The sequence below is a fragment of the Barbus barbus genome (genome assembly GCF_936440315.1).
Source record: "Barbus barbus genome assembly, chromosome: 18".
Lineage (NCBI taxonomy): Eukaryota > Metazoa > Chordata > Actinopteri > Cypriniformes > Cyprinidae > Barbus > Barbus barbus.
In genome coordinates this window covers 7,278,310-7,413,279 of record NC_136746.1, presented here as the reverse complement: position 1 = coordinate 7,413,279, position 134,970 = coordinate 7,278,310, and the positions used below count along the sequence as shown (strand labels likewise).

The window sequence follows — 134,970 nt, the reverse complement described above, 5'->3', positions numbered from 1 at the left end:
ATGTTCATATACTTCTTTTCCTATGTACTATTGACTCTTCTCAACAAATATCAGATTTTTATTTACATAAAACCTTAATTTTTATGGTTGACAGCTAAACATTTTGACAAGTGTGGCTCACACGATGATAAAAATACTTTATATTTTGGTGGCATTAGACAAATTACTGACACGATAACTAGGTTTTGAAGCATGAATGAAATGTTTCGAAAAATGTGCCAAAGCAATTGAGAAAAACTGTAATAAATAGGCCTACTGTAATAAATGCATTGATAATTGTATGTTCATGTTAGTTAATACATTAGCTAACATTAATGAAATCACATTTACATTTTCATGAACTTGCAGGTCATACAGTTTTCTGTCGCTATGTGGGCGCTCAGTTTATTTCTACTATTTGGCCAAAGTATCATATTATAAAAGATTCAGCACTTTGCACAAGCTATTTGGCTGTGACTTGACAACAAATGCTCTTCTCCGCTCATCAAATACAAAAAATATTAAGCTTTATAAATATAGTGTTTATTGAGTAAAGAAAATTCTGTACTTATTCAGTAAACAGTTCTTTATTCACCTTCAGACTGCAAACAAGCTGAGATGCGTGCCGCACTTCATGGACGAGAGAGGCGGGAGGAATAATGAGGTTTGACTGACAGTTTGAGGAGCCAATGGCATTACGAGCTTTAGTGGTTGTGGTGTCACTTTTACTGATCCAGGATCAGTAATCCGTATTCCTTAGCAGTTATATTTCCGATTTGAGCTTGAGCTTCAGAATGCTTTGGAATGGATAATGTAACGTTAACTTTTGTTGACGCTACCACGCTACTTGATCAAAAAAAGAGCTTCGTTACTGAAAAGCTATTTGATTCAGAAAGCAACGGTTACTGAGAAATGTATTTAAACTTGTAGCGTCACTACTTGTAGTGACATTACTGCCCATCACTGATAATAACCCTGTAGCAGATCTCTACAGGTGGAGCTGGGGAAGGTGAAGGGTTTCAGAGGAATTCTGAAAGCGTGTTGCGAGCTGCTCTAGTGAATGCTAACCAGACATTTGCAAAGCAGTAAGCTCATTGGCTGCTTATGCAACATGAACCAATCAGCTTGTGACAAGTAGTTTAACGCTGTGAATATCATCAATTTGCGTTAATGACCCATCAGTCTGCGCCATCTAGAGCATGGGTCTCAAACTCAATTCCTGGAGGGCCACAGCTCTACACAGTTTAGCTCCAACCCTAATCAAACACACCTGATTTAGCTAATTAAGGTATTCAGGATTACTAGAAACTTCTAAGCAGGTGTGACTTGGAGCTGGTTGGAACGAAACTCTGCAGAGCTGTGGCACTCCAGGCACTCAAATTGAGTTTAAGACCACTGATCTAGAGTTTCATGACAGAACTTGGTATATAAAAAAAAATGCAGAAAAAGTACAATGCTAATTTTAGTTTCAATATAGCTTTAAATGGATTTTCTTTTTTAATTTTTAGTCACTAATCCCACACCTACCTCTAAATCTAACCATGTATAAAGAAAAATGTAACAGACAGATTTTATTGCTTGTTTCTAAAATATCAAAAAGCAGTACCAAAGTGGTCATAACGACAATGTGTTGCATTCACAGCCTTCTCTGCAACTGTGTAATAGTGTTGTGTGAGGTACAGAGCAGAATTTAAGTTGTTGATCGATGGAAATCATATCCCGATTCATTCTATGAAGGCACACGTATTCAAATACATACATAAATCAAAACATGGCATGTCGCAATCAGTGATGAAGCAGGTATGAACCAATGAGCATTTGATATCACTGATGGTTTGTCTTAATGATTCTTGAGAAATGTAGAAATTGTAACAAGTCCTGGATTTGAAGATTACAGTTGCTATTAATAATCATTGATTGAATACCGCTTCCTTGAATCATGTTCAGGTGGTGTTCTTATTCCATCATTACCCCATCTGGTGCACCTGGTGTATTTTTTGTTGAATTATAAAAAGTAATGGATAAGCAATTACAGAAATATTATCATTTTAAGGTTTTAATGTGTAGTCTTGTTTAACATGTAATCCTTTGATAAAAAGTTGGCACCATAAGTACAACAGAATGAAATGTTATGAACCGATTGGTTCCATGAATTCAATATTCACAAACAAGCTTTCATAAACATGTATTCATCCATAATGGTGTTCGTGCTTACATAATTTACACTTTAGATGCTGTCAGAGCAGCAGTGTTGTAGCCTACGTTTTATTGTCTATAAAAATGTAGTGTATGTGGTAGAAACGAATTTTATGTAAACTACATAGGAATACTCATGAGATCACATCTATCTCCTGTTGGACAGTATTACCTCACAAAATGGAGTGATATACACAGCATTTGATATAATATTTTGTATTACTTTCTGGTTTTAATTGTCAATTATCCAAATTTTTTGGAGGAGACATCGTGTCTCTAGCCACTGAACAAAACACCCCTGCCATTGGGGCATGCTCACTGAACAGTGTCAAGGCTGTAGAAATTGCTAGATTGTTTGGTGTATCAGAGATGATGTTTGATGCCAAGGGACGGTTGGTAATGATGTGGAACTCTGAGCTCCAGTATTGTGTTTGTGCCATGGAACAGATTTTTATATATAAAGATATTAAAAAAATAGCAAATCACTACAGAGCAGAAGTTACGTTCCTCTTCCTTTGTAAAGCTACACCCATAGGTCTTGACTGACATTTGCATTTGGTTCATCTTCGTTGTTGGTTTGAGTTACGGTATTTTAATTTTAATACTGCACTGTTGTACTGAGGCCTCCTACTCTTGCATAGCTGAATTTTTGGCCTACAATATTTTGACTGCAGGCCATTTCGACAGAAAGATAAACACGAAAAGTGACCAACCGCAGTTCAGTTTGTTTTCACGTGCCGTTTGAAGGCCAGATGTATCCCCTTTGAAGGCCAAGCCCACTGGTGGCATGCTTTCGTGACCCCTCACATCTGCGTGTTTAGTACAGTGGGAAAGTATTGTGCGACATTCTATGGCCTTCGTTTAATTGAGTTGAGCTGAACTGTGATATTTGTGAAGTGCTGCACACACTGTGCTCTGGCAAGATAACAAGTGCTGTGGTCACTCAGAAGAGGTTCTGAGAAAGTTAGAAAATTATTGAAAGATCCACTTGAGAATCACAAATACATGGCTATTTTGTTTTTCTGGATCACTGACTTTTATTTTCCAGCACCTAAATATACCCTTTGTAGTTGCTTATGGATTTAACCAGGTTACAAAAATACTGGTTGTGAATGATAACAAAATTCTTATTCTGTGGTATTTACATGGTGCTTCAAAGTTCTTTGGAAATTATCTTTATATAGAGCTGTTTAGTTCTAAATCCTGAATGTGAATAAGAAGGATTCTGACAGTCTTGGATTCTGATGTGTCAGTCTGTAGTGTGACGTCTAGTTATAGTCATGAGCTGTCTGCTTCCAAGATTCCAAGATCGATACTATCAGAGATAAAATTGTAATCATGCAGCCGTCAGCTACAGTATCGCATCAGATAGTGCACTATAGATCCCCTGAGGAACAATTCCACTCATTCTCTACTATAGGAGAGGAAGAATTGTATAAACTTGTTAAATCATCTAAACCAACAACATGTATGTTAGACCCTATTCCATCTAAACTACTAAAAGAGCTGCTTCCAGAAGTCATAGATCCTCTTTTGGCTGTTATTAATTCATCATTGTCATTAGGATATGTCCCCAAAACCTTCAAATTGGCTGTAATTAAGCCCCTCATTAAAAAAAACACAACTTGACCCCAAAGATCTAGTTAATTACAGATCTCAAATCTCCCTTTTCTGTCAAAGATCCTAGAAAAGGTAGTATCCTCAAAATTATATTCCTTCTTAGAGATCATCAATTCGTAGCACTGAATGAAGAGGTATCATATCGATCACAAGTGCAGTATGGAGTACCTCAAGGCTCAGTACTAGGGCTGTTACTTTTCACGCTTTAAATGTTACCCTTGGGAGACATGGTGTTAGCTTTCACTGTTAAACAGAGGTGTTAATTATCGGACCTAAAAACCCCACATGTAATAACCTAGAACACTATCTAACACTTGATGGCTGCTCTGTCAATTCTTCTTCATCAGTTAGGAACCTAGGTGTGCTGTTTGATAGCAATCTTTCATTTGAAAGCCATGTTACTAGCATCTGTAAAACTTTGTTTTTCCATCTCAAAAACGATGAAAAAATCTAAATTGCGACCTATGCTCTCAATGTCAAATGCAGAAATGCTAATTCATGCATTTATAACCTCAGTGTTAGACTATTGTAATGCTTTATTGGGTGGTTGTTCTGCAGGCTTGATCAACAAACTACAGTTGGTCCAAAATGCAGCAGCTAGAGTTCTTACTAGAACCAGGAAGTATGACCATATTAGCCCGGTTCTGTCAACACTGCACTGGCTCCCTATCAAACAACGTATAGTTTTTAAAATCTTGTTAATTACTTATAAAGCCCTGAATGGCTTAGCTCCTCAGTACTTGAGAGAGCTTTTATCACATTATAGTCCTCCACGTCCGCTGCGTTCTCAAAACTCTGACCGTTTGATAATACCTAGAATATCAAAATCGACTGCGGGTGGCAGATCCTTTTCCTATTTAGCACCCAAACTCTGGAAAAATCTACCTAACACTGTTCAGGAGGCAGACCCACTCTGTCAGTTTAAATCTAGATTAAAGACACATTTCTTTAACCTGGCTTACACATAACACACTAATACGCTTCTATTATTCAAATCCATTAAAGGATTGTAAGGCTGCATTAATTAGATCAACCGGAACCGGGAACACTCCCCATAACACACAATGTACTCGTTACATCGTAAGAAGAATGGCATCTACGCTAATATTGGTCTGTTTCTTTCTTATTCTGTTTCTCAGTCCGTGTTCGGATCAGATGGTGGATCGGTGCCCGGAGATGATGTCTCCCTGATCGTCGGCGGAGGCTGAACACCTGGATGAGCCCCAGGGACATATCCCCAGTGAAGACCTCGACTTAAATATAATAAAACTAAAAATAAATGAAAATAACTAAAACTATAATAAAATACCTAACTACATAATACTATTTTGTTACAAATTGCAACAATATAAAATAGAAATATAATGCATTTATACATTTAACATTTTAATTAAAACAATAAGTAAACGATAAATAAACAATAAACTCCTGGCCAGAGGAGAACTGGCCCCCCCAACTGAGCCTGGTTTTTCCCAAGTTTTTTTTTTCTCCATTCTGTCACAGAGGGAGTTTTGGTTCCTTGCAGCTGTCGCATCTGGCTTGCTCAGTTGGGGACTTAATTTCACTTAATTTCTAGCGATTATCATCAATTTGATTTCGCAAATATTATTTAAACTAAACTGAGCTAGACAATGACGTCTCTGAATTCAATAATGAAATGCTTTAACTGAAAATTGAGTGTTTAATCTTATTTTTATACATTACTGACACTCTCTCCTCCAATTTGATACTGTTAAGTGCTTTGACACAATCACAAACACAATGTATTGTTAAAAGCGCTATATAAATAAAGGTGACTTGACTTGACTTGACAGATCAATATCTGTTGTTCTTGAAAGTGTTGTGAGAGGTGAAAACCACTACAAATCTGGCCAGATGACTCCCAGATCATTGTTTTTTTTTAAAGTTCAATCCCTGGTTTTGTGTTAAGTGCACTGGGAAGGGAGTATGCAATGTCTAACATGTCCTGTTGTAAAAAATATTTTCTAAATAATTTGCTTCCAGCAATTGTTACTATATTCACTTACCAGAAATGGTGTATGTCTTCTTAAGCCTCTTAAACAATGTATCAAATTTATAAGGAAAAAAATCCTAATTGTCTGTCTTAAAAAGAGATTTTGTTTGTAATTATCTTTCATCCCTAATGTGCATGAAAGGGAAACAAATCTGCAAACTCCAAAGTATTATAGAGGAATTAGAGTTGTAAGAACAAGATTAACACCCCACCCCTTTATTTTTACATCAGTACAAAATTAACTAGTTTACAACTATGTATTTTATACTGTAATACTGAAGTACTATATACATTGTACACATTCCTATCTGTTTAACAATTAAACTGCTACAATATTTCAGGACAGGTGCATAATTGATAATGGCTCTAAACATTTGTACAGCTACACTGAAGGTGCATTATTTAGCTTTTTATTTTTTTATTTTTTCCCCCAATAAATTCCTGGTTGGATGCAATGAATTATTTTATTTTATCATTTTTAATTTTTTTCATCATTATGCACAATGAGCTAATTACAGTGACTAGTATTCATGTCTAAAAACAGCTGTAACACTACTGTCCACTGCTGCTTGCTGATGTCAAATTCATTGAACTGTTGCTGTCTTTGACTGCAGCTTTTTTCTTTTCTTTTCCTTTTCTCAGTGGCATCAAAATTCACATTTGAGGTATAAAAAAAAAGAACTTGAAAACATATACAGTAGATGACCTATGGCAAATATTCCTTCCACAATCTACACTGGCCTAGAAACTGACTTAATGTCCAGATAAATGTATTACTGTACTATTAAATTAATACCATTGTGATTTTCATATTGGCTATCTTTATGCTTATTGCTAAAGGAGAACTTATATGCAGTATCTTTAGAAGTTTGCAACCTAAAAATGTGGTACAGGAGGCAGAGGTGGTTTAAAAATAAAGTGTGAATGAATCCCGACCATATGAGCTGATTAAACTGTCAGACACTTTGTGTCTTTGATTAATATCGATGATGTCAGACTAAGAAGTTTTGTTGCACAACAAAGAACAACAACAGTGCGTCTCAATGGAATAGTCTCAGTGCACGGATGAATGTCACACCCGAGGTATTCAGGCGCTCATGACGAGATGTGAAAGCCTCTCTCAGCCTTGTTTAAATGTCTACTGACCTCCTCTCAAATTATAAAGCCATAGATGTACATCTTAGAATCTTTCTCCGAGCCAGCAGTATTTTCCTCAGGATGTGCAGAAACTCCCTCTCTTCCCCTGTTTGATTGGTTTGTCATATCATGGCCTTATGTTCTTCACTGAAAAACCTTTCAGTGTCTGGAATTGTAAGGGCTGTTCAGATTATAATTACCCAACACTTCAGCCGAGTCAAATGAAGAGGTTGAGAGAGGTTAATGGGGTCTCATCAGTAATATGATCTCTACATCTCAAACCCAGATTGCTACAAAAGCAGGCTGTAGTCATTACTTACATCAGGCTTAGGGTACATTCAGCCATCTGAGAAAACCAATTGCAAAGAATTTGACTTCAATGTGATTGCTCCACTAACTCACCGTCTCAGGAGGTTCTGTGTTTGGTTCTGAGTTTTGGCTCATAGCAGTTTGCTCATAACATGCATTGGTCCTGAATGACTTAACATTGGTCTGAAAATAGCTGCATACTTTATAGCACAATCAAAACATGCTGATCTGTTTTTGCCCCATAAATAAAGGCCTCTGTTAGTGCAAATTGATTGAACTGAATCTGGAAAGTGATTTTTCTTGAGCACATCTAGATGTAACAGCAATAATAATGATAATAATAATAATCATTGATAATAAAATATTAATATTCAAAATGTTATTATAATTGTAGTTACAATATATAAATAAAATAGGATAATTTTAGGTCCAAATTAAATCTGAATCTATGTTTAAGAGCAATGCATTGTCAATACAAAGAGAAGGTTTAATTTTCTCTGTAATTTGTTGACCACTTAAAGTCAACATGAAACACCATAAAGATTCTGTTTTATGTATTTCCAAGTGAACCATAATATTTTACACAAAAAAAAATAATCCTTTGGGAATTGATTGGATTGTGAAAAATAACATCTCCATGACAGCTGATTGGAGGGGTTGAAAGTATTAGGAAGGAAAATTGCTCACTCTGGACAAAATTTCTTTTAATTTCTTGTTGGCTTTAAGGTGGTCAGTTTGTTCTTTAAAAGAGGTCTCAATAGAGCAACAATATTTAGCTATAAACACTGTGGCAAAAAAAAAAAAAATTGAATGTAACTGTGGATGTTGATGTTTTTCTTTGTTAGGTATTCAAAGGATAGTTTTTAAGTATTGGTTTGGCTTCTTTACTTGGCAGCGCTATACTTGTTCAAATGAGAGTCCACAGAGAAGGGAGCCTGGCTTTTCCTTGACCTCCATATGAGATATCAGCAGTGTCCAAAACCTCTAATCTCCCCTGACATCCCTTTCAGAGAGAGAGATACAGCTTAATAACCACCCAGGCTGAAATTATAAAGCCTCCTTTATGTTCCCCTGAATTTCTTTATCTCGAGAAAGAATCTGAGAGGGAGGACGCTGGAGTGAGATTTTGCTCTTCTCGTACTTTTGCATGACAATGTCCGCTCATTGATCCTAGCTTGTCCTGACATTCATGTCCAGCAAGAAGTGAGTCAAGCTGAATGACTGAAGTGCCAGTTAAAAGGTCAGAGGTCACTCTCACTCTCTACAGACTTCATTTATGATAGGAGATTATGTGCTGGTCAGTAACATGTTCTTCCGTTTCTGACAGGGTCTCTTGTGTCAGCAGTCTGGCCCTTAGACTTTCCCCTTCTGACAAACTCTTTAAGGAATCTGCTAGCAGGAATACATCTGGAAATCATGACTCAGAGGAGGAATACTTCCATGGACAATCCACAGTGTTGACCTGATAACCATGAGCATGTCAGGGTCAAATAAGGCAATTCATTTTCAATTAAAGGAATAGTTCATGCCTTTCTGGCCTTGTAATTATTTTTTCTTTCTTCTATGAAAATAAAAGTAGATGTTAAGCCCTGTTCACACCAAGAATGATAACTATAAAGATGACTACAAAGATAATGATATCGCGTCTACACCAGAGGACGATATCGTCTGTTTATTAGAAGTGCACACTTGTCTGCCGCTTTAAGTTTATGTTGTGCAACCATGGGCACGCCCGATCTCAGGAAGCTAAGCGAGATTTAGCCTGGTTAGTACTTGGATAGGAGACCTGGGGAATACCAGGTGCTCTAAGTTTACTGGCCATCAGTCCAGGGTGTATCCCTGTCTTCGGACCAAGATGAGAGACATAGGACAAATGTTTCAGTGAGACAATTGCACAAGGTTTGGTGTGAAAATTTAGAACTTTAGCCTGACTCATTCAAGCATGTGCTTGCAAAATTAATCAGCACATATCAAGTGTTACATATTTGCCCAAGTGGGTGATATTTAATGCTCAACCTCACAGGGAATCTGGGCACACGGAACTCAGTACAAACCTCTAGAGATTCTTCAGATCCTTCGTACTTGCTTGTTCGTTTATTAAATATTTGGGCTAATCTGGATATGTTTCAAGCTACCAGGGAGAGCTTCGCTTAGCATATTTTACCACGTGTAAATCCTTTCCAAAGAGTTTTTTTTTTTTTACTGAAATTCAGTAGAGAAATTATGAAAAACATCAGCTAATTCTGATACCTGGTTTTACCCCGGTGTTCATCTGGCCTGTGTACCGATGTTGTGTTGGTGGATACAGCCTGGCAGGGTGACCTCTCGTCCTTTGAAATCCAGAAGAGAGTATCATCATTATGTAAGCGGCATCACAGACCTGTCATTTATCTGCCCTGTAGGGGGTTAATTACATATCTGCATTCTTCTGAGTAAGCAAAGTCAAAAGACACATGCATATACACTATGCACATCTAAAAACAACATTTTGCATCGGCAGCAAAATGAAAGGAGAACGCAGATGCAAAATACTTAAAACGGGTCAGTGGATAGAGGTTTATTTTAAAAACCACTATAGCTGTGTATGCTATCTCAATAAAAAAAAATTACCAAGTGCTCTAATCAAAACACCCACCAGCTCCACGAGTACAGAATAATGCAAGCAGGTCTTCTCAGACACTTATTCAAACCAATCTCCAAAGTGATCCAACAAAACAAAGCCATTAGTGCTAATTAAAACCATTCAAAAGTACGGCTCTACCCTTTCCAATTAACAGAGAAAAGAGGCAAAGTCACTCTTTTGAGACTGAGCTAATTCTACTTGAGTGCTTAAACTTTAGCTCTGGTAAGCCACCGCTTGGTAAAGTGGCCGTCATGATACAGTTATTCACTGGAGGAGAGGCAACGACGGGAAGGCCCTTCATTAAGCGTCACAAGGCTAAAGAGGCCCTTCATTAACAGCACTAGCGGCTAACGATCAGAGAGGAGAGGGCAGGGCTCATCAACTAAATGAGAGCTGTGAGTGACCCACGGTTAAACGATGTGGCCCTGATCTGCCCTTGAACTCTGAACTCAAACTACAGAAAAGCTCTGATTTCCACGTTCGTCAGAAGAAATTTGTTACAGCTAGCGACACTAATCTCTTACTCAATCTAGCCTAACATTCAAGACACGTCAAAAACCTCAGTGTCATGTAATGAAGGAACTTTCAAAATGAAGAAACACAAAGGCCTCACTGAATGCTGCAAAAACATACACGGTTAGATCAGCATTCTCTGTTCATCTTTCTAGATTTCTGTCACTTGCAAAGTGTAAATCTTGTGTGCTACAGCAGGTTAGCGTTGGAGATTAAAAATGTAAAGCACCCAATAAACATTTAATTTAAATGAGAGAGAAGCATTTCCATGATAACTTTCCTACGCATCACAGGAAAGCAATTAGACTTGCAGCGTTTGCTCCTACAGCGTCAATCAGAGCGTGTCTGCTGGAACCAGTAATCTACATTAGAGTAGCTGCAATGCTGTTCGCCGATTGTGATTCCTAGACATTTACTTGACCATATAGTTGAATAAAAAGTTTAAATATGAAGCAAACCTGCTTCAGATAAATTAAGCCACAAAATTATGTGAATAGATTCACTTTTGCTATAATCTTTGCTGATGAAAACTCTGAAGAATGGTCACTTCAGTACAGAAAATATTAATTAACAAATCGGTTCTATTAAGAAATGTTTCCAGTTTAGTAGTTAATCAAAATGAAATTATTTTTAGGAGGTAATCAACACCACACCACAGATGCTGACAGCAGACCTACTTTGAACTCGAAACATTGCTGAAGAATGAAGCAAACTCGTATATAAATATATTTAATATATAAACGTAGCATATTTTTCTTAAATATATACATGCACGTGTGTGTATTTAAATACACATAATAAATATACACAGTACACACATATTATGCAAACAAAAACTTTTATTTTGAATGCGATTAATCATTTGACAGCACTAAATATAATATAATATTTCTGAGTTCTGTATCCCTCTGTGTTGTGTTAGTTTATTTTTTCTGTTTGGAAGATAACTGAGCCTTTAAATCTCTGTAATAGATATGCTTATACATCAAGAACAAGGCATTTATAGCTGTATTTATAAACTGTTTACTAATGCCTGTCAATGCCAATTGTTGGGACAATGCTTTATAAAGGATGAACTGACTATTTACCAATGCTAATGATTCATAGCGTGCAGTTATTATAAAGTGTTACCCAAAAGTCTCCTGTCACAATGTAAGCTGGTAACCTTCACACTAACCGTAACATATAAAAGCAAACTTCAACAAAATTTGTAATGCATATTCAGACAGATAATTCAACAGCTTTGAATGTTCAAATAACAACAATAACAATATAGTAAGAAACCATTAATACAAGTAATTCACAAAGTAAGCTCCATATTTATGTTTTTTTTTTTTTTTTAATCTATTTAAAGTACTTTGCCAATAGACCTCCATTGCTGTAAATGTAGTTTTTATGTTTTTATAAACCAAAGGTGAAAATCTAAATTATTTTCTGCGGTAATCAACAGCATGCCACAGATACTGTCTATAAAGCCTTTAACACTCTCTGTCTGTATTTAGTCCTCAAATAGAGTGTTTCTGAGCTGTGAAAACGAGTATATAATCCTACTTAATTTCCATGCATCACCAGATATTAACGACATTAGATGCGGAACTTTAATCATCTCAGTAATAAAAATCTGATGAGTTAGTTTGGTTAATTTAGAGCCAAACTGCTCATTTGAGGAGGGCATCAAAATGTTGATGATACATTTTTACGAGCTACTTTCTGATTGTCTATTTTGGGGTCACAGCTACACTTCGTTTGGTGAGCATATGGATAAGAATAACCCAGGCTCATTAAAAATACATGCTTGTGGCGCCATTTCTGGCACACCAAATATTATTGTGCAAAGAATCAAAACTTTGGCCCTGTAAATAATTGTTTGTGTGAAAAATAATAAAAGTTTTACTGTTTTACTGTCACAGAATGGCCCGTCTTCCCCGTCACTCATCACTATCACCTGTGTATCTCCAATCATCACCGGCACCTGCACCTCATTATCACCAGCCACATAAAAGCACTTCCCTCAGCTCACTAGATCGTCCGATCTTGAAGTGACGTGACAAGCACTGCAAAGTCCAATATCAGGATTACTCCATGGACCATCTCTGCTTCCCGTTAAGCTGAGTATAACTACCTGCGATTGCTTACCTGTCCTTACTTACCTTCTGCCTTGTCCTCTTCCAGTCCTCCTCCTCGTCTGTCCCCGGTGGCTTTGTTGAATCCTCGGATGTCTCGGCCTCTCTGACGCTACCAAACTCCAGGATCTGTCAAGACAGCGAGACTGATTGTGATTGACATTCCTACTACTTTAACTTCACGAATTGACACTCACCAAGTCCAAAGAATCCGCACTATTGCTATTTGCTGTTCACCCTGTAAATAAACACCTTGTGATTTCACTTACCTCTGTGTCCGGCCCGTTCCGTTACATTTACTGCCTTTACTGTTTATTTCAACTTGAAACTGCAGTGATTTACACTTTGTATGTTTTTTTTTTTGAGTTTTGTGGAAATGTAGGCACTTATCTCCAATGAGCCTGGAAAGCATACAAATGGATCTCAACCATTCAGGAGAGTTTCGCTAAATCAGGTCTCCAAAAAATATGGCATTTGCCAATGTAAGAAGTGAATTTCTTGTTGTTCAGAGTTTCATAGATCATAGCCTGGCGGCGTTCTGCCCTCTTGCGCCTTCACCCTTTTAGATTAACAGCCATCTGTTTTCCATTACCGTTTGTGACAAGAGCATTGGGACCTTGTGGGAGTCACAACTGAAATCCATGTGTAAACCCCTCGTTGAAGATGAGGTGCGATATTCACAGCTGGTAAAAACAGACCACACGCAAACATATGACCACACACCTGTAATTATTGCAGCACTCATATACATGTGAACATTTTTAGCATGTTAAACAACCCTTCTCCCATCTACCCCCATAACCACACTTTAACATATCACATATATGATCAAGTAAGATTCCAACAGGCTCTGCAATGTACTTGATCCACAGATAAATACCCAGAATTATCAAGGTGCAGCAAATGTGAGGGAAAAGGGGTTTCTTGTTAATTAAAATATAAAAATATATCATGCTCTTGAGCACAATAGCCATGCAAGCATGTAGAACATTTTGGATCTTTCATTCCATGTAAATGCATACAAATCTATATAGCGTGTAACCAATCAGTAGCATTTTTGAAGACTGCGCATGTGCATAAATGTCTTTAGGGGAACCCCACAGTATGACTTAAGAGAGAACCCGCAATAAATTAAACATCAAAAAGCAAAGTGACAGGGATGCCATGTTCATTCAGCTCCATCGAGGAGAAATGACATTGTCAGGAAAGCTGCTAACAGAATGAACCGCATGTATAGCCTCCTGCAGTAAAGTTTACACCAATTATATAGTGCATGTTTATGTGATTAAAAATGAACTATAATGATCTGAATAATAATTCATTACAATCATAAACCAATCACTCCACTGATTTTGTAGATGCTGTAGCTCTTTTGTCATCTACACAGGTCAACCTACTAGAGAATACCAATAGAATGGACAGCTTCGCCAAGAAAACAGGCCTCAATATAAAAACCACCAAAAAATAAGCAATGCACATCAATGCAAGCTCTGTTGAACCTATTACTATGAATGAGAGTCCACTTGAAGATATTGAGGAGTTCACCTTGGCAGTCTTTTGAGCAAGGACAATGCTACAGTTAAGAACATTAAAGCAAGTCTAGATAAAGCCAACAGTCCATTCACTAGACTCCAGCCCATCTAGAAATCTACACAATGCATGCAGCCTCAGAAGAAAGATGAGACTATATAACAACAATGTCAAATCTGTTCTGCTGTATGGGTCCGAATGCTGGCGTCTCATCAAGGGCGACATGAACAAGATTGCGGTATTCCACAACACCTGCATAAGTAGAAGTCCTACTTATATAGTGTAGTGAAATGGCTTGGGAATGCCCTTCTGATGGACCAGAGCTGTATCCCAAAAGAACCTATGAGTTGGAGACCATCTGGAAAAAGGAAGCAGGGAAGGCCAAAAACATGGAGGAGGTCTGTAGAAGCTGAACTGAAAGAACTACACCTCTCTTGGGGCAAAGCACAACATGCTGCCAATAATAGAACAAGATGGAAGCAGATTGTCACAGCCTCATGTTCTGTAGGGAACTTGGAGACATAGAAAAAGAAGATTACTCCACTTTTATGAAGACATCATTAACGACAGATTGACTGGTGTGCAACAAAGTTACTACGGTTTTGGGAAACAGATGTTGATATTTCCAATGATGCAGCATACTACAGTGGTTAAGCAGCAAGTTACATTGCTGTTTGAGAAACGCACACCAATCTGATACACCAATATTGACTTATTGGCGTGAGTTCAGGGTGGGATTATCTATTTGCCTAACCAATGGAAAACAGAGAGTATTTTCAGGAAAATGTTTACACTGCAGTTTTGTCGGATCTCAATAGTCACAAAAATTACACACTTTAAAGTATTTTAAAGGTGCAGTATGTAATATTGACAGCTAGAGGTTGAAATGGGTACTGCAGTCCAAATTCAAAATATTGCAAGTATGTATTCTCAAATATTGGGGAGAGTCATTTCTCCCATTTTATCCTTCTCAGACTTGATGCTAACTTGGGTTGCCAGATTGAGGACATGAAACAGGAAAGAGCACAATTGACAATAGAGGGCAACAAGCCTTACACTGTAAGTTGATATAACAAGTATGTGAACTTAGCATGTTTTCTAAATATCTGCAAACATATTATGGTATTTTAATGCTTTAGGACTCCAAAAAATTCATACAGCACTGTTAAATAAGTTATTACGGTTCATTATTGGATCTTGGATCAATTACAGTAATTATGCCAAATTACTCAAAATTCTCCTCGAAATTACACTTAAAAACTTTCTAGGAGTTTTGTGACTTTTAGACTATGTCTGTCAACACTGAGGTCGTCTACTCTATATTCTATGCTTACAGTTGACATAAGTAACCTTAAGCAGATATTCACATTTAAAATTTATAGTGTTTTTCCTCCGGTAAAAATGTACCACAAATTATTGGTGCGTAAATATTGATGAGTCATCTTGCATGCAGGGGTATATACAAATTTGTCTAATAAAATGTTGTCTGGAATGAAAATGCATCTTCACACTAATGCCACCTGCAACCAGTTAACAATAGCAAGCAGCAAACCTTATTTTGCCAGGCTGTGATGTACTATAAGGCTACTGGCTATTAAAAAGAAGAAAAAATATGTATACACAATCTTTGATAAGTCCCACCTCACATTTCTATTTCAACAGAAAATGTCAAAATCGTGTCAAAAATGTCAAATTGTGTTCGTCATACCATTTCATGGCACCTTTAAAGCAAAATATAATTTGAGACAAAAATCTGATTTGCTTTACTAGTATAAATTGTCTACCTCTGCTCCTGCCAGGCGTTTCTGAGGTGTCGACCTGCTTTTCTGTGAAGTCTGTAGGACTGATGTTCAATCAACAGAGCGGAACCTTTACTAAACAGAAAGAGATTTGTGTGTGGAACACAGCGCAGGGAGATTGCACAAGCCCTTTTAGGTGTTTGCTTGAGGACAGTTAACGGGGAAATATGATCTCATAGAGATCAGGCATAGCCTCGGTCCTGTGGGACGGCACTGGAGGGTGATGATGGCAGGTGACACAGCGCGCTACACCAGGGTGACAGTGGATGACAGCTCCTATTCTTAGCAGGCAGTCGCTGACTGCACTCAAGTGTTACTGACTACATTATTCTGTCACTTTGTGCGGAGATTGATGTTTGATTTGTTACCTGTTGTTTAGGCATCATGTTTGCGTGTGCACATTCTCCCACACGTTTATTTGTGTGCGTGTCTGTGCATTTGCTTATGTGAATGTGTAGATAATGAGTTTTCATAAATAGATGGTCTTTTGGGAGAAGCCACCTGTTTGAAGTGAAATTTGAAAGAAAAGCTGCCTTGAACTCTATGATCAGTATTGTCTAGCGCAGTCAGGGTTTTCCCTGGAGTACGGTACTGTGGGAGGTTTTCATCTGCACATTTCTTCTCATTTTGCAAATCTCTGAGGTGTACTAGTCTAGGAGCAGATGTGATGTGCATTACACTATATCTTAAGGGCTTTTCAAAAGATGGTTTCAAAAAATTATTGTGACCTAAAACATACTCTGTGCAAGTACATTAATGCTAATGTTACTAGCTATGCAAGCTCAATTTCATGCACTCTTGTATTCCACAAAGAGTCAAAAACAATTATAGGACTTTATAACCGATGATAGTGTAAAGCTGAATACATATCTTGTTTAATGGCATGCATAACTATGTCACCTCCTTTTCCCCAGATCTATTAATTTGTTAAAAAATTTATGTCAATAAAAGAATAGCATTTGGGTATAAAACAACAACAACTTGTTTTTTTTTTTTCTTCTAAAAACATAGAAAAATGTTTGTTTGTCTGTTTATATATATATATATATATATATATATATATATGTATACACTGTGTCCCTGCCCAGCACCGGCCTCCAGGGCGCCCACCCCCCCTCCCCTGTGTTGCTGTTGTGGCGCGGGACGCGCCTTCCGGGAGGGGGAGGTAATGTCACGGATTTGTCTGTTCTCCACCAGTCACGATGCACACATGCACCTGGTTTCACCTAGCCATTGATTGAGCACACCTGCACGTCATCTGTTCACTAATCAACACGGCTAAAAATACACACCTCACAATACTCCAGGGTCCGGTCTCGTTAAGGCGTTAATCGTTCGTACGAAGAGGACTACCATTGCTATCGCAGCACTATGCCTGATACTTACCTCCTTGTCTACTTACCTGCTGTGGTTTCTCCAGAGTGTGTTCTCCAGCGATCCCTAGTCTGTCTGCTCCAGAGTTCAGTCCTAGTCAGCCGTATTGGTGAGGTGTGTGTCCAGGTCCTTCTCCTTGTTTCCTGTCAAGAGAAGATACTCAAGTTAATGTTTCTCCAGTATTCCGAAGATATCCTGAATTACCACTTACCTAATTCACTCCTTGTTGCTCCTAATCTGTCAATAAATACCTGGTTAATTATTCGTCACGCTGTCTGAGTCCCTCATCTGTAATATATATATATATATATATATATATATATATATATATATATATATATATGTGTGTATTTATAGTCCTGTCTGTTCAGTTTTGTGTCGTCTGGTCTACTTGTTACTCCCCAGTGTTCCTGTCTGTGTCAGCCTTGTCTTGCCCTGCCTTGTTTGGATTTATTAAAGACTGTTATTTTGAGTTTACACCCTCGTCTGCGTGTTCCTGTATCTTCCTTGTGTGTGCACCGTGATGGGTATAAAGAATCTAAACTTTTTTTTTACAAAGAAATGTCTTATATTATTATTATTAAATAATATAAATATGTGTACTAAGGTGTGAGGAAAATATGATATGACTTGGTTGCATCACATTAAATTTTTTGTCAATAAATTTAAACTTATCAAACTTAAACTTAAATGTCGAAATCATCATGATTTTTAAACTGGATGTTGTTGTTGTAGACACTTTTGTAAGCCAAGACTTTCTCTTTGCATTTACAGTAGGTACTTCCGTTATGTTTGTTTCTGGTCTTATTCTATTATATATGATCCAATGACAACTGTTCTTTTGTCTGAAATGAGCATTCCAAACATGTTCTCTCTCTAATTTAGGGGCTACTGTGAAACATGTCTCCAAACTGAGTTTTAATCAGCAAGCAAAGCTGTTGTTCGGTAAATGGTTGTCAGGCACCTCCATTAGCCATTAAGAGCAGCCTGACTGCCGTCAACACTGCAAATTGGCATGCTCCACTCCCACAACAAGGAGAAAACATTAAAACTGGTTCTGATTCATCCACGGGTCATAATTTTATCACCCTTTTGTAAATGAACATCTATACACTCACCTCCAGGTATTTAAATATCATCTCCATAGCGTGTCGCTGGGCTAGCACGTGGAATCGCTGTGCTAATTAGCTTCGACGGGCAGAGCCGGTAGTCTGTTCAGAGCCAAACAATGCTCTGTTATTGGAAGCCATCCCACGGAGTCTGTGTATATCTGCATCATAATAGCTCACAGGTTTATGACAGTATAATTCCTATGGTGATTCAGAGCACATGAATAAAGCTGATTTGACTCATAGCAACGCTTATTTAGAATGGTATTTGTGTGTTTTGTACTCCGAAAAGAACAACGTTGTCTAAGTCTTAATGAATCATTTATCAAGTTTCCATGGACTGCGGGTTATACTGTTTGAACATGCTAAGACGTCCTTGGTCAATAAGGTTCAGCAGAAAGACCCCACTGTTATGCTGGTGCACCTGGTAGAACTTCACCAAACCAACACTGGGGTTGGGCTGGGTAAAAAAACAGATTTCTCGATTTTACAAAAGCATATCAAATCTTGAATCCTCTGTAGTGCCTCAGTTCAACAGAAGCGGTGTTCTGACGATTCGTGCTACCCACTCAGATTGTGCTACCTCCCATTAATGAAAGACCCAAATTTAGAAAAAAACTGTTAAAAAAAATATTTCACCATTTAAATGTTGTTGTAGAAAGCATCTGATCCAGAAATAAATGAGTTTGAAAATTTTTAGTACGTTTTTAGTGAAAAGTTGTAATATTTCAACGCTGGGCCTTTGGGGTATCAGAGTTTCAGTGATTTTACTAACTGTCTGAACAAATCTAAAGAAATGCTTATGTAGCCCCATAACAGCAACCTATATATTCATACACAAATAATCACACAATAATACTCAGACAATTCATGTTTTTATGAATATATTTATTATATATCTATTTACTGGTATTTACAATGTCTAGCTCTGCTCATAGTCATGTTCAATTCCCATACACTTTTAAAAATAAAGGTGCTTCACGATGCCAAAGAATAACCTTTTTGTCTATATGGTTCATTAGCCATTAACATCTGAAGAAACTTTCTGTTTCACAAAAGGTTCTTTGTGGCAAAAGAAGGTTCTCCAGATGGTTCTTTAAAGAAAATAATCTAAATAATCTCAATGCAATCCAAACCCAATCATACTCAAACATTTTAAAGAATTCACCAATTTTGCAGAATTCACACATTCCACAGATTTCAAACAATACAGTCTGACAGCTTTTTGTGGTCTGTTTATCATGATAATAGCACGTATATTCTCCACATTCCAGAACATTATCATAACCCCACACAACTAATTTCAGAGAAGGGGAAAACTGTGCAATATGTTGTTTTGAAGAGCAGTTGTGCTGGATTTGGTTTGCAGACCTGGCAACCTGTAAGTAAGTCTACCCTGGGTTGTTTTGCCAAGTGTACAGTGTAAATGCAGATATTCACTTTTAAAAGAAGATTTAAGCTGGTGAACAGAAAAATATGTAGTCAACAAATCAGAATTGGGCATAAAGGACTGCAGTGTAAATGCGGCCAATGAGTCCCCAAGAGGGCCATCAGTTTACTCGGGCTATTCACACCTGGCTCGCCTTGACAAGGGCACACCTGCGCCAACTCTGCATTGACAGCATGCATCCATGGACAGCAGGCCACAAATAGCCACTTCAGTACCAGTACTTCACCCACCCATGGATTCATGAACCAAGAAAGGTATCAGACCAATAATGTCTCAACCTTGAGGAACAATGGCCCGTCAAGTGAGTGACATTACATTTACTGTCTTGTGTGGAGTGGTTTTCAAAGACATGAATAACCATTTAACATGTTGTGAATTGTGTAGCAATAAAATATATATTTTTAAAAGAACCTGAGGGTTTGAACAATGTGTAAAAAGCAATAATTTTTTGTCCTTGAAAGGAAAAAAATTCTGTTTTAGTCTGGAGTTTTTTTATCACAGTCCTTGCTAACACATAAAGCCCTGTGTAAATCAGCAGAGACAGCAGTGTCAGAGAGGGTCAACATAAAAAAAACAAGATTTCTAGTTCAAATCCTGCTTTAGCACCACCGTCCATCAGAGTAGTTCACTCAGAAGTGAAAATTCTGTCATCATTTACTCACTCATGGTGCTTAGATCATGCCATTTACAATCCATTTTGCTTCCATAATCTGGCATATTTCTGAGTGAAACAGGATATTTAATAAAGCAAATTTGATGATGTTATCCATCAGAAATTAGAGTTACATACCAGAATGGAACAAGAGTGAAGGCTAAATAAAACAACTCATTGAAAATCTCCTCTCTGCTGAAATCACATGAGTTTATGCATATTCAATTATGAGTTTGGCGAGTTTAAGTGCTTTGCTGCCAGAAAGGAAAAGAATTATGGAGAACAGCAGGTTCATTCTTACTTTTTCTTAAAGAAATGCTATGAATCCAAATATAAGATATTTAGTCAATATCAAACGGCTTTTGGGGGGAAAAAAAAGTAGCATGCATTCACTGTATGTAGTGATCTTACTGACAATCAAGAATTTCTCTTGATTTTTGCTGTGTAAAATATATGCAATATGCATCAAATTCTTTTTATGCATGAATATTGAAAAATGACTAAAACTTAACATTAACTACACCAATAGTTCTCTTCTTCTCCATCTTTAAAGTTTATGGTCTGCACAATTCAGAAACTCGGGTAAAAAAAATGATCTTTGTGTTTTCCAGTTATAAATAAGATTTGAGAGGCTGTTCGTGTCCAATTTCCAACTAGGAAACTTGTATTTACTATAATTGTGATAACACACGAAGGCAGCATTAGATCAGGGGTTTTCAAACTGTTCCTGGAGCCTCCGCAGTACTGCACATTTTGGATGTCTCCATTAATGGACAAATACATCTTGGGTCATGCAGTATGTGTGTGACGAGTCGGCTGCCTCCCCCCTTATCATCATCACCACCCCGTCCCGTATTCGCCGCCCTTCACCAGGCTCCCGACGGGAGTGGGTGTGTGAGAGAGGAGGGGCGCTGAATCAGCCAGGGCTGGCGGCGTGTGATGAGGCGCACCTGATGTGAATAGAGCCTCATCACCGCCGCCGTTTAAATGCCGAGCGTGCCTCTCCTCGGGAGACCGGTCTCTTCCCCGTGCATGCACGCTGGTGTCCTTGTGGGTCCAGAAAGGGCGCGTCGAGTAGGAGGACTGCCGCACCTGTTAGACGGCTGACGGGCCAGGATGCCGGGCCGTCGAGTTCCCCAGAAGCTCCGGGGGCCTAGGAGTAGGTTGAAGCCGCTGGAAGAAGCCGCCACCACTCGCTCCCGGACCCGAGAGGGGAGCGCGTGCGGCCACCGGACTCCGCCCCTTCCCTGGACCCTTCCCGCCTGAACACTGCCTTCCTTCACAAGCCCCGCAGCACGACGAGGACACCAGATCCCCCTGTTTATTTTGGGAACGTTTTCCCCTTGGATTTTTGTTGATTTATTGTTTAATAAAAACCTCTCCGAGGCCTGACGCCACGCCCACTGTGTCGTCTGTCGTTTGCTCCTCCCGCCACAAGTGACATACTGCCAAGTATGGTGACCCATACTCGGAATTCGTGCTCTGCATTTAACCCATCCAACACATACACACACACAGCAGTGAACACACACACACACACACACCGTGAACACACACCCAGAGCAGTGGGCAGCCATTTATGCTGCGGCGCCCGGGGAGCAGTTGGGGGTTCGGTGCCTTGCTTAAGGGCACCTCAGTCGTGGTATTGAGGGTGGAGAGAGCGCTGTACATTCACTCCCCCCACCTATAATCCCTGCCGGCCCGAGACTTGAACCGCAACCTTTGGATTACGAGGCCGACTCTCTAACCATTAGGCCACGACTTCCCAGTAGTCTACTAATGACCCAATAAATTAATTCAGCTGGTTTAAATCACACTATATTTTGAGAATGTGAAATTTCTATGGACACTGCTATGGTTGTAATATGACGTCACACTCTGCAACTTTTATTTAAACATATTTCAACATATAATACATCAAAAATTTATTCCACTTGCGAAAAGTGAAAAGTTAGATGACCTTCTACTGCAGAAATTCTGGATTGCGCATTTTATAGACATTAATTGCTAATCTGGCTCTAATCTCATTTCGGTTTCCCCATATTAAAATTCATGTGTTGCATTCAATTATGAGAAAGAAAACAAAGCGTGTTTGGTGCAAGTGACATCAAATCATCTAAACCAGTATTACATTCAAAATCTGAATAGGTTCTACATTTGATCTAAGAATTACCTCGCAACAGTTTAAAAAGTATGTTAAAGGTAGTACTTGTGAGTATATGAATGCAATCCAGAAGTACTAGTACATTTGATATGTTGGATTTGTCATGTGACCTACGGCATCAACTATGTCACTGGCCTGCCAATTATGACTCCGCTCTTGTGGCCTTATGGGATAACTTATTTTTTGTTTTGATCTGTTTCTCATGTAAGATATTGTGGGGCATGGGTCTTATGAACTACTTTTATGATAAAGTGCCTTGTGTGTGTGTGGGGGGGGGGGGGGGGTAACACCTTAGTTTAGGGACCAATTCTCACTATTAACTAGTTGCTTATTGGCATGCATATTACTAGCATATTGGCTGTTCATTAGCACAATCTGCATGACCATATTTTAGATCCCTTAATTCACCCATACCTAAACTTAACAATTACCTTACTAACTATTATTAAGCAGAAAATTTGAAGTTTATTGAGGCAAAAGTCATAGTTAGTTAGTGAGAAATGGTCCCTAAACTAAAGTGTGACTGAAAAAGTCCTACTGAAGACAGTAATGATGACAGAAGTTTCATTTTTGAATGTACTATTGTGTTAGACTTCATCTTGCATTAAAATGTGAAAATGTACACAAAAGAACAACAGAAAATAAAATTGTTTTCAAATAGAAAATAAGTCAAAGGGCTGAACATTTCCTGATAATCTAGCACTATTTGATATTCACTGAAACCCTGCGTGGGATTTTAGGATTAGCACTGTATAGTCCAGATTTCCAACTCTGACTCAAGATGTGCATTCCAGTTGGTCTCAAGCTCCCAGTGCTGCAGAGCTGCAGAGCTGACCCGTTCTCCCTTTAACATCCAGGCCTAGACCACAGCCCTCTCGGCAGCATGACAGCTACGTAATCACACCCAGACCAATTACATTGAACAGAGCTTTTGCTGAAGCCCACGCCCCAGCATTCTACTCAATCCTTTGGGCTCTATAGGCAGTATCAGTCCCTGCCAGAGCCTTTGAGCAGCTGCACTGTCCCACCCAGCCAGTGTCTTCCTCCTCCTTCAGCCAGAACATTCTGTGCAGATGTTGGTGTGGGATAAAGACACAACACACAAGCTCTGTAAAGCAACTCTTTGCTTCAGGTCTGGTGTGATTCCTACACAACCTCAGTCTAATGATGGGAGGACATGCTCCTTGTTAGTGGAAAGATAATGGTATTTGTATGAAATGCGGCAAGACAGACCTCACTAAATTGTCTGGTATTGCCCAATAGTGTCCTCACAGGCTTTTCTGACATAAATATATCAGATAACATATTATATACAGTACCATTTATCAATATTTTACAAACAGGAACAGACTGCTTCAGGAATGAGTCCTAAAACCCAGAAATGAGGTTTTGCACATCTGTTCCATCAATCTGAAATCAATTTTGAATAGGTTGTTGGTTAAATGTCTGAAATAGGGTTTGAGGTTAATACAAGCTCAAGATGTCTGAGTGAGATTTCTAAGTTGTTCTGTATCTACAGATATCTCATCTACTTGTTAGTCTGTTATCACAGCCTTTTTGCGTTTACACTCACAACTCACATTTTCTTGTGGATTTTAAAGAAAGGTTCAAAGAGCTGGGGGTGACGCTGAAGTCGTATGGCTGTGGTGTAGTTCACTAACTAGCCTGCATTTAGCATTTTATTTCTGGTGATTGAATTTAGGCTTGCATTTTGAAGGGGCCCCCAAGGGCTGATTATCTAAACAATCAGAAATGTTAATATTAACTATTTACACTAAATGCAAATCTTCACCCACCAGTATCTGGTTGGAATAGACAAAATGACAGAAGACGCACAATATCCAATAGAAACAGTGGCGTAAGATGTGAGGTGCACCCGAGTTTGAATCCTCCTTTTGCCGAACTCATTCTTTTCCCTTTTCCCATCACATATCAGATTGGAAAGGTGTTTATTTTCAATAAAAATTAAATAAATATTTGAAAAGTGTAAATTAAGTGCCTTACAGGTATTTATTAAAGGTCCCATGGCATGAAAATTTCACTTTATGAGGTTTTTTAACATTAATAGGAGTTCCCCTAGCCTGCCTATGGTCCCCCAGTGGCTAGAAATGGCGATAGGTGTAAACCGAGCCTCTGGGTATCCTGCTTCGCCTTTGAGTTGCAACTTCTTCATCCGGTGCTTCTCCATCCGGATCAGATTCTGGGTCAAACTGAAAAGCTTGAACGACTGCGTGTCTACGAGCCATTGCCATACATACACTGTCAACATTAGCGCATGGTACCGTGGCGCAAGCTGGTTAAGGCCACACACCCACCCTCCACCTTGCCCCACCTCTCTCCTCCTCATTAGCATTTAAAGCTACAGACACAGAAATGGCACGTCCTAAGGAAAGCTAATTGTGGGACTGGCTCATTGTGGCTGAAATTCTGCACTAAGGCTGAATTTCGGGAACGAGACTTCAGATTCAGTACTAGGGACCACTTAGGCCTATATAAAAGCATCCAAAAAACAGCATGTCATGGGACCTTTAACAAAAGAGTTTAGTGTAAATAGCATATATTGTTAAGTGAATAGCTGCTGCCAATAATAAAATAAAGGTTAATTCAAGACGCTAACCATAAATTTCTACCATATTGTTGTAAATATGACGATTGTACTGTATCTTTAAGATGGTACAGTGTTGTACAGTAAAAATAAGCACTTTAATGTCTGCTTTAATATCTAAAAAATAAACTATTTATGTTCTATTATGTTTTCACTACTTTTTGCATGTTGTATAATTATATCACTTGCAAAAAAAATCTCTATGTAATTTTTTTTTTATGTAGGTTTGCCTTTGCCAACGGACTATTAATAACACTAATAATGAACAATAGCATGTTTTTCATTTTAATTTTTGAATTAAATAAGTATTAATGCTTATGTTAATGAGTTGAACCTTATTATTGTAAAAACTCATTTTTATATAAATACATATGGATGTATTATGTACCTTCATACAGTGCATATGAAAGTATTAAAAATCTATTTCCACAAGTATGTTTTGTCATCATATTGGAAACCTAATCTGTATTAATTATGTTACGGGAATGTACACACGTTCATATGAGGTGACTTCATACAGATACCCCCTGATAAGTGTTTAGGGAGCAGTGAAGACTGCCTAGTGACCCTATAAATCTAAACACAGGTTAAATCATTGACAACTGGAAAAAAAAATCTGGTTATTTATGGCTCAGCTAATGACCCACAAGATCCAATATCTGTAAGATGATGCTTGATTAAACACAGCTGAAAGAAACTTCTGGTATTAAACACACCCAGCGGCCTACATTTCTTGCACTCTTTGTGTTCGGAAAAACTTACAAGCGTGATATAGATGGATGGCCATCGTCTACTTAAAAAAGAATTATGTCTTCTCTGAGTCATCTTGCCCCATGGCTGGAGATTGGAGACATAATGTTTTCCGTTCCACGTGGTCCAAACTAACCCCATCTTGCAGCATGGGATGGACAGGGAGCCTGGTAGAGGGAATACCACATTACTGGGATTAGGATGGGAATGCGAGGAGAGCGGAAAATAGCCCATTCTCTCTGCTCCGCTGCACCTGTGCAGTCGCTCTAACTCTAAATCTGAAAGCACAGCAACAGGGCAGAAGGCGAGGAGGGAAATTAACTTAAGCACATATAAATCAATGATAACAACATAATAACTGCAGATAACTGCTCAGATTTGCCAAGATATCAAAGTCTGCAATCAAAAGTTTTAGTATGAACTCATTACTTCTTTATTTCTAATTTAAAATTTCACATTTCAATTCTAGGTCCCACTTTACATTAGGTGGTCTTAACTACATAAAAAAAATAAGTGCAATGTACTTGTGTTCATATTTTATTGCAAAACACTTTTGCTGCTACTGAGGTTGGATACGGGTAAGGTTAGGGACAGGTTTGGTGGTATGGGTAGGTTTAAGCATGAGTTAAGGTATAAGGGATAGGTCAACAGTGTAATTATAAATATATTTACAGAACTTAATTACAGATGTAATTACAAGCAGGTATTTTTTAAATGTAAGTACAATGTAAAAACATGCATGTGCAATGTATCAAATGATTAATTTCAATGTAAGTATAGTAGTTAAGGCCACTTAATATAAAGTGGGACCCAATTCTAATTTAAAAGTCTAGGCTTCTTTTGAATTATTTATGAAATTTACTAACAATTTAATATATATAGTGAAAAATGAAAATACACATAATAAAAAATGGTGGTACAAATCCATTTGCTGTTATGTTTGTTTCCTTGCAGGTAATTTCATTATGAAGCCATGTCCTGTGTGCCCTCATATGGCCTACAACACCTTGCGGCATAATTGTCGCTGATATATTGTGCATTTAAGACATCAAGAAGAATTATGGCTGTTTACTTGGTTCCACATATAAAGTCATGTGGTAGTTTTTGCACACTATTTCATAAATGCGTTGGGTTAGTCCTGTAGCAGTAAAGGATCTCAGGCAGTCAGGGGATTCTGCAGACACACAGTATTGTCTGCTTTACTGACAGCGGACGTTCGCTCTGAAAGACGTGAATAGAGAGTCTGCTGCAGTGTAAACAAAAGGGGGCTGCTTCATCCCTCTGTTCTCAAATCTGGCCCAATAAGATGGATGTACAGGACAAGCAGGTCAGGGATCAGTGTAGCATCTCTAAGGATGGAGAAAGCATATAGACAAGCTTTAGCTCTACTATTGCTCATAGTTAGAGTTAGAGATTTGAATAAAAAGTAACTAGATTAAAAAAAAAAAGTTTTCTCAAGGTGACTTTATATTAGCTTTAGAAAGCCCTAGTCAAGAGTTTGAAATAGTTTCAAAAGCTTGAAGGTTGAAGATTTTAAATTTAAAACAATATGAAACATTTTATTTTAGAAGTTTGAAGTAGTTTTACCAATGGTTTTTTCTTTACAATTTTATTATTATTATTTTTTTGTCAGAAAAGATAGACAGATAAATATACTATAAATACTATAGATAGGTGTACTGCTATAAAACCAGTTACAAGAAACACTATTATGTAATATTTGAAAGTAACATACATTGTTGTGTGTTTGGATGTGCACTGAAACAATATTGATGTATTGATGTATCTAAAACATGTGTAGTCATCTCTGGTTCAGACAAAAATAATATAAAGTTGGCATTGAAATTAAACTTGTGTCATAATGCTTGAGACAACAATTTATGAATGTTTCATGAAAACTTAGAGTATGACAGCAGATGGGGACAATAATCTGTGCAAAAAGAGTTACATTACAGTCTTTTCCTCACACAGAGCTATCATATGGCTTCTTAAGACTTTGAATATAACACTAAAATAGAATGTTCAGTTTTATGATCATTTTATACACTGTAAAACAGATTATTGGAGTACGCTTAAAAGAAAATACTATTTCAGTATATCTGCTTTAAAATTTCATCTTTAATTCAATGTTATTTGCCATTTTTCTAATTGTTTGTGAAATTTAATAGTTGCTCAGCCAGAATAAATCCTAATGACCGAATATACTTAAGTAAAGAAATGGATTCCTTTAAAATGAGTTGCATACGGCAACAGAAATCAACCTCTGAGCTCTATATATCTCAAATTGTTCTCCCCCTCGGCCCATCCAGCACAGAGCACCAGCACACTGGCCCCGTGCCTGCAGTTTAATTTTTTTGGGGTCATCAGTGGTGTGGCAGATTTCTCTCTGTTGTGGTAGAGGGGAGGAGCCCTTATTATCTGTGTATGGCTGTTTGAGAGAGGCCAGTGTGGTGATGTCTCTGAGCTGGAAGTACACTAATTGTCTTTGTGTCCTGGTTCCCTGCTCCCTGGTCCCGGCGGGTTACAATAGAGCACAATGTTCCCAGCGGAATACAATCACTGTCTGTCTGCACTGGATTCGCAGAGTCACTGTCCACTCTGACTGTGCATATGCACATCATTACTCACACACACACGGATGTGCCACAGATCGACAAGAACACACACTCCGAGAAATTTATATGTGATGCTGGTAAGAACGGAATGACCCAAAAATAAGAACAACCTTCTGTGCAGGTGTGTCACATTTTGTCAAACACCAAACCACTTTGGTTGACAACCAAGTCAAGAAGTATTTTTTTTCATGAAGAAAGTGGTAGTGCTTGCCTTTCCATAATGTGCTACAAAGTATATATATATATATATATATATATATATATATATATATATATATATACACACACACACACTTTTTTTTCTTAGATACTATATTTAATGGAGGTTTTCTGTTCTTACATGAATCTTTAGGGGTTTTTTTCAGTAGTTTTTATGAATGGCTTGGAAACCAATTAGGGTCATTTTGACCTGCAACACAAAAGACATACCCAGATTTTCAATACAACAGGAGCCTGTCTCAAAATGGAGCTGTCATCTGCAGCCTGTCTTTCTTGTGCTTTTGGAAAAAAAGTCATGCCACATATAATCATGATTGATCATCGTTTACAGTATGGATCACTGGTGTCACTGCATGATTAATATTTAAGGCAACCCAATAAATGTATTAAACATCATACATTTGGAGATTTAAGACAAGTTGGAAGTTATTCTAACTTTATTTTTATTCATAAAGATTTTTAAAAACATCTTTTCAGGAAATGCATTTTAAGCTTTGTCTGTAGATAAGATAATGGCCCGGTTTCACAGACAGGGCTTAGACTAAACAAGGATTAGGCCATAGTTCAATTAGGACATTTGAGTAATTTTTTATAAACATGCCTTATTAAAAACATTACTGGTGTGCATCTTGAGACAAAACAAAGGCACTGATATATTTAAAGATCAATCAATGCAAGTTTCTTTCAGTTGAAACAGCTCAGACTTACATTTTAGTCTGGGACTAGGTTTAAACCTTGTCTGTGAAACCGGGGGAATATGTTTAACTTTATTCTTAGGTTAGAAAATCTGAAGAGAATAGCAGTTAAGAAAAAATGTATTCTTAAATAACGTTTCGTGAATATGATTCCTTGAGGGTTGCTGGTTTACTGGCACAATTTAAAAGAGCCCACCCTGAAGTCTTTATTCTGGTCTTCAGATATGGGATATTTTAATGTGTTTTATCATCTGCCAGACAAAAATCACGCATTATCGTTTACTGAAAATGCTATATAAAATATAAAAGCAACACAAATATGGCAAATTTACAAGAGCTACTGAAGCCCACAGAATATATTACAGTGTCTTTGATTATAAATGATGATAAATAAACCAGTAACTCTAGACATCAATAATCATGAATACATTAGGGTAGGAGAAATGGGTTTATATGTGATAAGGCCTAGGAAGAAGAAAGTGTTATTGTAATGTAAATCACATTCAGACTGGGATACTGGCAGCCTATAATAGCATCATATTGACGCCATTAGATTATCTCATCATTCATATTCTGTCATGGGAAGAGCCCGGGCAAGTCCTCTCTTAGTGGAGGGAAAACAGTTTAGCTCTTTGTGTTTAAAGACTGAGCTTTTGCATGTGGGAAACATTACTCATATATGGCAAATCAAATCTGATGTCACTTATACACTCAAGTATACACTCAAGTCAGTTTTGTTCACTCCTTAGATCTATTTATATCATGAATTCAATCAGCTTCATATTTAATCTTATAGCAGAATATGTAGGCATATTTGTCTGAATAGGGACTAAAGATGCTAAAAAAGCACTAGATTTTCAGAATTTTAACAAGTATGTATATTTTGATCAACACAACTGGGTTCGTTCTGGAACAGGGTTTAAATCAAACAAAAAAATGGCATTGAGCCTCAAAGAACGCGGTATCAAATCAAGCAGGAATAGACTCATGAGGAGAAAGAGATATGCCTGGCAACTCATTTCACATGAAGGTACTATCTCCAGAGATCCCCTGTTGACTCAATAAATTGTCCATATTGTAGACAATAGTGAAAGAGCTGAGGTGGAATGATTGTGTTGTACGCTCAGATGGGGTTTTGTGAGCTTTTGATCTGTTCTGACACGTAGGAGCACTAAAATTTACTTTTGGATACCGAACACTGACTTATAGGAATAGTTCACCCAGTTTTCAAATGAAAATTCTATCATCATTTATTGACCCTCATTTCATTCCAAACTTGTATGTGTAAATAATGGGGTAATTATTTATGGTAACTATTTTTTCCATTTGTGACACTTGCCTTTAATCTGTTTTAAATTAAAAAAGATGGATACACCAAAAAGCACCCTGAATGTGTCATAACAGTGGTGGACTATATTCCAAGTAGGGCTATGTTGATATACCAGTTATCGTGTTAATTAGGGGTGTCGAAAATATACCAGTAATGGCGATATTTTAAAATAAATAGTGTACATACGATAATATGACACATAATAATCCAGCACCAGCACCATTATGGAGCGTTAAACTCTCACGTGTGATTTGTTCACTTGCTACTGAGACTCATAGAAGTAATAAAACAACAACGGACTTTCCAGGAAATCCTATATATGGACAAAGGCATCCAGCTGTCGCTGTAATGAAAAATTTAAAAAAGGTTTGTTCACAAATTGAGCATTTGCTATTTCTCTAATGAATTCTCAGAAATGCACCATGTCTGAATTTCGAGATAATCTGTGAATAATGGTTTATATCTCTCTGTATGTGTCATATAAAGCTATCATGTGACTTCAGAAGAATGTAATCCAAGGTCTTCCAGACTGCTTTAGAAAATCTCTTTTTGTGTTCCACGGAAGAAAGAAAATAAATCAGGTCTGAAATGACATGAGGGTGAGAAAATAATGACAGAATTTTCATTTTGGGTGAATGAACTAATTTAGACCTCCTAATGTATACCTGTAGTTTTGTGCCACGTCATGTCCCCACAATAACAGACTGGTATGTAAAACTCTTGGACATATTTTAAAGATTCTATGCCGCAAACTTTACATATTTCACATACTTTTGAAAACCCAGCATTTAGTTGATCCTAATAAGTGCTCATCGTTACAGTTGTAAACACGACAGCTTTGTTCTTCCATGAGAGAGTTTGTCCTTTGTTTCCAGGCAGAACTTTAAAGAACGTGACACACACGTCTCCTGGAAATCCTGTAGAATCTAACCAATCCGATGACGACTTTTAAACTCCTGAAGTATTTCTAATTTGTGTGTGATATGCATCAGACGTTCAGCCAATGGACCGTGGGCGTGACATCTGAGACCGAGACTACATTTATTGTTGCTCTGAAAAATTTAGCAGACAAAATCCAGTTATTTCAATAGAAATTCACATGATATGAAGTTTCGCATGAGGGTAAAAACCTTCTTTGTGCAGATTTTGCTTGTGTTCTAGTTGGTTATGCAAATTCATTGGTCAATAGAAAGCTTCTATGTTTGAAAGTGACTTTTGTGTAAGCAGTGCTTCATTCGTCACTACACTACTGACAATGAACCTTTTTTACCCACCAAATTTTGCCTAAATTTTACTAATGGACCATGCATTAACTCCCAATAATCGTCATATTTCAGCCAATTAATGAAGCTTTCAGATTCACTTTCTTTAGATTTCACACAAGTCTTATTTGAATATAAATGTACAAAAAAAAAACCTGCATATCAGTATGTACTATAAATACATTGTGCTCATTGTCTTCATAGGTATGAGTTTTGACTTAATTTTGACTTAATACTTGTAAGATTTAATTCAACAACAAAACTCAATAACTGCATATTTTTCAAAACTGAGTTATGAATTAAATCAGGCCTCTTAAACTATAACTGTGATCTCTTTTCTCAGATTTCTGGTAACTGCCATTAACACAATTTGAGGTGTGAAAGATAAATGTAAAAAGTGTAATGTTTTCCTGTTAGTTGTTTATTGCTTTATCTTCATAGTTTGCTGTTCGATAACACAAAAAAATATTTTACCATCCAGCCTCCTTTATCATTCCGTCTCAGTCTTTCTGATTTGAATATTGTTTTACCCAGTCAAGGCTTTCTGTTAATTACTTCTCTATTCATTTAACCATGTGGGTCTGTCCGAGAGGAATTGTCTGACTCCTGCATTAAATGGCCCACATTCCGATCCTCTGATGCTGAAACTAACATGAGTTCACCCCTTTATCTCTGCAGCGCGTCAAATTAGCACACAGTGGATTCATGTTACAAAAGACTCGGCCAGCAAAAAAAACTTGGAGACAACCTGATCAGGCTTTTTGTGGGGTTTTTGTGGCTATGGTATGGTAGGCCCGATCATTCAGCTGGGATCTGCTTATGGATGTTCAGTGTACACTGAGCCACAGGGCTGCCATGGAAACTAATGACCGATTTATTTTGTGGAACATGATCAAATTTAGTAATGTGTTCGATAAGACATTTCGCACTGGAAATGAGCCTTGGAGCTCAGTTAAGGAAATTATTATTGATGTTTCATGGTTGTTTCATTAATGCATTCAATCATTCATGACTGAATTAAATTTAATGCACTCTGGCTTCACAAAACTATAATTGCACAGATTTTTCACATTTATAGAGGACACATCAGCACATTGATTTCCTAAATATTTTCTATAAAATGTTAATCATTAAGTTATTCCAAGCAATATTATATTTAAATAAGCTTCTGCTGCTACTATTACTGTAACAGTTTTCAGCTCTCTGGAGGGCTGTTATGCTTATTCTGAGTATGTAAAATATGTATGTACATTTTTATAGATAACGTACAATATCAAGAGTTCAGTACTCTAACAAAGTTCCATAGCAGAGCTCCTATTTGTCCGTAATTCATGAATAAACACTTCATAAATTATTTGAGGAGAAAGTGTAAGAAGTATGGTATGCAGTATAAGTCAAACGCATTTCATTTTGTTGCTAAAATAATAAACGACAAATAAATGAATGCTCTGTCAAATTAGGGAAATGTGTTAACTGTGGTATGGTGTCATTAATGAGTTTCATTTCCCATAAATATGATCAAATCAACCTATGAATTTAATGAGATTAAGGATTTTTACCATTTGCATGACTCTAAAATGTTCCATATGTTGATATTGTACGTATCAGTGCACTTTTGAATACTAATGCAATCATTTTGGCTTATTAGTCTTCAAAAGCATGCAAATAGTGTTCAAGAAGTGTAACCACAGCGAAGGCTCTTCTTTTCCTCGACTGTGTCTGGATTCATCAGTTTACAGGCTGTTTTCATGTTCGGCTCAAACCCACATACTGGTCACATGCACTTACAGAGAAGGGGGCTTATGAGGGGATCTGGGCTATCTGAAGGAGAGCGAACAAGTGAAAAAAAGAGGGCCGGAGTGAGATGAAAGGCGAGGGTTTGAGAGCGACAGTGCACTTGTTCCCTGCTTCAACCAAACAGAGACAAGCTTGCCCGGTTTCAGGGTGCATGTGTAAAGGAATGCATTCATTAACATAATTCCTCTGCTCTCAAACAAGGCTTCCGTCATTTGGTGGAGGGGCAGTTCTCGCTGAAGAAGGGGTGAGGGGTAAATACACCCCTTTCTCGGTAGTCAGGAGGGCAAGGCGCCCTAACACTGGCCTCTGCGTCCAAGGCGATCTGCATGTGAAAGCCCCAGGCATGACAAAAGGATGAAAAGGTGCTGGGCAGGACCTGGACAATCCCTTCCTGTTCTGGTGGGTCGTTTGTTTCCATGCTGTCAGATACTGGGCTGCCAGCCCTCTCTACCCTCATCTCCTCAACCCTCTGGTGTGTTGTTTCACATTCTCCCTCGTTTTGTTTTCCAGCTATTTCTTATTCGTGCTTCTTATATTTTTTTCATTCACGTGAATAGGAGTGATGGACCAATGTAACGTCAAACGGCGACTGGAACAATTGCTTTCATGGGTGCGTCTAAAAGCCAAACAGCACCATGCATGAGAACTGCTTTGCATAACAAAAGAAGTGACAAAACCATTAGGCCAATTAGAGTATTTATATAAACACAGTAATGAAGGGATTCAAGCAGTCATAAATTATGCTTACTGTGTGGGAAAATAACTTCAGTTCTCTCTGACATTGCACGTTTGCTATTTCAAAGTGTGGTACTAGGGCATAGCGTTTATTTTGCAGAATCGAATGCATTGCATTAACACAAAGAATGAATGCTAGGAATGAAAATGTAGCACATCAAACTTCAAATCTCTGTAATAGCTTTCTGCTTGTGCTGTTCTTATGCTGCTCCAACAGGGACGAAAAGAATGTTAATTATGTAAATTAAAAAGTGCTCTAATCCAGAGGGAGGAGCTGTTCCCATAGAGTTAGCTTTAGTTGAGTATTGGCACATATTGACAAAGCATTAGCCTCCATCCGCATTGTGTAATGATTTTTTTGTTCTGCAGAGGAAGTCCTCCTATTGAGATAAATGCCTTGTTTTCTTCTTTACCACTGTGGTATGTTCTGATGTGCGCCGGCGTTGAATCAATTACACTTCTTCTACTTCACTATTCCCATCCAGCTTGCCAAAAGAGGACAAATGAGTCTTTTAATATTAGACCCATGTGACCAATACAAACTCAGTCTCACAAACACCCCAAAACAATGGGAATAGAGCTCTCATTGTCAATAAAACAAGCAGAGGTATAATTTAAAGAAAGATTAAACTTTGTTTTTATTAATGATTAGGCCTACTTTCCTTCGTGTTGTTTCAAACTAGCATACTTTTCATTTGTGAAACCCTAAAGGAGATATTTGGTAGACTGTCAGGGCTGCTCTTTCCATATAATAAAAAAAGTGTAACAAAACTAATCCAGCGGCTTAACTTTAACTTCCTCATACAAACCTATCAAATGCATGACGTTATAAGATTTTGAATATGCAGTAGCACAAATGGACATATTTTTTATGAAAGTGCAGCTCAAAATTCGCCCAACATCTCAATGAAAACAAACCATATCTTCTCCAAACGACATGATGGGGAGTACATGAAAACACTTAGCAAACACAGAAATTGTGCTGATAACTGGTTAGTGAACAAGCATTTTGGAGAATGGATACGTTCACTTCAAGTTTGCACGCACTATAGGGGAAAAAATTGCATCTCTATGGAAGAGTTCATGGCAAGCCATTCATCGCAATACGCCAGATGCATATCTTACAGACATGCTTCAGAAACGAGTCGCATTTAAAATGGGCTAATTGTTTTTCAGATGTACAGACTCTCTCTCTCTCTCTCTCTCTCTCTCTCTCTCCCCACCCACAGTCTGATTTCTGCTGTTGGGACTCAGTGTGATCATGTGACGGCCTCGAGAGCGCAAGATGAGCTGGTCGGTAACGGAGGACCGAATGCCAATCTCATTGAGAAAGCGCCTTTATTGCGCGTAAGAGACGGGAGGGACAGACTGCTGTAGACATACACAGACAGACAAGACACAGGAAGCTCTGGGGAACTCGGGGAAAGGGTGCATTTTCACCGCCTCAAGAGGAAGTTAAGGACAAATCTCTCGCTAAAATAAATCTTAAAAGAGGCACTGGGCACGAGGGAGTCGCCTTTGCGAGTAACTTGTGGAATTTATCGGGAATTGTTTCTGAAAGGAGACCTGGCATCCTTCTCCACACGTTTAAATTTCATTTTGTTCGTTTAATTTCATTTCATCAGCTGCCCTAAACAACTCATCTCCCGAATTGCCGTAGCCTATTACAGAAGCGGACTGTGCGTAAAGACAGAGGCAGCAGCCTTTTACGCGGAAGAGTCAGGCGCTTGCCTTCTTCACTTGCGTTTTTGTACTCTATTTATTATTTATATCCAAGCTTTTATTTATTTTGGGACTTTTTCCGTCTATTTTGGGGCGTCGGTGGTGATTTCTGTGGAATATGGTGGGGGAAATGGAAACGAAAGAGAAGCCGAAACCGACCCCAGATTATCTGATGCAGCTCATGAACGATAAGAAACTGATGAGCAGTCTACCCAACTTCTGTGGGATCTTCAACCACCTCGAACGGCTTCTCGACGAAGGTAATGTCCGTCAAATCCCACCGAACGGAGCTGGAAACGGAGCGCGGTCGTACGCGCTTAAGGCAAAATGATTAACAGTAACAATTTATAGCGTCAGATGAATTTTTGGTGTCAGATCTTCATCCCTGTTTTGCCAAACACACGATTTATACAGCCTTTTAGTTCTGCTTTAATAGCTGCTTAAGTTTACGCTCCCATTCGGAATCTCTACTTCTCCGTTGCAAGGGGATACCTGTGGCTTGCGAAATGATTTTACAATGGTTCTTAATGTATACCTCGTGAGAAAAAAATATATTTGTGATATGTTTATGTGAATGAGACAGTAATGCAATAGGTTAATTTTACAATTTCACCTTAATATTTGAGAGACAGCTGTTTATGAGACTTTCTCAGAGACAAAAAATAAAACTCGTAGCCTAAGTAAAATTTCTCTCATTTAAACTCTAAATTAACCAGTTTACACAAATATCCAGAGATTTACGGCAGAAGTCGGTGTGTAACTGGTGTAGCTCATTCCATCGACCTAAAAGAGAAAGTTGACCATCACTTACAAGTGAATAGTTGTGTAAAATGTATTGGACTGATGTCTACAGGATAACAACAAAAATGTAGTGAGAGAGCCTACACAAGCAAGAGAAACTTACTGTCACACCTACAGATCCTCTTCTGGACCGTTGCTATTTAAATAGTAGGAGCCAGAGCTGTTGTTTACTAAAATAACTCAACAAAATGGCCCAGGATGTGAAAGCGATAGTTAAGTATAGGCTATAAAAAAGAACCTAGCATTTGTATGTAAAACAGCACGCACAACAAACGTCTACAAGCCGTTTTTTCGCTGCATCTAAGCATAATACATTAATATTCGCAAAGCTTAGTTTGTCAAATTAGTCTTTTAATACAGTATGTGCACCATGACATGGTTTAACTGTTGTCCTATAGCAGTAGACCAGTAATTTGTGGTTTAGGGTGAGAATTACGTGTACTGTGGCACCAGGGGGCTCCTGACTAATTCTTTGAAACCTCTTGTACCCATCTCCTGCTGTCAACTTTATAAAGTCCTTAATAAGGTTTATATATTTCCCCAAACTGTGCTTTTTTCTTATTCAGACTGTTTCATAAATGTTTTATAGAGAGCCTTGGGTCTTTATTGCAAATTAAATTACGGTAATTAGCTGTTAAAAGGATGATTAAAAGCATCTATCTATCTATCTATCTATCTATCTATCTATCTATCTATCTATCTATCTATCTATCTATCTATCTATCTATCTATCTATCTATCTATCTATCTATCTATCTATCTATCTATCTATCTATCTATCTATCATCTAAATGACCCCTGTTAATAGAGAGGGCCCCCTCTAACCACCTTCTTCCTTTTATTCGTGAATGCAGAGGCCGTTCTGTCACTGTTGACTGATTTTCATTGTTCTTTTGTTTTGTAATATTCTTGCCTATTTAACACATGCATTTTCAATTTTATTTTTCTTTACGGACTTTCCCTGCCAATTGAAAATCTGTTTTAAAAAAACTGTTGTCAAACAAATGTAATTTCAGATCATGATGTGCTTGTAATAATTTAGAACCTCTTGAGCAAACCTAAGTTTTAAATTACGTTTATAAAACTCCATCATCACACACATTACTCTACATTAACGACTCATTACTCATCATTATTTTCTCATTACAGTATGAGGGAGAGGGAGTCGTTATATTTTTGACATCTTTGAGCGCTGCCACCCTCCCTCGCTCAAGTTAGGAAGGTTGGTAGGTTTATAATCGCTGACACTCACAATCCCAAATAACTGTTTTCCGCCGGTGAATCATCTGCGCCCAGCATGCCATTCCAGTGTGGATGCAGTCCCTTGGCATCCGCAGTTAAATACCCGAAGATCGTATTCATCTGCAAATCACAGCAGAGTGACGTAAGCCTAATAACTTCTCTGTGATGCCATTTTAAAATGTCAGTTTCATTTTTAGACTTATAATCAAATAAATTCTTATTTGCCAGTTTAGACACTAAAATAAATCCATCAAAACATGTCTTTTACTCGCTATCCTGTTAAACTTGCATTTCGGACATCATCATATTCCCCTCGGGAGGGCCTTCAGCCTGGCTTTACACTTTGTGCTTTGTGAATTGCAGCAGTTTCACAGTCGCTTACTTGTTTATTTCTTGTCACTCACATTTACAGCCTTTCCCTCTGGTCGAAACTAGCGTTCCTCTCTGGATAAAGCGGTGATGTTCGCCTGTAACATTAGCCATGTAATCAGGACGATGTGACTGATCTTACCTGCCAACATGAAGAATATTCTGCGTTTCACTTGCAAATTATGACTCACGTTGTGAGATTTCACAGATTTTTATACAGAGAGTTGGTGAGAATCTGGCATAGATATGTGTCATACTGTTTAATGCAATCTTTTTGAGTAATATGCCAGTTAGAGTCGTTTCCTCCACCACACATTATGGGTTTGTCAGCTTGTGCAAATCTGAATTAATAACGCTGTCAAGGGAGCACACACTCCGTCAGAGTGAGACAGCGAGTTAGTTTTGTGTTCAGGAGAGTGAACTGAGCAGTAGGTTTCACTTCCACTATTGAACCATTGCAGAACTGAGCCCTGACCTCCAATAAACAGGACACACTGCTCAGATCTGAATGTTAGGAGCGTATGCCTTTTAGAAAACTGATCGCAATTGGTCATGATAGTTGGGTGGTTATGAGATCAGAAAATGTGCTTCTCTGGATTCATGGAGAAATGAATGTCCTGTTGTCTGCTTCAACATATATACACTCTAAAAAATTCTGGGTTAAATACAATCCAGTGCTGGGTAAATATTGGACAGAACACATGCTGGGTTGTTTTCAACCAATAGTTAGGTTAAATGTTTAATGGGCAGTAACCCAAGGGTTCATCCATATTTCACCCAGCGGTGGGTTGTATTTAACCCAGAATTTTATATAGTGTATATATATTCCTTTGTAATCTCAGAAGCTTTGTCGCTACAGTGGAACCATCACCAAAGCAACGCTAAATCATCAGCTTTTGCTGAGCTCAGCTCTATTCTGTCCTAGAACGATGTGGAGAACGTAAATTATGGTCTACCGCTCATGCTGGACCGCTGCATTGATCATACATGAAACTCTTTTCTGCATGGCTCTGTGAGAATGAAAATGGAGAAATGAATTGAAAGTGCTGAAAATCTGTTGCATCATCGATAATCGAGGCAAGCGATTGCTCACAAGCGCTCAGTAGCTGTGTGAGATCGCATGTGTGATATTCCCCGTGGGGTGTTGTAATATCCAACAAATCTGGCTCTGTTTGGATGAGAGTGTGTGAATGTGAGTGTTTGTGTCGGCTTGCATCCATCTCATAATGTGCATTCATTTTACACTCTCGTTTGTAATATCACATAATCGGATGCAAGCAGTAGCTTGGGAGCACTTTGGATTTTAGGCAATTGCTGTCATTATCACTATGAGAGCGCTGTTAATTTTTGTAAATTACTCTAGATTACTGTAATCTACTGAAACTAGAGATACAGACAAACTGTTATATCCTCTCATAAATTACTATAATATCATTATTGTTTTCTCTTTTTTTCCTGTTGAACATTTGGGATGGTGTTCATTTAGTAGGTATAGAGCCAGGCTGATTATATTATCGGTTTCCAAAGGTCACAAGTTCACATTTAATCAGAGGGCACCGTATACTGATGGAGTGTCTGGGATCCTGTATTGTTATTGTGCACTAGAGCACTTCACTTAACCCTGGGATGCTCCAGGGGACTGTCCTTGTAGTACTGTTTGACACTTTGGATGAGAAAGCTGGTTGAATAGTAGATGGCATTTAAAACTAGGGCTGCTTATCTATTAAATTATTTGACTGAATTTATTGCATTACTTTAATTAATCAAATTAAGTACAGCTAATCACTTATATCAATATTTGCTGAGAAAATCCTCCAACTAACTAAACTGGAATTGCTTTCGTGATAGGAAAATCCCTTAAAATATAGAATTGCACGCAGGTCAGAGGACATAATTAATTGTGTTTTTAAATAAGAAAAATTCAAATAAATCAGACATCCACCACAGCAATTTACTGTTTTGTATTGAACATTACTCATTTCCGCAGTTCTCAGAAGAGGAAGTTGGGTAAACTTTTATAATGGCGAACAGAAAATACAACAGATATGTTTTAAGCATTCCCATTTGCTCCAATAGCAAAACAAACAAACAAGTTTCAAAAGGAGGAAAAAAACGTGGAGAGATTGATTAAAGTTGTCAGAGGAGAGAAAGATGTAAAATTTACCATCACTCCCATAGCTGTATTAGAAACACTCACGCAGCAGCGTTAACTATATTTCTGAAATTCATTATCAAGTTAATATAACCCAAAGTATAGTGTTGTAAATGTACATACATTAAAAAATGAATATATATATACTGTATATAAGGCAACCCTTTATTTTGATAACTCACTTTAGACATTCTACTAACAGTAAGTAAGTTTGCAACTACATGTCAACTAGCAGTCATTAGAGTATTAGTAGACTGTCTGCTTAATATCTTCCAACACTTTGCAAAGTTTTGATGGGTCTACAACATACAACATACTGACTTTGAGACACTTTGCTAGAATGTCAACTTATGCTACCTACCCTAACAGTCTACTCTGAGAGTTAGTTGACATGTAGTTGCAAAGTTACTTATAGTTAGTAGAATGTCTAAAGTGGACTATCAAAATAAAGTGTAACCAAAAAAATGTGCTAGATTTACAACGTAACAGTATGTGAATAGGATCCACTGGCCAAAACCACAACCACAATTCTTCCTTTAACAAGCGCAAGTATATTTGATACACATTATTTGAAACCCCTTGCCATGGTTAGTGTTGTAGAGAGCCGTTTCTTCTCGCTCTGAAGGGTACTGTGGCCTTTAGATATGGGACGTGAGACCGGCCCTGGCATGTCACTTGTGAGCGATGCATTTGCGTGAAGCAGACGTGATGCTCACAGGCCGATGCACAGACCAAGCGTAAACCCCTGCCCCCGTTAGTGCAGATGAATGCTCTCAATGGGCAACAGGAGCAGTCAGCCATGCTAGGCCATGCACTCGGCGCTGTAATAAAGGTGATGAATTTAATAAGGGAGCAGCCGCTGCCATCAGTACAAGGCCTATGTGGCAAAGTTGTGCTGCTGACATCCATAGAGAATGGAGTTAGTTACTGTTTGAATAGAGACGGTAATAGAAACAGAGATTTATGTGGGGCCGTAAGGCATGGTAATGCTCAGTGGTCATTCATGGTTTGTACACCAAATTGTTCTTTTATGGTGTCGTAAAAGTTTTCTAAATAACTGACTGCTGCAATTTAGTGACTAGAAGTACATAATATTTAGTATTCAAGGCACTCAAGTGCGATGTTCAAACATTCTGAATTAAATTCAAGATATTCTTAGTTGTAGGATGTCGAGCCTCAGACAGCATGGCAATGGACCACCCACAGACACTGACAGTCTGATGCATATTGCACACAAAAATGGCAAGAGCTGGCTGAAAGCTGATTGGCTGGCGCTGTGCAACTTCCGGGAGTCTGGGTGCACCAGTCTGCCTGGAAACGAAGTCCTGTTTACAAGGTACGGAGTGCTTCTGAGGAACAACTAATTACCTGATTTGTCAAAAATGTCCAGTTTAGTGTCATCAAATCTTTGAAAGATATTCATAGTTTTGTTGGAGGCTCTTACTAGCAAATTTACAGTACTAGATGTTCACAAGCATATATTTTTACAAGTTTGGGATCTGTATTTTTTGGGGGGGAGGGGGGAGAGACAAATAATAATTTTATTCCGCAAACGTTTTAAATTGATCAAAAGTGACAGTAAAGACATTTATAATATTATAAAAGATTTTCATTGAAAATAAATGTTGCTCTTTTGAACTTTATATTCATCAAAGGATCACCCCCCCACCCCAAAAAAAAAATTAAAATAATAATAATAATTGTTTTCAACATTAATAATAACTTGAGCAGCAAATCAGCATATTAGAATAATTTCTGAAGAATCACGTGACACTGAAGGCTGGAGTATTGATGCTGAAAATTCAACTTGGCATTACAAGAATAAATTACATTTTAAAATATATTCAAATAGAAAATGGTTATTTAAAATTGCAATAATATTTCACAATATATTTTTATCAAATAATTGCGGCCTTGGTAAGCATGAAAGACTTCTTTCAAAACCATTAAAACTTATTTTTAAACGTTAATGCCAATAATATTATCAGTACACTATTATAGTTTTGGATAGTTTTTTGCACAAAGTCTTTCTGATCATTTCTTTGGTGACCCAGCTGAATGTTGTTGTTGTTTTTACTCACTAAATGGCATGTCAACACAAAAATTGACTGTGATTGGTCACTTTTCTTGTCAGTCAGAATGCCCTTTCCTAAGTGGCTGCAAACTGACTTTATACAGATATGATAGGATGACTAACTATTGGGGAAGCTTTGGTTAAAAGAAAGAAAAAAAAAATAGTTGGTTGTCAGTAAATTAACAAGATGGTTCCAGTTGCCCCACTTATCAGAAGTTTGTTTAGTCTGTTAAACAAAACTAAGAAGCCTCATTGACAAATACAACAATCCTATCACACATGTTGTTAACCAGAGAAACAGGACTCGTACATAACAGCTGATTTATCGCTACCCAAACAGGACAAGCACACTAAGAGTGGTCATTAATCTTTCACACAAATTCACATAGAGAAAATCTGATGGGCTGATAATCACACTCTGAGGACCCATTTTAATGACTTTGCCTTCTAAAACTTCAATACAAGACAGTTTACTTTCAGGAAAAGCCCTTTTCATGAAAGCTCCTTAAAGATCCCATGAGGACTGGAGAAGCGCATGCTCCACTGACAATTAGTCTAAGTGGTCACATTCATCACCTTATTGGAGCAATTAATTAATCCTGAAGAATTTTACTGGGGTCAAAGTCAATTTACCCAGAATTATCTTCTTTAGGACTCTGTCTTTAGTTGTAAAGCAGTTGTCCTTTCTGGGATGCTTTACAATTCCTCTCACTTTGTGGCATTAGAGGAGTAGAATATGAGCTGTGCACTCATTAGGAGCTAGAGACGGAGAGAGATACAGGAGACTTACAACACCAGAAGTGCAATTCAGGGACATTACATTTAATGTATTTCATAATGTATGCTCAAATAGAAATTTGGAAAAATCTTCATGCAGCTCTTTTCCATACAATGATAGCTCATAGTGACCTCCATTTTTAACTGAAAATCTTCTCCTCTAGTGAACTGTTAACTTAAGAACCACTGTGACCATATAATTGAGTCAGTAAAACAGATGAAATAATATTTTGAGTCTGATCATAAATAACACTTAACCATTCATTCTCAAATAGGACTGATCTGAGGCCAGATTCTCAATAATCTTAAGAAAAAGATGAAGTTTTTAAGCGTTGGTTCTCAAATGCTTACAGAACATTCCTAAGCATAAAATAACAGGATTTAGTGTTGTCTGATTGTGTAATTTCAAATTGAATTCTGAAACATCCCACCTTGAAACAACTTGCCTTTTAAGATTTAAGACAAGGATTTTCTTCAAGAGTATTTTTAAGACAAAAAAATGACTTAATATTTATAAAATATTAGCTAAGAAGAATTTATGAATGAAATTTGTGAATGAAAAAAAAAACTATATAATGGACTCCGTATATGCATGATAAGTGTTTATGGTTGTTCGAGTATTGCCATGTTAGTTTAGCAACATGTTAACCAATTGTTGAGTCTTCTGTGTGGTTTACTATATTTGTGTGGCATTCTAATCTAGTCACTTATGAGGTTAATCTCAGTTTGGATTCTGCGTATCTTAACACTTGTCATTTTGAGCCTTTCAGTCTCACTCTGATAGCCTCTACTTCTCCTTTGTGACTATTTACAGTTTGTTTACTATTTTGCATTTTTGCAGCCAGTCGCAGGCAGGTTTCTGAGGTGAGTTTCACTTTAGCTTATATTCTGAGACTCACTGTGTGCCAGCGACACTAAGTTTAGCTTAAGTTTAGCTGTTTGCATTGACGTGCGCAGTGATATTTTGATATGCTCCAAAAGCAAGAGGTGATTGTGCATTCAACAGACACAACAGATTAATAAGGTTGGCATCAGACCATAGGTCATGCTATTTCAGGCAAGCATGCCTTCCTTAAATCTTCTGAACATCATTTCCTGTCACAATATGACTTTGAAGGGTCATTAGAGCAAAGTAATGAACACACTCACAGAGACTGTCATCTGACAGTACTTGATGTGCCAGAGAACAGGGGTCACGGGGTCATCGTGTCACAAAGTCATGTGCCCCAGTTCTCCTCGCTCAAGAGCAGCGCCAATTCATTTCAAGGAGAAATCAATCACATGACAACCCCCTTCCATTTCTGCTTCCATCAGTTACTCTATATATCATTGGGGATTATTATGGCCGCCTTCCTGTGATGCCGTCATTATTAGTGAATACATCAGCGTTGAGCTTTATAATGCATTCACATCCCTCATTTTAAAAGCACTCTGTGTAATTGAAACTGTTTCTCACAGACTGCTGACTAAGTCTCCAGCCCGCCACGGGCTCGCCGGGAGACTGGGTGAGAGGAGAATGTGAATAGAGTCTACCTACACGGGCAGAGTCATATTGATTTCAAAGTAAGAGGGTGAATGAAAAGGCAACATCTGAGCTTGTTTATGTCAATAGTTTTTGGTCTCCTGTCGTTCCTTATCCTTGCCCGTTGCCTCTGAGAGCGAAATCCTATAACCTGAAATAATTCATATTCCAGCGAGATGGTGCCTGAGATCTAACGTGTTAATCAAAAAGTATTTTTTCTGGTTATTTAAATTTTACCTGCATTTAAATGTAGTGTTTGTCACTATTAGGGGTTGCTGTATAAGTGGACGGCATTATCATTTTATAGATGGCTGTTTATCTGCTAGAGCCATTCAGTTGATTCAGTCTGAGAGGGTGTTTACACAACACCATTTTCAACTAAAAATAGAAAAAAAAATGTATGTGTTTTGGATGATCATTTACACCACAACAGCATTTTGGGGCCCTGCCAATGCAAACTTTTGAAAATGGGTTTCAATGTGCAGGTTTTTGAAAGCAATACCGTTATTGTATCTGTGGAAACTGCAAAAATGTGAATTTGTGAAAACAGTGGCGTCATGCGCAAGTACTTACGTGAGTAATGCAATGTGCGCAGGTATGTAGCATTTCTTTACAAAGTGACATCGGCAACTACTGGCCTGGCATGCATAATACAGCATTTTTAGTTGTTTTCACAGATTCATTAAACTGGGAATGTTTTGACACCATTGGCATCTTTACACAACATTTTTCAAAAACATGAAAGTAACACTCTTTGTCGTTTTAACACATATCATACAATATTAAATGAAGTGGCATCTGCACACCAGTGCTATTTTAGTATCATTGAGATACTATTATGGTTTTTATCAATATTATTTTCAATATTATTATTTATTTATTTTAGTTTTAGTAGTTTAGTTTTTGCCATTTTTATCAGTTTTTTAAGTTTTAGTAGTTTAGGTGTTTGTTTTTGTATTTATTTTTTTTATATGTGTGTATATCATTTTATGTTCTAGTTATTTTAGTACACCAAGTTAGACTAAATGAGAAATGTTGAAATTTGAATAAGTTTAAGATTTCAGTAAGCCTTTTTTTCCCCAAGTAACAACATTTTTTATGGTTTCAATTTTAATTGTTAACTGCCATAACCCTGCTGCACACATTTATTAAAACGAACTTTAACATTTTTTCTCTGAGCTTTTTTACATTTACTGTTAATCAGCTCTCCTTAAATTCACAGGTTGTCCTATAAAGAGTAACCTTAAATATAGTTCAAACTAACCATGAACATGATCCACTGGTATTTGACAACCAAGTTTCACAGTACTTTTTGTCTTCATGATGAACTGGATTGTTTTATCATTTAAAACCAAGCAAACTTCCGTTTTGTTTATAAAGTGAGCATGTGCTATCTAGCTCAGTGGTTCTCAAATCTGTCCGGGGGACCCCCAGGCACCACACATTTTGTATGTCTCTCTCATGGGCCACACCCATTTCAAGTCTTGCAGACTCCACTAATGAGCTGATGAGTTGAATAAGGTGTGTTAAATGAGGGAGGCATACAAAATATGCTGTGGTTGGGCGTCCCCAGGACAGGTTTGAGAACCACTGATCTAGTTCAAATATCAATTGGATTCATGATTAGTTATTACATTTTTGGGTGTTGCTTAAGGACAGCACACAATTACTTTTTGGGGCATCAGCCAGCCTCCACTCTCAATATCAGCATTATCATTGGTTTTTGAAAACCCATATTGGTCGACCAGCAGTTGATATTGTTCTAAATATCTCATGTCTTAAACAATACTGAGGTTATCTGGTAAAAGTATCCAGTTATCTATTTTTCCACCTAAGCACCATGTCAGCATGTTGGTCTTGCTCAGACCTCTGCTGTTCTTGTCGTTGGGCTATTTTTTCAGTCTGCTCCAGATTGGAAGTTAACGCTTGGTCAGATTTGAGGATTGTTGCTGCTCGGGTAGCAAAAGGAGATTGATGTGTTTACCTTTTGTCAGCAGCACAAAGTTCAAGGTACGGGAGAGATATTTAATTGAATTAATTGAATCTAGCCTCTTCTGAATGATTTTCAATTGTTCTGGGCTAGGGCCCAAGCAGATGCCTTTTAAAGGACATGGAGGGACCATCTAAAGTGCCATTCATTAGACTCTTCTGTTTAATATAGATAAAGAGCAATTCAGGCCATCTGAGAAATGATCGATTCCTTTCCCTGCTTAGCGTGATTTATCTCATACCCTTTGCACACCCAATGTGCATTTTAATTCTTTGTTAAAGGCTAATGGCTCTCGCAGGTTTTTATATAATGTCAGTACGCAGCCAAAAATTTCCCTGTTAATAGCATTGTGACACTAAAGCCATAACCACCCTTGATTTGTTAGATCTGGGCTTGCTCAGATTTACAGTTTCAAGGTAATGAGTTTTGTTTAGTCATACTTCTGTAGGATTCAGTGTTTCACACTGAAAACACAGTATGGATCTCACTTTTAGTAAAGGGTAAGATGTTGTAACTAAAAAGTCATGTTTTCAGCATAAATGTGACCTTCCTCTCCAAGAGCATGTGATGTGTGTGGCTCTTCATTCTCTTAGATTAACCTATTAACTCATTACCGCCTCGTCCTGTGACAGCGCAACACAATTAGGCGACAGCCAATCAGTGAGGCCAGAGCGGAGAGGGGATTTGCATGGTTCTGTGCTTCACTTCATTTGCTAACTGATATATGAACAACGCTGAGACTGTCATACCTGTCATCTGATGTTCCTGTGCTGTATGGAGTACCTTGTCTGTCTCTGAAAAGACAGCCGCAGTCACCAGCCTTGTGCTCATCTCAGTGCCTGAGTGTTTTGAGTTCTTCACACAAATTGAATGTCTCAGTTGCACAGAATGGTTCAGTGTTTTTGACAACTAGACTCACTCTTCCTCAGTATTTCACAGTCCTTTTAATTAATAGATATTAATTCAGTGATGCCTTGATAATCCTTGTTTAGAGTTTAATTCATTTTTAGAAAAGTTTTTAGGCTTTATCAAACTGTTAAGTTAGTTGTGTAATGGAGTTTGTAGGGGTTATTGAAGGGTTCAGTTAGTTGTGTAGTGGAGTTTTGAGGGGTTAACGAAGGGTTGAGTTAGTTGTGTAATGGAGTTTTGAGGGGTTATTGAAGAGTTGAGTAAGTTGTGTAATGGAGTTTTGAGGGGTTAACAAAGGGTTGAGTTAGTTGTGTAGTGGAGTTTTGAGGGGTTAACAAAGGGTTGAGTTAGTTGTGTAGTGGAGTTTTTAGGGGTTATTGAAGGGTTCAGTTAGTTGTGTAGTGGAGTTTTGAGGGGTTAACGAAGGGTTGAGTTAGTTGTGTAATGGAGTTTTGAGGGGTTAACGAAGGGTTGAGTAAGTTGTGTAGTGGAGTTTTGAGGGGTTATTGAAGGGTTCAGTTAGTTGTGTAGTGGAGTTTTGAGGGGTTAACGAAGGGTTGAGTTAGTTGTGTAATGGAGTTTTGAGGGGTTATTGAAGGCTTCAGTTAGTTGTGTAGTGGAGTTTTGAAGGGTTGAGTTAGTTGTGTAATGGAGTTTTGAGGGGTTAACAAAGGGTTGAGTTAGTTGTGTAGTGGAGTTTTGAGGGGTTAACAAAGGGTTGAGTTAGTTGTGTAGTGGAGTTTTGAGGGGTTAACGAAGGGTTGAGTTAGTTGTGTAATGGATTTTTGAGGGGTTATTGAAGGCTTCAGTTAGTTGTGTAATGGAGTTTTGAGGGGTTAACGAAGGGTTGAGTTAGTTGTGTAATGGAGTTTTGAGGGGTTAACGAAGGGTTGAGTAAGTTGTATAGTGGAGTTTTGAGGGGTTATTGAAGGGTTCAGTTAGTTGTGTAGTGGAGTTTTGAGGGGTTAACGAAGGGTTGAGTTAGTTGTGTAATGGAGTTTTGAGGGGTTATTGAAGAGTTGAGTAAGTTGTGTAATGGAGTTTTGAGGGGTTAACGCAGGGATGAGTAAGTTGTGTAATGGAGTTTTGAGGGGTTAACAAAGGGTTGAGTTAGTTGTGTAGTGGAGTTTTGAGGGGTTAACAAAGGGTTGAGTTAGTTGTGTAGTGGAGTTTTGAGGGGTTAACGAAGGGTTGAGTTAGTTGTGTAATGGATTTTTGAGGGGTTATTGAAGGCTTCAGTTAGTTGTGTAATGGAGTTTTGAGGGGTTAACGAAGGGTTGAGTAAGTTGTGTAGTGGAGTTTTGAGGGGTTAACGAAGGGTTCAGTTAGTTGTGTAGTGGAGTTTTGAGGGGTTATTGAAGGGTTGAGTTAGTTGTGTAGTGGAGTTTTGAGGGGTTAACAAAGGGTTGAGTTAGTTGTGTAGTGGAGTTTTGAGGGGTTAACAAAGGGTTGAGTTAGTTGTGTAGTGGAGTTTTGAGGGGTTAACGAAGGGTTGAGTTAGTTGTGTAATGGAGTTTTGAGGGGTTATTGAAGGCTTCAGTTAGTTGTGTAATGGAGTTTTGAGGGGTTAACGAAGGGTTGAGTAAGTTTTGTAGTGGAGTTTTGAGGGGTTAACGAAGGGTTCAGTTAGTTGTGTAGTGGAGTTTTGAGGGGTTATTGAAGGGTTCAGTTAGTTGTCTAGTGGAGTTTTGAGGGGTTAACAAAGGGTTGAGTTAGTTGTGTAGTGGAGTTTTGAGGGGTTAACAAAGGGTTGAGTAAGTTGTGTAGTGGAGTTTTGAGGGGTTAACAAAGGGTTGAGTTAGTTGTGTAGTGGAGTTTTGAGGGGTTAACAAAGGGTTGAGTTAGTTGTGTAGTGGAGTTTTGAGGGGTTAACAAAGGGTTGAGTAAGTTGTGTAATGGAGTTTTGAGGGGTTATTGAAGAGTTCAGTTAGTTGTGTAGTGGAGTTTTGAGGGGTTAATAAAGGGTTGAGTTAGTTGTGTAGTGGAGTTTTGAGGGGTTAACAAAGGGTTGAGTAAGTTGTGTAGTGGAGTTTTGAGGGGTTATCACAAGGGTTCAGTTATGTAGTGGGTATTTTATCATCATTTATGGGTTGGTTAGTTGTCTAGTAGAGCTTTGAGGCATTGCTGAGTTAGTTATATAGTAGGTATGTTGAGTTAGTTATTTAGTAGGTCTTTGTGGATTTTCGAGGCGCTATATGGAAGTGTTGTAATACATTTACATTATGCATTTGGTAGATATTTTTATCCAAAATGATTGACATTGTTTTGAAGATGGAGATTTTATCATGCATTTCCTGGGAATCGAACTCATGACCTTAACATTGCTAGCACCATGCTCTGCTGTTTGAGCTACAGATTTTGAAGTGTTTTTTGAAGTGATGAATTAGATGTGTTGTAGAATTCGAAATATTTTAAAGTGCCGAGTTAGCTCTTGAAGAACTGTTGAAGGGCTCAATTTGTGTACTGTTGAAAGTCTGAGATCGTTATTTACAAAAGTACTGATGTGTTGTTGCATGTGATGTGCAGCGGGATTTTGAGGGATACTTTAAAGGCTTGGTTAGTTGTACAGCATGATTTTTGCTGCGAGTTATTAGGATTTGGTAGTTCTGAGCCTGGAGGCATGTGGCGTGTGTTTGTGTGACAGAGTAGCCCATATGCTGGCCTCAGTATGGAGCCCAGCAGAATCTCGATCCTGCTGCATATTAGCTTAGTAGCACTCACCGCTAAGAACCATCATTTCCTCTGTGTCAGCACCTCCTGAGGCAGCACACACATATACACAAATACTGTCTCCTTTATAAATGTGCCTAAACAGAACACACACACATACACACCGGAGTTGCCCCGAGGCCTTGGGCTGCCTTTTCTGGCTGATGGGATAAACCCCTTCCCCCCTACGTTTATTTAAATGGCACCAGTGGCGTTCTGAAAAGGAAGGTGCTGCCTTGCACTTTTAAATAGAGCAGAAATCATTACACACAACAGAGCGAGTAGACAGATCTAGGTTTTTTAACACACAAGGGCATTTACACAAGGGACAAAAGCACAGAAATATATGAATATGCAAATTCATTATGGAGTATCCACTCACTGCGAAGTCCTGGAACAAGCTGCTGGATATTTGTAGGTTTGAGACTCTATACTGCATAACAAGAAAGACTATCTTAATATACTGGATAACATATTAAATTAAGTACTTAAAAATGGAAATCACATTAGTTTATTTCATCACAATACCTTAAGCTAACATGGATTTTTTTCTTTGATTTGAACCAATGTTTTCATGTGTCTTGGTGCTGAAATCGGAATGAAAACCTTATTTATTTATTTATCTGTCTAAAATGTGTTGGTTTTCTCCTGCCATCCTTAGTGTATAGTTTAACATTATATACAAAATATATATATTTTATTTTATAAAAAAAATTATTAGTAGTTATAATAAAATATTTTATATTTTGTATACAAATATTTTATATTTTGCAAAAAAGAAAAAAACGTTTTTATATTAATACTTCCTCAAACTACAACAAAATCATAGTCTTTAGTTATTTACAGAGCTCAGAATGTACTGCTTAACAGAAATTTTTGCCTTTGCATATGAAGTAGTGCTTGTGTGTGTCTTTGCAGTGAGTGTGTTCTCTGCACAGGAGAGCCGGTGTGTTCAGACGCTCTGATGCGCTGGTGTCTGCACCTTCCACAGCACACTGAGCTAATTGAAGTGGGTCTGTGCCAGAGCCGGTGATGCACAGACCGTATCCCCCTCCTCCCTTTTCATGGCGGGGCTTTGCGCCACTGAAGCATCCCCTGCTTGTACCATTGCATTCTGGGGGATTTTTTCCCTCCAGGCACAGGTGGCTGCTGTCGCTGTCCTTTGATGCGGTGGTGAGGGAGGACACAAAGTGTTGCGTCAGTGCACTTTTTCGAGTCTCTCACACACTTAACCACAAAAGTGTGAGTGTTGGGAAGAGAGGAAGGCCACAACCTTCCTCCTGACATCAAGCATGCAGTTTAACCCTGATTGGCGACAATATGTATTTGCCAGAATGTGCTGTTGCGTGGGACTGAGTTAGCAGTTCTCCAACTGTTAACTTGCTGACTCACTCATTATTTACGGCATCATGATAAGATTCTTTGGAAAGAGACTCGGAAGTTCTTTTAGCTTGCGAATTCAGACGTCAATGGTTGAACCAGATTTATTGGAAATGCATGATAACTTTGGCTGGTGACATGTCCACAAGAGGCAATATAAGCAGATGCAGCCCAATGTCATGAAAAAAGTCAATTGTGTTGGTTGTGTCATGTTTCATGGCAGTTTTAAAGTGGGATGTCCAGTGAGTGCCATTAAATAGCATGATACATTTTCTCAGAAACAGTTAAATATGATTGGGGCAACATTTTATTATGTTGGTTAATGCATGTATGATGGCAGTTCCAGTGAGTGGTGCTAGTGAGTGATGTCATACTCCCGCCTCCCCTCATTCAGGCCTTCTGATTGGCTGTAGTTGCAGGTACTAAGAATCCAGCAGCAAGTTGGTTTAATTCATCCACTTTCAGTTGCTAGCATGTCTCTCATGTCTTATCTTAGCCATCCAGCTCGGCTGTCTCATTCTCTGGAGGAATCCGGAAGATTCTGTTCAACTTGTCTTGCTGTTTGCGTCTCATCCACACCAGCGGGCATGTGTTCTCTTTTCATCCGAGCTCTGGTGTGTATGTGGGTGTGTGTGTGTGTGAGTGCGGAAGCAGCAGGTTTTTTGGAGGGCCGGGCAGTGTTATCATTCAGAGGAGAGCGCAGGCCCAGATGGCATCTCAGTTTGAGAGCGCGCCCTCTTTCTCCCTCCTCACTGCCACCTTCGCTCACAATGCAGTCGCCTCTGACAGAGCCACGTAATTACAAACACAGAAGGATGTCATCTACCCCGGCTCTCTCTGTCTTTCAGGATGTTCTCATCGCTCTGTCTTTTCATTCTCTCCTTTCTTTATGCTCTGGAAAGTGTGTCAGTAAAAGCCTGCTTTGCTCATGTCTGTGGCTGGGGCAGGCGTAGCTTTTATTCTCAGTGTCTCCTCTGTAATATCACTATCTTTCTGTGCTGTCATGCTGCTCACTTTTTCTTTGCTGTTACGTGATATCCAGAGCCACCTCTAAGACCACCTTCAACAATAGCCAATTACTCTTACTGCTGAGTGTGCGTCTTTGCCCCAGTGGAGTATAACTCGTTTCCCTTTGTATTTGTGTCATTCGTTGCTCTGGAGACTCAAAGGCAAAGTGTGGAATTTCTGAAATTGCAGAAATAATGATGGTTTTACAACAGGTGTTCTGTCCTGACCACTTCCCAGTTTGACACGAATTTTGTCTTTTTTTTTTTTTTTTTTTTACATTTTTTAAATAAAATGTTTAGTATTTAATTAATTAATTATTTTTTATTTTATTGTTTAATTTTGTGCACAGTAAAAATATAAATCCTTTTGTTTTAAAGGTGAAGAGTGTTAAAATGTTGAAATGTTGTGATTTCTTCTATGCCATCTTATTATATACAGACAACTATAGGCTGCATTGGCTCAACCAGTCGCGTATGTGTGTCTGCAGTGTTATATTAGTATTATTTTTAAACTATTCTATTATTTATTTTGAATTAGCTTTTATTTTTAGATTTTCACTATTCATTCCAATTCGTTTTTTGTTTTTTTGGTTTTCAAGTTTCAAGTTTTAGTAGCAATAGCAGAAGTAAATATTTCTATTTTGCTTTAATTTATTGTTATTTCAGTTTAAATTTTAGTCATTTTAGTGCTTAAATTTTTTTTTTCAGTTAGTTGCCAAGGTCATATTTATGATTGTCATTTACATTTTGTTTTTAATGTAATATTTATATTTTATTTCAGCTTTATTTCAATTAATAAAAATAATTTGTAAAAGTTTTAGTTTTACTTAACAGTAACACTGATTGCCTGTTTTTCTGACTAATGGTAAACAGAGATAGTATTAAGGAAACCTGTATGAGAATAGTTTCAAAACATATACTGTGCATAAATGACATACTTCACTTTTATGCAAAAGTCTCCATTTGCTCTCAATTTAACTTTTAAGTTTATATTTGTGTGGATATGTCCCTCTTCTAATGTCTCTTCTGTTTCTCTCTCTCTTTCTTTCTTTCCATTCATCACATACGTCTCTCCATGCAGCGAGAGTCTGTGATGTCTTACCGTATCCATCTGTTCAGATGAAGGCCTTGCCACTGGCATTGCCACCTATAGCGCTTTGTGATGTCACCACAACTGTCATCTGGTTGGACCCTGTAATTTACCAGCTGTTTGATTAATATTAAGAAAGCCCGGGTGTCGGTGATCTGTCAGCGGTGATGTTGACGAGGCCAGCGGAGGCGCGCGGCTGCAGCTGCCGGTGTTTGCTGTGTGAAATTCTCTGATTGAGTGGAGCTGTGATTACGATTGGAGATGGCTGCCGAGATAGACTTGAGCGGTTGTTGAGGGTCATTCGCTCTCGGGCTGGGCTAATAGTTTGCAATGCCGCTGAAAGGCGAATGTGATTGTGGGAGATCAGGAAGGCAGATTGTGTTGTACTGACAGAGAGGATGGATCGGGTGTATTGACTGGGCATCGCAGGGATGCATATGAGTGTGCTTTCATTTCTAGAGGCTTAAATAGGGAATCAAGAACAATTTTGCAGGTCTGCTGAAAAGACTTGACATCATCATATGTTTTATATTAGTTTTAAATGCTACAGGGTCTCTGAAAATTATGGTTAGGTGTTTATTGATACGCATTTCCAAATTCGATTCACAAGTTCTGATTCACTAGAATCCTGATTTGATTCCATTCTTATTCATTTTACATTAAAATACAGTAATGTTGTGAAAAATGATTACGGTTTAAAATAGCTTTTTTTCTATTTTAATATATATTAAAAGCATCATTACTCCAGTGTTCAGTGTTACATGATCCTTCAGAAATCATTCTATTCTGGTTTTCAAGATTTTTTTTTTTTTTGTATGTTTTCATTTTCGGATGAATAGAAAGTTCAAAAGGACAGTATTTGTTTAAAATACAACTATTTTGCAACAGTATAAATCTTTTGATCAATTTAAGGCATTTCTTTAAATAAAAGTAGATATTCATTCATCCTGTAATATAAGAAAATCAGAGGTGAATATCCAAAATCTATGCTGGTTTCAGCTGGTTTCTTCAGATCTTTTCTGTAATTAAGTTCTGTGCATACTCCACATCTGTTTTGGAGGCAGGCGGAGGGGATCTATCACACCATGGGCCGATTGTGTAGGTCTGTGTGCCTAATGTGTGCCAGAATGTGTATCAGTATGTGCGCAGGTGGCTGTTGCGTGCTCAGTAGTGCGGGAAGTCCAGCCCTGGAGGCCGGCGCAGGAAAATGATTGAATTCTGAGGGCAAGAAAGCTGACAAATCACTAAAAAAACGCTTTTAAAATGCTGTAATAACGCTATCCATAAATCACCACTGACAGTTTAATCATCCTCGGGTCTGGGGCCTGATCTGACCACTGGACAGCCCTCCCTAATCAGCCAACGAAGAAAACAACCCTGAGCACATCATGCATTCTCCTCTGCTTATGCCTTCAGACACTCTGAATTTGGACGGGAGCATCTATAAACGTCTCCTCATGGTCCAACATGATCAGACAGTGTAATTAAATCACTCAGCATGCTCTTGCGGGCATTGGTAAATGAGTTTGATTGGTCTGTAACAAAATATTTTCCTATGTGCATTTCCAGGGTTTTTACAGCTGTTAGCGGTATGATAACTGATGGCTCAGAGAAACTCAGCAGCCTTTGAAAGCTGGAGAAGAATGGAGCTTAATTCACAGTTGTTAGAGCCAGCGGAGGATGTGCGTTTTCTGCTCCAGAGCGGAAGAGGCTAATTCTCGGCATCTCTGCTGTGATATACAGACTGAGTGGCAGGGACTTAACAGCCTCGGGGTATATTTGTGATGCTAATGTGGGAATCTGGATTGGCTGGCTGGTGTTTATCATTATCATTACAGGATACTTATAGTTAAGAGTAATCATTAGAATTCATTTGTAATTATTTGTGACTGAAAGGTATTCTAAAGTTGTTGGTTTTTTTCATATTTTAGGCTTGTATTATTTTGACTCATTTGGATAAATAGCACTGGATAAGTTCTAGATCTAGTAGTAACTCTATGTATTTCATCACCTACAACAGCGTATGTCAGCAATGTATTTTCACTTTTTCTTACCGTGTTTTATGATGCAAGTTGCTATTTATGTACTTAAATTGCTTTCCTTCTTAAGTTAATGGAAAGAACCCGGTCTACTCATACTCCAGTAATTGCATCCGTTTTCACGGATCCATGGCAATCGCTGCGCACACTTCCACAGCAGTGTTCAGATGCTGTAGCCATCACTCTTGTGTACCCAACTTCAGAGGAAACTCTCTCAATGCCACTGTCTTTCTTGGTGGTGGCCTTCAATGTCAATGTGAAAAGCTTAAATCACTTTTGATAACAACATTGCCATAAAGCCTGTAGCCTCTACCTCGCTTAAAGCCATCAACAGGGCTCTTTTCAGCTGCGATTTATTGAGATGAGCGCAGACCACCATTAAACAGACGTTTAACGGAAATGTCTGTCCAAGGCAACCTCGGTCCACAGGCTATTATTATGGAAAGCCGTCTGAATATTTTCTATATTGCTTAGACCGCATTAAATCAAAACTGAAGTATTGTGGCTTTCGGTTCACGTGTATTAGCTTTGAGGTCGTGTAATATATTCTTAGCCTTCTGTATTGTATTTGATACGCAAATTTCTAAGGCCACCAAGTGATCAACATGATCCAAACATTGCTAAAAAACCTGTTGTACTCAACTTTAATTTATACTTTTTAGCATTACAAGCTATCAGAATTTCACTTATTCACTTAAATAAAACTTTCAGATTTAGAATTCAAACAATGACAGAAAACATCACGGGCTCTTAAAACTGCATGTTTTCTTAATGAGGATCCAAAAGCACATCTGCCGTGTCACGTGAGTGTTTTTCTAATTGTTCTAATTAGGTGTAATTACAATTTCAAGACAAATTCCCCATGACCCCACAAGAAGTGTCAAATTTACACCATATTGCAATTGTGAAAGGACACAACAGTGTGCGTTCTGTGTGTCCTTGTGATTGTGTGATCTCCATTGTAATTACATCTCTCCCTCAATCCGACCTGTTCAATTTGCCTCTGAGAATTGCACCAGGGGATTCTTCATCCAGTAATAGAATTACACAACAGTGGCAGCAGCTTGGGACTGGGATATTTAATGTCTTATATGAAATATTAACAGACTTAATTGTTTTAATTGTCTTTCCCACAATATTAGAGCCCTTACTTCCTCTCTGACTCACTGCCTCTCTCTCTCTCATTCCTCGTTCTTACTTTTTCCTTAGAAATATTAGAGGGTGGTTTCAGAAAAGGACAGTTATTACTCACTTTATTAAGTGACGGAAGGATCAAATGTAATAATGGTGATTACCTGTTCTCCGTCTTCCCTCGTTCTCCTGCAGTGTGTATTTTTTTCTTTTAATTCAAATACTTTCTGCCATTGCAGTTTAATGTGCAGAGATGACTGTAAGTAAACCATTCATACAGCAGGTTGACGTCTGTGGTCTGACATGTCACCGGAACTGCCTTCATTAGTAATCAACAATACATTGGAAACATTGGTACATTGGAAAAAGGGCAAAGCTGGTAGCTGTAGAAAGGCAGTTCTCACCAGGGCCTCCTGGCAAAATGGATATATATGTCTCCTGAGGTTATTCCGAAGGTAGTCATATCCTCTTAGAAAGATATTTTGTGGTTTTACAGCTGTTCAAAGACAGAAGCTCTTTTAGCCCACGTTTTGTCACTTTCTTTTTCTCTGTTCTTGCAGAGGTGTTATTTGCTTGTCTTGTTGAAATGTACTAACTGTCCATTCTGAGCTGAGACTAATGCTGGCCAAACTGATGTCAGCCTGTAGCTTGGAATTTCTTTATACTGCTGTTCTTATGTGGGTGGTCTAAAGCTAACGTCTGATTTAAGGCTGCACAATTTGTTCAGATATTGTGATTTGAATTTTAATATACAGTGTTAAATCTTATGTATTGCTACTGCTTAAATATGATGGTTAAAGCAGTAGCTCCCATGTTCAACGTGGTGTGTGAAAACGACAAACTAGCATGTCACTTGTCCTCCACATTAAGGCATGTTCTGCTTATGCTCTGCTAGTCGTAGAAACAGTTACTCTTTGAAAGTGTTCATACTTGAGTTCTTTTTAAAAGAACCGGTTATGTTAAAAGTTTTTAATATAATAATATTTTTATATAATTATTGTAATGGTACACAAAACAAACAAACAAACACATGAAATAAATAAATGTGACCCTGGACCATAAAACCAGTCTTAAGTCGCTTGTAGCAATAGCCAAAAATACATTGCATGGGTCAAAATAGAATTTTTTCTTTTATGCCAAAAATCATTAGGATATTAAGTAAAGATCATGTTCCATGAAGATATTTAGTAAGTTTCTTACCGTAAATATATCAAATATATCAAAACAACCTTAAAGGCAATTTTCTCAGTATTTAGATTTTTATTTTTATTTTGTGCACCCTCAAATTCCAGATTTTTAAATAGTTGCATCTCGGCTAAATATTGTCCGATCCTAACAAACCATACATCAATGGAAAGCTTATATATTCAGCTGTCAGATGATATATAAATCTCAATTTTAAAAAATTGGCACTTTGTATGGTTCCATTGATATTAAACATATCATATTGCATATTGTTCATATTGTTCAAAAGTGACAGTAAAGACATTTATGTTGATGCAAAAAAAAAAGAGAAAAAGTATAAGTATTTACATATATGACAGAATTCTTTAAAACTTTCTATTAATAAAGGAGCCCTGCAGGAAGCATTGATAAAAAAATAATATTTGGAATGCAATATTAGAATGATTTCTGAAGGATCATGTGACACTGAAGAACTGTATTAAAATATACAAATAATATAATAAATATATAAATAAAATATTTATATAAATATTTAATATAAAAGTTGTTATATATATATGATAATATTTCATAGTATTGCCATTTTTACTGCATTTTTATCTAATAAATGCAACCTTAAAATAAATGAATAAATTAAGTGTTCTTATATGTTCTGGTTAAACTTTTTATTTTGACAGAGGGGCCTTTAATGTGATCTTTTTTCACTGTGTTTCATTAGTTTTGTGTAATACTGTAACATTTGCAGCAGCTGCCAAAAACATTTGTAACGTGAAAATATTGTGAACCTGAAGTGTTTTGTATTCACCGTGCACTTTGTAAAAAAAACAAAAAACATCTGAGACTGCTGAAAACATTGAGACTGGCACACGCTAAGTGTGTTTAATGATTAATAATCATAGTCTGAATCATGTAACTGTGCAACCCTAAATAGTTTGATTACCATATTGTCAAACAACAAAACCGTTAATCTAGGATCACGTTCTACTCTATTAAACCACGTTGTGTAACTGTAGACGCTGTAACATACTGAATGGTTCATTAGGTTTAAGAGCAGTGTTTAAGGAGCGTTTGCACATTTCTACTGCCATACTAAAGCGCATATAATCCATTGGTAAAGGAAATGTAGCATATAGCCTGCCACTATAACTGTAATCCTGTTCTTGCCCAGTCTGCATCCTGATTGATGTAGCTAACTCATGGTGCGTGTGTTTCTCTTTATTTCAGAGATCAGCAGGGTACGAAAGGACATGTACAACGACACGTTAAACGGCAGCACGGAGAAGAGAAGCTCCGAGCTCCCGGACGCCGTCGGCCCCATCGTTCAGCTCCAAGAGAAACTCTATGTGCCTGTTAAAGAATATCCTGACGTGAGTCTCAAACTTAAAACCCATTCACACTGCAAATACACTTAGAGCTCCATCAGAGTTTTTTAAATAATTAATGCCATACACATGGGTTTGTTTGTTTCATTAAATTAAAAATTCAATGACAAATGATTAAAAATGCATCCCGTGAACCTTTCAGTCACATGAGCTAGTCTCAGGCGGTAGTTGAAGGTCAGTTAAAAATGATTTCAAGTAAATGTCTACATACACACACAGGCTCTTTACTGAAGCTCAGTGAGTAAATGGAAGGGTAAATAACTGTGTGCAGCTGCTCAGTATGGCCCTTATTTAATTACAAAGACATACAAGTCAATGTAATCTAGTTTTCCTTGCATTAGGACATGGGCCCACGTCCAGTATATTGATTTCATTAAGACGTACTGAAGGAGTGAGGTTGCACAAAGTGTTTGAGTCCATTTTATGAGTCCATTTAATTTATTGTGTTATTAAGCTGATGGTTTGTGGTCGACTGTCGCTGTGCGTCTGAGCAGTTTTTCTTTTTTCTTCAAGTGTCACCATCAAGATTACATTTTTCATTTAAAACTTAATTTATTATTATGGGATAGTTCACCCAAAAGTTGAAACTCAGTCATTTACTTGCAGATAATATAGAATTAATGAAAAAAAAGCCACTAAAGTGTAAAAGAGAGTACACTGTTTCCTAACACACTAAAATAAAGTAAAAGTTACTTATGTTTCTGTAAGTTTTGCTTAATTACTTTTAATAATCAATACATTAAGTGCATTTTAGTAATCGTTTGTTGTGCTTTAAGATGTGCACTTATTTTCATATTACCAGCATGCTAAAGCACATAAGTACAGTACCTGATTATAATTTTAACTGCAGTGTGTTATTCAATATTATATTTAAAGTGAAATATTTTAAACTGCAACTTCATCATTACACATTTGTAATATATTTAAATATATGACATATAGGTTTTAATAGATTATCATATAATTAGTATAATAGTATAGAAGAGTGGATTTTAGTTTGCTATACAGTAAATGATTGTCAGTGCATTCGACAACAAAATGTAAAAATATTTCCCATGCAACAGAAGTAATTATGAAATTACATATAAAGATGTACTTAAGTCCTACATAAGTGGGTCAAAAAAGCACTAATTGCAATTAATATAAATTTAAACTACAATACATTTTCTTTTAATTGCATTAAACATGCAGTTAAGTGTCTGGAAAAAGTGCAATCAGTTATTCTTTTAAAATAAAGTACTTCTTTTTAACAAGATGTGGCAGGATATTCTTCAGAAAACCACTTTTTATGTTATACAGAAGACAAACAAAATGAATGAGTAAAGACAAGATTTTCATTTTTAGGTGAATTATTCCATTAAATCCAGCAGTTCCCCTGCATGTATTTTTCTGAAAGTGATATCCTACCCCCTGTCGCTCTCTCTGAGTCTCTGCGCATCTCTAGTAACAGGGGTGACATCCAGTTTGTGTTGAGTCAGAGCCGCTCAACCGCATCCCCAACAACCTGGTCAGTGGTTAACAAATCTTTCAAGCAATCGCCGTCAGATCCTGCTTGCCTACGGCACCCGGCCCTGGGGAACCAGTCGAGTTCCGAGCTGATTGATCCCAATTAACTTATTCCATCCCAGCTTGATTCCTGCACGGCCAGCACTAATTGAGTCTCTCCAGCAGGGGCGTAAATACTGTTTGGGATTAGAACCCTCCATTTTGCTGAAGTTTTCTGGTTTGTGGGGCTGTTTATGCGCCTGGATTTCCCACGGGAGAGGGTTAAACAATGCTGATGCAGTGGCGCTTGCATGTTTTTTTTTTACTAATTCTTGCTTCAACCTATAGCAGTGTTAACGTGGCTTGTTTGATCCATAAAATGCACACAATGAGAGTGGACAAGAGGATATTTGAAAGTCATCGAGGCTGCACCTCTGGCATGCTTGACATTAATAATATAAATTTTTTATGGTTTCTTGTGCATAATACTGGAACTTTATAAAAAGCTAATTTCATTTTATATTCAATTACAACTCCAGTTTTCAAGGGTATGATGCTTTCTGTCTGCAGTTGAAGCATTGTGGGTAATTTAGCTCCTGCTCTTAAAAGTCTGAGAGTTAGCCAGCACTGCATTAAAGGCTATCATGTGTGTGTGTGTGTGTGTGTGAAGGTTCTGGCCGCCCTTCCTGGTCTGAAGGACACCCAGGATCATTATTAGTGAGTTTGGGTTCATTAGGAGGTGGAGGATGAGCAATAAAAGAGCCCTCAGTGTCAATGGAGTCCTCCATATCCATAGAGACTAGAACTCATAGTACAAAAAAAGATAAAAAATAGCCTATTTTAAAAGATCTGAACAGGATTTTTTTCTTTTTGTTGATGTAAAGTGTCATTTCTGCACTGTTAGTGTCACTAAACAAAATGACAGGTTGAAAAGGTTCTGTAGTGAGTGGGGTGGGGCCGAGAGCCGTGGGCACGGAACGAGGCCGGTGTGATAATTTGGGGGAACTCCATTCCCCCAAATTGAGTTCCTAGAACTAAACACATTCCTAGTTCCTGTGGTTCGAACACGCCAAAAAGTGGGAACTTCCGCCAGTAGTTCTAGGAACTATGAAAAGGATCCTTTTTGGAACTTTTGTTTTGAAAGTGCATTGGTCAGACAATCTAGATAGTCCCGCCTCCAAACTCACGCCATTGGTTAAGTCAGTGTTGCTGTGTTGGTTGTTTTGATAATAGTGTTAACGCTTTTCAGGTGAATCAACATATGAATGAGCGATTTAAAATATTTTACGCTTATTGCAGGGCATCTCTGGGGAGCCAGTAATCTCTATATTTCCTCTGCTGAGGTCAGAACAGCATCGAGCTCTCTCAGCAGACATCTGCTAGAGAGGGGAATCATGTTAATTGCTGGAGACCCCCTCTGGACAATCATTAACTTTAAACCATTAGTCATTAAATATCACCGCTTCTCTTCAAAAGATGTCAATTATCACCCTCAAAAGGTTGCTGTGTGAGTGTCTGTATGTGATCTTGACGTTTATCTGGACCTAACGGAAGCTAAATGAATGACTACGTTTATTGTGAAGCCATTCTTACATTTTTGCATTGAAATCTCATTATATCCACAATGTTTGGGCTGATAATTTAAAATTTACTATACTTTCTAATGTTCCAACTCAGAGTAAGTTTGATTCATTTTCATGATTTATTACAAACTCTGTATATCAGTGATTAAATTCACAACATCAAAAAGCATGTGATCACCTTATTTAGCCTCTTTGGGGCATTTTTAAATTACTAAAATATTTAGCAAAATATTTTACCACATACTGTTAACTTGCTGTGTATAAATGAATAATTATTTTAGTTTTTATGTTTAAATGTTTTAAATCTCCTTAGTTATCTAATCTCCATCTGTTTCTTTAAAATGATGGTTGCTTTGATTGGGGAAGAAAAAATGACTTTATAGCAAATATGAATATCTAGCTATACTACTGTTCAAAAGTTTGAAGTCAGTATGTTTTTTTTAAGAATGAATACTTTACTAATACTATGTATCAAGGAAATATTAAAGTGATCAAACGTCATTTATATTGTTAGATTATAACATTTCTATTTCAAATAAATTCTGTTCTTCTAAACTATCTATTAATTAGAGAAACCTGAAAAAGATATGGTTTCCACAAAAATATAAAGCAGCACAACAGTTTTCAAAATTATTAATCAGAAATGTTTATTGAACAGCAAATCAGCATATTAAAATGATTTTTGAAGGATCATGTGACACTGAAGACTGGATTAATGATGCTGGAAATTCAGCTTTGCATCGCAGGAATAAATGACATTTTAAAATAAATTCCAAAGGAAACCAGTTCTTTTAAATTGCAATAATATTTCACAATATTACTGCTTTTACTGATCAAATAAATGCATCCTTGGGGAACAGAGACTTATTTACTTTACTTACTTACTTTTGTCATTTAGCAGACGCTTTTGTCCAAAGCGACTTACAAATAAGAAAAAGTAACTAAAACTAAAAAGTTACAACTCTATAAATACTATCTACCCACATATTTAAGAAAATAAAGAAATGAAATAAAATTAACACATGCATATAACAACAACATTTCAATAATAAACATATCAATGAAAAAATTAAATAAAAAGCTACTACTATCCCTTGCCGGTGTCCCTGCCCGGTGGAGTCGCACGGTAGAGTCGATGGTCTTTACACTCTTTGGTCTTCACACTAAGAGGGCTTCACACGACGACTGCCGCGACCGCTGCCGCGGTATAATAACCTTTATTATACCAATCCAACAAATGATCATTTCAATTCAGCTGGACCCACTTTCCTGTTTATCAACTACAAATGGCCAAGCAAGTGCACACACTGACAAGATACACGATACAGTACGAGACCAAACGCGATTTCAGCAACTCTCATCCTAGTAAACAAAATAAGCGTTTCCTAGCAACGGCAAATGCGCTAAACACTGAGACAAGTAAATACACTTACGAGCTGATTTTAAACTTCCGCTGATAGACTGCTTCTCTTAAAGACCACTTCATTACACTGCCTTCTGCTGGCGCTTGAACCCACTTTCCTGTTTATCAACTACAAATGGCCAAGCAAGTGCACACACTGACAAGATACACGATGCAGTACGAGACCAAACGTGATTTCAGCAACTCTCATCCCATCTTATTTCAAACGTATTCTTATTTGAATGGTAGTGTATAAATTAAGTATCCTCACAAAACTGAAAAATATAAATGCATTCATTTTAGCTTATTGCCTAAAATGCAGCATGATTTACACAGGAATCTGTTCTGCTCCCATTTCATGAATGAGACTCAATGTGCGCACGAGCATCCACACCATCCGCCCCAGCAGGCTTAAAAATCTCTAATTATCTCGTCGCAGGCGGTCGCTGATATTTCCAGGTCAGGGGCAGGATGACATGATAGATTTATAGATGAGGTATAGTATGAAGGGAAGAGCGTGAAAGAAAGAGTGAAGAAGATAAGCAGCCTGGGACGTGCGGCAGTGATGAATGTGAGGCTATGATGAGGTCGGGGAATCAGGGCAGAGGAACAGCGGCCTGCCCCGCCTGATAAAACAGCGCGAACGGCCCCACACGCACCCACGAGCGCCCCACACACACTCGTCTCCCAGACAGGCATGCAGCGGCACAGAAATTAATTTGCTCCTTCAAACTCGTGCTGTGTCGCCCCTCTCCCAGCAGCACGCACCCGTTCCGATTTGCTGAACAATGTTATTAGGCTGGGAAAGACAGCCGTCCTAGAAGATCGCTGCTGCTTGAGATGATTGTTGCCTTTCATTCGGAGGTACAAATCTACAGTTATTGTTATATGTGTGTGTGTATGTGTGTGAAGGAAGGAGATAATGTTAGGGAAAAGACACTGGGCCGTAGAGGAAGAGCACTATAAATACTCTGCTCAGGGTCTTGGTTGGGACAAAGCTTTTAATTGTTGAGCGTGGAGCAAACGAGCGAGTGAGTGAGTGAACCACTTCTGTCATCTATCATTTCTCCCAGTGTGTCCTTTTCTGGGTCAAACTCGTCTACAGTCAGGATGAGCAACTATCAAAGGTTATTAATCATTATCAACATGAGCGGCAAGATTGATTCGCCTTCCTTTAGCAAGTGTGAACAGTGGATTACTTTTAATCAACTGCTGTTTTGATTTTATTTTATTTTATTTTTTTTCTGTGGATTTATGAAGTCAGTGCTCCTAATATTCACACAGGTGTCAAGTAACCACAAGTGTAGAGAACCACAACCACAAAGTGTCACAATGCTTAACTTTAATATTCATTTTGAACAGGATATCTATTTATATCTATTATAGTCTATATGTAGGTTTGGGTGCATTTATCAGACATACAGTACAATTATTACAATTTAAAACAACTGTTTTTGTTTTTATTTTAACATTTTGTAATATGTAACTTATTGCTGTGATGCAAAGCTGAATTTTCAGCATTACTCCAGTTTTCAGTGTCACATGATCATTCAGAAATCATTTTAATATGTCGATTTGGTGATTTTGGTCCTATTATTATAAATGTTGAAAACAGTTGTGCTGAGTAATATTTTTGTAGAAATATTTTCTTAAATTTTTTTTTTTTAATTTTCAGGATTGTTGATGAATAGAAAGTTCAAAAGTGCAGCTTTCATTTGAAATATAAATCTTTTATGACATTAAAAAAGTCTTTACTGCCACTTTTCATTAATTAATTGCATCCTTGCTGAAAAAAAGTATTACTTAAAAAAAAAAAAAAACTTTTGAATGTTTTTTTTTTTACTTTTGAGTGTATAGTTTTCTAAAACTAAATGCCATTAAGTTTAATATTTATGTAGTTAATGTTAATTTTTTTTATAATTGTGACTTACTGTAATTGTCCAGTATTTTTTGGAGTCATTAAATATGTACGTGGTGTCTGAGACTTTTTTTCTAAAAAATGTAATTAATAGTAATAAATATGACGAGGAATTTGGATAGGAAGTGGAGTGTATTTCAGAGGAAAATGTTATTGCTCAGAGTACTTTCTTTCTTTAAAAAAATTTGACAGAGTATAGAGCTATAAAATTAATGTTAATCTTTTAGATCAGATAAAGAAGACTAAAGTAATTGGAACTGTTTGTTCATTTTAAAATCACATTTTTGAAATCTAACTTATTAAATCTATTTTGATTGCAGATTTGAGTGTAATTTGAGACATTAAGATCTCATCTGAAACTCTAGAGAGCCTGTGTGAAATTACTGGGGTTGATTTGTGGATTTGTGGGACTTTTCTTCATTTGCTGTTTATTAATCCTAATCACTAAACAACTGAGATGTTCAAGTCCTGTCATGGCTAAAATCCCAAGATATTGTCTATGAATTTACTTTCATGGCAGTTTTTGCTGTTTTTCCCCTCATATTTTGAAGTCTGTCTGCTTCTACATGTCCTCTGGGTGTTTAACAATACATTATAGTCTCACTTTCCTCGACCAGCGCTGTGCCACTCTGAGACGCTGCTATTTCGGGAAGACTGTTGCATTCAGACAGTGTGAGTGAGCTTTTATGAGTGTGTCCTTGTGACTGCATGTATATAAGGATGTAAAGGGCAGCATGTTCAGGACATGTGTGTGTTTGTGATTTGTCCTGTCAGACAGGAGATCTGGCCGCCTGCCCTTCCTCTCTCCAGGTGTCATTATTTTAATTAAATGGGTCTGATGGGATGGACCCATAACTCATAACTGAATGAGGGCTTAATGAATCCAAAACTACTGGACGTTAACTGGGGTATTGGCTGCAGTATCTGCAGCAGCTGGTGTTGATTAATATGACTTCATCTGTGTGTGTGTGTATGTGTGTGTGTGTGTGTGTGTGTGTGTGTGTGTGTGTGCACCTGGTATTCATCACGTCCTGGGGACCAAATGTCCCCACAAGGATAGTAATACCAGTAAATCTTAATCTTGTGGGGACATTTTTTGGTCCCCATGAGGAAACAAGCTTATAAATCATATAGCATAAAGTTTTTTGAAAATCTAAAAATGCAGCATGTTTCCTGTGAGGGCTAAGTTTAGGTGTAGGGTTGGTGTAGGGCAATAGCACATACAGATTGTACAGTATAAAAACCATTACGCCTATGGGATGTCCCCATAAAACATGGAAACCCAACATGTGTGTGTGTGTGTGTGTGTGTGTGTGAGACAGACCTGCAGTTTTGTGAATTACAGAAGTAAAATGCTTTAATGATTATGTGGTTTTAATACAGGGTTTTGAAAACCTGGAAATATCAAGGAATTTTAAGGTTGTGTTGTCTAAGATTGGGAAATAGATAAAGTTTTAAGAATTATGAAAGAGTCTTGATTCTGATCTTTAAAATTCACTTTAATTGATACAACATGAACAGTAAATATACATTTTTGGTTACTGCATAGTAAATATTTTTCTACTTGCACTATTGTTCAAAAGTTTGAATTTGGGAAGAGTTTTATTTATTTATTTATTTATTTATTTATTTATTTATTTATTTATTTATGTCTCTTATGCTCACCAAGGCTGCATTTGTTTAATCAAAAATACAAAGCAGTAATATTGTGAAATATTATTGCAATTTAAAATAAGTGTTCACTATTTGAATATATTTTAAAATATAATTTATTATTGTGATGCAAAGCTGAATTGTCAGCATCATTACTCCAGTCTTCAGCGTCACATGATCCTTCAGAAATCATTCTAATATGCTGATTTGCTACTCAATAATTATTTGTTATTGTTATCAATAATTTTGTACTTTTTTCAGGATTCTTTGATAAATAGAAAATTCAAAAGAACAGCAATGATTTAAAATGGAATGTATTTATAACATTATAAACGTCTTGAGTGTCATTTTTTGATTAATAAAAATAAATAATTTCTAATCCAAATGAAAATTCACCTACTCTGAGTTGTCCTCAGCATGTATATTTGAAAACAATTATTAATCGTTTGAAATCAAACAGACTTTTGGCAAATATCGGATCAAACTGAATCCCTATCATAGTAAATATTCAACCCCTAATGTGTATTTGTTCTGATTCTGGGTGTCTGCTGAAAGTGGGCAGTGAGGTTTAAGGTTATAGATCTAGCACATACATAACCCTTTAAACCAGGCTATAATCTTTTCTGCTGTCCTCCACCTAAAAGCACTCATACACGCTGATGTCTCTGCCCGCGGTGAGGAGAGGTGAGGCGAGGCGCAGCGGTTGGTGTGTGAGTCTTCTCATTACTCTGGTGATAATAAACAATAACACCCACACAGGAGAGAGGTGCAGCGGCGTTCCGGATCACCTCGCGGCTAATGAAGGTTAATTAGGGTTCATTAGGACATGATGAGTGCTCTCAACACCACCACAGCCCTCTGTTTTACGCCTGCCGGCCTCCTCGGTTCCTCCGCTCCGGCTGTCACTCCTGATGGACTCCTGAACATCAGTCCATATCAGTGAAAGTCCAGACAGACACCACTACAATTACAATATTTCATCATATATTAATATACAGTATGACTTACTGGGTCAGTGTTTCCCAACAAATCACAAATATATTCCTTTTAACTCAGATTATACTAAATATAATTTATTAAACTGGACATTACAATAATTATTCTTTTCAAAGGGTGCTATTTTAAAGATCATTATTTTGTGTATTTGGTATAACAGAATATGTTGACATGCTTTAATGTTCAAAAAACACATTATTTTTCAAATACTATACATTATTGTAGGTCCTCTATGCCCCGCCTCTCTCAAACGCTTCGGTTTCTACAAAGTCCTTCCTTCCGACAAGTGCAGTCTGCTCTGATTGGCCAGCTGACCTGGTGCATTGTGATTGGCCGAACACCACAAGCGTGAGTCGGAAATGTAACACCCCTTACCATAATTGCGAGCTTCACCTTTCAAGTTAGTTTTATCATCAGTTCAGTCCCGAAAGGAAAACAGAGTCGTGTTACAGACACAGTGATGATGCTCGTATGTATTTGCAGTACACAAGCCGCGGTTTAGACGATTTCTGACGGGCTGTACACTCCGCTGTGATGTGACCCTGTTCCCCTCACACACACCAACACACATGACGCGTTACGTGGAAAGCTTCGCATTTGAACAGTCAATAGCAAATACCTGAACTAATAACAAAACATACTTACAGTCGCTTATTCATGAGCGCCAGATTGTCATAGCAAAGTCGGAATTGTTTGTTTGTTTGAGTTTAACCTCCATATTCTCACTATACATTACTATATGAGCCAAAATATTTGATGGATCAAATATGTATTAAGACTGTGGGTGAAAAACAGTCTCATCAAGTTGCTTTAATGAGACACCTGAGCTTGTTTGTCTTTCTCATGTTTTGACAGTTCTGGGTCAATCATATAGAAACTTTCCCAGAAAAAGACCTAACGGCAAATTTATTTATAAATGAAACCCAGGTGGAGCGTTTAACAAATGTACAATAATTTACTGAGACAGCCATCAGAGGACTGTTTCAACAGAAACACCTGTTACTCACAGCATGTACGATTATAAGTCTGTAAAACATGGTAAAGATTACTATATTATTTCATCACTGCGGGGTTGAGTTGCATCAGCCGTTTGTAAGTATTTGCTTAAATTGGAACATAAAGTCCACAATAGATTCCTAGTAAGTACTAGCTGGTGTGTAACTTATCAGGCCTCAAAGCATTATGGCTCAAGCAGTTGAACATGGCATTAGCAATGACAAAGTCATAGATTCAATTCCCATGGGAAAAAAAAGAAATATAATACCTTGAATTCAGCATAAGTTGATTTGGATAAAAGCATCTGCAAAATGCATTAATGTAAAGTCATTTGTTTACATACTGTTCTCTCTATTTGAATGCAAATGTCAGCATAGCTACATATGTCTAAAGAACAGGTAAAACATACTAATATTACTAATGGTTACAGCACATGATATTATTATTTACATAATATATGTAACCAATATCTACCAATAAAGTCTGTACTAAAATTTTCACAAGGTTTTTATTTTTCTTTAATGTTAAACACTCTAAATCCACTCATTGATCCACTGTCAATTATAACATTATTAAATTATTGTTAAATACAATATAATGGAAGTACTTTAAAAAAACTAAGGACATTTTTATTGTTTTATATATTTTAAAAAAGCAAACTCTGACATACACATATCCCTGGTTAGGAACTGATATATATCATTGTTAATTAAAAGATTAAAAGGAGAGCAAATGGAGACTTAAGTCTCTTTCTTAACTCTTAATTTTCTCGTCTCTTGTAGCTAAGGTAAATAATTGCATAAATTTCAGTCTGTGTCTCACACAAAACTATCTGTGGTTTCAGGAGACTTGGCAAATAGCCGACGAGTCAAATTAACTACTTGTACGATACCTTTATGGTGCTTTTTCATCCTATTTTAAAGCTGAAAGCTTCATTCATTGTAATTGCATAGAAGAAAACTACTAGCTTTTGTTTTCCACTGAAAAAAAGAAAATCATACGGGTTTGTAATGAAAATGATGACAGAATTTTCATACCTGTTCAGAATTCCTTTAATGCTGGTAGCAATGCAACGTCTATGTCGTTTGAACTCTGCTTCCATAAACCCTGGTGGACATAAATCTAGCACACACACATAATGGAGTGAAATTAGACAACCACAAGGGAATCGGTCAATCAATACCATTCACGGATCATCAGCACAGGAAGCCGTGATAAAACATTTGAGATCAAGTGTTGTAGATATGCAGGCATACACGCGGTTAGACATCTCTCTTCCTCTCCGCGAGTCCCCCACCTCTCGGAGGAGAGATGCGCCCTCCTTCCCCTCCCCTTGTCCTGCACAATAATGAAAACAAAAGACATCCTGCAGCAGGGAATCAGAGCGCAGTGCTATTAGAAGCCATGCAATAATTAATTTGCCTATTACCAGAGCCGACTCGTTTATCTTCATAAGATAATGCCATCACTCCCAGTCTCTGGCAGACTCGCATGCGCTCTGTCTTAAACGGTCCTAAATACGTCCCCGCTGCCTATTTTATTGTAGTTGATGGAAAACACACTTAATCTCCACTGTGCAGAATGAGTAAATAGGCCCCAGCCTTGAACAGCAGATATTAGAGATTCCATTAAAGCCCAGTGCTTTTTTATGTGGCTTTTGTTTCGGGTGCCGGAGCACTAAAGAGCTGAGGTAAGGTGTACGACGATGAAGCAAATAAGTCAAGCTGTCTTTATCCGTTGCTTTTTCACACATTTCCAGATAGAGGGAATTCTGTAGTGGCAAAAGCCCAGTGATATGATTACGGCTACCAGTCAAGTTTAAATTTATGAATGGCTGAAACGATCAGTCAGTTTGTAATGTTTTAAGTTTAGAAATGGTGTGGACTGTGGTCTGTTGTAGTGGTTTGAGCTGTAACTCAACCTAGAGGAGGTTTTTATTGCTCTGAGGTTGCTCTTTCTCAAGAGACTTCGTGGAGTTCTCAGTTTCAAGTGTCAACTTTGTCACAGATGTTACTGTTTTCCTCAGTAGAAACACAAATGAAGACTTTTTTTAACGAAACCTGAGAGATTTCTGCCCCTCCATTGAAAGCCCACTGAATCAAAACGGTGGTGCTTCAAAAAGTCCATTAAGACATTGTAAAAGTAATTCATTTCTTCTCTTCTCAATCATGTTTGAGCTTCCATATTTGATGTTTAATGTTTAAATGTGAATAAAAGCCTAAAATGAATCTGTCCGTCATATAAAGCAAGACTTGGATTACACTGCTTGATTCATATGGATTTTCTTTTTTCTTTTCTTTTTTGAGACTTTATGAACTTTTTAAGAATCCAAGTTTTGTTAGAATGGACTTTGGTGGACTGATAGTTTCATTAAAATACCTTCAACTGTGTTTCAAAGATGAATGAAAGTTTGGAACGCAAAGAGTAAAAGTAAATGATGACAGATTTGTGTTTCATTTTTGGGTGAACTATCCCTTTAAGTCATCATTTATTTATCCTCATATTGTACTGAACCTAGTCTCGCCTAGCCAGACCTTCAGACTGATGGCTGAAGGTCTGGAATCTATGGCAGCTTTCATTGGCCAAGGCCCTCCCATGAGGCAGTTTGACCGACATGTCAAACAACCAATCACAATTAGTTTCATTCAGCGTCAAGTTTCGGGGTGTTTAAATGTCACCAAAATAACAGACCGGTGTGTAAAACTCTTGGACGTATTTTAAAGATTCTATGCCGTGAACTTTAAATATTTCACATACTTTTGAAAATCCACTCTTTAGTTGATCCTGATAAGCGCTCGTCGTCACAGTTGTAAACACGACGGCTTTCTTCTTTCGTGAGGGGGTTTGGCATCACGGCATCTTTGTTTCCAGGCGGAACGTTAAAGAACACTACACACACGTCTCCTGTATAATTCAACCATACCGATGATGACTTCGAAACTCCTGAAGTGTTTCCACTTTTGTGTGCCATATGCATCACACGTTTAGCCAGCGGTCCGTGGGCGTGACATCTGAGGCTGAGACTATACCAAATCTGACTATTTTTTTCAGTGAAATGCAAAAGAAAGTATTTTTAAGATGGTTCATTCTGCTCTTTTTCATGAAAACATACAATGACCTGCTCCTCTGAAACATCAGAAAGAAGAAAAGAAGCAGCATGAAAATTATCCATGCGCTATATAAGTTCCTCTTCAGGAACTCGAGCTGCGTCCGGTAAGACGCTTTGGGGAATGTCTCCAGCATGAGCGGCGCTGAATATCGTGTGTAATCAGTCGAAATGATGGGCGAAATGTCACGGGCAGGGTGATGTAATGACCAGCTGGTATAAAAGGACGTGCGACGCAGCTGGCATCAGCTTTTTGTCATTCAGCCGAGGCGGAGTAGCGTCAGCACTCATGGGGATCGCAAGTGGATCTGTTGGAGGGAATGGAGACAGGCGAGTCCCTATCTCCTTCCCCACCCAACAGATTCAGTGGCCGTTCTCCGGGATCGGAAGCCCGCTTGGCAGTTACTTCTCCCCGGGGAACGGACTCTGCGCTTCTCTTATCTTCCTCTGAGGAGAGTGAGAGAGCCCCCTGTGTCGCCCCAGTATGAGGAGCTTTTGGAGTTGATGACTCGTGCTGTGGCCAAACTAAGCATCAGTTGGCCGACCGAGGAGCATGCTGAGCCGCAGACTAGCAACCTTGATGAACGCTTTCTGCGAACGAAGCGATCACCTTCGACACGGGGCCTGCCGTTCTTCCCCGATCTTGACACCGTTTTTCAGCCCATTCTCGGCCCGCCTCTTCGTCCCCTCCTCTGATTACTACGGTAATGTGGGGGGATTGAAGCAGCGCGGTTACAGAGTGATGCTTCGGGTAGAACAGACGCTCGCGAGCTATCTGTCCTCCCTTGCGGCATCGTCTCTGAAGGCTCCGTCCTTGCCCTCCATGATGCCCATGGCCCAGGGCTTATGAGGTTATCCCCCGCTGGAGGGGAACGGTTTTCACTGCGGTTCCCGGTGCCTGTTCCTCGCCAGTGCCCTCAGGAGGCCCGTCTGCCAACCCTGGTGCTCCAGGGTGCATAGCGATCTCCAGCAAGCATACATCTCAGTTTCTTCCGACCGGAAGCTGAGACTGAGATGCTTTGGGGAAGTCGTGGCCTAATGGTTAGAGAGTCGGACTTGTAATCCAAAGGTTGCGGGTTCGAGTCCCCGGCCGGCAGGGTGGGTGGGGGAAGTGAATGTCCAGCGCTCTCTCCACCCTCAATACCACGACTGAGGTGCCCTTGAGCAAGGCACCGAACCCCCAACTGCTCCCCGGGCGCTGCAGCATAAAATGGCTGCCCACTGCTCCGGGTGTATGTTCACGATGTGTGTGTGTTCACTGCTGTGTGTGTGCACGTTGGATGGGTTAAATGCAGAGCACGAATTCCGAGTATGGGTCACCATACTTGGCTGAATGTCACTTCACTTCACACACTTCACTCACCACCCCTTCGGGGGTCTCTAGAGCAGCTAGTTTACACCAGAGGCCAGTCTTGAGAGACTGGTTCCCTTAGTAGACCATTTAGCAGCATGGAAACTACTGCCAAATGTGTCACGATGGGTCCTGCAGACTGTAGAGAGAGGCTACAGAATCCAGTTTGGTTCTCCACCGCCTCGATTCAACTGGGTTATTCCCACTCTGGTGGGCCCCGAGCAGGCTCTGGTAATAGAACGAGAAGTAAACACTCTCTTGAGGAAGGAGGCCATCGAGGTGGTCCCTCTCCATGAAAGGGAGTCCGGGTTCTACAACCGGTACTTCACAGTTCCAAAGAAGGATGGGGGTTGCGTCCGATTTTAGATCTTCTTCAGCTGAACTGCTCAGTCATGCAACTGAAGTTCAAGATGCTGACACTCAAACAGTTCGTGTCTCAGATCAGGTCCGAGGAATGGTTTGTCATGATCGATCTGAAGTACGCATACTTCCATGTCTCCCTCCTTCCCACTCACAGGAAGTTCCTGAGGTTTGCTTTCGGGGGCAAAGCTTACCAGTATCGGGTTCTTCCGTTTGGCCTAGCACTCTCACCCCACACTTTCACGAAGTGTGTGGATGCTGCGTTAGCTCCGTTGCAACTACAGGGCATCCGCATACTCAATTACATCGACGATTGGTTGATTCTCGCTCAATCAGAGCAGATGGCGGTTCGTCATCGAGACGTCGTTCTTGCCCACATGAAAATGCTCGGGTTAAGACTGAATGCCAAGAAAAGTGTGCTTTCTCCGGCTCAGAGAACCACTTATCTGGGTGTATTGTGGGATTAGCTCACGATGCAGGCTCGTATGACACCTGCTCGGATCGAGTCGATCCTCACGCAGTCGCGAGGGTGAAAGAAGGCCGGTCACTTACTGTGAAGCATTTTCAGAGACTGCTGGGTCTGATGCCAGTTGCGTCCAACGTGATACCTATTGGCCTGCTGTACATGAGACCCCTACAGTGGTGGCTCAAGACCAAGAGGTTTTCACATGATCAAGGTCACGTGGCGATGCCTACGCACCTTAGACATGTGGAGGAAGCCTTGGTTCTTGTATCAGGGCCCGGTGTTGGGAGCTCCTTTTCGCCGCGTGACACTAGCAACGAATGCGTCCCTCACCATTGGGGAGCGGTAATGCGTGGCCACCCTGCCCACGGTCTGTGGAGTGGTCGCCATCTCACGTGGCATCTCAATCGCCTAGAGATGCTGGCCGTGCTGCGTGCACTAAAGTATTTCCTCCCAGACCTGAGAGATCACCATGCGTTGGTGCACACCGACAACACATCGGTGGTCGCTTATCTCAACCACCAAGGAGGTCTGCACACGCGCCCCCTATGCACACTTATCCTTTTAACCCAAAGTGTACTGCGTTTTGCTTTGCCAAGATTGTCACCAAACAAACTGTCTTCGGTCCTGTGGTCCAGTAAGCCCGATCTCACTGCAATTCGTACATATTTTACGAGGTGGCTAATTCGTATGAATTTGTACGAATAACCTACACCTAACCCCACCCCTAAACCTACCCGTCACTGGGGTTTAGACAAATCGTACAAAATCGTAGGAGTAAGGTCGTATGAATTCATATGAATTAGTCACCTCGTAAAATACATACGAATTGGTAGTGAGATAGCAAACTGTTAGTGAACTGTTCTTAAAAGAACCATTTTAATGATCTAAGGGATTTTTTTCCATTATAAAAAACCTTTTGTGCAATGGAAAGTTTCATCAGTGCCAAAAAAGACCCTTGATTTTTAAGAGTGTAGACTAATATTTTTAAGTTAAAGGCTCCAAAAGGGGCTTTCCACAGCAATACTATAGAACACTCTTAAAAATGAAGGTTATTTAATGGCAACAATGGTTCATTTAACATCCATAAAAACTTTCCATTGGACAAAAGGTTCTTTATACTGGAAAAGGGGTCTTTTGATTAATAAAATGTTCTTCACACTAGGAAAATAGTGGTTCTTTTAAGACCTGTTCACTGAAAGGTTCTTTGAGGAACCAAAAATGGTTCTTAAATGGCATCACTGTGAAAAATCGACTTTTTTAACCTTTATGGGTTCCTCAAAGAATCTTCAGTGAACAAATTCTAAAAGAGACATTTTTTCTCCATGTGAAGAACATTTTAATAATCTAAAGAGCCTTTTTTCCATTATAAAGAACCTTTAGTGCGATGTAAGGCTCCATGGATTTTTCTTTGTGGAGCCATTGATAAAGAGTTAATAAAGAGCCTTTATTTTTAAGAGTGTGCGCTGATATACTTGAGTTAGTTCACAGTGGCCCATGCGTCTTCAGTTCTGCACAGTATCACACCGACAGCACCTCCCACACAAACAGACACATCTCACGCTAACTTATTCACGCAAGCAAATATGTTCCGTGCATCGGCCTCCATCCATTGCCCTGACATCACCTGACAGCGAGGAAGATGAAAATTTAATTCATCTTTTCTTCTCGTCACTCTCTACAAGAACACACCTAGACACTCACGCAGCCCTCTTCACACACTTGCATGCAGACATTCATCAAAGCATCAAAGGAGCTTTGTGAGATGCACAGCAGGAGTAGGCCCACACAAAAGGCGCAGGTACAAGAGAGCGAGATTGTGTGTGTTTGATAGGAGAGCTTCGGGTGACAGCCGGTGAGTTGAGAGGTGGGGAAGTGTTGCATCCATTCTTTTAGGCGAGACGATGCTGTCACTTATGCTTTTGGTGTGCAGTGTGTGTGAGAGTATGTGGAGTCTGTATGTGGCGGCTTCACTTCCTGTTTTTTTGTCTTTTTTGGGAGACAGACTAATGGGATATATGCCTGCAGTGTTTGTGAAATGGGAGTTTAAGCTTTCAGAATCAAATGTTTTTGTATTCCTAAATCATTTTTGTCCTACAGTCAACATGAAATCCAAATTGACCCCATTTATTACATTATTTTTTACTGAACATAGAACAAAAAGGGTTCCAGGCAAAATCCCATTCATCTTCTTTAATTGATAACATATAAACCTAATTTGTGTAAATTTTATATTTTAAATAACGTTAATTGTTTTTTGAAGAAGTCTCTTATGCTCACCAGGGCTGTATTTATTTCATACAAAAAATATTATATATTATGAAATATTATTTCAATTTAAAATAACTGTTTTCTATTTGAATACATAATGTAATTTATTCTTCCGTTGTAAAGATGAATTTTCATCATCATTACTACAGTCTTCAGTGTCACATCATTCTAATATGATGAAAAAAAAGATTTTTGATTATTATCCATGTTGAAAATGGTGGTGCTGCTTTATTTTTTATTTCTGTATTTATTTATTCTATTTTATTTATTTTTTTGTGAAAACCATGATATATTTGTTTCAGGATGCTTTGATGCATAGAATGTTCAAAAGAATAGTGTTTATTTGAAATATACATTTAAATTTTTTTAATCTTACCCAAAACTTTTGAATTGTAGTTTGTCATGGTTTCGAGAAAAATATTAAGCAAAAGCAAAAAAAAAAAAAAAAAGTTTTCATGGATGTTGAAAACAGGAATAAATTACATATACAGTGTCTTTGCTGAATAAAAGTATTAACTTCTATTCTATTGATTCAATTATGTAATTTGCAAAGCTTCATGGAATGAGTCACTTTTATAGGGTTTTTTATTGATTGATTGATTGATTGATTGATTGCTTTCTTTTAATAATAATTAAAAAAAAAAACATTAAATACTCCTGGAACCAAGATATTAAATACCACTGAAAAAGTGGGTGGATACTATTGTATTTCAATATACGTCATATGTCAACAATTAAATGTGATGCGAATACTGTTTAATGACATCTTTATGAATAGCTTCAGAATTAGATGATATATTCACTTTGATGGTTATCCACTAATGAACCCATTGAATTCAATATTAAATGTTTAAAAGATGAGACGTGTTTGATCAGTTTTATGAGATTTTATAGTTTCATATTTCACATCACTATATGTGAAGGACACTGCAGCAGATTTTTCCCATCAGGGGATACTCGCCAGCATCTCTGAAACCCAACAGCAGAGTAAAGGCGAGTTTTTTCAAATCTGTCCGTATGTGCCTGTGTTCAAGTGCTCTCACCAGGCCCGAGCGTCACATAATCCAGACGGAGAGCGGAGGTCATCCGACCGTCTGTGAGCCGCTACGGAGATCTGTGTGTGTAATCCCGGCAGATGTGTGAATACAGCAGGGAGACCTCCGATGTATAATTTGCGCCTGCTGCTTTCAGAGTGAAGCCGTTCCTTCTGGAGTCTCTTGCACTGATTACCCAATCTCCAAGGGCACCTTGGAAATTCGCCTGTGCAGGCCTGAAGAAAAGACTTTGATTTGATATACCAAGCAGTTTTCCATCACGTAGCGACAGTGGCTCTGAACATACATGACCTCTGAGATGGCTTGGCTTCCGAAAGGGCTTGTTATTTCCATTGGTGGTCCATGAGGGTAATTTCCAGGCAGGCTCATATGTATATAAATATCAAGTAAGAAGTGTATTATCTTTTTTTTTTTTTTTTTTTTTAAGTGGAATACATCCTTGTTATGGCATATATGTGGCCCTTTTATTCAGTTTTTTAAAACTGATATTTTAACTAAAGTCTCTCTTCACCTGTTGCATTAACCACAAGTAGGCTTAATAACACACTAGCGATACTAATACTGGTTTACTTTTTTTTGTGAATATTGTGCTAATTTAATTTATTCTTCCTGGTGTGCAAGCATTTTGGATGGAAATAAATTATATTTCATCATTTGAATAGCAATTCTAAGTTGTTATTTTACTTATCAGTGCTCATTACTTACAGTATTTTACTTTTATTTACCTGTCAGCTTCCTCTGGCACTTGTGCAGTGATTAAAACCAGGGTTTGACTGTGCATGGAAGAAAAATATAATTTTGTATAAACTAATTGCATTGCATGCACATTAATACGTAAAGTGATTATTCATGATCATTTTAATTACGTGTCAGTGAATATATGAAATATATGAACATTTGCAAACATGAACAAACTGTGGAAATTTGGTTATCTTGACTGTGTGATGCTCTTAGACAGACACTTTCGTTTAAAAATGATTTATTAGCATGTAAAAAGTGCTGTATGTATATTGTAATAGGTTTATTAATAATAAAAACGTGGATCTTTTTTATGTACATGCAAAAATGAACACAACTTTTATTTGAACACACACGCATACAAATGTAATAAACGCATGTGCTTTGTGCCTGCAAGTAAAATTGAATTGCTTCTTTTCATTCATATCCACAAGGCTCTTGGACAGGGATGAAGGGTGCCAGAATAAAAAAATAAAAGCTGCACAAACACATACTCAGTGACTATGTTTTACCAGTAGTCGATTATGTATGGAGTCAGTCATGTGAAAAGAGCGTAGCATCGGAATACCAAACACATTGATAAAGCAGACCCCGAAGGCTTATTGATTAGAGCAGGAGGCCTGTTGTGTAAAATGGGATTTTACAGAACGCAAGGCTGCATGTCTCCAAAACAAACTGCCGCTGCACGTCACACTGACTGTTTTAGAATGGAGTTCCCTAAAGGAGAGAAAGAAATGCAGCATGCAAACTTCCTAAAAAAAAATTAAGATAAAAATAGCGATCACATGACTGTACAGTTTCACACAATGCACAAGATTAGGAAGTATGCAGAAATAATTGTGGGTTGTGATCTGGGGTTATTGAGTTGTATGTTAAATAATCTGAAGTAACAGGTCAAATATAGATTTTTTTTATTTAAACTAGACTACCAGTGGACAGTAAGATTTTTAATGTTTTTTTTTAAATAGAAAACAATTATTTTCAATAGTAAAAATATTTCAAAATATTACTGTTTTTGCTGCATTTTGGATCAAATAAATGCAGGCTTGGTGAGCTGAAGAGACTTCTTTAAAAAACGTTGAAAAACTTACTGTCCAAAACCTTTTGATTGGTAGTGAATATTATCCAAGTTAATATTTGTATGCATTGAAACTATGCATTGAATCCATCATTTATGACATTTACAGGATGTTTCTGTTTCCTATAAATGCTGTTCTTTTGAACTTTCTGTTCATCAAATATTCCTGGAAAGAAAATGCATGGTTTCCACAAATATATTAAGCAGCACAACTGTTTTCAACATTGATAATAATCAGAAATGTTTCTTGAGCTGCAAATCAGTATATTAGAATGATTTCTGAAAGATCATGAAGACTGCAGAAATGATGCTGAAAATTAGCTCACAGGGATAAATTACATTATAAAATGTTCAAATAGAAAGCAATTATTATAATTACTGCTTTTTACTGTATTTTTGGCTTTTATTTGTTTATACATTTCTAAAAAATGCAGCCTTGGTGTGTATGAGACACACAGAAAGACTTAAACTGACCCCAAACTTTTTAATAATAGTGCATTCAGAGTCGGTCTGTTATTGTAATGTAACACAAGCTCACCCACACTTGCCAGCCAGTTGCATGACAGGCTATAGAACCAGGCCAGAGCCTTTGACCGACAGCCTTCGGGTCAATGCTGATATACCTGATCGATTAGGTGAGCAATTGGCGGCTCTTATCTTGTCAGTGAAGGCCCAGAAGAGGCGCTGGCATATGGGAGGCTATCGGCTGCTGCTCTCTGCACATTGTCTGAGTCCCGGCTGATGAGCTCCACGATAGCACTTAGGCAGCCTGCTCAAGTAAAGTATCTCCCAGGGAATTTCATTCACTCTCGTTAAACCATCTCACATGTCCGTGATCACTTTAGAACCTAGCCAGGGTCAGAAATTAACCACAGTTCAAGGAAAGTGCCAAAACGCCACAATGTTGATGCGGGGGCAAAAAAAATATATATGAAACAAGTATTGGCCTGTTGCAGTATCTGTGTATTCAACGTCTAAGAAGCAAGTGATGTTTAATGTGTAATAAATTGAAATGGTTTTTGTTTCTTCAAGTATATACTGTATATATATATATCAATTTTCACAAACCCAAGGACAAAGCATAAACATTTCAATAACCCTGAGTAAACAGATGCATTTTCAATTGCGTTTTGAAGGTGGATGAGATACAGTTTCACAGAGACGCTGGGCGAGGAATTTCCAGTATGTGCTGTAGGGGTCAAGACACTGAAAGACCGTCCATCCATTGAAGGACCGTTTACTCTCTGAAAAAAATGGTACAAAAGCTGTCTCTGGGGTGGTAACAAAACCGTATTTACCCCTGAAGTATACATATTAGTACCTAAATTATACATTTTAGTGCCTTCTGAAAGGTTACCGCCCCAATGAAATCTTTTGTACCATTTTCAGAGTGTTAATAAACTGTCTCCAGAAGGCCTAAGTAGAAAGCAGGAGAAAAAGGATGAATCAGATCAGCTAAATAGTGTGGTGCAGAACCATGAAGGGCTTAAAAATGGTAATTATGATTCTTGTACTGAGTGTGATAAGCAGCCAGGTAGGAGCCAGTGTAGGAGTGATTAGGAATTACATTAAAATTACTTAAAACTTAAGAATAGTATGTGTACTGCTCCCTGCATAATAATGCTTCACTATAGAGAAGAAATTTGAAAGTAATATGAAATGTACATTTTTATTGTTGATGCAAACTGTCAAATGTCAAATCCTTTATCGCTCCATTCGGATGCAGATGCAGTGAGTGAGATGTGTGTGTTTGTGTGTTGCAGTTTAATTTTGTGGGCCGGATCTTGGGACCACGGGGGCTCACAGCCAAACAGCTGGAGGCAGAGACAGGATGTAAGATCATGGTGAGGGGGAAAGGCTCCATGAGGGACAAGAAGAAGGTAAGAGCTACAAACACACGCACATGGACAAACATTCACTAACACATACTTACACACTTATAATAAACACACATGTTCATAGAGACAAAGTGTCATTATTCTGTAACATTTTATAATATAAAGTGACAAACCACTTGTTAGAGTCAGTTCAGGTACATTTCTTCACTTTTTGTCGTTAAGTTGACTAGAAAAAAATGTCCCAAATATCCTGAATTAACCCCTAAATCATAAGCAAACTATTATTTTAAAGTTAATTCAAAACTGTAGTCTCTTGTTAATACCTTAATATATACAAATAGTGATTCTAAAGTCATGGTTTATGGTTATTAGGAGAAAATATTCAATAGTCACTTTAGATTAGGTCGCGAAAAAACTAAATTGCCATTAAATTAATTAAGTGTTTCTAACGTTTACTTGATATTTTTTCAATTAATTCATAGTAAGTTTCCCAAAAATATATATATAAAAAAAAAAACATTAATCATAAATGTGTAGGTATTTACTTTATAAATAAACATTTATTTGCTATTACTTAATAACCTTTTAATGTTTGATGTTATGAACCATATATATATATATATATATATATATATATATATATATATATATATCAGATCCCTTAACCCTATTCCTAATCCTAAATAGTAAAAAAAAAAGTAATTATAATAATAACATAGCAGGCAGAAAAAAGTGTACAGTGACGATAGTTGCAGTATACCAGTATACAGATCATTTTCTTCCACTGGACCTCTCCTATCTCTATAAAATAAAATCTCTAAAAATTCTAAAAAGTCACACAGAACAGGTAGTTATAATTATATAAATTAATCATCTGTATTAAATGCAAAACAATCTCATAATTATTCATTTGCAAATAATAATTTGTAAATTACAGTGACAATAAATGAAGAAATTTCTATTGCACTTATTACATAATTACACTTATTTCAAAGTAGAAGCTACAATTTATAAACTATGAATAAACTAACTAACATTTTGCAAATTATACTTCCGTGTTTTATTATTGTGAACTTATAAAGTGTTACCTTTTCTTTCTGTCTTTCTTTCTTTCTTTCTTTCTTTTTTTACCACAACTGCCATTTGTTGGTAAATTGAGAATATTTACAAGCACTAAATATTTCTCATGGGCCATGAAACATTTACCATATATTATATTATATTAAATTATATTAATTATATTATATTATATTATATTATATTATATTATATTATATTATATTATATTATATTATATTATATTATATTATATTATATTAGTGTCTTTGTTGCAGTCGTTTACCTGTTTTAATTTAGTTTTGAGATTGCGTCACTTACAGAATCACAGTCTTTATTTCTCAGCAATAGTGTCAGAGACAATAACATGATGTTGTTACTTTTGTGGAATGGAATATTATATATCTGACATTTTCCACTAAGGAAAAAAAGATGAGTCATGATATTCTGTTTTTTTTGTTTGTTTTTTTTCATTATTATTATTTATTTTCTTGACTTCTCTTACATTTATGATGGTTAGGCTATTTAAACTATATAACACTGCAGTTCCAGAATATCACGTCGATTGGTGAGTGTTCATTTTGGACCACGGAGACACACATAACACATGCATGAACAATCATGACAAACTCACGATCACACCAGATGGAAGAATCTGATTGGCTGGTTTCATCTTCACACATCCATATGCTTAAACATATTGCTCATTTTGAACACGCACTCAAAATCCACTCCGTCAGCAACTGTGTCCGGATGACAGACGCACCGGCGCTCACGATCAGGCAGAGTTTACATGCGTACGGTTTGTTCGAGAGTAAACTAGCCTGGTCCAGTCTGCACTGCCCAACAGGGATACTTTGCAGGGAATAACAAGCCCTCCCCTCACTCCTGAGAGCCGTGGGCAGGTGTTCAAACATTGTCCTTGGCCCCAGATGAGTGGGGGCTGGATCCTGTTGCCCTGCCAGGGCTCCTCTCCCAGTCGAACCCCAGTCAAAGTACGACACGCTGGGCCAGCGACGCCGGGGCGGTGTGGGTCACGGGATGGTCTGGAAGCACGGGGTCACATTCAATGTCCATCATTAACACTTGAGCAAACACACATGTTCACATGAACACAAACACGCAGTTTATTATCATTGGGATTATTGGGATTTTTGGGAGCAAAGCACAGTACGCCTGCACTACTACACAGATGTGCACGATCACACACACACACACACGTTCACATATGTATCTGATCTGGAGGCGCATTTGTGTTTCCATTAGTTGGGCAGGACCTGTATTTGGACAAATGCTGGAAGTGGATAGTTATCCGAGCCCATCCCGGGTGACCGCGAGGATCCAGAGGAAAATAAAACAAGTGCTCTGTGAAAAGCACTGTTGTCATCTCCAGCATTTCATGCACATCTGGATCGGCTCTGGATCCTGTCAGAGCGCGCAGCTGGTCGTCCGCGGATCGGATCTCAGCTGTGTGCGCGTGCATGCACCGCCGATGGCCCCTTTCTGAGAGTACAACCCGTTCGATGCTGACGGGGTCAATCGAAGCTCTTGTGCAAACATTCACATGTGTGTTTAAAGGTTCTGCTGTCTCAAGCTGCTTCGGTGGATAGTGGAAAATATCATGCCTGTGTCCTTTGTTTCTCATGATCTCTTCACCTCCTACCTTGCATCTGTCATTCACTATCATTATATATCCAACATGCCATGGACGTCTGATGCATGGCCATAGCCAGGCTTTGAAAATTAGTGAGGTCTGGGGTGGGGTTAAGAACAGTGCTGTAATAACCCCTACAAATACAACTCATTATATACACTAACACTTTAAAAGGGACAGACATATAGATGTTTGGGAAAGATGTTTTCTCTGTTTTGGAGGGATGAATATTGTTAAATCATACCATATTTATTGCATCAAAATTTATTAATACTTTACTATAGATTAGGGGTGGATAATTTTATCAGTTGTTTTTTTATTCAACACAAATATGACGCAGGACCACAAAACTAGTCATAAGGGTAACTTTTTGAAATTGAGATTTATGCATCGCCTGTAAGATGAATAAATAATCTTTCTATTGATGCATGGTTTGTTAGGATAGGACCATATTTGGCCGAGATACAACTATTTTCAAAATCTGGAATCTGAGGGTGCAAAAAATCTAAATATTAAGAAAATTGCCTTTAAAGTTTTCCAAATGAAGTTTTTAGCAATGCATATTACTAATCAAAAATTAAGTTTTGATATATTTGCGGTAGGAAATGTACCTTCATGGAACAATTAATATCCTAATGATTTCTGGCATAAAAGAAAAATTATCATTTTGACCCATACAATGTATTTTTGGCTATTGCTACAAATATACCCCAGCGACGTAAGACTGGTTTTGTGGTCCAGGGTCACAGATTAGCTACTGTTATAGTTTTCATTAATAATTATTGCTTTATAGATGATAACTTTGTCTAGTGTATTTTTTTGCATGATTTGGTGACAATTTAACTGCTATACTGAATGAAATAAGGTAGATTTCTTCAAGGCTAGTGTTTGCATATTTCATTCATTCTGTAACCTACTTGTTCTGCACTAGTGTACTAGTGTTAAATACTTTTTGATAGCGTTGATAAGGTTACTGACAGATAATATCAAGATGTTTTTTTTTTTGCGTTCGCCTTACCGAATGTGGAATCCTGTCCATGGGCTTTTTTGATTACTGTCAGTTTTAGTGCCGGTGTCCTGACATTTTATCCTACCCGTCAGATTTTCCTACCGGGGCTTACTGTGCATGCGCACATCAATATTTTGTCCTTTTTATCACGCTGAACAACAATATTTAATGGATCTGCATTACTGTAAGGGGTAGGTTTCGGGTTGGGGTAGGGGTAGATGTTAATAAAACACAATCTAATAGGTAGAAAAAATATTTATTGTTGGTTTCCGGTAGCTGTATCCCTTCTAGTCACAACCGCGAATATAACACATAATTACTGTATATACACTACTGTAAGGGTAGGTGTAGGGTTGTGGCAGGTGTAGACATTAATAAATCATAATTTAACAGGTAGCATTTTTCATTGTCAATTTGTACTACCAATTTGGTAGGAAAATCTGACAGGGTAGCACAAATCGACTGAACAGGGGTGACACAGTGTTGCCAGATATTGCTATGAAAACAAATTAAAAACAAAAAAATTTATAAATAAACTGCAATAAGTTCAAATCTTTTGTAAATAAGATAAGACAAAGATATCGCTAACCCTAAACTGCAACTTCCCACTTTATTATCTTTCTAAAGCATCAAATTAAGCAGAAAAGACAAGTCCAAAGACGCTTATAATTACTGAATCTGGCAACAAGGTGGAGGCTACGCCCGTGCCTTCACTCACAACTCTCTCTCAAGCCTCATTCACTCCGCCAGCATCTCACAGCAATCTTTTTCATACCACTGACACTAAACATCCTTGCAAACTGTCTAAAGTTAATTATACATGCAGACACTCATATGAGGAGTTTTGAACCGCAAATTAGTCATTCAGAGAACAATTTTACGTTTGAACATTTACCGAGGTCTGGTCATGGTCTGATGGAACATTTTACATTAGGGCCCTATATATAAGGACCTAGCATTGCTTAATACAATTACTCAACAAAACATTTTTACAGCATTTATTAATTTTGATTGTTGTTTAATTTTTATATACATTACCATTCAAAAACATTACCTTGTTTTAGCAAGGATACTTTAATCAACATATTAGAATGATTGACACACTGACTACAGACTCACCCCAGTCCTATTAGAATACTGTTTTTGTAGAAATTAAAAAACAAACAAACAAACATAATTTTATCTATAAATAGATTAAATTGAATGTTATTGATCGGAAATTCTAAATGAATCTGCCTAGCTGAAATATATTGTCTGTCAACATAAACACTCATTTTAGCTGCTGTTATGCTGCGTTTATGAGAGTGTGAATGTAGAATAGCGTGTGGATGAAACATGACACGAAGGACAAGGATGTTTGCCTGAGACAGGAATAATCTAATCAATTGCATATAGGTAGAATAAGCCACATGGAATCTGCATCCTCCACAGGAGCAGAATGCATGCCATTCATGAAAATCTGCAAATCCCTGAAGTGTTTTAACTTCAGCAGGTAATGTCTCACTATTTTTTTGTTACAGATGTGATAGCTCAATAATGCAGATGATTAACGAGAGGAATTTCTAAAGGCAAAAGAATCTCTCTTGAAGTCATTCATTATAACTAAACATTTATATCCAAGCAATATATTAATTAAGCAACATATTAACAGTTCCCAATTCATTTTGGAGAGCTCTTAAAAGTGTGAACATTTATTGTGAACATCTCTAGTGAAGGGTTTGCGACTGTATGCATTCTTCTGACATTTTTGTCATTGAATAGCAATTCCACAGGCAGTTCATGTCTATTAGTGTCATTATTATTGGTGAGGAGGCGATTTTCTCTCTGCTTGCTCCTGTAGTTCATAGACTCTTGGAAACTTGTTGCTGCAACAGCAGCTTTCAACAGCTTAATCTCATGAGATACCATGAGCGTTTTCCGCTGTTAAAACATTGTCACATTGTGGATGGCCTTTAAACATAACTTAGTTAGTCTTTCTCTGTCTCACCTATGCCGTAAGCACAAATTTGATGTAAAGGAAATAGACAAGTGGCAACAAGAGCGCTGAAATTGTGAAACCGTGAGCATCTATCCAGCACTCATTTACTGATGTACTGATGTACATTTACTGATGTAAATATCGAACATTCAGCACTGTCCCACTGTAAGCAGATGTGTAAACACACAATAGTTTCCAGATGGGAGTTACTAGTTACAAAGTGTTTCTTAGCAGTTCCTTGTTCATTTTTAAAATCTATTTTACTGTATAGCACAGGACAAAATGTAAAGATTTGGAGGTCCATTTAAAAACCAAAATTGGCAGACATTCTACTATGTGTGTGTGTGTGTGTGTGTGTGTGTGTGTGTGTGTGTGTGTGTGTGTGTTACTAACAGAATGATTAAAGAATAAATAGGAATTTTAAAATATATATAAAATTCCGTAAAATAGTATTTTCTGTAAATAAATAAATTAAATAATAAAACACTAAAAAATAATATCAATGAATTTAAATGCTTGATATTATATGATATTAAAGTAAATGAATTTAGGCATTACAACATTATAACGAACAAAATAAAAAAATTGATTTTCATTTTTCAATTTATAGTCAATAACTGATACACGGATGAAAAAGTTTTGCAAATAGTATTTTGTGTAAATAAAAAAAAAAATAAAACATTAAAAACTCAAATTTAGGCATCACAACACTACAATGTACAAAATGAAAATTTGATATTCATTTTTAGATTTTCTAAAGATTACAGTTAGTAATATTATTAAATAGTGTTTTTATAAATGAACTTTGATGACAATGTAATTTAAATGTAAAAATATGGAAAATAAGCATCAAATATCCAATATTATATCCTATTTCAATCAATACTGATTAATTTAATAAGTCTAATTTCAACCTTCAAAACTAAGCCATGGAATTTGAAGAAAAAGTAGCGTGCACTAAATTAATTGTAGATCAGCCCAGGGCACGTAGGGACTCTTGACGCTGATATACAAAGTTAATATGGAGCGTGTTGTCTTGCTGATGTAATTGCCGTCATCTTTGTTCTGACGGGGCTTGTCAGAGAGACTGAGCTGCAGTGTTGGGCCAGCTGGCAATTACTGTTATTAGAGCTGTCACAATCACTTCAGATTCATCCTCTCGCAGCATCACTAAACAGACCCGCGTGTGTGTTTTATTTGCATTTTGCATACATATTAAAGAGATTGTTCATGCATAACCATGGTAGTAGTTTAAACACACTGTCACTATGTAAATATCACTGTTATATTCAGTGCTTTGAGGTACCAGTGGATTTATGTAATATAAAGGGGTCATATTATAAGCAATTGCATTTTACTTGATTTGTTGTAGCAAAATAGTTCATCAAATTATGATGATTGAGTTATTTTATTTTAAGGTTCCTGATCATTTCAGTCTGATTTCTGTTTGAATTAAACATTTTCAAATATACAGGATTAAAAAGGCTTAAAAAACAAAAGTAATATAGGTTGAATTCAGATAAATTGGGGCACTTGTATATGGGTTAAAGATACTGTACATTTTGTGAATGTAAGATGCTGATCAATAACAATTACATATTATGTAAATCATACTGCAGTGAAAATACTTTGACATATTGCTTTCGTCCCAACTTCCATATCCGTCATTGGTCCAATATGTCAGACATGTGATAAGCAAGGCTTTATGGACTTCTCAGAAATTTAGATTGACAGATAAACAAACGCTAGTATATAAAATAAATGCTGGCATGAAAAAACAATTATGAACTGAAATGTTGACTTATATATGTTTGTCTGGCAGAAAACCTGATGAAATATCTCTAACAAAGGATGTGAACCTTTTTTCCTTTGCTCTTTAAAATCCTCTAACAAGATGCTTTGATGTAACTTGCTTTTACACAACCACCAAATCGTCTGGATTTGAGGGCAAAGCTCTCTGTCGTTCTCCTAAATCTATCCCGAGAGAGAGAGAGCCAGACTAGTGTTGAGTTCTCTCAAGAGTCTGCTGCTTGGTTGAGTTTTTCCTGAGAAATGTATACATTGTACAAACAAGATAATGAATCAGATGTGTCAGTCCTGCAGCAATAATCCTTAGAGATTTTTTGTAGTTTATAATCATCAACATGATTGACCCGAATCACTGAATCGTCAAAACATGAACCTGCTCTGAACCATGCAATGTTACTCCTCTCTGACCATGTTTACATGCACATTAAATATCATAATTAGGTTGGCTTGAGAAAGACTGCTGATCTTCTACTTAAGCTTATTATTATTCTTCTTAGCCAAATTTCTGAACGCATCTCCTCCTAGAGCTTTCAAGCTAGAACCACCAAACTCAGCCCAGCTCTTCAGACTGATCTCACTTAGTGTGCTATATCTTTTCTAACTGATCCGACTTATAGTTTTCATAAAAATGAATATTAAAAATCATAAAAATCCCATAGACTTACATTCATGGAATGTTCAGATGAGCCAAGACTATTCAAACTCCAACTGTCAAAATTCAAACGTAAACAAACTGAAGCCCATTAGACTCAATCAGACTTCCCTTCTATGTACTATTTCTAATCCATTCAAACTCATTCAAACTCATCTAATATTTCTAATTAATCTATCTATCCTAGCGACATGCTAATCATGCTAGAAACATACTAACAATATACTAGAAGTTTGCAAATCATGCTAGCAACCTGCTAGTCACTTGCTAATCATGCTATAAACATGCTAGTGACATGCTAGTAACTTGCTAATCATGCTAGAAACATGCTAGTGACATGCTAGTAACTTGCTAATCATGCTAGAAACATGCTAGTGACATGCTAGTAACTTGCTAATCATGCTAGAAACATGCTAGCAACATGCTAGTAACTTGCTAATCATGCTAGAAACATCCTAGCAACATGCTAGTCACTTGCTAATCATGCTATCAACATGCTAGTGACTTGCTAATCATGCTAGAAACATGCTAGTGACTTGCTAATCATGCTAGAAACATGCCAGCGACATGCTAGTCACTTGCTAGTCATGCTAACAACATGCTAGTCACTTGCTAATCATGCTACCAACCTGCATATGCATTTAACATGCTTATTTCTAATTAATCTATCTATCTATCTATCTATCTATCCTAGCAACATGCTAATCATGCTAGAAACATACATATAAACATAAACATACTAACAATATGCTAGAAGCTTGCAAATCATGCTAGCAACATGCTAATCATGCTAGCAACCTGCTAGTCACTTGCTAATCATGCTAGAAACATGCTAGCAACATGCTAGTCACTTGCTATCTATATATCTATCTATCTATCTATCTATCTATATCTATCTACCTGTCTATCTATCTATCTGTCTGTCTATCTGTGTAACTATCTATCTAAACTTTTAAACTGTTTCAAGATAATCATGCTAAAAACATGCTAGCAACAATATCTATGTAATCCATCCATCTAAATTTTCAAACTTCAAGCTTTTACAACTGCTTTTAAACTTTTAAACTTTAAGGCTAGGCTTTCTCAAGCCAACCTAAAGTTTGTCTTGACAAACTTTTTTATCTAGTTTGTTCATATTGCTGTTATGTTAACGTTATGTGTTAAACTGATTTTCCTTAACCAATTATGCTAATATTCTGGTTTCTAGAAATCTGAATAAGACAGCTGTCATGTACTAGTATTCATCTGAATTCTTTGTCATTTAAACACTAAAGTAATACTGAACACTACAATGTTTGTGAAAAAAGTTATAGAAGAAATTATTTTTTAGCTTTTTGTTATTTTAGTATTAACAAACAGAAAGAGAAAAATGTTTGATTTCCCTGCCCCATCTGCAATTGGTCAGACAAGTAGATAACTCACACTACTCGTTGAGCCAGCATTGCAACAGTATGTTAGACAAAACAAAGCAATATTATGATGAGTTACAGTGCTTCACTTTTTATGGAAACCAGACTGCTAATGGTTTACTTATAGCTGTCGTTACACATTAAGCTGAAATATGTGGATGTTTTAGCATTTTGTTTTTGCATTAAAATGACACATTTCAGCCTTTAAAGAAAGGAATATAAATCAATATACAGACAGCTGAAAGCACTGCAAGTCTTATGACCTACATTTTACAACTCATTACATTTTTGTATGCTGTTGTCAAAGACATGAATGAGAATGAATGAATTGACTAAATTACTGTGAACTACTGTGATGTAAATCACTGTACTACTAACACTGAATTGAAATAAGTCACAAGAGCAAGCAAATAGCTGGAAATATCATACATGTCCTGCTCCATGCATGCTGATTATGTTTGTTTGTAAGGCTGATTGCATGCATACATAAATATTTATAAACAGCTCTTTCGGAATAAAGGTATAATCATTTATAATGTTATTTGGTGGAATTTTGCGGGTAAAATCCAGTCATAGGATTTCAGTTCAACAAGATTGGGATGGTCTTGTAAGTTTGAAAATCTTCCCATCGAGATTTTGCATTGGTTTTCAAATCGGTCACATAAATTCACAACAGCTAGCTGCTTGGTTTCAAAGACTTCTGTTTGAGCTGTGCTTCATACATTGCCAAACTTTTGTATAAACTTAAAACAAGAAGTTGAGAAAACTCAAAAAAAAAAAAACTGCTGTAGCTGGTTGCCCTTAATTTTAAGTTGGCTCAACTTTTTTTTGTTTTGTTTTGTTTTTTTGTCCACAAAATTGTATTAACTTGACCTCACCTTAAAGGGATAGTTTACCCAAAAATTAAAACTAAGTCATCAATTACTCACTCTTCTGTTGTTCTTATGCTGTTTGCCCTTCTTACCTGTTATGTTTTCATTAATATTGATTTCCTGCAACTTATGTGCTTTTTCTGGGCGAGTCGGAGTGTACTGCTGCACTAATAGAGTCTCATGAGTGCACTACTGTGCACAGAAACCAACGGCCAGGGATAGGAATTTGGTTAAATAATACATAAAATTCCAGTTTGTTTTTCACCAAACCCTATCGTGTATCCCCAGAACACAGAGAATACGACACGTGCCGCATGAGATCCTTCTGTGCTACTTTTGTGTCTTTTTTAACATCTTAATGCTTAATTCACTGCCATTAAGCGCAAGCAGGACATTCCTTTAAATTTTCCTTATGTGGACTAAAAAGGAAAGAAAGCAATACAGCATTAGAACATCTTAATTTTCATTTTTGTCTCAACTATCCCTTTAAAGGCTGAATCAGAACATAGACCTTAATTGTACAATGATGTGTATGTAAACATGGTCATTGTGGTGAAATATATTGGTGAGTATGTTGAAGAACAAGCTCGTGTCTCATTACACTCCCCACTGCGTGTACCTTCGTCCTCTCCCAGCCGACTCGTGATATTACTTCCCAGAGCTTTCCACCGAGGGGTCGGCGCTCCTTCAGAGCAGCATTATTGCCTCAGTAAGGATTACAAAAGAGCAGGACAATGGATTTATGGACATTGATTGTGCTACTGCTGGGCTACGGCACGGGCAGCTCAAAGACAGTGCATGAGGGGAAAGATGTGTAAACAAAGGCCTAGTGGAGGGCCCCACAGTCAGACATATTTCCTGCGTTCAACGCTGAAGGTGCGTCACCTTGACTACCAGCCTGTCACCGGCTGCCCCGTAGGGCTGCAGAAGGAACAGCCACAGCCTGATGCAAGGCAACCTGCCTGGACCACGGGGAAAAAAAGTGTCTTAGCTGTATCTTACCCTCAGTCAGCCTGACACATACACACATGTACACACCACCTCTACTCCGGTCCCTCCTGGCCGGAGTGTTATTGACAGTGTGGCTGTGGGCGGGTAGCTGCGCTGTGACAATCAGCCTCAGAAGATCAATTTTTAGCACTTGTCACAACCAAGGAAAGCCAAGTAAATCAGCTAAACGAAACCAAAGGAGCGAATAGAGAGAAAAAGGAAGTGACCTCATAACACCCAAACACCACCATCCTGAATGGTAAATCATGTTGAGTGTGTTTGGCGATACGCAACCCCGTTTCCACCTTTCCTCACTTCACACCGAAAGGGGCAACAATGGATCCTTAATGAAAATCAGCAGGCAGAACGCAGGAACACAGACGCCGACGCTGATTGCCATCAATTTCCCATTTGCAGTCACAAGGAGAAAAAACGAGCTGTGTTTGCATATCTGATTATTGCATAAATCAGATCTTGGTTTTTCATTTGGAAATTCTTCAGGAAAACGAGAAAAACAGCAAAACAAGCCAAACGCAGACAAACAAAGCTGTGGTGTAGGCGAAGTGTAACGAGCCCCTTCAACTTAATGTGCTTTGGGTTTCTATCAATTAAGCTGTTTGCCCTCAGCAATCTTCAGAGCTTTTTAATCCAAAGTTTTCATGGTTTCCTGTCATATAATTTCGATTTTCAAAGCCCCTATATTTCCGTTCCACTAGCTGCACCAAACAAAACTGCAAAAATAGCTTGATTTTAATATTCTCTGAATATGAGTGGTATTTGCCTGTGCACATTTTCCACCACAATGCTTTGGCTATTATGCAGTTGCTATGCGGTTGCTGGGGTGTTCACTTTCTGATCTCATACTGGCCCTACTAATGTTTCCAAACAGGTTTCACAATCGCTTCCACTGCTCCGCGTCTGCCATTGGTCTGACAGATACAGATAGCCACGCCCCAAACTCACTCCATTGGTCGAGTTGCTGTGTGCTTCTAGTCTAGATTCTTAAACAAACAATGTTTTGAAAGCACCTCACAATGTTGAAAATTTTTCAACATACAAATGGCTTACTTGGTTGTCTCTGTATATTAAGCTGAGTTAAAAGCATATTAACTGAATAAATTTACATCAGCTTTGAGCACTGCTGAGCTCTAACTCACTTCAGCTGTGATCTAGTTTTGATTTGTTGCTCATGCTATTGTTGCTTCTCTCTGCTTGCTGTGAAGCTTTTGTCACTGCCTTTCTTGAGACTGTATGAATTTTACGAGGTCTCTTTTATAGAGCTCTGTCTCACAGGATGACATATACATGGCATTCTGACTTTTGCTTTGTAGCACACAGCAGATCAAAGAAGCAGCTTCTCCGTTTTATTTTTACTTTCACATCCTCTCTGTTGTAGTCTGTTTTTATTAGATTTGCAGTTGCACTTTGGTGTTATCAAGGTATCAAACTCCACAGCAAAAGTGGGAGCTGAGACAAGTCCCAACATCTTTCTTGAACCTCATCATATCAAACACATATCGTATTTCTGGTCAACTCTGTTAAAACATGTACATTGCAGCATAAGGGTCAAGGTTTGTGTCCCAAATGACGCAGTATACACTATGCACTATCTACCATCTATTGAAGTCCCTCCTCCTTTGGTACATAAGAAAAGATGCAACAGCTGAGTGCATAAAGTGTCTATTATTTGGACCCTTTCTTTGCTTTCTTATAGACATCCTTGATTGTAGCAGTCAACATTTTGTACAGCAGCAGTGCATCTAAAACGTTTCTCTCTCCTTCTCTCTCTGTGCAGGAAGAACAAAATCGAGGCAAACCCAACTGGGAGCATCTGAATGAGGACCTCCATGTGCTCATCACGGTGGAGGACGCCCAGAACCGGGCTGAGATCAAGCTTAAGCGTGCAGTGGAGGAGGTTAACAAGCTACTCGTGCCTGCGGTGCGTACCACTGCATTCTTTCTTACACACTTCCTTTCTTGTCATTGTAGTTGCAAAAGACTCTTGAATATAACACCTCGTACTCATTTTGGCTAGCTGACGTTATATGTGTCAAAATTACAGGAAGTGGGCTTTTGACGTTATATGCCATTGGCTTTGTTGAGGTTTCAAACCATTTTCACACAATAAAGTGGCCCCTGCAAACATCAGTACAGGTTCAGTTCACAGGCTATGTGTGTGTGTGTGTGTGTGTGAGTGACTTTATGATGTGTCTCACTGCAATGTTTAAATACTCAGATAAATTGGAGTTTTTATGCACTCTATTATATTCAACTCTCCAAGTACAAATATAATATAATCATCAGCACTTGCCCTTTAAAACTGATTATCACTGATTGCTTTGTGGGAATTTACTGGACACCTAAACAGAAACTTTCCAGACAGCTTCACACAATTAGCATAATTCATATTTGTAACAGGACAATTTATTATGACATCATGCAACAAGTATGCATGGTTCCAGGTCCATCAGACAAACTTTTTTAGTGACTAAGCATTGTATAGCACAGTGTCTGCATATATTAACAGTATACTGTGAGGGCAGTTGAGTTAATGTACCTGACATGGCTAGATAATAATACACAGCAAATGTTGAGCTTATAGATTACAGGGGCAACATTCTATTATTCTCTAACAAGTATGCATGGTTCCAGGTCCATCAGACAAGCTTTTTTGGTGACTAAGCTTTATATAGCACAGTAATCTTTGTTGTTTTTAGTTATTACAAAGTGATCCCTATGGTTTAGTTAAGAAATGGACATATATTCTTTACCAAAAAATGTTTCAACAATTCAATATTTGCAGTATTTGGATTTATTGGTCATTTAACAGCTACACACTCATAAAAATAACTGCTTAAATGAGACATTTCTTCAAATATGTAATAATATTTGACATTTTTAGTTTTACATCTGCTGGTTTTGATCGAAGTTACTTAAGACATTTGCTTGATTTTTATTGACATATGATTTCATAAAGATGCAGTATGTGCCATGGTAAAAGAGATACTGGATCTTGTTTGATAATGTGTTCTTATATTAGTAGTATTATTAGAAACACTTGTGTATTAGTAAAGCTCTTATATTAGTAACAGTCACAGCACATTAGAACGTGGATACCTATGATTGCATGCGGTCCTTAAAACATTTTCCTCTTTCGTTTCCTATCCTTTTGGTGTCACTTGATGAGTGGGAAGTGAAACATTCTCCAAACGCTCTCCTGACAAATGGGAAGTGCTGTGCAGGGCTGCTGTGGTTGAGTAATCAGTCACTCGAAACATTCTTTAAGCTAGCCCTTGCATCATTGTCATTTAGCTCTGTATGAAAGGGTTGGAAGAACAGGGTCAAGTCAACCTGTATGGTCGTAAATTAAAGTATTTTAAATGCTAGAAATGTCTTTGAAGCAGTTGAAGTATACAAGAATACACACTGTTGTAGCTCTGTTCAGCCAAGTAGAGTTTTAAAACCTCGTTGCGGTCTTATGTATCTGCATATATAGGCTAAACAATATACTGTGAGGGCAGTTGAGTTAATGTACCTGACATGGATAGATAATGCACAGCAAATTTTGAGCTTATAGATTCCAGGGGCAACATTCTATTATTCTCTAAGACTAGTGTTTTAGGATTTATGAGGTCACAGGACCTTAAAGGTCAAGTCATGTGATGAGGAAGTAAGTGCATTAAGGTCACACTCTTTAGTTTATACAGTACAAACTGTTGTAGACCGATTCCAGAGCTCTGAGAGTCTACTAATGACTACTGCATGACCAGTGAGTCCTACCTCAATTATTTAATTAGCAGTAGAGCATTCATGAAGTGCTGAGAATTCAGATGCTTACAGATGCTGCTTACTCTGTTCGTGCTGCATTGTTGCAAAATGTAGGCTACAAAAAAAAAATACTGTAGTAATGAGTGGAGTACTTTGGCACAATCCATGAGACTGTCCTTGCATGAAAGTTTACAACAAGGATAAAAACTGGCAAAACTGTTATTTTGGTCAGTCTAGCCTAAAGTTTTCCTTTCTTTTGCCCTGCTGGCCTGTCAACTTTCAAGCATATGACTGATTGTTTTTGCTCTTGTGCTGTCTGTGTACATATGTGTACGCCACATTACAAAATTTTGTGGTATAAATGGTGCTTATGATGTGGCTTCCTCGCAGTGTTAAGATTATGGGGCCTATAACTGTACTAATTGTTGTATTTTGGTCAGAATTGTGGTGTAGTGCAATGGTTCTCAACCCTGATTCTGGAGTACCCTTAACAGTACTCATTTTGGACGTCTCTTTTATCTCACACAGTTGTTTCATATCTTTGTGTCCTTATTAATGAGCTGATGAGTAGATTCAGGTGAATTTGATTAGGAAAACATACAAAATGTGCAGATTTAGGGGTACTTCAGGACCAGGGTTGAGAATTAGTTGAGAATAGTGGGGTAGTATATGCTCTAATGCAGGGGTTTCCAAACACGTTCCTGGAGCCTCCCCAACACTGCACATTTTGCATGTCTCCTTTGACACACCCATTTCAGGTCTTGGAGTTGCTACTAATGAGCTGATGAGTTGAAACAGGTGTGATTGATAAAGGAGTCATGCAAAATGTGCAGTGTTGGGGAGGCTCCAGGAACGAGTTTGGGAACCCCTGTGCTAATGACATGACAATGACAACAGGGGTGGCCAACAGTCCTGGAGTGCCACAGTCCTGCAGAGTTTAGCTCCAACCTTGATAAAAACCCACCTGCCTTGATTAGCTTGTTCAGATGTGTTTGATTAGGATTGGAGCAAAACTCTATAGGAAGTTAGCCACCTCTAACATACAAGAACTAGGCCTACTGGCTCACACCCTGGGTCAGAGGTCTCCAAACCTGCTCCTGGGGAGATAACTTCCTGCAGACCTCAGTTCCAACCCTGCTACAACAACATACCTGCATGTAGCTTTGAAGTTACCATAAACAGCATGATTAGCTGGTTCAGGTATATTTGATTAGGATTGAAGTTGAACTGGAGCTGAAAGGCACATAAATGCAAAAGAGAATAAATGGTACGAGAATAATATTTGTGCGCAAAGAAAACCAAAATAACGACTTATGTTACTCTCGTTAATGGTGGCAGATTGACCCAGACGAGATGAAATTGTTGAATAAAGTCGTTATTTTTGTTTTCATTGCACACAAAAAGTATTCTCGTCGCTTCATAACATTACGATTGAACCCCTGATGTCATGTGGACTATTTTAACGATGTCCTTACTACCTTTCTGTGCCTTGACCATGGTAGTTGCGTTGTTGTCTATGCAGGGTCAGAAAGCTCTCGGATTTTATCAAAAATATCTTAATTTGTGTTCAGAAGATGAACAAAGGTCTTACGGGTTTAGAAAGACATGAGGGTGAGTAATTAGTGACAGTATTTTCATTTTTGGGTGAGCTAACCCTTTAAAATGTAACCAAATGACAGTACAAGTTGAAGACTTTCATGTCAAATTACAGAAAGACCAGTATATGATGTGGCCACCGGAGGAAAGATAATACGTTATTGCTTCAGTTGGCTGTCATGGCAACTGCCAACACCTTCAATAAGCTCGGTGAGAACAGTCACACCTCCCCAATCAGTGGACCTACACTTTGGGTCTCAGAGCGGACACAGTCTACAGCTACTACTGCGACAACAGCATAACATTTAACCTGATCCTTCATCTAAGAGCAATTCCCTTGTCTGGCAGCTAACTCCCAGACGGCCCACAGAGAGGCTGCCCCTTCCTTATCAATCCCACCCCCGCTGCTGCTGTGTATGATGTCCAACAGTACCCTCCCACATCCCAAGGTAAAATCCATTAACACCTCTGTGCTTGCCTACAGGGAGTTTTCTCTGTCAAATAGATGGAGGGAGGGATTTTTTTTCTTTTCTGTTTGCACTAAGATAACAGCCATTAGTGTTCTGCTCCAACTTCTGTAAAGATCTTTATAATCCCTGCTGAAATTTGCATACTGATTGATCGCATCTTGTGGCATTTGAGCTGCACTCTGCTTCTCCACATGTGGGTGGGGCTAGCAGTGCACCATTGGTGTTTGTGGAAAATGTCAACAAAATATATATCAGACCATTCCCATAGTGAAATGATACGCATTATAGCACAAATATTGGGGGGAGGGGGTCACTTGCTGGATAGGCAGTCTACCTTCTAGGGAAAGCTAGCAACCAAGGCACTTTATAGCAGCACACCAGGAGTCGTCAGCTTGGCGTCATCTATTTTAAACCATCATCATTATCTACATCACCACCATTGCTCTCATCATCATAATCAGCAGCACTGGCATGAGTGGCAGCAGTTGGTGTGGTGCACGCAGGAAGCCAGTGACCAGCAGGATGCTGCTAACACAGTCAAAAGCAATTATCATCAATGGCTGAGACAAATATATAAAAGCCTTCGCTTCACAATTGCATCTGATTGTGCTGACTGAGGCAAGGTCTCACCAGACTCCCCAGAGCTCCTCTGTCTCTCATATGCAGGAAGGAAAGCTCGTTTACATATTACCAGTGGCAACATGCTGATCTTTTCCATACAATGAAAGTGAATGGTGACTAGGGGCTGTAGTACTGTAACTTTAATCCATATAGCCTGTATAACTTGTGCACTTTATTCCAAGTCTTCTGAAGTCAAATGATAACTTTATGTGAGGGAAAAGTCACATTGTAAAAGTCAATATGTTAAATATCTTATATGTGAAATGGTGGACTTTCAGTGGTAATGTAATTTTTTTACTAATGTCATTAGTTATCATATGACTTCAGAGGACTTGATATATAAAGACATTAAAGACGCATGGATGCATTATGTTGCTTTTTTGTAATTGTTTTTTGGAGCTTGACAGCCCTTTGTCACTATTCACTTTCATTGTATTAAAAACGGCGGTTTCAAAGTTCTGCTAAACTTCCACTGTTGTGTGCTTTTTGCATAATGACGCATCCGAGCTGTCAAACTGTGGACTGTGCATATGATCAAAAAGCTGTCAGCTCATGGGGACCCTGATTCAAGTCTGACTTGGGTTACGTCCCTGTCTTATTCCCCCATCTCACTTCTATTTTCCTGTTTCTAAAAAAGGCCAAAAACCATAAGGTATTTGAATGATAATTCGTAAACCATGGAAATCCTGTGTTATCCTAATGCTTTGAAATTCGAAAGGATAATAATATTTATCTTCATAGATAGTTGTTTGAAGTTTCAAACAACTTAACATTTTGCATGTTGTAGTAGCCCAAGAGCATAGGATATGAGCTCATAGCCAAAGCATTGAGCATTTGTTTCCAAGGTTCAGGGGAGTGGCACTGAGATAGCTGTTGGATATCATTATGTCCTTGAACAGAGAACTTAATATCATCTTGCTTGACATGGACCTGTCTGTTGTAAATGGCCAGATTATAGTGATTTTTATATCCAGGAAGGATGTCCTATGTATCTGCATGAGAGGGGGACAATCTTTAATGCTAGCATATGCAAATTGCATGTTCCATGTTCTACTCAAACTAAAGCTCTTAACCTCCTACATGTCACAGATGATTCATATTCCTAGAAAAAAAACAGACATCTCGTGTCACTTCACTGTGAGTATTTTCAGCTTTGCTAAGCTGAACTATGACACACAACTTCGGCACCAAATTACATGCACACCCCAGAGAAAGCTAATTTCAGAAAGCATTTTAAGGCCTTTATTTAGAACATAAGCCGGTAGGCAGCATCTAAACCTGTGGTGAGGTGAAGCGCTTACCACTATCTGTTAGCTCTCAACGTTCTCTCACTCTGTTTCCCCACCCTGTGTTAGCTGTAGCTAGGCCTAAATGGTCATTGCTGAAGGGACTACTTTAATTAAAGTCCTGTCTGGCAGCCGCTCCTCCGTGGCTCCCAGCCTGAAGCCATGACAGATAGAGGCAGCTCTAATTGTCAGGGCTGGAGATAAAGTGAAATTTGAAATTGGGTGTGGAGGCTCTACTACCACACAATGCACATACACATACACACACACACACACACACACACACACCTCCCCATGTGGTTGTCCAGCTGCGCCAGCAGTGATGTTGAAGAAGAGGGGAAGTTAAGTAAACAGCAAGGGCCAGCAGGGGCCGAAGTACCCAAGCCCCCCTCTACCCAGCATGGCCTAGATTAGTGCACCCTATCACTCAACACTTCCTTCTTGGGATGAGATACTTCCAGCTTATCTGTGAAGCTCAGCATTTGTGGTATCTGAGCTTTTATGGGTATGTGATTTTTGTGCGATTTGTGGTGGCTGCTAACAGAGGCATCACTGTTAGTGTTGCTCATTGTTCAGGGGTGTCCAATCCAGCTCCGGTATGGCCACTGTCCTGCAGAGTTTATCTTCAGCCTGCTTCAGCACACCCACATAAAAGCTTCTAGTAATCCTGCAGACCTTGATTAGCTGCTACAGTTGTGTTTAATTAGAGTTAAACTCTACAGGACAGAGGCCCTCCAGGAACACCCCTGGTTAAGAGTTACATATCTGCCCCAAATCCCTGTCCCTAACTTCATAACCCACTGTAACCTATCCCAAACAAAGGAAATAAATGATAAATGATATTACTTTTCTTAAATACAATGGGTGGAAGAATCATGTAGATTAACATTGAAGGAAACACCCAATCTACTGTACATCTAAAGCCCAAAGTATACTTCATTTCATAGTGTGTGCGAACTCAAGTGGTTGACACATTCGCTCTAGAAAGATCTTAGTCCTCTTAGTTAGTTAAGCTCTTAGTTAGATCTTAGTCCAGTGTCTGTGCTATATTTCTCCAGAAGTGATGACCGATAAAAAAGTCTTCTGTAAAGTACTCTTTTAAACTAAATTTGCAGCAATTTCATAAAACTCTCACACAAGCGCTTGGCAATGCAGATGTCTATTGTTGTTGCAGTCTCTGCTGTTTTTTTGCTGTTATTGCTCCATCTTTTTAGTTTCGTTTACTTCTGTGAAACAGTGGCCTTGGCCAGTGTTGCCACCTTGTGGAACAACTGATTAGTGCAAAACAAATTCAATGCACATGTGCGACCTGCGCATACAAAGTATACACAGTTACAAAAACCAGGTGGTGCGCATACAGTACACAGATACTATTGTGATGATTAAAGTCTAGTCACGCTCACTCTATGCATACGTTAACGTACATGTAAAAACTGAAGTATACTTTGGGCTTAAGGAACAGTATATTTAGGGACTTCAGAGCGGACTTGGCCAGTAAGAAACTACCTAGAAACCAACCAGAACACCTGAGCAACTACCTCGAATTCTGAAAGCCAGCCACAACACCCTTGTATAATTTTTTCTTGTTATCAGAAAATGTAACAATTGGACTTTTTGGATCTTTTTTACTTGATTTCTTTCTACTTCGCACAGATCCACATGCCAATTTTTGGAGATTCTCAAACTCTTCTTTGCCTAATTCTCCAGCTGGCACACATGCTCAAGACGGGATTTTGAACCCCGCAGATTGCGAGCGACTGCTGGGAGAAGCGTTTAAGAGGCAATACCTAGGCGGGGTATGCACAAGTTGTGTTTGGGGATTCCCGTGACGTGCACAGCGAGTGTTAGTCACACATAACTGAATCCCTGCCTGCAAGATTGCACATGGACACCCTCACATCTTTGTAAGAACGCCTGAGTGGATGTAGAAGCAAAGGTGCATTATGGGTGAGCAGAGCCAATGTTGCTGTTTGTGACGCCTTTTTTTTTTTTAGGGAGGCAGGAGAATGAAGGGCCCAGTGGTTTGTGGGAGGTTCCATCTGTTCCCTTCATGGCACAATAGGCTTCCTCTTGCATGACATGTTTTTCTGCCTCTCGCTGTTTCTCAGAGTGCTCAGCACTAGCAAAAAAGAGAGAGGGGTTGAATAGAGCCCATGCCTCTCTTTGCAGAAATGTGTGTGTGTGTGTGTGTGTGTGTGTGTGTGTGTGTGTGTGTGTGTGTGTGTGTGTGTGTGTGAGTGTGTGAGTGTGATGCCGAAAAATCTCTAAATAATGTTAATTTGTGTGCACGCACATTCGGATCTCAAGAAATGACTGCACGTTTTTGCATATCTTTGTCCCTTTGTGCAGATGCACATGCTGCCTCCTTTTGTCCAAAGGTCTCCTTTCCATCAGTAATATGACTTTGTATATGTCAACGGGTGTAACTCTGTGTGTGGCTACGGTATACGTGTGAATGGCAGGGCAGTTCTGTGGTCTCATGATTGAGTAGTCATCCATGTCTTTGAGGCTGGGAAAGCATCAAAAGGCTCTTTGTTTACAACTGGAGTGTGGAAATCCTGAGCGGGCTCTTTGGCTCTACAGGGTTGGATAATGCTCCCAGTGGGGCTCATTCCCCTTCCCCTCTTCTGAGAGAGTCCAGCATCTTTTCTCTCCCTCTCATTCTGTTCTGTTATCTCTCTGTGTGTCGCTCCCTCCTTCTCTCATGATGTTATTGAGTAACACTTTGTTTTGGAGCTAGTGTTGGTACAGTTCAGTTGCACAGGGAATAAAGGCTAGTTGGGGTTCACAGGGTAGAGAGTGCATTACTGTGGCAACTGTTTGAGGCCCCATCCTCAAAGCACCAGAGAGCACCAGGTCATGTGACTATACTACAGAGGGGCTTAAATCCTCCACCCACCACCCCTGCTTTCAGATTTTCAGCTACTTTAAAAAATAAGCTCACTCGTTCATAGGACCAGATGCAATCTGCAGAATTTTTCACAGCTTCTCCATTGATTCTGAAAGAAAGTATGTGGAATTCTACTGAATGGATTTAATTGGGTTTAAATGTTGTTTACACTGACACAACCAATGCCATGTGTTTTCAGTGAGACTCATGATCGGGGTTCTGTTTGTCCAACTAACAGGAGATAGGAGAAGTGTATGAACCTGTTTGGTGACCCTAGTGGCCCTGAAATTACACACTTCACCTTTACTAAAAGAACAGAAAGGGACAGAGATTTGTACCATTTTATGAATGACAGATCTCTATAAATTCTGCAGCAATTTTTTTCTGTGTGGACCTATTTATTTATACTCAAATCACCTTGTCCTTTTCTCTGCTACCTCTCTCTATCTCTTTTAAAGAATGAGAGAGTAATCCCTGTGTAAATAGAGGGATAGTGTAAAGATGTAGACTCCATGGCCGTTCAGAAATCTATCCAGGTTCTCTGCTCTGCCGAGCTCCAATAGAACTGCTGCACCCAAGATTGAAAAGGTATGTGAAAGATTGCCCTTTATAATTTTATGGGTTGATTTTTGGAATTTCCTTCAGGTCAGTGCCAACTGAGAATAATGGAAAAATTATTCAAATGAAGGCAAACTGAAGACTTTGAATATGATGTTAAAGGTTTTTGGGATATAGTAAAGGGATAGTTTACCCAAAAATGAAAATTACCCCATAATTTAGTCACCCTCAAGCCACCCTAGATGTATATGATTTTCTTCTTTCAAATTAAATACAGAGTTCAATAAAAAAAAAATAAAAAAAAATGTCCTGGCTCTTCCAAGCTTTATAATGGCAGTGAATGAGGATCGAGATTTTGAAGCCCAAAAAAGTGCGTTCAACCATCATAAGAATACTCCACACGGCTCCGGAGGGTTAATAAGGGCCTTCTAAAATGAAGCAGTACATTTATGTAAGAGAAATGTCCATATTTAAAAATTTGTAATCTCTAACCTCCGTTAACTGCCGTACGCACATTTACTAGAGAGTGGCGTTACAGGATATGACGTAGGCATAGCGTAAACTCCGGTGAGAATATACTAGTCTTGCGAGAGCCAAGTTTTGTTTACAGCAAAGGAAAACCTCCTCTTGGCTTATATTAAAATCCTCTGACATTTTAGAACTCCACTCTCTCGTGAATACTGATATAACAGTTAGTGGAAGCTAGAGATTATGGTTTATGAAGTTTAAAAATAAGAATATTTTTCCTACACAAATGCATTGATTCGCTTCAGAAGGCCTTTTTATGATGAATGAATGTACTTTTTGGGCTTCAAAATCTTGACCCCCAATTCACTGTCATTATAAAGCTTGGAAGAGGACATTTTTTAATACAATTCTGATTGTATTCATCTGAAAGAAGAAAGTCATATACACCTAGGATGGCTTGAGGGTGAGTAAATCATGTAGTAATTTCCATTTTGGGGGTGAACCATCCCTTTAATGCTAGTGAGAGGTCTGCATAACATTATTATGAAAAGAACCCTTCCTTTTTGTTTTAATACAGGGGTGCCAATCCTGTTCCCAGAGATCTGCCTACCTGCAGAGCAAACACACCTGTCTGTAATTATCAAGTGCTTCTGAAGGTCTTAATGAGTTGCTTCAGTTGTGTTTGGTCAGGTTTGGAGCTGAACCTTGCAGGAAGGTAGCGCTCCAGGAACAGGATTGGGCACCCCTGTTTTAATATAATTTTAGTTGCCTCTTCTCTAAAGCAGGGATTCTTAACTTTGGCCCTCAAGATCCACTATCCTGCAGAGTTCAGCGCGAACCTTGATCAAACTCACCAGCCTGTAACTTTCCACTGATCCTAAAGACCTTAATTAAATTGTTCAGATGCATTTGATTAGGGTTGGATCTAAACTCTGCAGGAAAGTGGACCTTGAGGGCCAGAGTTGAGATCCCCAGCTCTGAAGTTTCTTAAGACAGGGGTGTCCAGTCCTTCTTCTGGAGGACCACTGTCCTGTAGAGTTCAGCTCTAACCCCAATTAAACGGACATGAATCAGCTAATTAGGGTCATACAACTAATGTAGGCATACTAGAAACTTCCAGCCAGCTAAACTCTACATGACAGTGGTCCTCTAGGTCCGAGTTTGGGCACCTCAAACTGCTCAAGACACTGCTCAGATTCACCTATAACCCAAATTATTTGTGTTATGCTGGCCACATTCATTTTATAGCTCCATACTGTGTCAACATATATCTTTTTTTTTCCTCCTAAGGAATGAGACTGGCGTATAAGCTGGAGACTTTTAGCAATTGCTCTCAAACTCATTGCTTTCTAGGAGAACCAAATACGATATTAAAGGGATCTCATTTGCAATTTTTCTTCCCTATGGGTTGTCACTTCATGTCCCTCATCAGTTGGTTCAGGTTGGTTCATTACTCTGGTAGAATGCCATCATTAGCCGGTGGTTCTGATTGGGCTTAACAATGCTCTTCTTTCAGACGAGAAAATAGTCCTACTCATGCCGATGTTTAGAATTCGCATGCAGCCTGCAGATGAATAATACAGGAACACATGCATTTTTAAAGGGCAAAATTACTCAAATCTGTTTTTCAGACAGTCTGGGACAGACACGGATGCTCTGTGGGAGCTGCTCTGCTGGTGGATGAGAAAATTCTGTGTGATGTTGAGGAGCACTTTCACTCGCTCTCTCTCTTTCTCACACTTTTTTAATTCCCCCGTCATGTTTTTGACTTTGTGACCAGCCTTTTTGTTGCAGTCCTCATTTTTTTGCATGTTGTGAGAGATCAAAGCTTCCTTTTATATGAACAGAGATAAGAGGGCTGTATTGTTATGGAGAGATGGCTAGTTGCAGGGTTACCGGGTAAGAATGTGTGTTTTGGAGAAGGAAAGAAAGTGTGTGTGCTTCTGCTAAACAATCAAAGTTTCACAACGATAAAGTGAGTCTTGGTGAGCTCTCTCTCTCTCTCTCTCTCTCTCTCTCTCTCTCTTTCTCAGTCTCTGGGTGCCGTCTCCTCAGTTCAAAGCCAGTTTGATGTATGAGACTTCCTCCTCCTCCTAATTGCATCTCTTTAATTCCAATGAGGAGGATGCCTACGCTCTGACAGCTAATCACTGACACGGCCCGCTTTACTCGGCAGTTGGGTGTACTTGTCTGGAAACTTCATGTCTGTTTCAACTGTGTGTGTGTGTGTGTGTGTGTGTGTGTTTAGACACATGTGCATACGTGTGCGCCGCCTTGCATTGTTTGCACTAGAATTTCAGAGTCTCTTGCTGTGCTAAACTGGCACAGCTGGCAGCACACCGTAACGTTTCAGGCATCTGTTCTAATGTACTCAGGTAATATCTGGCTTGCAATTAAGGCTACTTAAGTGGTTTGTTTTCTCTGATAAGTATGCAATAAAAAGATTCCAGTATGATCTGAAATATTTCTCATCAGATTTTTCCAAGACCAAATTATCTGGGCTATGCCACTGATGTTAATGCAATATGAAATCTAAATTGACCCTATATATTTATTTTATAGAAATTCCTGGTCTTTTTGTGTGCAAATCATTGGTGCATGTCATTCCTAATTTAAACATTTGTCTTCAGAATCTTTTATTAAAGCACCTTTCATTTTTCGGCTCATGCGACAAATGAGCCGAAAATCTCTCTTCATTTTCAACCCCTCGCCTCCAACCATCTGTCTCCACTGTGGTATTTATGCATCCACTTTTCGCAATCCAAATAATTTCTGATAAATCGCTTTGAATGTCCTGTTTTACCCAGAAATAATCAGATTAAGTAAAAACCCCCAGTAAAATAGTAATATTGTGCAAAACAGTAATATTGTAGAATATTATTACTTGAGAATATTATACTTTATAAATATTATTTTAACTTTGAATAACAATTCTGAATGGTAGTGTATATATTCAAGTACATTGTTTTGGATATATTACCATGGTAATGCACTGAGTTTGCCATTGTGCTTACTGCGTATCACATGGTTATACTCTGGTACTCTAAAATAAATATTAAACAATATACTGTAGTATTACCATTTCACCAAGTTACATGAGTAGCAAATAGCATTTCATATTGACTTTAAAGGGATAGTAACACAAAAATGAAAATTCTCTTGTCATTTACTCACAATCAAATTTTTCCAAACCTATGCGAGTTTCTTTCTTCTGTTGAACACAAAAGACGGTATTTTGAAGAATGTTGGTAAACAAATAGTCGATGGTAGCCATTGACTTCCATAATATGTGAAAAAATAATATGAATGTCAGTGGCTACCGTCAACTGTTTTGGATGGCCAAAAAGGGCCATATTCTAGCATTTTTTTCCTGAAGTCTACTTATGTTAGTTAAGGTTATTTAATTTAGTTTTACATAACAGGTTCCACCCACTCATTGATCCTCAGAATTAAACAGACCATTTTTACTACTGTAAAGTCATTATACCCGAGTTGCTAGTAGGCATTTGTAAGCTGCTCGACATTTAGATTTTTTGTGAACATGGACTCATTAGTGTACTTTGAGGCATCAATACAGAAAAACTCATTTTTACAGCTTAGTTTCAGTAAATGGTATAATGGAATTAGGAGAATGTTGTGTGTTAATTAACATTACAGTATGTTTGCATACTTTAAACTCTTTTATTCTACTTAGTTTTAAAGGAAAATCCTGTTCTCCAAGATAGTCTCCTTTAAATGTCCTTTTCACTGTCCTTCACAGTCCAGTAAATGTCAGAAATGCTTAGCTTGATTAAATGTGCTCATGTTTGTTTTTCCAAGCAAGACAGATTGATTAAAATGACAAATTATGAATAAAAGTTTTAAATATTAGAGCTGTTATTGCACTTGATTGAGAAGCGTAGTACAATACCTGTCATCTTGTACCTTTATTACTCTTCCAAATCATGCAACAGGATTGAAGTGAATTAACATACTGTTTTGTCTTCATTTACTCTCGAACCAGACTGCACGTCTGTGTGTGAACTCTATCGTCTAATACTCTTAATGCATCCTGTCTGCTTAGTGTGTTACTGTTGTGTATGGGCCACAGAACAGATGAGGATTTTATTCGACAGAGCCTGCATTTGTATGCGCACAGACGCAGACTCATACGCAGAGTTTTTGCACCAGGGACATTTGCACTACTTCTCTCTCTCAAAGCCAATTAACATGAAACTTCATGTGCAGGAAACTGTTTAAGACTGTAAGGTTTGCGTTCTCCCACAGGTTTGCAGCTGAATTCATGCATGTTCACATACTGTCTCTCCAAACGCATGAGTGTACATACACAAGTCTATCTCTCTCGCTCACTCCCTCTCGGGCCATTGTGACCCTGAGTATTTTCCCTCACATCCAGGAAAGGCTACTTCCCTGCCTCTTACCAAAATAACCTGCAGTCTAATTTTAACCTGCGGGTGTTCAGACAAAGAATAGAGCTCATGATCTTTGCACTCATTTATGTGCCTAAATTTACCCAGAAGTTTTAGTGGAGGCTGCAAATGTCAATTAGGCATAGCTGATGTATTCATAGACTGATCTGGCACTGAAAAGACTACCATAGTATTACCATTGTTTTTTTGGACATGTACTATGGTAGAACTGTTTTTTTTTTTTTTTGAGAAAAAGAACTTGAACTCATGAAATGGTAACACCATGGTATAGCATATTGATGTATAGCATATATACCATGGTGTATATACAATACTTATGTAAATACCATCATAAATGTCCAAAAACAATTAATTATATTAAATTAAATTAAATTATTAAATTAAATTAATAATAAATTAGTCAAATCAAGTAACCTTTATGTAGCGCTTTTAACAATACAGATTGTGTCAAAGCACTTAACAGTATCAAATTGGAGGATAGAGTGTCGGTAATAATAAGATTAAACACTAAATTTTCAGTTAAAAGCATTTCATTATTGAATTCAGTGATGTCATTGTCTAGCTCAGTTTAGTTTAAATAGTATCTGTGAAAACAAATTGACGATAATCGCTACAAATTAAGTGTCCCCAACTGAGCAAGCCAGAGGCGACAGCTACAAGGAACCAAAACTCCCTCTGTGACAGAATGGAGAAAAAAACCTTGAGAGAAACCAGGCTCAGTCGGGGGGCCAGTTCTCCTCTGGCCAGGATATTATTGTTTATTTATTGTTTAATTATTGATTTAATTAAAATTGTATTTCTATTTTTATATTGTTGCAATTTCTAACAATAATAGTATTATGCAGTTAGGTATTTTATTATATTTTTAGCTATTTTGTTTTATTTTTAGTTTTATTGTATTTTTAGTCAAGGTCTTCACTGGGGATATGTCCCTGGGGCTCATCCAGGTGTCCGGCCTCCGCCAACAATCAAGGCCGCAGACATCATCTCCCGGCGTCGATCCACCATCTGATCCGGACACGGACTGAGAAACAGAATAGGAAAGAAACAGACAAATATTAGTGTAGATGCCATTCTTCTTACGATGTAACGAGTACATTGTGTGTTATGAGGAGTGTTCACGGTTTCGGTTGATCTAATTAATACAGCCTAACAATCCTTTAACGGATTTGAATAATAGAAGTGTATTAGTGTGTTATGTGTAAACCAGGTTAAAGAAATGTGTCTTTAATCTAGATTTAAACTGACAGAGTGTATCTGCCTCCCGAACAGTGTTAGATAGATTATTCCAGAGTTTGGGTGCTAAATAGGAAAAGGATCTGCCGCCCGCAGTCGATTTTGATATTCTAGGTATTATCAAACGGCCCAAGTTTTGAGAACGCAGCGGACGTGGAGGACTATAATGTGATAAGAGCACGCTCAAGTACTGAGGAGCTAAGCCGTTCAGGGCTTTATAAGTAATTAACAAGATTTTTAAATCTATAAGATGTTTGATAGGGAGCCAATGCAGTGTTGACAGAACCAGGCTAATTTGGTCATACTTCCTGGTTCTAGTAAGGACTCTAACTGCTGCATTTTGGACCAACTGTAGTTTGTTGATCAAGCGTGCAGAACAACCACCCAGTAAAGCATTGCAATAGTCTAACCTTGAGGTCATAAATGCATGAATTAGCATTTCTGCATTTGACGTTGAGCGCATAGGTCGCAATTTAAATATGTTTTTGAGATGGAAAAACACAGTTTTACAGATGCTAGAAACGTGGCTTTCAAATGAAAGATTGCTATCAAACAGCACACCTAGGTTCCTAACAGATGAATAAGAATTGACAGAGCAGCCGTCAAGTGTTAGATAGTGTTCAAGATTATTACATGTGAGGTTTTTAGGTCCGATAATTAACACCTCTGTTTTTTCAAAATTTAGCAGTAAAGAAGTTACTCGTCATCCAGTTTTTTATATCGACTATGCATTCCATTAGTTTCACAATTTGGTGTGTTTCACCAGGCCGTGAAGAAATATAGAGCTGAGTATCATCAGCATAACAGTGAAAGCTAACACCATGTCTCCTTATAATATCTCCCAAGGGTAACATGTGAAGTGTGAAAAGTAACGGCCCTAGTACTGAGCCTTGAGGTACTCCATACTGCACTTGTGATCGATATGATACCTCTTCATTCACTGCTACGATCTGATGGCAGTCAGATAAGTACGATTTGAACCATGATAAGGCACTTCCACTAATGCCAACAAAGTGTTCAAAAACTATTTAAAAGAATGTTGTGGTTGATAGTGTCGAACGCAGCGCTAAGATCCAGTAGAACTAATAAAGCCACGATCAGATGAACGACGATCAGATGATAGAAGCAGGTCATTTGTAACTCTAATGAGAGCAGTCTCAGTACTATGATATGGTCTAAATCCTGACTGGATTTCCTCACAGATGCCATTTTTCTTTAAGAAGGAATATAATTGCGAGGATACTACCTTTTCTAGTATCTTTGACAGAAAAGGGAGATTTGAGATCGGTCTGTAATTAACTAGATCCTTGGGGTCAAGTTGTGTTTTTTTAATGAGAGGCTTAATTACAGCCAATTTGAAGGTTTTGCGGACATATCCTAATGACAATGATGAATTAATAATAGCCAAAAGAGGATCTATGACTTCTAGAAGTATAATATGCCTTTGGAGACAGCTTATGGTAGAGAAATGAACATTCAATTCACGGGCAACAGCTCTGGTGGACATTCCTGCAGTCAGCATTCCAACTGCACGCTCCCTCAAAACTTGCGACATCTGTGGCATTGTGCTGTGTGATAAAACTGCACATTTTATAGTGGCCTTTTATTGTGGCCAGCCTAAGGCACACCTGTGCAGTAATCATGCTGTCTAATCAGCATCTTGATATGCCACACCTGTGAGGTGGATGGACTATCTCGGCAAAGGAGAAGTGCTCACGAACAAAGATTTAGACAGATTTGTGAACAATATTTGAGAGAAATAGGCCTTTTGTGTACATAGAAAAAGTCTTAGATCTTTGAGTTCAGCTCATGAAAAATGGGGGCAAAAATAAAAGTGTTGCGTTTATAATTTTGTTCAGTGTAAGTTACATATTATCCATGATATTTGTTTAGGTAGTCTTCTGAAAGTCTATCTATGCACCATGGTGTTCTTGGAAGTACTTTGTAATACTATGTAGATACCATGGTACATAAATATGGTAATTGTTTAGTACTCTACCATTCAAAGGTTTGCAGTCAGAAAGATTTGTCATTGTTTTTGAAAGAAGTCTCTCATACTCACTAAGGCTACATTTATTTGATATAAAATACAGTAATATAGTAAAATATTATTACTTGTGTATATATACTTTATAAATATTATTTTAACTTAACCGTTTAAATGGTAGTTTATCAGTTACCATATGACATGTACCAATTACTATGTTTTTGGATATATTACCATGGTAATGCATTGTGTTTACTGTAGTGATGGTAGTACAAGGTAATACTCTGGTACTTTCAAATATACCATGACATATACTGTGGTACTACCATCATAACATGTACAAAAACCTTTGATATTACAGTGGTACGTTTTGTTCCTAGGAAGTACCATAGGTTTTTTTAGACATGATCCATGGTAATTATGTGGGTTTCCAATATAAATACCATTGTATATTAATATAGTAACTATTCAATTCCTCCACCGCACTTTTTTTCCAAGGGAATGGACAGTCTCATTTGCTTCTGTCTGTTTGTGTCAGTATATGATGTTCTTAATTAATTGTCTTCTCAATTAACAAGTGTTCATCACATCAGCAAGCCAATTACAAGAGGTATGGCAAGCAGGCTCAACATAAATACTGGATTAAGCTGTAATTATTCTCATGAAGCAGTTTTAATCTTCACAGTGACTGTATATGTGAATGTGTGTAAGTGTGTGAAAGCAAGCAGGAAATAAGTGTGATCTCTCAACAGACGCAGCTCTGGTTGTCTTTATGTCTCTGTGGGGAGGATCTATCATATGTGCAGCTGTGAAACAATCAAACTCACGGCTGATTTTTAGTTTGTGCTTGACGTCAGAAAGCCAGACAGCGTTACTGCACTAAAGGTCAAACCATCCTGACCAGCGTGACCCAGCAACATGGACTCAACCAATAGCATGAGATTGGGGTGTGGCTATCCGTTTAACAGACCAATGGAAGGCAGGGGGAACATTCACAAAATCAGCTTATTGGTGTGTTCATGTTAGGGATGTGCATCTCATGACTCTGGCCGATACGATACGATATGATACGCATCTCGATGTATAGCCAACAATACGCAACCTGGTCTCATAAAAATACGTACCTCTGTGCACTCTCTGTGCGACACCGTTTTACGTACCTTACTGCACGTTTCGGCGCAGTTTCAAAGAGAAATGTCCACTGAGTGGCGCTAAAACACAGGTTAAATATGTGAACCCTGGCACGTTTTAATTATGTTGCTACAGGTACATACTGCGGCTGTTCAGAATTTAAATATCCGTGGTCTGTCCCTAAAAGTTAATGCTCTATCATGTTGGAAATATACCCTACACCAAACCCAACCCTAAACCTACCCGATAGTGTTAACAAATGCAAAACTGGTATAAAAATGTATTTATTGATGCAACCGTGCCATTTCAACTTCCTTTTATGTAGATTTGAACTGTTATGTCAAACCGTAGTTACACGGGATTCGAACCAGAGCTCCTCGCCTCCTAAGTACGGCTCCGTACTCCGTGAGCTACCGAACAAACTCTCCATCTATAAAAAACAATAAATACGAGGCTGGATATGTGCGATGCTAACATTCATTTCATTACGATTTCGATTCGATTCAACATAATCCGATTCGATCCAATACGATGCAATGGAGAAAATATGATCACTTTTAATGCCTCGAGGCCTGTTTCATAAAACAAGTTAACCAAATAAGCCAGGCTTATTTCAGTTAGTCATTGTCAAATGATTTGGTTCCATAAAGCAAATTACAGTTTACAGTTACAAATTACAGTAACTTTACAGTTACTGCTATCATAAAAATGCACTTATATGTAGGTTTAAACTTCTACAAAAGATACATTTAATGTCCAACAACAAATATTTTAGCAAAATGTATATTTTACTCAGAATTATTACACTCCTATTCGATTGCGCTCCACCTGTTTAGACCACATGTGTGTAGCTGCGCTCTTTGCCCTCGCGTAAGCCTCGCCCACTCCTGACAGGAAAATGTTTGCATGACTTTCTGAAATTTAACAGATAAAAAATATACCTGTGACATGTCAGTTATGCACTGAGGAAAACACAACATCTCAAATGCATTCAGCAGCACATTTATATTTGCCGTTTGCCATGGTGGATTGATCCCTGATCAACATTAAGATCTGCTTAAGAATAAGCGTGCACAAATTAGTGAGATTGTGTGAATTTAATTTGTCGTTTATGGAACCGCTTTAGCCCTGATTGATTTGTTAGGTTATTTCAAGTCAGGTTTTAGACTTTAATCCTCACTTTTCCTTGGGTCTCCATGCTGTTGTGATTCAGTTTAGAGAGGAGAACTCAATCTACATATAAAATATTGGTCACAGATTATTGGTCACTTTCTAAATACTAAAAGTATAGCGTATCCACTAATAAAAGTCGTGGCGTATTGTCAAGTATGGTGAAAAAATTGGTGCTCTGCGTTTAACCCATCCAAGTGCACACACACAGCAGTGAGTAGTGAACAAATGCACACACACACCGTGAACACACACCCGGAGCAGTGGGCAGCCATTTATGCTGCGGCGCCCGGGGAGCAGTTGGGGGTTCGGTGCCTTGCTCAAGGGCACCTCAGTCGTGGTATTGAGGGTGGAGAGAGCGCTGGACATTCACTCCCCCCACCTACAATTCCTGCCGGCCGGGGACTCGAACCCGCAACCTTTCGATTACGAGTCCAATTCTCTAACCATTAGGCCACGACTTCCCCACATATTATATAGAAATAATTATAGAATAATTATATAGAAATAAATAATTTTTTACCGATGCAAATATGTTAGAAACGATGCATTGCAATATAATTGACAACTTGTAGCTGATGCACACCTTTTAAACTGATGCATCGCATCGTTAACTTTTTATGCCGATGCACTGAGCGAATCGGGGAATCTTCCCATCCCTAGTTCATGTCAATGTAAAAAAACAATGTTATGATTTGTTTGCTTGTGCTGTTGGTATATTGATATGCATGTAAATGCTTAAAAATCACTGACTTTTTATAGTTATCAAGTTTGTTGTACATGTAAACACACTCAGTTTCGTCAGTTTTTGTGAAGTTTATCTCTGGAAGGAGTCTTTGAGGAAGAGAGCCTGTAGTTGTAGTGTTGAGGGATGGGGTGAGATAAATCAGCGGGTTCCAGTGCGGGACAGGAAGGCCTGTCGAGGGAATGAGGTGTGGCTGGAAGCCAAATATCCATGTTTGTGTGTTGTAAGAGAGCAGCAGTGTGCGCCGTGAGAGGGACGCGTTCTTGGAGCGCTAGCATCCGGTTTCCACTCCCCCGGTCCTCCCGTCCTCCATCAGACAATTATATCACTCCTTTGTCCTACAGTCTTCACCGTTCAACCAATGATGTTCTGAACTGTGTTTGACAGGTTTGGTTTATGTGCTTGCCCTTGAGAAATGCTACTAATAAGATAAAGCGTGAATAAAGCACTTGAAAGTATCAAATTGGATCATACTTTGTATTGTTAGAAAGAAAGCAATCACTTTAAGTGGTTTGAGAGAGAGCGGGAAGTTAGATGCGTGTCCACAGTGCTGATGACAGTAGCAACAAAAAACAGAAAATGGCATCTAAAAGAAAAGAAAGTAAAAGGCCGAAGGACCTTCAGACAAGATCTACTCTCAAATCAACTACAGAAACAAACACGTGTGGAGGAAGAGAGTGGACTATGGTTTTTATCTCCCTTTTTTTAATTCAAAGCCATAACTGTGGTGTCATATGTGAATTCAATGTACAAAGACTCTTTTTAGAAGGTAGGAAGCAATGTGATTCAAAGGCCTCATTGCATGCTTCATGGTGAGGTCAATCCCAGAATGCATTTTTTAAATTAATTATATCATTCAACAAGGACACATTAAACTGATCAAAAGAGACAGTAAAGACATGAATGGTGTTATACATATTTATATATAAATCCTATTTCAAATATAGGCTGGTCTTTTGGACTTTCATGGTTTCCACAAGATATTAAGCATTTTCAACATTGATAACAATAAGAAATGTATATTGAGCACCAAAACAGCATATTAGAATGATTTCGAAGTGATTTCCCACCCTTTAAATTAATTTATTAATTTATTTATTTACCATTAGTAGTATTTTCTTCCTTTTGATCCTTTTGAAATGTTTATGTATTACCTAAATGATATTATTTGAATTAATTATGTGTGGTTATAAGTGCTTGATATAAATATGTGAATACAAGTGTTATTTCTTTTTAAGGATGTAAAAGCACCTAATTATGGTTAGGGTATTAGGAAAATTCAGCTTTGCATCACAGGAATAAATTAATTTTTTAAATATATTAGAATTGAAAATGTTATTTTAACTTAAAATGTTACGTTGCAAAATTACGGTTATAATGTTTACTGTATTTTTTACAGTATTACTGTATAATTTTAAGAGACTTTTTTATATTCAGAAATATTTTATTCAACATTTGTGAGTTCTCTGTATTTGTATGCTTAGAGTATTACATTGTTGGCAACTTGGCATTAAATTAATATCAAATTCGATTGGAATGAATTGCTGGTTGAGTCTCCAGTGTGCGTCATTGCATTGGAGGTGCACTGTGTGTTGTTGCCTTTGTAGAGCACTTCAAATCAGTCACTTATAAAGATCCATTTCAGTTAGGATGCCGCCTAAAGGGGTGTTCACAATGCCAGCGGTTTGCACAGAGACAACGCAACCTGCATTCATCCAATTTTAATGAGAGTTCAGGATTTCCAGTGAGATGAGCGACAACGACTGTTGGCGATGCAACAAAGTTAAACAAAGTTGAGTTCAACTTCATGCAAATGAACTGCCAAAAAGTTAATATAGTGATACAGTTGAGTAGCAACCAAGAGCACAGACACTCTGTGACCTCCAGTGGTTTAACGGCTGTCTGTGTGACCGGACCTTTAGGAGACGGCTACCTGTTGTCTGTAAAATCTGGGCAGCTCACTAGGTTTGGAGCGCAGCTTGAGAGAGCGAGGGGAGGAGATGAAGGGGCAGACCTGACAGGCCGTGATGGAAAGTTGTAGACCGGCAGGCATTGTGTTCTAAAGGTCATTGTGATCCCAGTCTGAATAGCTCCAGAGTGATTCCTTTTCATGCAAGCAGGCTTTAAAAGCATATTACACTGCCTGACCTGAGCACACACATACAGTCAGTACATTTTTTAAAGAAATTAATATTTTGGTCACACTTTATTTTAAGGTCCAATTCTCACTAACTATTAACTATGACGTTTGCCTCAATAAACTCCTAATTTGCTGCTTATTAATAGTTAGTAAAGTAGTTGTTAAGTTTAGGTATTGGGTAGGATTAGAGATATGGTCATGCTGAATATGTGATTTATAAATACTAGTAAACAGCCAATATGTTAATTATAAGCATGCTAATAAGCAGCTAGTTAAAAGTGAGAAGTGGTCCCAATACTAAAGTGTTACCAATCATTTTAATTCAACAATGATACATTAAATGAATCAGAAAATACAGAAAACAAATCATTAGGCAGCACAACTGCTTTCAGCATTGATAATATAAAAAATAAAAAATAAAAGTTTCTTGAGCAGCAAATCAGTATATTAGAATGATTTCTGAAGCATCATGTGACACTAAGACTGGAGTAATGATGCTGAAAATTCTTTAATGAGTTAAAAAATATAATTGTGAAATTTTTATATCAATTAATTAAATACATACATACATGCGTAAAACAATTTGAAAGATAATTGTGAAATTTTTATCTCACAATTCTGAACGTTTTTTTCTTGCAATTGCGAGTATATATCGCACAGTTATGACTTTTCTGCTTAAAATTGTGAGTTTATATCTCAAAATACTATGTTTATAAGTTTATAGGTTCTGAGAATTGCAAAAAACAGAACTGTGAGATATAAACTCATTGTGGGGGAAAAAAGTCACAATTACCTTTTTTATTTTTTTTATTTTATAATAAAGTTTTTTTTAAGTTATAATAATGTTTCACAATATTACAGTTTTTTTCGGGTTTTTTCTGTATTATCAAATTAAAAACATCTAAAAATATATCTGACCCCAAACTTTTGAACAGTAATGTCGGTGTAAAAGATTTTGATCAGATCCCTCAAAGCGCATTTGTAAGTAGTCAAGCTCATATGGCACACCACTGCATAAAATCACTGTGCAAAAACAAAGGTTTAAAGTTTACTAGTTATATACAGGAGACGGGCCACTTGTAAAAATATGAATGGATGAAATCACAATGCTCAGTAGCAAAATCATTCAGAAACCAGTGGCCAAATGGTGAGAATTTGATTTAGCAGTTTGCCCTCCCAGGCCCTCTTTATATTACACTGAGATCAGGACCATCAGCGTTTGCTTGGAGCATCTGCACACAGATATCTGCGCATTAACACGGCGGCTCTGGCCCCTTTGTTCTGTCAGTGTGCAGCGCGGTGCACGATGTGAGCAGGAAGGGCCCAGGGCAACGCTGTCATAGAAGGAGAGTGAGAGAGGAAGGCAGAGACATGTGGATGAAAGAAGGGCAGCGAGAGGAAGAGGCCAGGAAAACGCAGAGTGTCATAGAAACGATTGTGGCTTGGAGCAGAAAGAGAGAAAGATTGTCAGATGTGCTGTAATACATTACCGGCAAGTGTGAAAAACCGAGTGATGTCATTAATATTGAACCCCACGAAGCCGGAAAACACTTTTTGATTTGTAGGTAAAAAACGGATGGGCGGCCAAAGCATGACAGATTGAAAAATTCACAATAAATGCAGCTCACTGTATATCTGCTGCTGAAGAGGACTAGCTTGTGTGGGTAATGATACGGGCTAGTTTTTAAATTACTGTCTGAGAAGGTTAGCATCCCTACAGATAGATCCCAGCCCGAGTCTTCACAGAGCGCTTTGATGAAAACACAGCACCTCTCACTGGTACATACCTGATACTGCAACCTTGGAACGGTGCTTGTGTTCCGAATGGAATTCTAGTGTTGCCTACTGCATACTGTACAGTATAATACACCGTGTACTGCCTACTATTGTTTATTTAGAACTCTTATTTGAAACAAGATCAAATAAAAATGACATATGTTTTAACTGCAGTTATGTGTAAAAAATGTCTCATATTTTGTCATATTTTTGTCATTCCAATCAAATTAGTCATCAAAAAGTTCATCAAGTTACGTGCATCGCATTGTGGGATGCTGAATATTGTGTGCACTGTGGGAATACTGAAGCATCATGTGACACTGAAGACTGCAGTAATGATGCTGAAAATTCAGCTTGCCATCACAGGAATAAATTACATTTAAAAATATATAGCTACAAATAGAAAACAGTTCTTTTAAATTGTAATAATATTTCACAATATTTCTGTTTTATAGTATTTTATTTAAATAAATGCAGCCTTGGTGAACATAAGAGACGTAAAAAAAAAAATCTTACCAATCCCAAAATTTTGAAAGGTAGTGGATAGGCAAAATTTCCATATTGTGCACAATATACATACTGCACACTGATGAAATCAGTGCTTATCTAAATATGTTCAAAAAAGCAGAATGCAGTATGTATACCATGTGCAGTACACCGATTTAACGTATGCATGACTGCAGTACTGTATTTGTCAAATGTGTTAATGAAATACCGAATCCCACAATGCAGTTCGGTTGACTCAACCTTCCATTTCCAATGTGATGAAAGCACCAGAAGTAAAACCAGACAAGTTGACCTAAACCTGTATTTCAGTCTTCTGCTGAACACAAAAGAAGATAGTTTGAAGAATGTGTGTCACGTCGGCGTCAATAGCTCACGGCGACCCGATTTCAATTCCCGTCTCGATGTCCTTTGCTGAACCCACCCCCTCTCTCCTCCCAGTGCTTTCCTGTCGTCTCTCTCTACTGTCCTATCTATAAAAAAAATACATGAAAAGCCCATAAAAAAAAAAAAAAAATGTGTGTCACAGTTTCTGGTCCCCATTGACTTCCATAGTATTTTTTATAACTATAGAAGTCGATGGGGACCAGCAACATCTTCGGTTATACCATTTTCTTCAACAGAGGAAAGAAACTCATTAAATTTTCATTTTTAACAATATATCTTCTCAAATTATTTGATCAGTCTTACAATAGTTAGAACCAATAGCTTTAACACAAAATTGACAAAAGCCTTATTAAATTATTCAGCTGTCCTGCAGAATCAACCGCTCTTATTCGACGTTATACCTAGCCATTAAATACTCTCTTTTATCCATGAGACCAAGCTCACCCTCCTGGAGCTTTCAAAACAAGAGATATAGCCTCCTGCGGTCCCATCATCTGTCATCGCTAATAAAGCATGTCTGCTCACCAGGACGAAGTACTGTAGATCAAAACAACAACACAGTAAGAAATAACATATATATATATATTTCATAACTTCTTAACTTCCTAACATAACTTTCGTAAGTTCTTCTATGTAGGCCATCTCCGAGAAGAGTTTTTCCCCCAAACTTTCTCACCTCGTTCTCAGGTTCTGATAAGTGAATGTGCAGCGCGGCTCTCTCAGAGGCCTGCTTCTCAAGGACAGAGCACATTAGGCTGATTAAATAAAGACAGAGAGTGATTTATAACAGGTCTGTCCCGCTCTATTCATCAGCGGCCTCTTGACTTAATAAAGTATTGATATTTAGATACACAGGGAGCGGGCAGTGTTTCAGTGGTGACGGAAGGGCGCAGGGGACCGGCGCTGCAGGGCAGTAAATACATCTCTCTTACTGTAACTCATCTCCACACGGGACAGAGACTGAATGCTGGGCAGCTCTGATCTTTCTGAGCTCAGACATGATGTGAGGGACATGGCATGCATTGTCCCTTTCTTCTAGTGTTGGTCTATAGTACAAGTGAGCAAGCAACAATTTATTGTTTGTTTTGTTTTGTGTATTTTATTTTTTTATTATTTTTATTTTTTCTTCTTTTTTTCCCGACCATACAGAAAAACATGTTACATTTGGATACAACAAATGCAATACAACAAAGACAGTGAAATTATATAAGAATCTGTTATTCTTCTAAAGAATTTTTTTTTTCATTTATAAATTTACTGCGGTCATATTTAAATTAAATTAAGAGAAAACCTGTTTTGACAGAATTTTTGTTACTATTCAGAGTCTACAGGCAAAATAACTTGAGACTAGTTCGTTTTTTGTTTTTTTGTGTGTTTTTTTTAATGGAATGTTGCAGATCCTAAAAATTATTAATCTGTTCAATTCATAATGGACTAAATCAAGCCACTTATTTCATTTGAGAAGCCGTTTCACAAAGATATACATCACTAAAGGGGAAAAAGACAACTGCGATTTTTGTTCCATGTCAACTTTAAAAGGTGAAGTTGGTTAATTGTAGTTAACTTTTTCATTAAAAAATCATTTAGCTAAACAGACGACATTAAATACTATAAGCGAAGTGAAGTGGCATACGGCCAAGTATGGTGACCCATACTCGGAATTCGTGCTCTGCATTTAACCCGTCCAAAGTGCACACACACAGCAGTGAACACACACACACCGTGAACACACACCCGGAGCAGTGGGCAGCCATTTATGTTGCGGCGCCCAGGGAGCAGTTGGGGGTTCGGTGCCTTGCTCAAGAGCACTTCAGTCGTGGTATTGAGGGTGGAGAGAGCGCTGGACATTCACTCCCCCACCTACAATCCCTGCCGGCCCGAGACTCGAACCAACAACCTTTGGATTACGAGTCCAAATCTCTAACCATTAGGCCACGACTTCCCAGGGCTACTATTCAGGGAATTCTATAGAGGGATGAAAGGAAATAGCTGGGAATGCAACATTATTTTGAAAACAGCTGAGCTGCTGTCACACTTCTGGACAATGTACAATGACAGTATTCATCATCACTTCTTGTAATTAGTTCAGTCTGAAACATAAACTGTGCATTGTTTTGTGAATTCAAATGCTAGTTATGCAAGCTCGATTTCACACATTTAGCCTATGCTTCAAAAAGTGTCTGAATGCAATTTGTAATCCAGCACAAGTATTTATTCTTAATGCTTATATCAGACCTTAATGTAAGTCCTTGTCTTATGCGATTAGTTTTCTCTTTCAGTTGTCTTTTGCCAGGGGCAGATCAGTAGTTTGAAGAAAATCTTGCTGAGCATAGTTATTTAAATGATCAACATGTTTGTAGCTAGCTACCAGAATAATAACACATCTGTTTTAATGGAACAGACATTTGAAGGGAACTCTATCACTCCCTTGAGTACTGAGGTTCATTACCACCACAGTAGAGCAAGAACACACATTAAGTATGTACAACAGAACATTTATCTTGCCATACTTGTATAGAGTATATTTCTGGCCTTAGTCACCATGCAGTGCCGGAAATTAGATAAACTTTTGTGAGACTTTTTTTTTCTCTTTTTTTTTTTTTTTGAGAGAGATTTTGTTAGATTTGAACAGGAAAAAAAGCTGCAGTGTGAATAATAGAATTAGCATGTTTTAGCATATATATTACTGAATTAATATACTTTAAAAGAATATAATTAAGTGTGAACAGTGTAGTTGCATATGAATTGCAATTAAATGAAAATGGGTGATAGTTAAAATTTATAGTAATGCAGTTAGTTGGATGCAATTACACATTTGTTTGATGACTTTGCAATTTAGTACATTTAACTAACTTTTAATATTTAACATTGACAACCACACTCTAAAAAATGCTGGGTTAACCTTTTGGGTAGTAACCCAAACACTGGGTCAAAACATCCCAATAACTGGGTTTGTCTATATTTAACCCAGCATTTTTTAGACCGTAAGTAATACTGAATAACACACTACAGTTCAAATTAAAATCAAGTGCTTTAGTACGTTAGTCAACAAATCAAATTGTACTTATTAAAGCATGACAAAAGATTATTAAAACATGATTTAAAATGTACTTTAAAATAACTTTTGATTAGGCATTATTGCTAAGTGCACTTTTTAAAAATGTATCTACTTGTGTTAAGAAGCATGAAAATGTATTCTAAGTTTTATTAGTATTTGATTAATATTATAGTATCAGCAAGTATAGATTTCTTAATATGCTTTTAAGATTTGAAGTGCACTACAAGTGCACATTCAGTACAATTAATCACACTTTATTCACGTGGGATCTATGGTATCTGCAAGCTTGATTTGACACATTGCTGTGTTCCACAGTGTGTGAGTACGAATTCTTAGTGCTTGTTACTGCAGGTCGATGTCTGTCTTTATGATTAGTTTTCTCTTTGTCTATTTTCATGGCAGAGCAGAATACTTAGTTATTTAAACTGTCATCATGTTTATAGCTACCTACCTTAACACATCTGTTTTAATGGCACATACATTTGAAGGAAACTCTATTAGTCCCTTGGGTACTGAGGTTTATTACCGCCCCAGTAGAGAAAGAACACACATTAAGTATGTACAACAGACACTGTGCTTGTAATGCATCGGCCAAACTTATGTGCGAGAGAAAAAAAAACACAACTGCAGGGTGAATAGTAGCAGTAGCCTGTTTTGTTTGTTTGCATCTGTTTTTGATGTTTTATGCATTTCTTTACACCGTCAGGCTGAAGGCGAGGACAGTCTGAAGAAGATGCAACTGATGGAACTGGCCATTCTTAACGGCACCTACAGAGACGCCAACATCAAATCACGTAAGCTGCCATCTCCTCTCAAGCAAACAGAGACAGTATTGTTTGAGGCCTTTGTAACCGCAGCTCTCAGTAATCCTCTCTCAAGTAACCCTGATTCCCTGATAAATGCTCTGACAAGTGTATCAGTATTGTGATCCAGAATTACCACATGCATCCAAAGAGCAGCTAATGAGCTGAAAGAATAGAGAACATGCACTGCTATCTGTGAAAACAACGTTTCCTTAAATTACCGATTGTTGTGACATCCTCCTCTTCGCTTTGCTGCTTCAGTAAATAATACTGAAGCGCTGTGGAACTGCAGGAGTGTGTTATTTGAACGCACTGGCTCCTCCCCTGCCTTGTTTACTAATGAATAGCAAAATAGCATCGCTGTCATGCTCTGTGTTCAGTGTTTGCCTGTGCATGGTACTAACGGTTTTTGTGTTTTTTTTGTCCCGACCCCACCCGTCTTCATCCACCCCTACCCTCGCATTTTTCCGCTCACCGCAGCTGCCCTTGCATTCTCTCTTGCAGCGAGCGCCCAGGCGCCACGGATCATCACCGGCCCAGCACCCGTACTGCAGCACACCACCTTGCGCACGCCTACGCCAGGAGGGCCCACCATCATGCCCCTCATCCGCCAGATCCAGACCGTCATGCCCAATGGCTCAGCCCACCCGGCAACCGCCACACTAATGCAGCCCGGTCCAGAGTCGGGCCTGATTTACGCAACGCCCTATGAGTACCCCTATACACTGGCCCCCGCCACGTCCATTCTGGAGTATCCTATCGACTCCAGCGGGGTTTTAGGTAAGCATAGTTACACCTGTCTCACTACACAGACCCCCGAGGTCCCAGAACCTCCTTCAGCATGGGCTGTGGACTCTCATGCCTTACATAGCTGTACACTAGGGTTGGGCGGTATGACCATTCATACCATGTTACATTTTGTAAATGTATCTGCTTTACCTTATTTACATGTGCTATAAAGAAATATGGGGTAAAAATACAAAACCTAAAACTGAAGTTGCACTATGTGAAGCAAGTTTGATTGTTTATGGTTGCCGATCAACATCTCAACCTAGCGAAACTCATGCATGGTCAGACTTCGGGGTCTGTACTATCCATTGCTTTTACAATTTCAGTGTATTTAAAATGTTTTGTGCCAGACTTATATATGAATAATCTGGGGCTGGAATCACAAAAATCTTTTTACTTAAGAAAAAGTCTAAGAAGGTTGTAAGAATATATCTTAAATATTTTTTTAAGAACATATGATCCCACTTCATATTATGTGGCATTAACTACTATGTACTTACATTTAAATGAATCATTTGGTACAATGCACTTATTGTGTACACATGTTTTTACATTGTACTTATATTTAAAAAAAATTAAAATACATCTGTAATTACAATTATAATTACACTGTTGACCCATCCCTTACACCTACCCATACCACCAAACCTGTCCCTAACCTTACCCGTATCCCACCTCAATAGCAGCAGAAGTGTTTTGGGTTACACTTCATTTTAATGTGTCCTTATTACAGTGTAATTATACATTTAAGTACTAAGTAATATTAATTAACTACATGTACATGTACTATACTATATGGTTAGGATTAGGGTTTGGTTTAGGGCTACTTGTATGTAATTATGCATAATTTATTGCATTATAATAGTAAGTGCACATAACATGTTTGTAACGTGTTGCATGTTTTGAAATCATATATGAACACAATAAGTACACTGTACTTAAAAAATAAGTACATAGACATTATGGCCACATAACATAAAGTGGGACCGAACATCCTGAGAAGGCAGGCTGTGGTGTCATCTGATTGTATGGTGATTCATAAAGAAGACTCAATGGAAAACACCTCAAAGGCCATCTTTTGGCCCTGCCTGCAGATCACAATAATCATAATAAGTATGCATGCTGTTATTTTGTTACAACTGGTTTGACTGCCAATCTGCACTTGGATTTCTAAAGACCCTATCTCAAGATGGAGTGGTCAGTTGCATTCATTCGCGCTCCATCTTTCCTGCACTCTCATTAAATATCTTACATTTGAGGGTTTCAAATTCCCCACAAGAATAGTTCACCAAAAACGAAAATTCTCTGAAAATGCACCATCCAAGATGTTGATGAGTTTCTTTCTTCACAACAGATTTGGAGAAATGTAGCATCACATCACTTGTTCAGCAATGGATCCTCTGCAGTGAATGGGTGCCGTCAGAATGAGAATCCAAACAGCTGACAAAAACATCACAATAATCCACAATCAATTCACACCACTCCAGTCCAGCAATTAACATCTTGTGAAGTGAAAAGTTACATTAAACAAATCTATTATTAAGACGTTTTTAACTTGAAACTGTTGCTTCTGGTTAAATTTAAGTCCTCTATCCACAATATTGTTTTCGCCACTGAAAAAGTAATCATGTCTGAATCAGGATAGAAATATGCACAGATCAAGCACCGTTTACAAGTGAAAACAGTCCAAAACGGATCTTAGAGAGCACAACAGGGGATGGGAATTTTTCAATGGAGGGAACCATATTATGGGTTATTGGACTGGTATTTTGGCCAGAAGTTAAGATTTAAAGATAAAAGGCTTTTATGATGGATTTATTTCTCAAAAAAACACAGCTTTTCACTTCACAAGATGTTAACTGATGGACTGGAGTGGTGTGGATTACTTGTGGATTATTGTGATGTTTTTATCAGCTGTTTGGACCCTAACCCTAACCTGTTCTGACGGCACCCATTCACTGCAGAGGATCCATTGGTGAACAAGTGATGTAATGCTAAATTTATCCAAATCTGTCCTGATACAGAAACAAACTTGTCTACACCTTGGATAGACTGAAGATGAGTAAATTTTCAGTAACCTTTATTTTGGAGTGAACTATTTTAAGGAATAGTTTTAAAAATATATATATATTTTTCATGAATTCTAATTCTAAGATATTTATAATTCAAATATTTTTATCTTTATTCTTTACTTAGAAAATAAGGAGAAATAGTTAAGACAAATTGTATTCCTAATAACATTTAGTGAATCCGGCCCCTGATCTTTTTGTTTGCGTACATGAAGTTCCATATAAAAAAAAGAAAATATCAACAATATGAATTACCTTTCAGTTTCATAAAGTACACTATGATATATTGTTGTACCATTATAAAAAGTCTCATGCTGTAATATATGATTTGAGTCATACCGCCCACCCCTGCCATATGCCATTCCTCTTAAATAGCCCCCAACACACAAATCCTGCCCTCCTACACCAACGAAAAGCCTCTGGTTTCCCCCATTAGGGCCACCAGCACCACCAGCCTCTGCTGTCACAGAAGCAAGTAATAGGCAATAGTATAAAAGAGCAAACAACAATGCATCAAGTATTTTCCACTTAATCCATTTAGCATCATAAAAAGTCCTCCCTCATCACAAAAAAAGGAAAAAAAATCCTTTTAAGAAATGTTTGCATAAATGATTTGGCTTTTAAGTGCTCTACTGGCTTTATATGAATAATGAGAGTGCTCTCTCTCAAATGCCCTGTCCTCTCCACTCCACACAAGCTGTATGGCTTCATTAGAGCACTTGAGAAAAGCCGATTATGAATATCATGTTACCAACAGCATTCTGCCAGTTTAACACTGGCTTCTCCCAAAGGCACGGTGTTAAGTTGAGCAGCGACAAATAGCCCATCCCAATGCCAAGAGCAGCGTGTCCAATTAGACCAGATGAAGTAGGGTTTAGCTCCTCTCCAATAAGCATGTTTATTGAGCTCGCAGCACGTACCTTATAGGACTGTACCAGCCTTACACTGTCTGTGGGTGGATGTTTCTGGGGTGGAGGGAAGGTCACTACAGCACGTTCACACATACAGCGATTTGCAGCAACTAGAAATCAGTTATTTACAGAGACAGCGACATGATTGACAGCAACTGGTGTGGGTGTGTCCAGCGATACAGCAATGTTGAGGCATGTGAGGCACAAGATGGAGACATAAATTTTACCATTTAAAATAAATAAACTAAAAGGCATTTGAAATACATTAATTTGACGCTAAGTATACTACAAATGCATTTATGTATTTATGTGCTAATTAAAAAACCCTGCAATTGTACTTTTGGTATACGACTGGTATAGTTAAAGTCTACTAAATTGGAACAAGGAATTTTGTGCTTAGTTCACTTTAATTGTGTTGTCCAACTAAAGAAATACTGAAGTATATTTGATTGTGCTAGAGTTGCAAGCATGCTTCAGTTACACTTTAAATATCTTGCATTTAAAGACTGATATTATTCAAAGATCATACAATCCTCATCAATAGTGACATTAAAACACATTTTAGGCTTAATATTAATAAATGTGCATTGTGCACAAGTAGTACTCCAAATAAAGTTGACTTGTAATTTTTATATCAGTAAGTCTCGAGCGATATGTCAGTACTTATATACTTTACTTAGTATGAAACAAAAGTAAGTCATCAAAACTATAACATAAATGCAGGTATGGAAACCAAAAGAGTGAGCAAAAAATTTAAACAAACTAAATGTATTTGATATTAACTTCATTAGATTTCTCCCAGGATAGACAGTACTAGACTGGACTGCATTTCCTTCACAAGTTTACTGTAGGAAAAATACATTTTTAAATGTAATTTAATTTCTTTTTTGTAATTAAAATAAAAGTATAATTAAATAATGTTAAAAAAATATATATATATGTTTATAAAACTACTTTCAGGCATTTCAGCATAAGCCTTTACAAAAATAATCAAAATGTTTGTCGGAATATCAATTTAGTCAGTCGTCCAAACTTTGGTCTGATAGTGTGTAGAGACATTGGTGCGTAAAAAACATCTAAGAAAATGACAGCATTCAAAATAAGTTTGATTTATTCTCTCATAATCATTCATCATTTGTCAACATTCACAAGATATTATGCACTGCTGAAATTTAAAAACCTTGCCATTATAATAACTTATTTTTACAGAGTTTTTTTTTTTTTTAAAAAAGCTATGGACACCCCACCAGAACCATTAAGAACTTCCCAGTTTATAATATTACATTTACATTTTAACTACATCTAAAAAAAAAAATTTAAAAAATGTAATAATAATTAATTATTTGTGTGTGTGTGTGTGTGTGTGTGTGTGTGTGTGTGTGTGTGTGTGTGTGTGTGCCAGACTTAATGAATAATCAAGGGCTGGATTCACAAAACTCTTCTTAGATTAGAAGTTCTCAGAAGAAAGTGACAGACTTTGGTGTTGTCTGATTGTATGACAATTCGTTGCAAAAGACTCTTAATAATCATAATAACCGTGCACGTTATTTTTTTTCTCATTTGGTTAATTAAGGCAGAACCAGTGAAGCAGAGCCACTGGCATCCTCCACTGATATAATAGTTGTGTGTGTAAACGTCCCGTAACAGATAGGATGTTTTGGGGGGTGGGCAAGCTGAGGGGAGGTTTTCACCCTGTCTTCTCTCTTGTGTGACCTATACAGCATCCTCAAAGGCCGAAGAGCTGCCCCTCTACCTGGGCTTTCAGACCTGTCACATTCCCATCACAGTCCAGCGCGGAGAGCCAACCGGTCGGCCTCCCTTTTAAAGTGCCCCTATCTCCCCCGCCCCCTCTGACAAGCCCCTCCCTCACACCGCAGACATGCCCCCTGCCCCGCTTCCCTCTTATCGGACTGGCTGGACTCCCCAGCCTCTTTCATTCTGTCTGTTTCTTTGAATCATGGTTTTTGTTTTTCTGTTTTTTTGGTTTTGTACTTTTGTTTTTATCTGTAATGTGATGTTTTAGTTTTTATGTGTACAATGATGAGGGAGACAAAGCACTGAGCCCCAAACTGCTGCACAAGCCTTTCTGGATGAACCCCATCCCTCAGTCTGAGCGGGCCGCATCAGGGTGAGGGGCATCAGGAGGGGCAACATGAGGATGGTGAGGGGACAGTGGGGCTCAAATGGGGGCTGCTTAAATTGGGAGGGAAACTACTTGAGATGGGGCATCTGTTGAAAGCCAGGCTGTTCATCGAGCTGTTTTAGGACAGTTTAATGCACTATGATGGGGTATTTTGGCTTAAAATCTAAAATGGCATAGTCACAATATATAATCAAACAGTGAGGATATTGGCTCATAATAGAGTTATCAAAGCCTTTTAACAAGATTATTTGCATTGAAACATTATTTTTTGTGACAACCAAGCATATTTTCCCAATATATTCCCATCTCTGTAAGACTTTTTTTAAACCGCATGCATAAGTTGAGTTGAAGCATGAATGCAAAAATAGCCTTTGACAATAAAATAGTATGATAAACAAAAAAAATTAAGTGATTTCTTAGTTACTACATTGGGTAATTAGTTTAATAACAGATTATAAACTATTATAAATTTTATCAGCATATACTTCCAAATGGCAATTTATTCACATGGAACCCAAAACCCAAAGTGTTGATATGAAGTGCATAAACCATCTGAATTCAGTCATATTTACTGAATGAAAAGTGTTTTGTGTCTGTCACTGCGTGTGAAACTTAAATTGGAAAAACCGTTTTCTCACTACTGTTATGCAAAGAAATAAGCAATTATAATAGTAAAAGTATTTAGAATTAAAATAAGAATTATTAAAAAAGAAAAAAAGCTAAATCAAAACACCCATATGTAATGACAATATGGGAAATTGTGCTTAAATGTCACTTTGTAAAATATCTTAATACAAAAAAGCTTTATTTTATTATACAATGTCATATTTGTCTTGATTTTTGGTTGAAATATGATCCAGACACACACTACCATTCAAAGGTTGGGGGTCAGTAAGATTTTTTTTTTTATGAAATTTATATTTTTTCATCAAGGATGCATTAAACTGCAACAAAACATTTATGATGTTACAAAAGATCTCGGTTTCAAATAAATGCTGTTCTCTATTCATCAAAAAAAAAATCATGGAAAGCAGCACAACTGTTTTCAACATGAATAATTATAAAAACTGTTTTGTGAGCAGCAAATCAGCATATTAATACAATTTCTGAAGGATCATGTGACACCAAAGACTGGAGTAATGATTCTGAAAATTCAGTATATCATCACAGGAATAAATGACAATATTACTGTTTTTATCGTATTTGTGATCAAATAAATGTAGCAAGCATATAGGCTACTTCTTTCAAAAACTTTAAAAGCCATCGCCTCAGGAACTGTCAGGACCGTCAGTCCTGCCGCTAATTTCCCCTTCCCTTTCTTTATTCTTTAGGTGTGGCTTTCCCCACGTTTCCCAGGATCCTCACTGAGCCCCTCATCCGATCTGAGTGTTAACATTCACACGCTTTCGTTTCACAGCTGCCTTGTTGGTTTTGAGTGATGTTTGTTCAGAGCATGAATCTGGCCTAGCAGTCAGTCAGATACACTCCTGTTTGTTTACACTGGCTATTCCCAGAGGCCACAGCGGCTATACTTATAATGCCATGCATATGCCTCCATACTCCCACATATTTCCCCTGGACTGTGCGGCTGACTGCTGCGCCTCGAAAATCGATTGTTCTGCTTTACTAATCACTTAATTCATTGCCGTACATTTCTATTCTCCTTTTTTTTATACTCCAGCAGATGTGCCTAAATGTTGTTCTCTCTCAGAGAGTGACTTTATCAGTATTATATTTAAAGACACTGTCGCTCCAGCGCAAGATTACGTGACTAGTAAAGCTTCCCATTGAGAGTGTGCATTCCTGTCTGTCATACTGTATCCAAGCTACGCAAAAACCCACGGATCTGCTGAGGATAAATGAAACCATGTTTGAATTGTGTACAAAAAAGATATGGGGGAGAAAAAAAAAGTATTATTTGTGCCTTAACTTGTATAATTTAAATGATTTGCATTTGTCAAACACATTGGGGATGATTTGGAGACTGTGAGGTTTGACTGATCTGTTTTCTGGTGATGTTATTGCAATCCAAGCAGGTGCAGTGACAACTAAAGTTCGAAGGCACGAAATGCGCGTCCATCCTTACCAAAGGGTAGTGACCGCAGACAGAGGTTAGTTTAGTTCATGTGCTTCTACTCATTACCAGTAGCAATTCACTGTTGGTCCTGATCTGTTGTGAAGCATGTGCAGTTTGAGCATGTTAAAAGATGTGCCATCCACAGCTTGACTTCAGTACACCGTTCTGTTTAATATGGTGTGTTTGTTTTAAACCCTTCTGTTCACACACACACACGTGGTCTTTCCTGCGCAGGTGGAGTGGTTGACTTCATTCCATTATTTTGATGACCTTATTTTTTCAGCATGATGTTGATGACAAATAATGGAGCTATTCATGTGAACATGGGCTTTATTCACCCCATTACGCTCAACATTTCTAGTTTTCTCTAGTTATGCAAACACTAAACAGGCTTTTTTTATACTAACTCTTGAAACATTTGGGTGCCATTTGAATAGATCATGAATGTGTCTTTCCCAAATGAGCTAAAGTGACTGTTTATAATTACATGTAGTGTGGATATACAAATAAATATCGCAGCCATAGCAATAATGTGTGTTAAAATCCACATTCACTATCGGTAGGTTATAGGCTTTTCAAAACAGAAAATCTTTAAAGCTGAAGTGTGTCATTTTGTCAGTGTTAAAATATATGCAGGCATTAATATTAAGCTATTTGTAGGTTTATTCCCTTGAAATGATGGAGCCAAAAACTTTGAGTCCTTCAAAACATTGACCAGTTTGTCTGAGCACCGCAAAATTGACATAATGACATAATATTAGTAACGGGACAAACATTATTTTTTCCAGTTCTGTTTGATGGCACTAGAAATTAGACACTTTGGCTTTAAATGGAAATTTTGCCGTCACTATTAACAAGTGTAATACGTAATTGGAATATTTTTGGATACAGCCTGATTAATTAGACCATTTTAATGTTTATTAATTAATTGGTTAAGGTGTATTTAAATATTAATGTAATAAGATGTTATCTTCTGATGCAGATGTGATTGGCAGTTATCAAAATCTGAATAGTATGCAGTCTTGTATGAATAGTATTGATATTTTCTGTACCGCCAACTGACCTAATTGAAGTGCATTTTGTGATGTCAAGTAGTTATTAAAAAAATAGAAAAAAATATGATTTTTTTTTCCCTGAAAAAATGAATGATGAGACCATTAGTGAAAAGGTCATATTTATTTCATAAAAAGATTCAACTTATGTATTCAGATTAAAAAATTGAGTATAAAGTTGACTTGACAAATTAACACTAATGTGACCCTGGAGCACAAAACCAGTCTTAAGTCGCACAGGTGTATTTGTAGCAATAGCCAAAAATACATTGTATGTGTCAAAATTATAGATTTTTCTTTTATGCCAAAAATCATTAGGATATTAAATAAAGATCATGTTCCATGAAGATATTTTGTAAGTTTCCTACTGTAAATATATCAAAACTTCATTTTTGATTAGTAATATGCATTGCTAAGGACTTCATTTGAACAACTTTAAAGATGATTTTCTCAATATTAATTTTTTTTGCACCCTCAGATTCCAGATTTTCAAACAGTTGTATCACGGCCAAATATTAACAAACCATACATCAATGGAAAGCTTATTTATTCAGCTCTCATATGATGTATAAATCTCAGTTTCTGAAAAATGTACACTTAAGACTGGTTTTGTGGTCCAGGGTCACAAATGTAAAAATATTTGGTTTGTCAGTACCGCTCAAGTTCATTGAACTCCACAAGTCTATGTAAAACCTGATCGTGCTCTCCGGCGTGATTTTAAAATGATTAGATCAGATGAGCATCTTAAGCTTCAGTCTTTCATAAAGTTTCTTCGTTTATCCAAAATTTTATATTAGTTTTTTAATTTGATTTTAATTTTGTCCCCAACACATGTTTAAAATGATCACAACAATCATAATGAGTACATTAAGATGAGTAATGATTTGACAAAGCATCCATGGTGCAATAATCACCTCATCACTATGAAACAATTACAAAATCAACTCTCAGTATTGCCAAAACCCTCTAATATTTCCCTGTTCACATGCATCTAATTGCATATAAATTCAGCTTGCGCAGGTTAGACTGTGTATTTGTGTGTATGTGTGTGTATGTGGTTACTGTTACAGATGTTTGCTTAAGCTGGCAAAATGCCCACAGA

At 37.9% G+C, this 134,970-nt stretch overlaps 1 protein-coding gene across 4 annotated transcripts; it reads left to right on the top strand.

The window, feature by feature from the left end:
- Positions 1-35,839: 35,839 nt before the first annotated feature.
- On the top strand, positions 35,840-132,990 carry qkib (QKI, KH domain containing, RNA binding b). Of its 4 annotated transcripts, none has more exons than XM_079439607.1 (7): positions 35,840-36,582; positions 59,924-60,066; positions 82,300-82,416; positions 95,599-95,742; positions 124,731-124,818; positions 125,308-125,607; positions 130,318-131,534. In XM_079439607.1, the coding sequence occupies exons 1-7, from the start codon at positions 36,441-36,443 to the stop codon at positions 130,419-130,421; spliced, it is 1,038 nt and encodes a 345-aa protein (XP_079295733.1). In that variant the 5' UTR covers positions 35,840-36,440; the 3' UTR covers positions 130,422-131,534. The 4 variants fall into 4 exon arrangements, with proteins under 4 accessions (XP_079295733.1, XP_079295736.1, XP_079295735.1 ...); XM_079439610.1 differs by lacking the exon at positions 130,318-131,534 and adding an exon at positions 132,776-132,990 and having other exon boundaries at positions 35,853-36,582; positions 125,332-125,607; XM_079439609.1 differs by lacking the exon at positions 130,318-131,534 and adding an exon at positions 132,773-132,990 and having other exon boundaries at positions 35,853-36,582; positions 125,308-125,625.
- Positions 132,991-134,970: the final 1,980 nt, after the last annotated feature.

Bases quoted from the DNA above. Each gene is read 5' to 3' on its own strand.
- qkib (XM_079439607.1), top strand. From the start codon at position 36,441: ATGGTGGGGGAAATGGAAACGAAAGAGAAGCCGAAACCGACCCCAGAT. The intron at 36,583-59,923 runs GTAATGTCCGTC...TCTTTATTTCAG, and splicing joins CGAACGGCTTCTCGACGAAG to AGATCAGCAGGGTACGAAAG. The intron at 95,743-124,730 runs GTGCGTACCACT...TTACACCGTCAG, and splicing joins ACAAGCTACTCGTGCCTGCG to GCTGAAGGCGAGGACAGTCT.